General features: G+C 37.6%; 9 protein-coding genes and 1 long non-coding RNA gene across 15 annotated transcripts; 7 read left to right on the forward strand and 3 right to left on the reverse strand.

Annotated features, from left to right (window-relative positions):
* Nucleotides 1-2,287: 2,287 nt before the first annotated feature.
* On the reverse strand, nt 2,288-10,087 carry LOC147230645 (uncharacterized). The gene is made up of 4 exons (XM_086154087.1): nt 9,922-10,087; nt 7,066-7,198; nt 6,103-6,232; nt 2,288-3,760 (listed from the first exon to the last, which is right to left on the reverse strand). The coding sequence occupies exons 2-4, from the start codon at nt 7,181-7,183 to the stop codon at nt 3,544-3,546; spliced, it is 465 nt and encodes a 154-aa protein (XP_086010213.1). The 5' UTR covers nt 7,184-7,198; nt 9,922-10,087; the 3' UTR covers nt 2,288-3,543.
* Nucleotides 10,088-13,721: 3,634 nt separating this feature from the next.
* On the forward strand, nt 13,722-38,982 carry ift70 (intraflagellar transport 70). The gene is made up of 19 exons (XM_086154088.1): nt 13,722-13,871; nt 14,260-14,325; nt 14,979-15,188; nt 19,764-19,820; nt 20,478-20,613; nt 23,029-23,133; nt 23,226-23,354; nt 23,776-23,825; nt 28,121-28,273; nt 30,186-30,251; nt 31,187-31,240; nt 31,386-31,451; nt 31,754-31,830; nt 33,082-33,289; nt 34,644-34,715; nt 35,894-35,997; nt 36,395-36,473; nt 37,227-37,356; nt 38,258-38,982. Exons 1-19 carry the CDS (start codon nt 13,824-13,826, stop codon nt 38,392-38,394), a joined length of 1,947 nt encoding a protein of 648 aa, XP_086010214.1. The 5' UTR covers nt 13,722-13,823; the 3' UTR covers nt 38,395-38,982.
* Nucleotides 38,983-39,638: 656 nt separating this feature from the next.
* Nucleotides 39,639-50,778, reverse strand: c10h16orf89 (chromosome 10 C16orf89 homolog). The gene is made up of 8 exons (XM_086154094.1): nt 50,562-50,778; nt 48,668-48,820; nt 47,890-48,040; nt 46,172-46,289; nt 44,096-44,258; nt 42,625-42,729; nt 41,858-41,947; nt 39,639-41,429 (listed from the first exon to the last, which is right to left on the reverse strand). Exons 1-8 carry the CDS (start codon nt 50,728-50,730, stop codon nt 41,326-41,328), a joined length of 1,053 nt encoding a protein of 350 aa, XP_086010220.1. The 5' UTR covers nt 50,731-50,778; the 3' UTR covers nt 39,639-41,325.
* Nucleotides 50,779-51,715: 937 nt separating this feature from the next.
* Nucleotides 51,716-57,982, forward strand: alg1 (ALG1 chitobiosyldiphosphodolichol beta-mannosyltransferase). Its single transcript, XM_086154097.1, has 13 exons — nt 51,716-51,998; nt 52,219-52,296; nt 52,764-52,867; nt 53,054-53,202; nt 53,303-53,392; nt 54,114-54,227; nt 54,356-54,474; nt 54,942-54,980; nt 55,077-55,136; nt 55,210-55,320; nt 56,244-56,358; nt 57,538-57,613; nt 57,800-57,982. Exons 1-13 carry the CDS (start codon nt 51,716-51,718, stop codon nt 57,980-57,982), a joined length of 1,521 nt encoding a protein of 506 aa, XP_086010223.1.
* eef2kmt (eukaryotic elongation factor 2 lysine methyltransferase) lies at nt 57,895-67,357 on the reverse strand. 2 transcript variants are annotated; one of them, XM_086154095.1, is made up of 8 exons: nt 67,165-67,357; nt 66,596-66,655; nt 66,434-66,514; nt 66,027-66,128; nt 65,067-65,200; nt 63,339-63,583; nt 62,155-62,304; nt 57,895-61,495 (listed from the first exon to the last, which is right to left on the reverse strand). In XM_086154095.1, exons 1-8 carry the CDS (start codon nt 67,273-67,275, stop codon nt 61,365-61,367), a joined length of 1,014 nt encoding a protein of 337 aa, XP_086010221.1. In that variant the 5' UTR covers nt 67,276-67,357; the 3' UTR covers nt 57,895-61,364. The 2 variants fall into 2 exon arrangements, with proteins under 2 accessions (XP_086010221.1, XP_086010222.1); XM_086154096.1 differs by lacking the exon at nt 67,165-67,357 and having other exon boundaries at nt 66,376-66,514.
* LOC147230650 (uncharacterized) lies at nt 60,395-63,377 on the forward strand. The gene is made up of 3 exons (XR_015106722.1): nt 60,395-60,445; nt 63,051-63,141; nt 63,301-63,377. It is a non-coding gene; the product is annotated as an uncharacterized LOC147230650 (long non-coding RNA).
* Nucleotides 67,358-68,158: 801 nt separating the features above from the next.
* Nucleotides 68,159-82,409, forward strand: pigq (phosphatidylinositol glycan anchor biosynthesis, class Q). Of its 2 annotated transcripts, XM_086154089.1 has the most exons (14): nt 68,159-68,224; nt 70,732-70,910; nt 71,577-71,763; nt 71,921-72,096; nt 72,680-72,876; nt 73,935-74,066; nt 74,572-74,692; nt 75,062-75,188; nt 75,662-75,815; nt 77,306-77,417; nt 77,489-77,569; nt 78,801-78,915; nt 80,216-80,277; nt 80,905-82,409. In XM_086154089.1, the coding sequence occupies exons 2-14, from the start codon at nt 70,758-70,760 to the stop codon at nt 81,055-81,057; spliced, it is 1,770 nt and encodes a 589-aa protein (XP_086010215.1). In that variant the 5' UTR covers nt 68,159-68,224; nt 70,732-70,757; the 3' UTR covers nt 81,058-82,409. The 2 variants fall into 2 exon arrangements, with proteins under 2 accessions (XP_086010215.1, XP_086010217.1); XM_086154091.1 differs by lacking the exon at nt 68,159-68,224 and having other exon boundaries at nt 70,855-70,991.
* Nucleotides 82,410-83,243: 834 nt separating this feature from the next.
* rab40c (RAB40c, member RAS oncogene family) lies at nt 83,244-108,005 on the forward strand. 2 transcript variants are annotated; one of them, XM_086154099.1, is made up of 7 exons: nt 83,244-83,612; nt 84,512-84,815; nt 94,177-94,237; nt 97,257-97,317; nt 97,461-97,538; nt 100,348-100,570; nt 101,631-108,005. In XM_086154099.1, exons 2-7 carry the CDS (start codon nt 84,674-84,676, stop codon nt 101,903-101,905), a joined length of 840 nt encoding a protein of 279 aa, XP_086010225.1. In that variant the 5' UTR covers nt 83,244-83,612; nt 84,512-84,673; the 3' UTR covers nt 101,906-108,005. The 2 variants fall into 2 exon arrangements, with proteins under 2 accessions (XP_086010225.1, XP_086010226.1); XM_086154100.1 differs by lacking the exon at nt 83,244-83,612 and having other exon boundaries at nt 84,196-84,815.
* A 1,873-nt stretch (nt 108,006-109,878) lies between these two features.
* LOC147230653 (uncharacterized) lies at nt 109,879-113,696 on the forward strand. 2 transcript variants are annotated; one of them, XM_086154092.1, is made up of 2 exons: nt 109,879-110,191; nt 111,625-113,696. In XM_086154092.1, the coding sequence occupies exons 1-2, from the start codon at nt 110,017-110,019 to the stop codon at nt 113,196-113,198; spliced, it is 1,749 nt and encodes a 582-aa protein (XP_086010218.1). In that variant the 5' UTR covers nt 109,879-110,016; the 3' UTR covers nt 113,199-113,696. The 2 variants fall into 2 exon arrangements, with proteins under 2 accessions (XP_086010218.1, XP_086010219.1); XM_086154093.1 differs by having other exon boundaries at nt 111,655-113,696.
* Nucleotides 113,697-121,575: 7,879 nt separating this feature from the next.
* LOC147230654 (uncharacterized) lies at nt 121,576-124,098 on the forward strand. 2 transcript variants are annotated; one of them, XM_086154101.1, is made up of 2 exons: nt 121,576-121,653; nt 123,477-124,098. In XM_086154101.1, the coding sequence occupies exon 2, from the start codon at nt 123,493-123,495 to the stop codon at nt 123,991-123,993; it is 501 nt and encodes a 166-aa protein (XP_086010227.1). In that variant the 5' UTR covers nt 121,576-121,653; nt 123,477-123,492; the 3' UTR covers nt 123,994-124,098. The 2 variants fall into 2 exon arrangements, with proteins under 2 accessions (XP_086010227.1, XP_086010228.1); XM_086154102.1 differs by lacking the exon at nt 121,576-121,653 and adding an exon at nt 123,260-123,335.
* Nucleotides 124,099-131,251: the final 7,153 nt, after the last annotated feature.

Raw genomic sequence — 131,251 nt, forward strand, 5'->3', positions numbered from 1 at the left:
ATATCCTTTGCATAAGCGTTCTTATGGCCAATATATAACTGTTTTTTTTTTCTTGTTTGTTTTAGTATAGAAACACTTAAATCACTGAATTTAAATCTGGACTTCATACAAGATGTTGAAGCTCAAATATTCAACCGTTGGACCAAGAAGAAGGAAATGTCTTTAAATGGGCGCTTATTTCTCATGAAGACGAGTGCTAATTTGCCTGGCAAAGTTTCAAGCCTATTCAAGAGCTCTCCTTTGCCGAAGCAGCGCTGAAACGGCGGCGCCGAGCTCCTCCGGAAATTCTTCCGAGGAAAACACGCACGGGTAATCACTGCGGAGGGCAGCGGTTTTGACTTCTCGTATCAGGAAGCCTTGATTGATGAGCTGTTGGATCGATAGCGACGTCTCACCTGTGACGTATTGCCGCCTTGGAAAGGTCAGAGGTCAAGCATGTGTTTACAGCATTACACGGTACAAGCAAGTGCAAGATTTTAGAATTTTTGTGTTGACAATAAGAGGAAGAAACGGATCGCACGGCCCGCCGTTGAAACCAGAAAGCGTCAAATGTGTTATTGATGGAAGTTCCCTTTGGCAGCAAAAGCCGACGTGCACAGCGGACGAGCTCTGGTCAGTGAAACTGGTCCGGTGAGACGAACCACTAATGCTGTGTGACAATGAATTATGGCTTGAGAGAAAGAGGTTTTAGTGTCCGCTGCCCGCTTTCATGTTCAATTCTAAATACAATTGTCCCGCTGCAGTCACTGTTCAAATTGAATCTGAAGTTAGGTTCGGTTTGATGCTTCAGCAATAAATACTGCTCACTTTGAGAGAGGAACTATACTCATTATTTAATTAAAAAAAATAAAAAAAAAAAACTGCATGATGTAATTGAAAAGTGCATTTAATTGTGAACCCCAGAACAGTTTCGCTAGGCAAACATGGGCAAACGTTTTGGCTCAGGGGCCTCATTGACTTTTAAAATTTGACAGACGGGCCACATAAGATACAATACATAATAAAAAATTAAAAAAACACATTTGTCATGAACATTATCTGACATTTGCTTTGAAAATAAAACCAGCTTGGTTTTGAAGGCTCCGACGTTTGCTTGCATTTCATGCACAAATCCGTATTTCCCTTGTAGCTTCCCATCCAGCTCACATGCTTGACGTGTGTCAGTACGTCCACAGTAAAAGATAAATCCTGTTTGAGCTCCCGAGTTAATTGATCCAATCATTGATCATTCACATCAAGTATGGATTCTGTGCCGATCTTTGGCGGGCCGGATTAAAAAGACCAACGGGCCGGCTGTGGCCCGCAGGCCGTAGTTTGCCCACCTCTGCAACAGAAGAATCAACCACAGTGTTGATTTTTAATGCGAATATAACCAAAGGGTTTAAATAAACCAAGAACGCATGATTTTTGTTATCATATTATTATTATTATTATGGTTTCACATGTTTTGCTTTACTGGCATGAGGGACATTTTCATCCAATTTACAATGTTTTGTAACAGCGATGCCCCATTTTCTATTTGACTGACACCAAACTCCAGAGCCGGGCTTTTAAATAGATTTCATTGTGATTCGATGTCGATTTGGACATCTGTGACATTTTGAATCGCCGAAAACAATGACATCAGATGTCATGATCCAGCATGTCAATAGTTGCACAGTATAAACCTTCTCTTTTCTAATTCATAGGGAAATAATTTTATCATCCATCCCATTATCTGTTGAATGAATTGCCTATTTCTGGCTCTTAGGCTACAGCTAGTTTTGCTTGTTCCCAAAGCTTGACCTGTATTCACTTTCTCTCACATCATTTCCTGCTCAATTGAGAGCAAGCAGAGATTACACACAGTTTGTGACAGTATATGGGATTATACAATGTTCCTCAGTGACTGGTGTGAGACAAACTGGGTCACAGCTAAAAAGAAAACACAAAAATGACCCATGAAAGTTTTGGACCATGTAAAGATTCTTTGTATAAAATTGTTTTTTTAGATGAAGCCTGGGATGAATGAGATTTCATACCTATTGATGAAACATTGACAATCTTTTAATTAGATTGCTAAAGATCAGTTTATTTTTCTGCATGCTAAGCCACAAGTGTGTAAGTTTCTTTGTTACCACAACCGCCTTTTAACACTTGACATATTTGCCGTAAACTATAAAGAAAAAGCCGAGTTAACAAAACAATGTTTGACCGGATGCTTCAGAAATTCAAAACTGCACGAGTGTGTGTCTGTTTGTGTGTGTGAGTTGTGTATTTTATATATCAACAGAATAAAAAGGCCACATTTATTCATGCCATATTTAAGTTTATTGGGAGCCAACATTATTGGAAGCTAACATAATGTCGCAGCAGTAAACCAACAAGCATGTTTGTCAAAAAGACAGAAGAAAAACATCAGAAATCCGTTTTACTAAACACACACAAAATCTCCAACAGAATGTTTCACTTGAACCAATACAAACAAGAACGAGAGTGCGTCTCAAATGAAATCCCTAGTATTATTTGGTGATGTTAAGAATGTGTGTAAAGTTACTCGGATTTATTTTTCATGCAGTACTTCAAGGACTTCATCCCCAAAAATCTGATTTGAATATCTTTTCGGCAATATCTGTGAACTTAAATGACGTTTTCTTTGAACAACAGATGGGTTTATCGCTTCTGAATGCATACGTTTACCCTGTATTCCATACGTTTTATTTCTTAAAAGTGGTTTAATTATAAGTTCTCTTCAAATAAAGCAAATCTATGAACCCTGAAGTAAACAACTACTGATAAATTCGGCGTACACTTGACTTTTCCGACATTCAAAAGAAGTGAATAATATGATCAGACCAACAATAAGTCGTGAGACTCGTGCCAACAAGTTCAACCGGTAAAAATTCGAAAAAGAATAAAGATAATTTTACATATTCTTTTGCAGCATCCGTCTTAAAACCTTTGAGACGTCACATAAGAAGTGGGAATGAGAGCGAAAGTGAATTTGTGAATGGGAAGTGATATTTATTTTAGTAGAGTGAAGTTATTTCTACATTTTCTACCTCAGCCCTAATAAAGCTATATGTGTCGATTCAGCTGAACACTGTAAGGAGCGTCTCTTTTTCAATAACATGAAATTATGGTATTGCTTTTACATTTTGATTCTTTGATTAAAATACAACAATGTGATACGTTAATACATGTGTTTGGTACAAAGTGTTTGGTCCAAGTGTGTTGTGACCGTGATTCATTTTTTGATTAAATCCGAGATTCTTATACACTGCAGAAAAAAAAAAAAAAAAATGTTTTATGTCCAATTATGAGAAATCGCATCATGTGATTTCAGGACCTCTTTCTTAAATTTAATAAAATGACATCTCTTTCAGAGAACAGATGTGCAAATTAACCGTTATATAAATGTATCCCGTTGTTTTGCATGCACATCGAATAATACATGATTTTTTTAATGACGGACTTGAAGAACATTGAAGCTTTGTTTAAAGCAGGATAAGCATCAGAGAGAGCCGGCGACATTACGGCAGAAGATGTCTCATCTCCAGCCGGTTAGGTTGCAGCGGTGGCCTTCTTCTTCATCACCCTCCTCACCGGCTGCCGGGCAACGGAGGGAGGAGCTGGACCCGAAGTGGTTCCCCTGTTTGCTTTGAGCTCATCAATGAAGGTCTCTATGCCCGTAAACTTCTCCGTGAGATCGCCGAGGTGACTCTTCAGGGCGTTGAACTCCTTGTAGAGGTCATCCAAGGCCTCAGACAAGGGCTGGATTCTGAACAGGAAGGAAGAGGTGGAATTCATGTGATGAAGTTTATTTCAAAATCGATGAAAATGTGTAAAAATGTCAAAAGAAAAAAAAAAATGGCATGTTTTGTTTGGGTTTCGTTGTGCACTTACATCATTTGCATTTCTTATTTTTATGACCTTCATGGCTCTCACACAATAGTTCACATCATTTCTTATTTCTTGCAGATTTATTTTTATTTTTAATATTGCATCTAATATATACTGCTCCAAAAAATAAAGGGAACACTTGAACAACACAATGTAACTCCAAGTCAATCACACTTGTGTGAAATCATAGTGTCCACTCAGGAAGCAACACAGATTCATTTTGACTTGTTTTAAGGACATTACATCAAAGTTGGATCAGCCTGGAGTTTGTTTTTACACTTTAATTTTGAGTGTGATTCCTAATCAGACCTCCATGGGTTGATACAATTGATTTCCATTGATCATTTTTGTGTGATTTTGTTGTCAGCACATTCAACTGTGTAAAGAGCAAAGTATTTCATAAGAATATTTCATTCATTTAGATCTAGGATGTGTTTTTTAAGTGTTCCCTTTATTTTTTTGAGCAGTGTATTTTTGATAAATCCTTTCTAATTTTGAATCAAAATTGTTCAATGGGAAAAAAAAAATGTTTGATAACGCAAAGTTTTTTGTATTTGTTTTATAATTATACTATTCAACAATGGCGATTTAAGCAAGCCTTCTCTAATAATCTTGAAATTCTGGTAATTTTTTGATTTTTCAAAGCACTGATTTTTTTTCTCTTTATATTATCTTCTTTTTTTTTTCTTGCACATTTTTTTCACATTGTCATGTAGATGCTCCCGTGACATCCATGCTAATTTCCTAGCATTTATCAGGTAATTACCAGCAGTTTATTCAGTCCTTTCCTGTACAAACCAATAGACAGAAAAAAGCTGCATAAAGAAACTCTTGAGAGAGGATCCCTCAGGCACGCAGTTCAGAATATTTGACCTCTTGACCATAATTATGTCTATTTAAACTGCGGTAGGAAGCAGAAAACCCCACACTTCTTTGTGGAAAACTATAACCTGTTTCTTTCATACTGAATAACAACATGTTTCTATTTTATCTTCCAAATTTGCAGTTTGAGCCGATGATGCAAGGGTCACGGAGTTGCACTCCCACTCTTATTTACAGGCTAGAAGATAAACCGCATTCCTGTGGGTATTCTTAGCGATGGGTTCTTTCCCTCACGTGGCCCCGAAAACAAACAGCAGGGCAAAAAAGAGGAAAGGCAATATTTTGATATGACCATATGTTGTCCTGCAGAGGGGATTATTGATTTACTTATTTACATTCTACTTGAGCAGGCATAAAATGCAGATTTTACTGAGGATTTTTTTTACATGTTCATAAGAAGTAAAAATTCCATAAAAATCAGTGCTATGTAGGCAGGACTGGATGTTTTTTATTAGCGTTAAAAAGACTATTTGTCTCTCACATTTCTGGTGTATTAATGTATCTTTTTTGGAAATTGTATATTTTTTACTATATTTGTATCTTATTGCTGCACTGTCACAGTTTCTTCTATATTGTATGTACCGCTGTTTGTTTGTTACTATACCCAAACTACATTTTTATCTATTTGTTTGAATCAAGCATTTGAAATTCCCTGTACATTGCATTAAAAAAAAATCTGTACTTTACTTCGAAAACAAAAGGCCTTTATGATGAATTACATTCTGCATAATGCTATCCTTTTTCATGCAATTCACATGTTAATCGAAGCTTGCAGCAAAAGTTGGTTACGTCCGTAACTTCACTTCCATGATTGTGGCAATAATGGAGCTCTATGATTAAGCCCACTAGAGAGCAGCAGAAACAAACATAAAGACTCGACAGGTGAGTTGCATGAGGATGGTGTCACGCTCAGGATGTGCAATCTCATGTTTCTCATCTGGAATAATAATGCAACATAGCACACGCGTGCAAATTGAACTCTTCAAGTCAATGTCTTATCCCTGTTTGTCCCAGCCTGCACACATCCTGCCTGTTTTTGTTTATTTATTTCATTCATTGCTATTGCCATGATTTATGTTGTCCTTTTGTTCCAGTTGTGTATTTTTCACCCTCATGATTCCTATATGTTGTCCATTATTATCCTTGATGTTTTGGGTTTTTTTCGCTGCCTATATATATTGCTCTCTACTTACATTTATATTCACATTCATTTTACATATTTTTATTTTTTTTAGTTGTTATGCTGCAGCGCCAAAGTAATTAGGATCAATAAAGTTTACCTTTATCTTTATCTTCAAATCTAGCAGTGTGTAAGATTGACAATATCTCCTTCCGTACCTGGCATAGTCAGGCAGGAGGGACTGGTGATCGTTTTGCAGAAGTCCCTTTATCTGGTTCAGAATGTCAAACCTCCAGTTGTCCAGAATTTGTGTCAGGTTGGCCACTCCCCGCATACTCACCCTCTCAGCTACAAAACACACAGTAGATTCAAGGTAGCAATTTGAAAAACAACACCACCTTTTCTTACTTCAACACAAAAAAGAAAAAAAGGAAAAAAGAAAAAAAAGAAAAAAAAGAAAAAAAAACAAAAACATTTTAAAAATAAATTTAAAAATAAATAAATGAATAAAATTAGAAAAAAAATATATATATATACACACATATATATATATATAGTCTGAATTATTTGTTTATTTATTTTATGTATATGTGTATATATATATATATTTATTTGTTGTTTGTTTTTTTTATTATGTGTTTCTCTATTTTATATATTTATTTTATATTTTACTTGATAAAGTAAAAAAGATTATTTAAAAAAAATATAAAGAATGTATACATATATAGTGTGTATGTGTGCTTGCTTGTGTTTGTGTGTATAGAGAGAGAGGGATAATTTTGTCAATTGTAGTGATAAAAATAAAAATGAAAAATAAATTAAAAAGTAAACATATGTGATGAATGCAGCTCAAATACAAGCTTTGATCTGAATTGAATGCAGAAGAAAATTTGAAATTCGTTGTTATAAGACAAGAAAGTGATAAAAACTTAACAGTTGTTTAACTTTATCATCCTCAAAAAAAAAAAAAAAAATTATCAACGTATATCTTCTTCTCTGATATTTTTTCCTTAAAATTTCTGCTTTGTTTTTACCGAATAGCAGCAGGCACACATGTATATTGATTCTCAGTCAGTAGTTTTGCAGGATAATCTTCCACCTCTAGTTTAGACATTTTCATGAGGAGCTCTGAATTTCCCCTTTGCCCCACAATTAACTAAGAGGAAAATCTGAGTGCTCACAGCCATCCTTGTAGTTCCACTCGTCTGTGTTGGTCGATGTTGTGCGGCGCCTTTGGGCCGTCACAGTGAACCCTGCAACAGCGAGCACCAACAGCAACGCGCTCAGTTTTTGGACCATGATCCAAAGGACGACCTGGCAGAGAAGAACGGTATAATTGCTGTCTATTAAAAACATCATACCAATTAATTTCACGTAAGAATTGAAACTGCTGTTTGGAAATTTTGAATCAAAAGTGGCGAGTAAGACTATCGGTATTGGTATTAGGTCTTTTTTTCCGCAGTTGCAGGCGTAAACCAGATGGAGACTGAAAAGTATATTGCATTAAACACACCCAAATATTAGCTAGAAGCACATGAAATAACATAAATTTTATATCCCCCTTGAAAATATTGAAACTAGAGCCTTTGATTATTTTATTTTCCATGTGGAGATAGCACAAATGTAGACTACCCAATTTTGGCTGTAAAAAATGTCGCTAAAACTGTTATTGTTACTGGTAACTGGTAAAAACACTGCTCGATGAAACTCTGCAGTGAGGTTATTATCAAATGAGGGCAAATGTGTTTACTAAAAATGTATTTAAAAGAAAATATAACAACATTTCATCCACAATGACCGATACAGTTACATCACATGTGCCCTCACTTTCAAATCTTCCCCCAAATTGTCACTAATTTTAAGGTAGATAATAATAATAATAATAATAATAATAATAATAATAATAATAATAATAATAATAATAATAATAATAATAATACATCGGATTTGTATAGCGCTTTTCATGGTACTCAAAGACGCTTTACAATGTTAACTTTCATCTAAATAGACAGTAATGGAGGGACATATGCACAAAATTCTGATATATAATTTTATTACTTTTGCCTTGAAAGAATAGGAAAATTGTTGTTATCCTCGCATTATAACTGTTTTAAAAGGTTTTAACATTTTCTGTGGTTTTTCCACAGACTTGCTCATGTCTGTACACCTCTCCTTCTTTATTTTAACCTAAAAATATTGTTTTGACCCGCCCAAGAAAGTGTGCCCCAGACATTACACAGGGCGGAACATTGTTTCCTAAGAACCGCCTCTCCTCAGAGAATCCATTTCAATAGAGAGATCAACTTTTTTGCCACATGTATGATCTTCCATGTCTTGCAGGCGTGTCAGACAGAAGGGCAGGAGAGGAGCCCGCAGGCTAAACTCGCTCAGCTTTGCAAAGAGGAATGATTTCTGATTCAATCATGAAGCTCCTGCAAAAAAAACAGAACTGATGGATTGAATGGAAAACAGGGCGGTGAGCTGCAGAGACACGTTCATGTTTGTCCACAAACACGTGTCTAACGTGCAGTTATCTAGACTGCAGCACTGCAAAATACAAAACTGGGACTTAAGTTATAAGTGTTTTTTTAAGGATAATGTAAGAAAAACGCAGATTTTATAATTGAGAGTGTTTAGTTACCAGCAGGTCTAAGTATAATATTTCCATTCACAAAAATTGCATTCTAGAGGAAATTCGACATTTACAACTGAGGTTTTGTTCAACTGATATTCAGCAAGTTTGATTCCAGCAAGTATATATTTTCATATTGGAATTAAGACCCACGAAGGAACAATATCCGCTGACACTGAATTTACGGAACAGGTGGACTCTGCAGTCACGTGGGGAAAAAAGATGATAATTGAATTTCGGTCAATTCTAAAAAGACTAAAAGCAAATCAGAATCAGATCCTAACGTTAAAACTGCACAGCAAGGAGCATCGAAGGATGCCATGTCATTAAAATCAAAGTGTTTCTTACCACTATATTACTGAACTCTTTCAATTACAATGAACAGCAATTTTTTTTGTTGATGTGGCAAAAGATAGATAATATCTATTCAACAAAAAGATGCATAAAATAGGCTTGAAATAAAGCTTGAGTTGAGTTGTTCATAAGGATTCTAAAAGCCACTTCTCACCAGCACCAAAAATTTATGAGAAACCTGCACTAGCTGGCTTTGCTGCTCCTCATGTGTTCCAGTAACTTTTACACTGTCCACAGTTTATTTCAGGACTTAGTAACTTGTATCTGCAGAATTAAATCAAACTGACCTTGGCTTGTGTCACTGCATGCAATCTTATCCTGAAACATTTTAGTTGATCAGTAAATACTTAATTTTCTCACCAAAAATTTGTGTTAAAATTGATGGTTTTACTTTGAGCTACAAATTACTCAATTTTAAAGACATATTTATATCTTTTTTGGCATGACGGTCTATTTATTTGACATCACTGAAGTAAATAGAATTCCATATGTAAACACACACACACACATATATACTTAAAGGAATTATTGTAGCATGACTAACATAACTTTGTGCTGCAAGTCAAACTACTTTTTCAGTCACTGAAAAGTTAATAATCAATAACTTGTCAAGAGTCTTGCAGGCAAAAAAGACAAAATTTCTTTAAGTTATTCAGTATGTATGACATATTGATGCCTTATTCAAATTCACACTCAACATGAACAAGCAGACACTGTATTACATTTTCATGCCCTGTGCAGTGTGACTGAGAGGAAGGTATTTAGCTCTCTTTCTTTTAAATGCAAAATGCATCAATTTACAATTTATGTTTAAATATCAATGAAAACCTTTTTTTTTTTTAATTCTTACTGCAACTTTCACAATTACAGTGTGAATTGTAGCATTGTAACAAAATGAGTGCTAAATGCTAGCTTTTATCAACACATTTATTTTTTAATAATGATTCAGAAACAGTGTTTCCCACATACTATCAGCTTAAAAATATAAGATTATAAGTAAATATAAGACTTTAAGATATTTGGTGCAAAATTTTAACAGGCATGCACATACCTGCTTGATTGCAGCTGTTTTTTTTTTGTTGTTGTTTATTTGTTTCTCCTCAACTGTGAAGCTCACCGGCAGGCAAGACAGTGACAGACGTGCAAAACGTTCAAAATAAGAAGAGAACACAGCACACGCCTACTGTGAATAAAAAAAAAAAAAAAAAACAAATATGCAAATGCCATTGAGGAAGTCAAACAAACGCACACAACCAAGTTTGCTGCAGCCCCATCATTACAGAGGCAGCGTTCAAGGTGCTGAGGTTGAAGGCGAAGCTCCAGCCCCTCGGTTTCATCTCTTTTGACCACAGTTTGTGTGTGTGTGTGTGTGTGTGTGTGTGTGTGTGTGTGTCTACTTGGACAAAATCTTGGATCCCTCAATAATGACATCATTCAAGGGTTTTGCCAGTCTGAGCTTGTGCTCAGCTCTGTGATGGAAAAAAAGACAAGATGTTTCTTCACTTAACTCCCTGAATTGAGCACCCGTTCGTATGAACAAAAGCGAAAGATGATTAAAAACAAAAATATAATCACCAGGCCAACAAATTTTTGGATGAATTCTGCAGAAGATTCTTTATAAATGCTCCAAAATCATTGTTTTGTCATCCATTCAACCAGATGAAGTGGTTGAATGGATGAAAATCTTCCATGTTGCTCTTCAGTATAATCCATGTCTCCAAAAACCTTTGAGAATAATTCACCGATGGCCCTTTTAAAAGGTCTTTCAATCACATGTGTATTAAATTTAAATCATTACATTTAGTTGAGTACACTTATTTTGGATAAATATGACTAAAATGTAACTAACAATGTCATCTGATAAATATCAAATTTTAACTGGTCCTCCTAGTTTTAGCAGATTGAACTGGTTCATACAGAAGGATGACAACTGCTTCTGCACACATTGCACTGGATTATTGGAAAATATTGGCTAACTTTAAATGTTCATAAAATACAGCCGAGGGGAATAGTAATATTATGAAGTTAGAGGAGGAGAATAACAAGAAAAACACTCTTATTACTGCCAGTCAGTCTTAAACATGGAAACATTTGGTTCATATGAATATATTGTAAATACTTGCTGTTACCCCATACTTTTACCCCATTTCTAATATATTGGATAACTTGTGCAAAGTAAAAATTTTCAAAGTAATGCTTCATTTTTTGAATGACTGAAGAATGTATATTCAAAGACATTATTATAATTTTTGTTAGTAATAGTAGAAGGATTGGTAGGGGTAGTTATAATAGATAGTGGGAGAAGGAAGAGAAGGAAAGACAGTAATAGTTGTTGCAGTAGAGCTTGAAATTTGATAAACATTTTAGCAAGAAAATTATTGAAAATAATTGGGAAATTGCTTTAGTTCAACATTTAGTTTGGATACATACAAAGACAATTCAAGAGTGGTATTTTTCAGCTTGCCTTGTGGTTGTTATGAAATCACAGATTGCATATTCAGGGCATGTTGGAACATCTGGACGCTCAAAAACACCACAATTGTGGCTTCCATTGAACTTACACAAACACACACACACACACACACACGTATGTGGGCATGCACATGCTTGCACACAGACAGTAGTTATTCTACTTAACATACTGTTACATAAATGTGACAATTTTCATGCATGAAAAAAAAAATTCTGGGTTTCATGGCATAAAGTACGATCTGAATAGTGTGCTTTTCTATAATAATATCAATGTTGGTATATCAAGAAATATAATTTTCCAGATTTAAACTCAAGATGGAAGTTGGGTTAATTATAAAATCAAATGTCCAATTGACATTAGTGACTGTCCCTGCGGCATGACATCTCATTTTTAATTTATATTAATGCTGAGCTTATCAAGCACTAAATGAAGGAAGGAAAGTGGGTGAAATGCATCCAACGGCAGCACACGGTGGAATTTTTACTGCCCAGTTTATGGTTCAAATCCATTAAAATGAATCCCATTAAAACTACATTCTGTTTCCTGAATTGCAGGACGAGCCTTTCACTGACATTGCGGACTGGATTCAATCATAAGAATGTCATGATTTTGACTCTTTCATCGGTGGTTTATGGCCATATCAACCCTGTTTGAAAAGAGACACTGGTATATTAAATTACTTAAATTAAATGGCAAAAGATCATTTGAATCAGACCATTAGCAGACTCAATAAAACAATAAAAAAAGGGCCGAGATAAGAATGCAAATGTAAAATATGGTTAAGATTCCCTTGGTGTTTCATGACAAGATAATTCTTTGCACATGACAAAAATCAATTAAAGTTTGAAACTTTTAGAAGTGTTGTGGGTGTGTTATATGCGCAGTCATACAAACTCAAATGCCAAGCTATGACACAATCTCTTTGCTCTTCCTCCATACAAATGCACAGTTCTATAGTTATTTTCCTGATACGATTCTCAGAAAACACTGAGTTGATAGTTCTGTGGTTGGTTAATGTTGCAGTGCAATTAAGACAAACTTGCTTTAAAATTTGAAGAATCAGACACAAAAAAATACACCTTCAGTTCCCTGTAAAGTGCGAGCTATGCTGGTTGACCATGTCACCATTACTGCATGATGCACCAGCATACAGCATAAAAATAAGGTAACCCGAAATTACAATCAAATGTTATATTTTGCATGTAGGTACCTTACTATGGTGAAAAAAAATTGAATGCAATAAATACAAATTTTGTAGAATGGGCTTCACAATGGATTTGCTTTGGATTTTTCAAATTCTGATGTTGCTATTACACAAATTCAGTTTTTTCTAGAAAAACATCACCAATACTAATACTAATAGTAATACTAATAGTAATACTGATAAAATAACAACAATAACAACAACAATAACAACAACAATAACAACAACAACAACAACAACAACAACAATAATAATAATAATAATAATAGTTACCCACCAGGAAGACTTAATAGGCAGGAGACTCAGTAACTGACCCAGAACATGTTGGAGGAATTTTATTTCTTGTCCGGCTCGAGAAATTCTTGGTGTCCCCAGGATGTGCTGGAATTCATAGCAGGGGATAGAGTGTTTTACAGGCTTCATTTCCGGACACTGTGGAAAAAAAATAAATGATATATGGGGATCATTTCAGTATACTCATTTGAACTTTTAATGTATTCAATCATTTCATCAGACTACATCATTTTTTTTTAAACGGCTATATAAAGCATAGTTTCAGCTTATGTCTTGTAAAAAGGGACAGGCACTATAATTCCTCTGCATTTGTCACAGAAATGTACATACTCATGTGTTTCATCCTTGCATGTAAAAATATTAATGAACTTCATCCACTGACGCCATTGGGAGTCTTAGGAAAATTTTTGACACACAATTCAAAAGCATCCAATTTTTCACTTCATACAACTATTTAAAAAAAAACACTGCGTTGGTTGACACGTGGCTTGTGGACAATGAGTGATATAAATTTTTTGAATAAATAATACATTTTAAGAATTGCAAAGTTTGATACGGCTGTTAATTCTTCTTTTCTTTTCGGGTACTCCCTTTGGGGATCACCACAGCGAATCAACACCTCCATTCTCACCCTATTCTCTGATATTTAGTTTATTAAGTATTTAGTTTAGTTTAGTCTAGATTTATATTTTTAAATCAAAAACAGGGGTGATAGTTTGATTTAAATTGAACAATATAAAAAAATGTGATTGGGAAGGGGGGGGAGCAGGCTGGGGATTACTCAACGGTGATTGGCTGTCATACACGTCCGTCAAACTTTAAATTTCCGGTATCGCCCTTCGGCGGACCGCCTTGTTGCTAAGTAACAATATGCTTCTGCTGTTCATACCCACTACAGCTAGCTCGATGCTTTTCGTAATCGCCATGGAATACCGATGATTTCAGTTCTTTTTTTAACTTTTGGCCGTCCTCACGGAAAGCAATGACGACGATAAAAGATGGGGAATACACGGCTACAATCTACAAACTGGTTAGATGATCTATTTTTTGATATCGTGTATAAGTTTCGTTAGCCCCAACACGCTAGCAAGGAGATCGCAACGCTGTCCAAACTGGATTATGTTACAGAGGGATGTGTGCAGAGGATATATACAATAAATAAAGTTGACTGTTATTCATTATTCATCATTTATGGTTTATTCATTATTCCGATGTTCAATTGATTGGAAGTGGTTTAAAATGTAAAGTTGTTGGCTCGAAACGGTCCCTGACGTTGGTTCAGTAATGTTCCTTTTACTAAGTGAGACATTGTACCTTCAGTGAGTAAGAGTTTGTGATCTTTTTTCCATGTGGTAAAAAGTTAATTTTCGAATGATGCATATGTGTACAATCAGTAATTCTTCTAATCTGTTATCTAGATTAAAGATGGCCAGTATGTGGAGGCAATTCATATTCTTAACACCCAACTTCAAAAGCACAACAAGGTAAGAGGGTAAAAAAAACGTTGTTATGCAGAAGATATGAATCATTTTTTCTGTAACTACGACCCTTGCATAAGACTTAAGTTTACCTTTGTAATTGATTTTTTGTAGTTGTTGCTGCACCACTTGCTAATTATTAGATCAATACAAAAAGTTTTTTTTTTAATTTCTCAAATAGAGCTTCAGGTAAAAAATAATGGTAAGAATTTATGATTTAATAGCTCACATTGTTAATGCTGTTGTTGTTGTAACATCTACTTGATATCCTGCACCGAAGGTCAGCAGATATTGTGAAAAATATTTTAAAAAAATTGCATTAACAAGTAAAGTCATTTAAAATTCGAGAAACAGACTCAAAAAATCAAAACTTCGGCTTAGAAGTTGCACATTCTTAAGAAGTGAAAAGATGAGCGTTGCTATTTTAGATTTACTTTTGTTTGTTTGCTTGTTTTTAATTTCAAATTGAAAGGAGGTTCTGAATCCGAATAAACATAAAGATAAATGGAAGTAGGACTTCTCAAGTATTTCCTTTTTTACTCTTGTATGGAAATTAAATAGGATGTTACTTTTATTACATTCATTTATTGATTTTGTGTTTTCTTTAAAGTACACAAACACACACAAATAATATCTTATGTTATTTGATCACATTCTAGTCAAGGGCAGCTCTTTCTCTGCTGGGTTTCTGCTACTATCACATCCTGGATTTCAGCAATGCTGCAGAGTGCTATGAGCAGCTCACCCAGATGCATCCGGAGGTGGAGGAGTACAAGGTATATTACACCCAGTCGCTGTACAAAGCGGGCGCATTTCCTGAAGCCACAAAAGCCTCATTTGCTTTGGACAACCCCAACAGTCATATCAAGGTAAAAAAAAAATGGTGTGCACCTCTGGACTTTTAAGTCCTTTAAGTTACTTTAAGTTACTTTTATTTTAAGCATTCGAAACTGGTCTGAAACCCTATTTACGGGACGGATTGTCACCAAAATATATCAAGTGGGGATGGATTATCAGAGAAAAGAAAAGGTAATAGCATAATGCAGAGTAGAAAAATATGGCACCAATGTTACAACGGTGGGTGAAGAAAAAGATGTTTTAAATTCACTGTATGATAACATCCAACTATTTCTTTTCAGTATTATTTCTAAAATTGAAGCTATCAAATAAACATTATGCGGTTTTTAGCAAATGTGTCAGCTTATGACCATATGAGTAGTGAAATCCATGAGCTCTGTCAGTCAATAAGTCATGTGGTAGAGATAATGTCAGCAGTTTCCTAGAAGCACAAACGTGCAAATCCCATGAAACCTTTTTTTCTTTTGTCCAGGTAACTCTCATGGCAGATTTCTCATTATTTAGACAAAATAATCCCTTACATGTCAGTAACAGTGTCCCTTTTACGAGACTTCTCTATTCCTGCAATAATTGCAAGTTCTGCATTTCCCAGAATGTGTGATGACAATCATCATTAATTCCCTTTCAACCAACAGATTTTCTAAGGCTTTAAATTAAAGTGTGGTGGCCTGTTTTCACTTGGTTTACCTGCTTGGAAGTTACCTACATTTAGAGTCCCTCAAGTTAAATGTGTTATTTTACCACCAGCGACAACTACTGCACAGTCTTGTCAGCTTTCGAAGGGAGCGCCGTATCAGAGAAGTTGAGGTTGTTGTCTGTTGAGTGGTGATGCTCTAGCTTTGCCTAACCTGGTCCTCCAGATTCTCCAGCCACTCCTAGAGCATTGTAGAATAATCATGATCACTGAAATCTGCAAACTGATGCAACAGTGTATGTATAGGTGCGCTAAATCCTTTGACTTGACAGGTGCCAGAAGAGTGATTGGGAGAATGGAAAGAATACTTTGAAGGGCTAATGAATGAGAAAAATGAGAGAGAAGGGTAGAGGAGGTAGTGATTATGGACAACAACGCAGCAGAGACTAGTTAAGGTGAAGCTGGGAGGTCATTGAAGAGGATGAAGAGTGAAAAGGCAATTGGTCCTGACGATGTACATGTGGAGGTACGGACGTGTCCAGAGAAGTAGATTTTGTAACAGTATCTTGGACAGTAGCAAGATGCTTGAGGAATGGAAAAGAGGTGTGCTGGTGCCAATTTTGAAGAATAAGGGAAATTATTAGTATTGCAGTAATTATAGAGGAATAAAGTTGACGAGCCATACAGTGAAGTTATGTGGAAAAAGTAGTGGAAACCAGATTGAGACCAGAAGTCAGCAATTGTGGGCAGCAGTATGGTTTCATGCTGAGAAAGAGTACTACAGATGCAGTATTTCCTTTAAGAATGTTGATAAAGTACAAAGAAGTTCAAATTGTGCCTCTGTAGATCTACAAAATGCATACAATAGGATGCTAAAAGAGGAAGTGTGGCGCTGTATGAGGAAGTTTGGAGTAACAGAGAAGTATGTCAGACGGGTGCTGGACATGAGACGGTGATGATCTGTACCAGAGGTGTGACAGAGGAGTTCAAGATGATGATGGGACTCCATCAGGGATCAGCTCTGAGCCCATCCTTGTTTGCAGGGGTGATGGACAGGCTGACGGATGAGGTTAGACAGGAATCTCTGTGGACTATAAAGTTTGCAGATGACATTCTGATTTGTAGTGAGAGCACGGAGCAGCTGGAGGAAAATAGCGAGAGGTGGAGGAGGTTTACCCTGGAAAGGAAGGAATGAAGGTTAGCCGCAACAAGACAGATACGTACATGTGTGTGAATGGGGGGGAACCAATTTTGAAGTGTATTATTGAGGGCGTGGATAAAGAATATATAAAGATTGATAAAAAATATTGAAGTACTTTTCAAGTACAGTACAACTGTCCAGACCAATTGAGAGTGTTGAAAAGCGGTGAAGAAACTGGTTGAACACTTGTGTTGTCAAAAGTGCCCCTCTACCATGTTTAGCTGTTGAAAAAACACCTTAACCTATCTTTTTCCAACTTGAAATTTTATGACTTTTCCTAAAGAGACCCCATAATTTGAAAAAGTGATACTTCTTTTTTTGTTTATGTTTCCATGTGGGCTGTACACCACTAGGGTACAAAGATTATCTTAAGGAATCATTTTTGACCCGTTGGACAAGGGGAGTAAACACAATGTTAAGATCGCACGAGGGATAAGCAGGTTAGAAGGGTGGCATTGAGGAAAAGACAGGAAGACGAGCTGGAAGGAGCGGAAATAAAGATGTTTAAGCTCTATTTGGGAGTTAATCGGAATGATTACATCAGAGGGAAAGCACATGCTGGACGTTTTGGGGATAAAATTCAGAGACGCGTGCGGCACGGTGCTGCAGTGGTACGTGCTACGGCCTCACAACTTTAACAGGAGGCCTCTCCGTGTGGCATTTGCATGTTGGTTTCCTCCCACAACATGCAGCAGGTGAATTGGAAAAATTGCCTAGATGTGCGAATGAGAGAGTGAACGCTTGTCTGTCTGTTTATGTGGCCCCTGCAACTGACTGGTGACCAGTCCAGGGCGTACCCCTACCTTTCGCCCAGTGGCGGCCGGAATAGGCTCCAGCATCCCCTGCAAGCCTGAGCAGGATAAGCGGCATCCCATGGGAGGGTCAGAAGCATGGTTTGGACGTTCAGAGGAGGAATAGTGAATATATTGGTAGAAGGATTCTGAGTATGAAACCGCAAGGCAGGGTGCTTGGAGGAAGAGCAAATAGGAGACTTATGGATATAGTAAAAGAGGACATGAAGCTAGTTGGTGTGAGAGAAGAAAATAGAGAGGGTTGGATGGAGGAAGTTGATTCGCTGTAGTGACCCCCCCTGAGGGGAGCAGCCAAAAGAAAAGGAAAATAAGATCATCCAAGGCCATATTTCTCCCACACATCTCTTGAAGCAGCAGTTTTTATAAAAAAAATAAGTGGTAATAAGAAACATTTTGTGTTTTTGGTGAAACTGAACGTAGAAAGAATCTCATATCTGCTATAAAGCTACTTTTCCACAACTGTCTTGAATATGAAAGCATCCTTTCCAAAACACAATTTTCCACAGGCAGCTTGTAGGTCAAGGAGGACTCTGCTTCACGGATAAAAGCTAAAACAACTCACCCGTTGCTTTTCAGCTTTAAGGCTTATATCCACCTCTTTCACACATGTGGTTCTGGTTCAAATATTAGCCGTATTACCTCCTTCTCAGTTTGCAAGGATTTTTGCTCATATTAAAGTTGTTGAGGATTGTGTCACCCTAAATCCACCGATAATACAATTCAGCGCCCTCAAAGCAAAGTTGGCAGAGCTGTCAAAACTCTTCTCTACTAGACTGAAATTCTTCTCTATTTTCACAACCAAAAGTTCACAGTTCAAAAGGGTTTGTTTACACCCTACTCCACAAAAATCTGTGAGAAAAATATAGAATATGTGTGTGAGTTCTCTTCTTTGGGAGGTTTACCCTCTGAACAGGAAGATGCCACAACACGTTGCTTTCCTTATAGTCCATTCCATTATTATTTCCAGGTTTTCAGGGAATTTTAGACCACTGGAATCATAGAATACCTTTGTAAAATACTCTGTGATTCTGGAATTGTGATACCTTTAGGACACAGTACTCCCTTTTTTGATGACTTGCTGGAGGGTTTCTCTTTTCAACCTGTAATTTAACATTCTCTTGGAGATCCAAAAATTGGTCACCATCTGTTCTAGAGACCTCCAGTTGATTACGGGTCTTGGTTTTCTACCTTACTTCAAAGTATTCTCTCAAAAGTCTTAGAGGGATTTAATGTAAGTGACTGCTATATGTAGACACCCAAAAATGAGAGGAACACTTCAAAAGCCCATTGGATTTCAATGGGGGGCAGTTAATGGTATCAATTTCTTCATCAAGGAACTTCCTGCATACTCTCGCCACATGAGACCAGGCATTGTGTTGCACAAGGAGAAACCCAGAAACGACTGCAGCAGTTTGAGGTCCAAGAATGGCTCCAAGATTTTCATTCTGATATCTAATGGCAGTCAGGGGGGCTTTGTCTGCAAACAGTCAGAAAAGATGAGAAGGAAAAATTGCCAGTGGCCTCCACCTGTGAAAAACACTCCTATTTTGAGGTTGTCTCAATGGACACCTGAACACATAGTACACCTGTTGTTAATCTATCAACACAAGGACAGTTGGAAGAGATTAACAGCCCCAGTCTGCTACCTAACTGACATGATAAATGCTAGAAATTCAATGACATGATGCTATACTCTAATTGAAAATTGTTCCTTTATCAATTTTTGTGATCGGTGTCTATTTGGACCAAACAGAAAATCAGCAAAGAACAGCGCAAAAGTTTTTTTTTTTTTCACTTTTACTCTTATCTATTTTCTAAATGTAGAGTATAATTTCATCTTTTTATAAATGTAGTAGAAAATAATGCACAGTGGATAATCAGTCCAGGTCTGTCGCTCACCATTCATTTTTCTCTCTCTCTGTCTCTTCCTCTGACACAGATGGTCAAGCTACAAGCCTGTATAAACTATTGTGAAGAACGTTACTCTGCTGCCAAGGTGGTGAACTCTCTTACATTGTGCATTAACACATACAAATTACTCAGTTTCTGCCGAGTGCAATGACTATTCAAGTTTATTTTTACGTGCCAAACACTCATTCATTCATTTACTTTTTTTTATCTCTCTTTCTCAGTGACACGATTCCTTATTATATCTTTATTTTTGGCCAAAAAATATCTGAAAAAAATATCATGACAAGACCTGGCTTTTACAGATGTACATACAGGACTGTCTCAGAAAATTAGAATATTGTGATAAAGTTCTTTATCTTCTGTAATGCAATTAAAAAAACAAAAATTACTGTTTCATGATATTCTAATATTTTTAGATAGGACTTATGAGTTTTCTTAAGATCCAAGCCATAATCAGCAATATCAAAATAATAAAAGGCTTGCAATATTTCAGTTGATTTGTAATGAATCCAGAATGTATGACATTTTTGTTTTTGTAATTGCATTATAGAAGATAAAGAACTTTATCACAATATTCTGATTTTCCAAGACAGTCCTGTACACATACACATAGCAAACACCCAAATACACAGATAAACTCAGGGATATATACTGATTATATACTGTGTATACACACACACACACACACATATTTCTGTTTATTTTTTGTGCATTTGTTTTTTATATTTATGTGTCTGTTCAGTCGCTGCTTGAGCAGCTGCCACCTGATGACCCAGACTACATTTACAACATGGGCTGCCTGCTATACCAGGATGGAAAGTATGAGGAGGCCTGCAAGAAATTCACATCTGCCATGCAGGTGATGGGATACATGCCAGGTAAACACACACACAATTACTCAATGTTTTGACAAATGTGGGCAATCATTTTTGTTGCTTGTTGGCAAATTGAAAGTGATGAGGCAAAGGTGTGGGTCCAGAAAAAAAACAAGAAAAACACCCTTGAAATTGATGATCCATCAGTTCTTCTTACTATTAGTACTTCTTACTAGGTTGACATCATACTTCTCCCAGCATCAATGGAAGAATATTAATATTCATCTTTATGAATTTAACATTCTGTATTAAATCCAATGTAGTAGCTTAAATATTATGTTTGACGTTTAGTGTATATTCAAGTACAATGCAATGTGAAATTGTGCGTGAATGTGACGTTGGCACTGTTTCCCACAAAAGTAATGAATCCAGTTTGAAAATTCCATATGCTGTCAAAACAACAAAAAATTGTTATAGGTGATGTTCATTACAAATATGTAGAAATCATAGGTCACATGTATTTATGTATGTATGTATTTATTTATGTATGTATGTATGCATAGTATATGATTTTTCATAGTATGTTATTTCTATGCTGTTGATATTCCATGTTAATGCACCTATTTTCAAACACCTATAGCAACTTTCAGTATCTGACCTCTTCCTCCCACAAAGTGCTTGTTTTCTTAATTGCAGTTTCTATTATACCATATCATAATATTATACCTTCACCGTTCCCTCTAAGCCGCGCGTTTTTCGCAATTGCGCACTGCTCCAGCACAGCAAATCTATGCTGCGCACAAAATAAAATCCAAGCTGAACTGTTAGTAAAATAAATGTGTTTAATTTATTTACAAGTTAGCTTTGTTGTGCACGGAGAACGCTGGAGCAGTGCGCGATTGCGCAAACACACAGCTTAAAGAGTGTATACCATATATGGAAAGAATTTTCTGGCTGCCTGGCGATTCGGTCAGAAGCACTGAACTGAATATCTAACTGCTCCCCTGGCGCTGATGGATGGCAGCCGACTGCTCATGGTTCATCCATGATGGGTTAAATGCAGAGAACAAATTTCCCCATGAGGGATTAATAAAGTATAAATTACTGTTATTATTTCCCCATGTCAATACGGGTTCTCTTGGGGTTCTCTGGCTTCCTCCCACAGTCCAAAAACATGCAATAGATTAAAAAAAAAATCACCTTTATGTTTGAATTAGAGGGTAAATGATTCACGCTGTAAATATGAGATCCCCTGCAACCAGTCCATGGTGTACCCCACCTCTCACCCAGAGTCTGCCAGGACAGGCTCCAACTCCCCAACAAGTCTGTTCTGGGGAGCTCTTATTCTGCAATGCACAGCTTATCTAATTACTGGATAATATTTTCCTACTTTTTTTTATTACTGCAATTACAAGCTGCAATTACAAGCTGCAATTACAGGGTTTAAACCCTGTGCAGCATGGAAGATGCAACAAATAATTTTGCCTTCATTGCACTGTAGAAAATATGATCTTACCTTTGTCTGATTTTCCTGTCAACCTTCAGTACATTTCAACCTCTCTGACCACTTTGGAGACTTCTGTTCTCCATTCCATTATAATTCTATACATCACATTCTTTTGCCCTATCCATTGGTGACCATACATAAAGTCAACTAGCTTGCATTCAAAGGCTAAATGATTAAATTTGTTCAGAATATTTTTTACAACTGATTCATACTGAATGATGAATTAAAACTGAAATACAATTTCTTGTATTAAATAAATGGGACTGATTGTGGTTGTCAGTGGTCGTGTAAATCTGCAAAGCATCAAAGAATAAACCGCAATTTTCTCTTCTGCAAGACACACAATGCTGACTAGCTTCATATAAACGTGTGAACAGTTTCCCCATTGCTTGCTGAAATGCTGTACTGTATTTTCTATTTTACGATGTGCAACACTAGTAGTGTCATTAATTTGATGGCTACATACCGAATGTTATTATAATGTCAGGCTCCTGCAGAGTTTGACAGAGCACAACATTTGATTCTTAAATGCTAGGGAAAAGCCTATGTCAGATTTGGATTGCAGCTGAAAGTGTATTTTTGTGTTTTACTTCAACCAAATAAAGATCATCATATATATCCTTATGTGCAGCACAGTTTGGGGGAGAACCCTCAACTCCCTGAGATCTTCCCTTCAGGCTTCATCACAGAGAACCAGCTTCCTCTATCAAACCCCTCTTCTTACATACCAACTCACTTCATGTAATCGTCCGATACTTTCATAAATCCTGTCTTTGGTCGTCCTCCAGGCTTCCTGCCCGGCAATTCCAACCTTGCCATCCTTCTCTGACTTTTTAAATCTAACATATTCTCCTCAACACCTTACGATGAAACTACAAATCTGAATGACTGATAAAATGAGTCAGTCATAAAGTGAATGTCTTGTCATTGATAAACAAAACATGTCTGCTGTTTTTCGCTGTCTCTTTCAGCACTTTCGTACAACATTGCATTGTGCTACTACAGCCTGAAGAGCTACGACCAGGCCCTCAAGTACATAGCTGAGATCATTGAGCGTGGCATCAGGGAACACCCAGGTGAAACAATATCAAATATAGCATCATTGCTCATTCACAGTCACATACACTTCAGTCATCAATTAATCCAATAGCTCGCATTTGTTTCCCAGAGCTGAGCGTCGGCATGACAACTGAGGGGATCGATATCCACAGTGTGGGCAACACGCTCGTACTGCATGAGACGGCGTTGATCGAGGCCTTCAACCTCAAAGCTGCCATTGAATATCAACTGAAGAACTGTAAGAACTGCTTCAAAAGGGTTCTGGTAATTCGTCAATGTTTACTGAATAGTGTTTAAACTATGATCCTGTTTTTTGGTTTCCTTTGTGCTTAAAATTGGAGGTCATTGTTTCCAAATTATCAGCAAAGTCACAAGTGTATTGACAGTTAGTATCTCCTAAAAATATTTAGAAAAAAAGCAAACAGATTAAAATCATCAAAAAATTACTTATACAATGGACAAGTATATGTGCCACATTTTTCTGTATTCTTTATCACTGTAATGAGAAGTCGGATTGGTTTGTTTTGTTTTTCAGTCGCTCTGATCTGCAAAAATTTCAGGAACTTATATATTAATTTCTTTTTTATTTAGAATCTGTTTGTAACATTTATTGGAGCAACACTGTTCAAACTTCGTTCTGTTTGGTTCCATTTTTGCAGTAAAAGGAGCTCAGGAGGCTTTGACTGATATGCCCCCGCGATCACAGGAGGTAATTGCCACCAGCCATTCTCTTCTTATATTCATTGTGCATTTATCTATGAATTTACATGAATTGAACACTAAAATAATCAACCTTTTCAAAATTCTATAGACATTTATTCATTTTTTTTTTGTGTTATCCAAAGATCTACGCCTATACATCCATGGCAAATTGCCTATGACATTTTCCTTGTATTTTTTAAATAGCTGATGTTAGCAGGTTAGAAGAAATAAAACTAGTTATAGACACTTGAGTTTTATGTACAAGTAAAGAATAACAAAAAGACTAGATATTAAGCAAAGAGAAATCTTCATAAAAAACATCCTTAATTCATTCATCTAACAGAGTTGCATTATTTATTCTATCTGATTACAGTATTTTTATTGGTAAGGCTGAATTTTGTTTTCACTTTGGTTTTAAAGAATATCCATTTTATTTCCAATAACCTTTAACCCAGGATATATATTGAAAATGCAGGTTAATTATCTGAGAAAATATTCAGATTTTGTAATTTGGCTGCACTAAAGTATTTAATTTAAAACACATTATATTCCAAACTCCATCCATCCGTCCATCTTCCCCTGCTTGTCCGGAGTCGGGTTGCAGGGGCGGCAGCTGGAGCAGTGAGGCCCAGACCTCCCTCTCCCCCACCACATGGTCCAGCTCTTCTGGGGGGACCCCGAGGTGTTCCAGGCCCGCCCGGAGACATAGTCTCTCCAGCGTGTCCTGGGTCTTCCTAGTGGCCTCCTAGTGGACATTGACATGTCCAGAATAGCTCCCCCAGGAGACATCCAGGAGGCCTCCTGGTCAGATCCCCGAGCCACCTCATCTGACTCCCCTCCATACGGAGGAGCAGCCAACAGAACCGCATCATCTGCAAAAAAGCAGAGACTCAGTCCTGCGGCCACCAAACCGGATCCCCTCGACATCCTGGCTGCACCTAGAAATTCTGTCCGTAAAAGTTTTGAACAGAATCAGTGACAAAGGGCAGCCCCGGAGTCTAACTCTCAACGGAAACATGTCCGACGTACACCTGGCAATGCAGACAAAGCTCCAACACCAGCCATACAGGGACCGCACAGCCCATATAGCGGGGTTTGGTACCCCATACTCCTGGGGCATCCGCCACAGGATTGTCTGCGGGACACGGTCAAATGTCTTCTCCAGATCCACAAAACACATGTCGAGTGGTTTGGCAAACTCCCACACCCCCTCAAGGATCCTGCCGAGGGTGTAGAGCTGGTCCACTGTTCCACAGCCAGGACGGAAACCACACTGCTCCTCCTGGATCCGGGGTTCAATGACCCGGGGTACCCGCTTCTCCAGTATCGCTGACTAGACCTTACCAGGGAGGCTGGGGAGTTTGATCCCCTGTAGTTGGAACGAGCCCTCTGGGGGGATCACCGTCCTGGTCTGCCAGTCCAGCGGTACTGTCCCCGACATCCACACAATGCTGCAGAAGCGTGTCAGCCCGGACAGCCCTACAGCATCCAGAGCCTTGAGGAACCCACGGTGGTCCGACCCCGGGACCCGGCTACTGAAGAGCTTTTTGACCGCTTCGGCAAATTCAGCCCCGGAAATAGGTGCGTTCGCACCAGAGTCCCTCTGCTTCTATATGGAAGGCGTTTCGATGGGACCGAAGAGATCTGGGACGTATTCTGCCACTGATCTACAACATCTCGGGTTGAGGTCAGCAGCCCTCCGCTCCCAATGTGCACCGTGTTGACGGAGCCGCCGGATGGTGGACCAGAATCTCCTCGCCACCCAACAGAACTCGCCCCTCGCTTCCCTCGGGACGTGGTTGTAACTCTGCTACCGACAGGGGACTCTGCTAGACGTTACCAGCAGACCCTCACATTATGTTTGAGTCTGCCAGGTCTCACCTGCATCCACCTCCCCCACCATCGGAGCCAGCTCACCACCTCCAGGTGGTGATCATTTGACAGCTCCGCCCCTCTCTTGTCGACATGTTGACAATACGATCACAAGGTCGATCAAAGAACCTAAGGTGCGTTGGACACCTTTATGCCTGAACCTGGTGTTTGTTATGGACAATCCGTAATGAGCACTGAAGTCCAATAACTAAACATCGCTCTGGTTCAGATCGGTGGGGGTGTCGGTTTCTTCCAATCACGACCCTCCAAGTCGCACTTTCATCGCCCAGCGTCGAAGTCTCCTAGTAGAATGAGGGAGTCCCCGGTAGGAGTGCTCTCTAGCAGCCCCTCTAGGGACTCCAAGAAGGGTGGGTAAACTGATCTGCTGTTGGGTGCATTGCTACAAGCAACAGTCAGAACCTGCCCCTTCACCTGAGGGCGGAAGGAGGCTACCCTCTTGTCCACAGGGTTGAACTCCAACATACAGGCGCCGAGTCAGGGAGCGGTCAATATGCCCACATCTGCCCGGCACCTCTCACCGGGGGCAACACCAGAGTAAAAAAGAGTCCCACTGTATCTAGACTGAGGGGAGTCCGACTATATCTAGTCAGAATCTCTCAGCCTCACGCACCAGCTAGAGAAGTGACATTCCATGTCCCAAGAACCAGCTTCTGCAGCCAAGGGTCGGACCGCCATCGTCCCCCCGCTCCAGCCTCCGGCCAACTCGCACTGCGCCCGAACCTCGCCCTTGGCCCTTCCTGTGGGTAGTGAGCCCAGGGGAAGAGGGACCAGTCCTTCGGGCTTTGCCCGGCCGAACCCCATGGGTGCAAGCCCGGCCACCGGGGGCTCACCATCCAGCCTGGCCCCCGGGCCTGGCTCCGGACAGACTCACAGGGACCCGCACCGGGAAAGGGAAAACTGGGTCCTAAAGTCTTTGCTCTTCATGGGTGGTCTTCTGAGCCACGCTTTCCGAACTTCCAGAAATAATTCACTGGAATTTACAGGGAAAATGTGATAAGCAGATTGAAAAAAACACTGAACATATTTGATGTATATACATATGTATATACATATATGAGAAACACATCTGACCACCAACCAAAGGGCTTATCAATGCAAGTGTGTGCGTATCTGTGAGTGTGTTTGCACATGTATTCTCGTGGATGCGTGTGCATTCTTGTATTAGATGATTCACTCATGTGATTCGCATCTGCCTGGACCTGCTTGCCAACAGCCTGCAGATAACAGACATTAAAAGAGTATTAGGATAGAAATGTAGGTGTGAAGGCTTAAATGGAGGTAATGGTGATGGCTTTATCATCTTGAAACTACCTCATTAAAATGAATTAATGTACAGCTGGGGAGCCGTCCTTGTTCCAGTATGATTTTACTTCATGAATATAATTTTATAGTAAGCACTTTGAAAAGTGCAGTACTAGTGCCACCTGCTGGAGATTATGTGGGCCACCCTTCAATATTTGTTTCTTCAGAATCAGAATAGGTACGTCATCCCCAAGAGGGAAATTTCTTTTTGTTGAAAGCAGCTCCTGCGCAGAACAAAGTGAAGAAAAATCAAATTAGAACTCTATATAAAAGTAAAGAATAGAATAGCGAATATTATTGTTGAGTAATAAGAAAAAGAATAAAAAGAAAATAAACGTGTGTAAAAATCTATGTAACATATATACATGTGTATTTGCACATGTATATGATTATATGTAGTATCTATGTGTATAAATCAGGGTTATTGCATGGTTTGTTATCAGATTGTTACCAAAATAATCAGAAACCTGTTTGATAGTCATGAAACTAAACTTGTTTGACAATATATTGGAGTGCCTATTCAGTTTTTGGACAGATACAGTTAGTACTGTATTTTATTTTTTGGAATCTGGGTAATGTTTTCAGCAATTTTCAACTGCCATGGATCATGGTTCCATTTTCCACATTTTCAAATACCCAAAATATAATACTGTTTCACACAATTGTATGTGTAAGATTCTTTTTTTTTTTTCGGAGGGGGGCATATATATTAAAATTGTGTACAAAAGAAATCCATATATTCCTGATTTATCTGACTAATATTTTCAACTTAATCTTATCAAACAGATTTGTTTATCCAACCACATTCACAACTTCTCTTTTTTCTTTCCCCTCAACGCTGGAATTTTAGAATTGCAACTAAATAAGCTCGACACATTAAATAGAATTTGGCAAAGTCAAAAAAGACAAGTGCTGTGTTTGCTAAAAGCTGTCAAATAATGCTCTATTAGAGTTATTGAAAACATTGGACAGACAATCCAAAACTGGTTGCTTTAGAATAGGCTACTTATATATATATATATCCTATCCAAATTAAATTTCACATCAATAGAAGTAGGAGTTTGGGAATTACAAAGATCTTTCTTTGTTTTATTTTGTTTTTGGCAGGAGCTGGACTCAGTGACCCTCCACAACCAGGCCCTGGTAAGCATGGACACAAAGCCTTCGGAGGGTTTCGAGAAGCTGGCCTTTCTGCTGCAGCAGCCCTCTTTTCCCCCTGTTACCTTTGGAAACCTGCTGCTCCTCTACTGCAAACACGAGGTATGCCAAATTTATACAAGGTTAATCATTTGCACTTGAAACTGCAATTTCTTCCATTTTTTTTGTATAGCAATATATGCTGTTTTGCTGTGTAAACTGTGTTAGGTGGTGTTAAAATGTCAAAAATGTTGACATTTTATATAATAATAATTTACAACTTGTAGGCTCAGCACCTTCAGGGACCGATATCAGGCTCAGCTGCTTTGTTTTTTGGGCGGCAGATGTAGGAGGAGACCGACTCATGGCTTTTAGGACAAATAATAGTTTCTCTGGCAGGAAGGAGCCAGAGGTAGTTGGAGAGCTGGAACGCTACCGACTTAAAATAGTTGGACTCTCCTCTACAAATCGTATTGTGTCTGGACTCAAACTCCTGGAAGGGGGTTTAGATGCTTCTTTTCAGGAGTTACTCAAGGTGATAAGTATTGGAACAGATGTGAAGAAACATACAAACCATCAGCTGAACACTAGTAAGTTGGAGTTCCTCACTCTTTAAGAGGATCTCCTCCTCATGATCCTGTTGTGAGGGGAAAGAGATCTGATGGTTTTTTTTGCATTTTCCTGTTTACACCAAAAAGTCTATTGGCATATCCAACCCTCTTGTAGTTGCTGTAAAGTGTCATGCATGGAGCATCACCTTGTGACTCCATATTTCTGCTGGGAGGCTCCGCTCACAGATTGGATTTGCCTGATCTCTACCCGAATTTTGTTTTGTTATTGGACTTGTGTTCAAAGCACTGATTGGCCCTAATAAACACCATGTTTCAACATGAGGCTGTTCATAAATGTATGTGGTCTCAAAATGTCTTAAGCTTGAGATCAATATTTGACTTCATAGTCGTATCAGTTTACAAGTACATGTATGTATGTATACATTTTGGAAGAGATGTACAGGTACAGGGTGTTTGGACTTAACCTCCATGACAAGTTATAGGGGAAGCTTCGATTGGCTACTCGGGGTAGAGCCACTTATTTTGTAATTTTGAAAGGAGTTAGTTGAGGTAAGTCAGACATGTCTCTGTCGGTCTCTGTGGTTGATCCAGGACATGCTAATAGCTGTACATGCCGTCTGACCTGAAAATGGGGTCCAACAGGAGGAGCGAGCGTTGTTTACCGGGGTGTTCAACTCGGTTGGACAACAAGGGAAGTTTTTTGGACCTTGTATGTAACTGCATAAATTGGAGGAAGAACAAAGAGGAGTTTTTTTGGCTGAGGACATGAAGTTATTTGACTTGAGGGAAAAGGATGCAGGGGTTAAGGTTAGACGGACGGAGATGATTTACTGACCTCGGAAACGAAAAGAAAATATTGCTCATGTGCTAATAATTAACTACTATGGACCCAAGTGTTACCAGTTTTATTAGTGTTCATATGCTTAAAAATGTATTTTTCTTTTAAGTATTTCACTATTCGTAAATGTCAAATGGACTTGTCTAAATATATAGCTATTATCATAAATGTAATGAATGAGCCATCTATTTATGTCAATGGATAAATCATTTATACATGATGTGTTTCTATATGTATGTATTTATGCATGCATGTATGTATGTATGTGTATGGGTTCATTGGGTGTGTGTGTGTGTGTGCGTGTGTGTGAGCACACTCGTGCATGTGTGTATGTTCATAGGGAACTTATTTTGTATTTTTTTTTTCTTGCTGTCTGCAAAGCAAACAAGCACCATCTTCTCACATTTGTGTTATCGTGGTATCATGTTGCGCGCTACCAGAGTGGATTTGTGTGCATGACCGAGATCATTGTGATGAAAGAGGATACACTGAATGTCTTTTCAACCGTCTTTATTTCCAGTGAGGGTCCACACTGGCGGTCTCACAGAGATAAATAGCTATATTTTTTGAGTGCTGCTCACAAATTGTTACTCCATGCCTTGATTGCCCTATTTTTCCATTTCAGTATTTTGATCTGGCTGCAGACGTTCTGGCAGAGAACGCCCACCTCACTTATAAGTTTCTCTCCCCTGTAAGTGACTCTCTTGACATGATTCTTCCTATAATTAACTTCTTCTTTCACAATAGAACTATCTTCCTATTTGCGCAAGGACCCACTTGCGGTGCTACATAAGCCTTTACACAATCTAACATTTTAGAAAACACATTGAATGCATATCAATTATTTTTGCTGAGTGAGGATGGGGACACTTCATAACACTAGACTAGACTAAGTTACTGAAAAAAAACATACCAACCAACTGTTTATAATATTAACTAGTTACAGATACATCGATGCTGTATTTTCAAACTACACGTCAGGGTCATATTGGAAACTGAGTGTAATAACAGCAGTGGCAATAAAATAGGCAATTTTTATAGTAGTTCAGATGCTGAAAATATGAAAGTAATATATGTTTTGCAAGTTACAACAAGACTGCAGAACTGAAAAGCAAATCTCAGCCTTGAAAAATAAACTGATTACTGGGTGAGTTGGGAAGAAAAAGTAATATGCCAAACAGATAATATGATAAATCTTTTTAAAATAATGGTATGGACGTTTTACCTAAAAGTTGTACTTGAAATATCAAATGTACAAAAACAATTGTGTGCACTACGTTCTATCTTTATTGCATGCCAATGAGTTACAATGAGTTAATTTCGACACATTCGGCACATTAATAATACTAGCGCTGCGTCATGTTTTTATTAAGTGTATCATATTTTAGTTCTATACAAATTATGTAGCATCTTTTACATCAAGTGCGTATCTTTAATGCTAAATAACACCAAAAATATATCTGTGATAGAAAATTGAAAACATGGAAAGTTTTTGTCTGAAAAAGAAATAAAGCTATCAATCAAATTGACTGAAAGTACACTATTAACATATAATAAACTAAATGTGCTTCATTACAATGCATAAAATAAGGTTATGATTTCACATGATTTTATTTGTATTTGCAGTATCTGTATGACTTCCTTGACGCCCTGTTGACCTGCCAGACAGCTCCAGAGGAGGTACATAATAAAGAATGTTGAATGACTTTTGAGCGACTATTACTTCATAACTTTTGTCCTGGTATCTTACACTTTATTCCAAGAATATATATTTTGTTATTCCTCAATGTGACTGGAAAATTCCTCCATTACGTTTCTGCCTCAGGCTTTCAGGAAGTTTGATGAGATGAACGGCAAACTCACAGAGCAGCTACGCAAGCTGGCCAAGCAGGTAGTTGATGACCCTTGTCAGCTTTAAATGTTCTTTTTTTCTTTCAATCATTCATAGATGTTGAACATTTTGGTCCTACCTTTTTTATTCTATACTTACCTTTTTATGTTAAGGCACTATTTATCTAGCTTTTTGTCTTTCTTGCTAACTGTTCAACCATTTTTCCTTTCCCCCGGATCTTGGCTGTAGTTGGTGGATGAGATAAAGACCCCCTCTGTAATTTTAGGACTACAAATTGAGGAGATGTTTTAATCTGAAGTTAAGATTCTTGCTGAATGTTTTTTTTATCAATCTTATATTAGGTGCAGGAAGCCAGAGTCGGCCGGGACGATGATGCACAGAAGAAAGCCCTGCATGACTATGACCTAATGCAAGAGAAGTCAGTAGTATACATACATACATACACACGTTTAAACAGTTTTCATCTCGTGAAAACGTATCGTGGTCATCTGCCGCCGGAGCTTTGCTTCAGTTATTTTCATCCTTGAATGAAGAAGAGATTTGTAGTATTAGTCACTGTTTAGCGGTCCTGTAACTGATTCATCCATGAATGATCGACTGCTGCTTTGCATCCACCCAAAATACATATAAACAAACCAGCTACGTTTCCGAAACCCGGATGTTGGGGTGTAAGCGGTGTCTGCTTTTATATCTGCACCTCCAGGTGGCCATTTCTCTTATTGAATACAGATGAAAGACAACTACTTACACCATAATTCATGTTCCTGTGAACAGACACAGAATTAATGTGTGCTAGATTATTGTCAGCTCAAGTCTTCGCGCTGTTGAAACAGCATGGGCAGGGAGAGGCAGCAGACGACTCCATTGGCCTGTCTTGGCAGGTGTCACTTTGGTAGATGTTTTTACCCTAAAGGCCAGTTTTGATTAAAAATAAGATGAAAATTTGAATGATCTGCATCACGCCATTCTCTGTTGCAACTAGATGTGCAATGACTGTCAAGGCTTCATTTCTAGCTGATGGCTTTCTTTCCCTTATGCAGCTGATTGACTACAAATGACTGAAATTGTGTGAATTACCTTTAAAATGACACACCTTATTGTGGAAATCGGATTTGAAAGTAAAATTTAGAGAGGAAAGATGGGTCTTTTTATATTTAATTAAAACTGTGCATAGAGAGTTCATACATTTACAGAGTGAAAACAGTCTGCAAAGGAATGAACAAAAACTTGAACATAGTAGGTAAAGTAGGTCAGTTGGGCCGATTATTGTGAAGAAGTCAAAGAAGTCATGATAATCTTATCTTACTGCAGAAGTTCTGCTTCTGCTGCATGGTCAAGAAATTGAGTTCCGCAAATATATATGTAACTTCTATCTATATTTAATATAGCTAACATAGAAGAAGAGGTAGTGAGAAGCACAATACTCAGCATGCTGACCAGATATAAAAATTAAATTTCCCTTTTCTCAAGGGAAATAACAAGCTTCAATGCAGGTGACTCCCTCAGCAGTCACAGTGTAACAACCCGGCCTAATTTGATCTTAACCAGGCTTTAACGTCTACTAACTTTTTGTTTTTGCCCTTAAAGCGCAAGGGATTACCACAGTCAAAAGTATAGCTCTATATAAATTTGTTCTCCGCACTATCTGATGGTCCCGTTTTCCTTTCAGGTATATCGTGGTCCTGATGGCACAGGCCAAGATATACTGGAACCGAGAGAACTTCCAGATGGTGGAGAAGTTGTTCCGTAAGTCGGTGGAAGTGTGCAATGAGGACGATACCTGGAAGCTAAACGTAGCTCACGTGCTCTTCATGCAGAACAAGTACAAGGAAGCCATCGGCTTCTACGAGCCAATTGTCAAGAAACACTACAATAACGTGAGTTATCGCACATTTTTGTTCTTGCACTGATTTAGATCATTCCTATTTTAAGTATAGTATCCCTGACAGAAAGAAAAATAATGTATGTAGGGAGGAAAACAATATAAGATAAGATAAGATAAGAACAACTTTATTAATCCCGAAGGAAATTGTTGTGCCAGAGTTACAGAAAATATAACAGTAATAAATAATAAAAAGAAAAAGGCAGAATTAGAAATAAAAATAAACTATAAACTATAAAGTGTCTCAGTGAAACTATAAAGTGTCTTAGTCAACAAGTGAGGTAAGGAGTGCACAATAGTATGATAAAGGAAAAATTGTCGTGCACTGTTATGAAATGAAATATTGCACAGAATGATATGAGACACTTGTCGCTATGTATCGGACGCTAAAAGACAAAGCACTGACAGTCTGAGGTCTTTCCCTCCAGGTGGGTCAGTGTAACATTCAGGAGTGTCCCTGCAAGTGCAAGCCGTCGGTAAAAAATGCCAAAGTGCTTTGCGGTGACTTTGTATTAGTGCATGAAAATCTAAGTGAATGAAGGCTTTGATTATTTTGTGTTTTTTTTCCCCTTCTTATGCATTCGTTTGCAGTGATGATTTTGTTATTTGTGACTTGCGGGATTTATTTCTGACATTTTCAGAAAAGTGCACTTTGGTTCTTGGTGAGGAGGATAACTCCCTCTCAATGAAAAGGCTTGCTGGATTAGAAGAATGACAAGGGCAACAGAATTGTGCCTCATCTTGAAGAAGCTTTTAAAATGAAAAGTAGAGCAATATTACAAACAAAAATTACAGTTTATTTTAGATATTTAATGGAACTGAAAAAAATTGAATAATTTATTGCAACAATTTTCCGTGTCCATTTTTCTGCTTCCTGTTAAACTTTTTCTTGACCGGCAATTTGACCCCAATAATAGGTTTACTGATACTGTAGTTGCATAAGTTCCAAATTATTCCTTTTGGACATAGAAAAATTAGAAATCTAATAATTTAGTCTGTCAGAATGTCTTTAAATATGTCTTTTAAATCCACCACAGGACTTGGGGTTCAGTGCATTAAGTTTAAGCACAGGTCATCTCTATAACACTTTTGATGATATGATATAATGATATATTTTAATAATACATGACATTTAACATTACATTAATAATAAGATTGATGTTCCTTGTTTATAAGAACGTACATAAGAAACAGTTGAACATACAGTCTAGGAAATATATAAGTATTAGGGTTGTATTTTTTTTAAAAAGGTGCTCAAAATTGACGACTTTTAAGTCTGAAAGTGAACAGCAGTATTTTTGTGTTTAAATCCGAGCTGATGGTAAATAAATGTTTTGTTCTTAATGCAGATCCTGAATGTGAGTGCTGTTGTCTTGGCCAACTTGTGTGTGTCCTACATCATGACCAGCCAGAATGAAGAGGTACATTGTATATACTGTGTGTGTATATATATGTATATATATATATATATATATATATATATATATATATATATATATATATATATATATATATATATATATATATATATATATATATAAATACACACATATATATATTATTTTACTGTATATAAAATGTATCAATGACTAGTTAACACATATGATATAATGGATTGGCTTAATAATAGTGGAAATAAAGGCTTGAGCTCTACACAGTTCAACAAAATTTTGAAAAACATTTAAAAGCAATGTATTTTTCTATTGTTTTATGACAAATTTAATTTTTTGTTTTTTTTTTGCTATTTTTTTCTTTCTTCCTAATGTTCATGTAAAGTGTCACACAATTCCTTTTGGTATCATGTTAATAAGCTTGAGAAACATCTAAAAACAAAATTCAATGGCAATAATTTTGAAAAAGATGAATTAAATTTTTTAAAACAATTCCTTAATTGAGTGTATTTTTCTAACCATCTTTTAAGCTCAGATGAGAGATACTGAATCTGTGTTGTGTAAAAATGTCTGTGAAAGATGTTTGGCCAACAATGAAGATATCTTGTGTATATTATGGTCGCTATTGTGCCTTTTCAAAGAGTTAGAAAAGAAAAACACACGCACTTCTGCTGCCCAATTAGGGATCAAAAAATTTCCACTTAGTAGAGGTTGAAAAAAATCCACACACCAAAAATATGCTCCAAAAAAGAGGAGATGAATTATTTTACATATAACACAAAACACTTATTCTCCCATGCATGACGTTTCGAGCAAGAAAATAAGCTCCTCGTCAGATGCTTACCGGAAATAATTTATACACTTGACACTCGAAACGTCATGTTGGCGAGAATAAGTGGGTTTGTGTTATATGTAAAATAAATCCTCTTCTTTTTTGGAGCATATTTTTGGTGTGCGGATTTTTTTCCGAACCTCGCTATTGTGCCTTTAACACAGAGTCCACTCTTAAATTGCATACAGTAAATGAAGATCCCATCTGTCTAAAAGTAAATCCAATCTCTACAATATCCAATTTTATGATCAAATTTTAGTGAGGTTAAATACACTTTCAGCAGAACACCATTTTTAAAACTCTTAAAAATCCCTCTGAACTTTACTCGTTCATCCAGTGTGTTGGTTTCACCCCGCTTTCGGTTTTATCCCACCAGGCTGAGGAGCTGATGAGGAAGATAGAGAAAGAGGAGGAGCAGATCTCCTATGACGATCCCGATAAGAAGGTGTTTCACCTCTGTATCGTCAACTTGGTCATCGGGTGAGTTCCATTTTCACCCGTCAATCTCGGCTGTTTCATCACTTCAGTGCTTATAAATAAATCTTTACATCAATACATGAGCCTCCAAATCGCATTATTCTCCCTTGTAATCGTCTAAAAATCTTTACTTTGCAACCATGATACCATGACTTATCTTCTTCCGAATATGATCGAGTCACATTACAGAAAGCTAAGCAACATTTGTGCAACTAGTTATTATTTCTGTATTTTTATTTCTTTTTCGTGTCAGTTGAACAGCTTGTTCTATTGCAGATAACTCCAAATATTGTGTTTGATAACATAAATGTCGCAATTAATAGGGAAAGGGCAAGAAGATTATCCATTAATATCTAAATCTGCACAATTAAGTATTATCAACATTCTCCTTTTCTTTCAGGACTCTTTACTGCGCTAAAGGAAATTATGAGTTTGGAATTTCCCGCGTCATCAAAAGCCTTGAGCCTTACAATAAGAAGGTTTGCCATTGTATCTTCATCACGTAGAATAGATTAAGTTCTGAATCTGTGGGTAAGCTACCACTTAAAAAAGTATATTTCCCATGGATGTTACATTGAGGATTCAAAGACTGCATGAAATGCCATTAATGCAAGTATAATTATTACTTCATTGACGTTTTCAATTGGGTTTTTTTTTCCCCCCAATTGGAAGACAAATCTTAGGTGCAGACAAATTTGCACCAGAAACAACCACCTGAGGCTGTCAAGGCTTCTCCCTGCAGCTCTTCTGACCTGGTTAGACTCGATATTCACCGGACTTTTTGATCTCATCCCGACATCCGAATCTGGCTGCAGCCGAGTCCACCGCGCTCCAGCTGATACAAACAGTCATCGTGCATGTTTCTTTCCTTATCCTTTCAGTAACCACTATATAGTATTTTTTTTCCATGGAGCAGAGTTTAAAATCATGAATGTGAGCAGGTCCAAACCATCTTTTTCTGTTGTATAATCAGATTTCAATTATACTCCCAAGACTTATTTTCCATGTCTGTGCCTCCCTGCTCTAACTTCAGTTCAAACACGTCTATTTGTTAGTAAATGGTTCCCCTTCTAATACAAAAAGGGGGCAGAATGGTGGAATTATAACTGAGAAAGAAAGCGAATTCTGGTATTTAATGACGCTAAAGCCCTTAGAATCTGCACATATCAGATGATGCTTTGTGTTTCTTTGTATGTGTGTGTGTGTGTGTTTGTCTGCATTCATGTGTGTAGCTGGGGACGGACACATGGTTCTACGCCAAGCGGTGCTTCCTCTCCCTGCTTGAGAACATGTCCAAACACATGGTCATGCTGACTGGCGCCGTGGTGCAGGAGTGTATTCAGTTCCTGGAGCACTGTGAGGGTAATTATCACTCTAACACAAAATTTAACCAGCGCAGCAGCATGGAAAAAGAAAGTGAAAGAGTGATTAATACATTAGATAAGACAGTTTATTGCTAGTTTTTCCACAATGAAATAATAACATTATATTACATTACATTACATTGCATTTGGCAGACGCTTTTATCCAAAGCGACTTACAATAGAGGACATAGGGACTGCAAATACACTTGCAAATACAAGATGCACAGGAAATATACAGAACAGTAAGCTTGGGTTAGTGAGGGTTTTTTTTTTTTTTTGGACAGAGATACACAAACATACACACACACACACACACACTGCATAGCCTAACTTGCTGCCAACCTGATCTGGGGCAATAATAATAGTGAATGACACATTTTAAGGCTTAATAAAATATATCGATCTTAAAGAAGAAAATGGTTTACACGTCTAGGATAGTCGTAAAGTACAAGTTATTTATTCTAATAATTCTTCTTCTAATTTTGACCATCAAAAGAAGGGCCTCGTGCGACGTTTGCATGTAAACGTTTTGGCCAAATTTTGAGACTCTATAAGCCAAAAAGTAACTGTGAACCCCCAGAAAAATCAGTTACCCCATTTAATATACGAAATGCCCTTAAAAGCCTGTTCCGGTCTCAATTACCTGTGACAAGCTATACAACATCATTTTACCCTTATATTGCTGTTACTTATTCTTCATTGGACACTGGCAAACAAGAAAACACGTTAAACATATCCAAGCCAGTTTGAGCACGGACATTTTCATTTTGATGGTATTTAGTTTAATCGCAAGACCCCGCAAGTGCTATCAGCCAGATCTAAAGTATTACGACTACATGAATTAATTCAGTGCCATTTGCCGTCCAGCCAACGGTTATTTATGGTTTCCCTCCTGGCAGGGTATGGAAGGGAGGTGCCTGCCATCATCGAGCAGCCCCTGGAGGAAAGCCGGATCCATATTGGCAAGAACACGGTAACTTACGAAGCGCGGCTCCTCAAGAGTCTTTTCTACGAGGTAACCGGCTGGAACAAGTGATGTCATCATGCAGGCATCAGCAAGAAGTTTGCTTAACTTCCGCTGGAATATCACAAACTAGCAGGTGGAGGTTGAGTTTCTGATCACAGGCTGATGGAATCATAAAATAATGAGCACGCTGTTGAGGCTTCCTGTCTTCCTGATCATGACTTCTCACTTCATTATGAACTCATTCTTTTTTTTTTTTATCACCAATGTACAAATTGTTTCAGCCATTCTAAGTGATTGAAGTGAAATAATCCATTAGATCATGTCTCTTGCGAGCCTCAAAATCACAAAACAGAGCTGCTGTTACGGGTTTCGCGATCTAAGATGTATAACATTGATAAGTGGTCTTGAGACCGAGTGCAACGACACAACAAAGGTTTTAATTTTATTATAAGGCCAGTCACGTTTTATTTTGGATCTAGACAATACAAATGCATGTATAATGATTTATCAATGGCATTACTGCATATGAATCAAAAAAGCCTTCAAACCAAGTTTCAAACCTGCCATGTTTCTAACAACTGTACTCTTAAGTTGTCTAGAAAATTTGCAGTACCAGTGTTCTGTCATTGTAAAAAACATGAAAATAAATCGATTTTATCACCCTGGTGTCCAGCAGTATGTTTTTAACTCATTGAAAGCAAATTTCCAACACCTGAAATTTACATCAAAATCGCATTTTAAATGTTTTTTAAGACATTTCTAAAGTGCCTAAAGCACTTCCCCAAGACTGAGGAAAATCCATTGTGGTTAATCCATAACAGATAAAAAGTGGGGGAAGAATTTCCCCAATGTTGTGCTGTATTTATAACTGGTTGTGACTTTCAGTGTTATTCCCATCATCAGTGAATGATCATCAAATAATGGCTAATCCTTGTATTTGTTTGTTTTCTGTTTTGATGGAAATGTAAAATCCTCTAGATCAGTTTGAGTTTGCTCATTTAAAATCTCATTTTGGTCACCAACTTGTTTTGGTTTTATTACACACAGCAAAACCTCACTGCGCCCAGACCATCAACTAGCAGTAAAATTCTGCAAAGCTTGATTTTACTTGTTTGGATATGAGTCCTGGTTGAGAAAATGCTGTTTTTCAAAAAAGCGTAGGAAGATGAAGATACCAGGAATTGTCACTTACCTTGCTGGTTTCTTCCATGTTAACATTTAAAAATTACAAAGAATTAAATGTCACAACTGGCAGTTGTTCGTCACTTTTCACCTGTTCTACTTTTAAAATGACTAAAAGACAGAAAAAAATGCGGTTCTCAGATTTTACTTTATTGCCTGTAAGTATCAACAAATGTTCTTAAGAATAGAATTTATTTACTGTAACCAAGATGGTTTCATGAAAAGTGTTCAGACTTCCTGGGTTTTGTTTTGTTTTTTTTTAATTAATTTATAAGCATAAAATACATGAGAACACTTTGTAAAACAAGTCGAAATACATTGACGTTCATGCATGTATCTGCATTTGTTTGCGCACTTTGAAAAGACCTATCACAGATATTTTCCTGTCTTAAATCTAGTGGATAAAATAGTGATGCAGTACATAAGTAGTATATTGGGGAGCCCTGCTTTGCCATCACATTATTTTGTTGGGGAAAAAAAAAAATGCCTCTCAAATATCTGAGTAGTAACTTGAATGCTAAATAACGTTCAATATACATAGAAAGCACTTTGTTTAAAGGCCAACGTTTAGCAAGCTACTTGTAAAATGTACTAGTTTATATGTTACAGAGAAAGTAATCACAGTACTCACTTCTCAACATATAGAACTGTAATAATGTAATAAGTTACATCACTCAATTCAAGACACTGCTTGTTAAGTATTGCTCTAAAAGGGGAAAATATAATCACGTGAAAACATTCAAGGGGTTCAGATGTGACCCTAAAATACTCACAAGGCCCCCAAATCCTAAACTGAAGGACTTCTACCAGTCACATTTTGAAGGCCAAAAAAAGTTCTTGAAATTTGGCACTGGAATCTAAACTTTAATATAATCCCATTTAAAAAATATCGACTCTGTAACTTAGTTTTGTAAAGTAAATCTAGAAGCCCAATTCCTAATTAGACTGCAGCTGCGAGCAAAACCCAACCGAAATATGCTCATTTTAATTTGTGTGGGTTTTTATAAGAGTTTTTGTACTTTGACGCCTTTTCTCCTTTTTTTGAGTTGCGTCATATTTTGGAAATGTAATGTAAGGATATTGTGGGGAAATCAAAGTAAAACAACAAATTATGGTTATTATGGTGAGTCAGTGTGACCTTTCCAGGTTAAGATGCTCGTAAACATAAAAATGCACTCGTAATATGAGGGCTTTGCTTGAAAAACAATTGATATTTGTGCAAGCACATAAAAAAAAAATTTTTTTTAAAATTATACGACAGGAAAGGACAAAGTAAGAAAATGAAAAACTTTTCACAATGGAACAAAATTGTTTGTGAGTGTTAAAAAAAAAAATCAGCTGTGAAAATGAGTGCATAAGTAATATTTAACAAACTGGTGGAGTTTCTAGAACGGGTCAAAAAACCTTATAAACATCACTTTTTGAATCAGCTGGTAGTTTACCTCATAACTGTCCTAGCTCTGCTTTTAACAAGGCCACAGCGCAATAAAAGGCTGCTTTCAAAGAAAAAAAGAAAAGAAAAATAAAACTTTGACATTCAACTACCATCTCTTTCCAAACATCTTTGCGCTAAATCTCTGCTGCACCAGCTGCTTCCAGAATCTACCCTCATCGACATAAGAGAGCTGCTCAAATGATAGGAAGTGTAAATAAGATGCTTCTGAGCCACATTTCTATCACCAGGCTAGCAAGTTGTACAGTGGAAGACAGTGAGGAGGTCCAGTACAAAGTAACAGACTGGATTAGTAACTAGAATATTGACATCGGTGCGTCTTTATGCAGCACTCGCCCAGTTGTTTCAACCCCGTCGCTCCTGGATCACGACAGCGGTCTCTTGGTGATGTCCTGCTCAGCCAGATAATAGTTGAGGTATCCTCCCAGAGCGCCTACAGCCACGGCAGTAATGTGACTAGAGCATCCGTCTTTGGCAGAGGAGAGAAATTCAGCTAAACAAGATTGATTGACAGGTTGATTTATGTATCCTATGATGGTGTTGGAATTAGTGGAGGTGCTCCCTTCCCTCAGCATCCTAGGTAATGTAAACAGAAGGCATCCTTCCTCCCCTGAAGGATGCAAATGAGTTGTGCAGTGTGTGTCGCAAAAATATCAATGATATTATAATTACTGTCTTAATTGCATTTGTTTTGGTTTCTTTGCTGTGTCCTCTATGTGTAAAGAAAAATAACGAGAAAAAAATCGAATGCGTTCCTAAAGAACGCAGTGTCGAATTACAGCCTATATGTTGTGTCGCCATCCAGTTGTAGCCGATCTTGTCAAAACACGGCTACTCTAGATGGACGTCTGCTTAACCAGAAGTAGAAATGTCTTATTTTTCCTGCCAAAGTCTCACCTGGAAGAATTTTCTCCCTCCTCTTCACCCTCCTGTGAGGCTGCAGCTGCTCGAGCAGCTCATCTCCAATGATCTGAGAGATGATGCTCTCTACAGGGACAAACAGAGCACCAGTTCAGGAAACAGGAATTTTAACAGGAATTCATTTATGTGTTTAAAGTGTTTCTAGACTCCCTCCAATGTGACTTTTTTTTTTTTTGCATTTGTTTGGTAAACAGAGGCCTTAGATGGTCTAAACTGGGGCTGGGCAATTATTTTTGCTGGCGAGCCACATTTCTTATTTCATTTTTATGCGCGGGCCAACTGTAAATGAAACATGTAAATAATAACTGTAATTTAAATATTGACATTTTTTGCCATTTTATTTCAACTTTAAAATCCTGAATAATCATATAAATATACCAACATTATTTTGTATGTAATCATCCATACAAAATTAAAGAAAAGGAAGAAAATCAGGAGTTCCCCAATGCAATATTGATTGAAAATACTTATAATACATATAAATAAAATATAAATATAAAAATATAAATAAAATAAAAATAAAGAATAAAAAAATATACGTAAAATACTTTGGCGGGCAGGATAAAAAAAAAGTCTCAAAATCTCGGGACGTACGACGTTCACTGAATTCAGGTTAGCAAAATAGCAAAACCAGAAGAAAATGACATGAAAAAAAGTGCCAAAAACCTGAAAGACACATACTTCATCCTTATTGTAACTAACCCTAAATTAAAAAGCAGTTGCAGACAAAATGAATGACTCACTGTCCCTCCCGAAGCAGCCAACCTCTTCATCCTGCAGACTGATGATGTGTTGTAGCCAGTCAGTTTTGTAGAAGTCAGAGAAACCGGCCAAGCCGCAGATCAAGACTAGAACAATGCAGAGGAAGAGGAATCACTTGAATTACTCTTTGCAAAGAGATGTTTATTATACAGGACTGTCTCAGAAAATTAGAATATTGTGATAAAGTTCTTTATCTTCTGTAATGCAATTAAAAAAACAAAAATTACTTTTTCATGATATTCTAACATTTTGAGATAGGATTTATGAGTTTTCTTAAGCTGTAAGCCATAATCAGCAATATTAAAATGATTAAAGGCTTGCAATATTTCAGTTGATTTGTAATGAATCAAGAATGTATGACATTTTTGTTTTTGTAATTGCATTACAGAAGATAAAGAACTTTATCACAATATTCAAATTTTCTGAGACAGTCCTGTATGCTGTTTGTTAACTACAGTACATTTTGAGTGGCAATGTTAGTTTTTCCAATTATTTGGGTGATTTTGGAGGCAGGAGTGGAGTCTTAAGATGTATAAATATGACAAAAATTATTAAAAATAAAAAAACAACCATATACATATATATATATGCTGCTATATATATATATGTATATATATATGGTTGCAATTAAAAAACAAAAATTACTTTTTCATGATATTCTAATATTTTGGGATAGGATTTTTAAGTTTTTCTTAAGATGTAAGCCATAATCAGCAATATTAAAATGATAAAAGGCTTGCAATATTTCAGTTGATTTGTAATGAATCCAGAATGTATAACATTTTTGTTTTTGTAATTGCATTACAGAAGATAAAGAACTTTATCTATACTATATATATATATATATAGCAACATGTTTAAACAATTAGGCATTTCATGTATATATGTCATTCTATGTGTAAATGTATGTACATACAAATACATATGCTAAACTACATTTTGAGTGACAATGTTTTTCCAAATGTTTGGGTTATTTTGGAGTTGTTTTTTAAGATGACAAAAATTATTAAAAATTAAAAAAAAAATGCATAAGCCAAATGTGTAAACAATTAAACATTTCATGTATATATGTCATTCTATGTATAAATGTAGACACATACAAATACGTATGCTAAATATGCTACCACATGTATAAATAAACCTTAATATTTAAAATATTATACATTTAAGTTACTTAGAATAATATTTTACTTTTTAAAAAGTTTTAGCAAACAATGCTATAATTCAAAAACACTGGAATTCAAAATAAACATGAGACAGAAATTGAATGCATATGAACTCTCATTTCCAAACTGCAGTACCTTTTAGAAAGACACAGATTAAGGGAAACCATTTAAACTAAAAAAATGATACAGTTGATTGAAATGCTCTATGATGTGCAATTTACTTTTTTTTTTTTTAATAATCCTTGTCATTTTAAACTCACATTTGAGCATTGTTCCTGACACTTACTGTTCTCGATGAAGATGTCAACCGTCTGTTCAGTCAGACCATCTTGGATAATATCCTGGTTGGTCTTCATCATGTTGGAACAAAAAATCTTTTGATAGCTGCGTTCGGTCATGTTGGCTCGCGACACGCGTGTGTCGCCCTTCAGCAGGTTGTTGCAGCCTCTCTGGGAACAAAAATAAAACAGATTTAATAAAAAATTTTTTTTTTTTTTAATTAAAAAAAATTAACAGATGAGGATTTTTTTTTTTTGTCCATTTTTAACCATTAATTATGCATACATGCGTCTATTTTAAATATTACAAAAAATCTCGACTGTGTTAAAGAGCAGAGAAATTGCTGATAATCATTGCCTGAAAGAAAAAAAAAAAAGACGGATCATCTGCATAACATTGAAAATCAATATCAAATGAATGCAACCTGGCAGTCCCACAGCGAAAACAGAATATAGAAAAAAAGAATATAGGGACAATGATAGGAAAAGCTAGAAAGTTTGTTGACATGATGCTTGTTGATATCATACCATTGATATCCTGACATGATATCTTGTTCAGGCTATCAGACTTTTTAATTCCTCTTCCCTCAGACGCAGGGAATCTTCAAATCTTTGTACTTAAGACCTTAAAACACTTGATAGCCTTAACCTTGACCATTTATATTTTATTGTATTTCTTACTCTCCCTCCTTCCTACTATTATCTATTATTGTTATGTTTTTGCTTGAAACTCTGGCACAACAATTTCCTTTGGGATATATAAAGTTGTTCTTATCTTATCTTATCTTATCTTATCTTATCTTATCTTATTTTATATACTGTGTGTCCAGGTTATATTGATGGAGGAATGTTGTGGATGTAAAAAGAGTGTCAGATTGAGTGATGAGTCTGAAGTTGGAAATTTAAAGGTGTTGTAAATATAGTTGATGGCTTTGCCCCGTAGTTGAGATGCAAGTTAGAGGAGAAGCAAAAATTCTGAGTTAGATGAAATGATGCGGAATATTCCCAAAAGTGAGAGAGGTAATTGGTTTTTAACTGGCATTTAAAGAAGAGGGATAGTGAATATATTAATAGAAGGATGTTGAGGTTGGAGATTCTAAGCAGAGGAGGAAGACTATGTATGGATAGAGTGAAAGAGACCAGGAAGTTAGTTGGTGTGTGAGAAAGATGATGTAGAAAATAGGATTAGATGGATAAGATAAGATAAGATAAGATAAGATAAGATAAGATAAGATAAGATAAGATAAGATAAGATAAGATAAGATAAGATAAGATGAGAACAACTTTATTAATCCCGAAGGAAATTGTTGTGCCAGAGTTTCAAGTAAAAAAAAAACATAACAGTAATAGATAATAGTAGAAAGGAGGAAGAATAAGAAATATAATGAAATATGAATTGTCTTAACTGTTAGCAATAACTACAAAGATTGAAGATTCCCTACGGCTGAGGGAAAAGGAATTAAAAAGTCTGATAAGATAAGATAAGATAAGATAAGATAAGATAAGATAAGATAAGATAAGATAAGATAAGAACAACTTTATTAATCCCGAAGGAAATTGTTGTGCCAGAGTTTCAGGTAAAACATAACAATAATAGATAATAGTAGGAAGGAGGGAGAATAAGAAATAAAATAAAATAAAATAAAATAAAATAAAATAAAATAAAATAAAATAAAAAGTGTCAATGTTAAGGGGGTCAGTTCACCGCGGTGCCCCCAGGAAGGAAAAGAAAAAGACAAAGGATTTTTATTTTTCGAATGTCTGTTTCGAATGTTGCAGAGTTGTGATTTATACGAAGATTAACGATGAAATTAATAGTCTGCAGCGCTCTGGCCTCATAGCAAGAAGGTTCGATTGCCACAGTGGCCTTTCTGTGGCCTGGGTTTCCTCCAGGTTCTTCTGCAATCCCAAAACATGCAGGCTACGCGCTAAATAACGGACGGATAAAAGTCAGCAAATACGTGAGGAGAAAATCACAGATACCCTGAATATGATTTGTTACGTTTCCTTTAAAACACAAATATATTTTTGCGTCTGATAAAGATTCCTAGATTTCGTAGGTCAGCTTTCGTCAACAGTCTCACCATCTTTCCGATCATGAAGTAAAGCAGCTGGTGGGAGAGGGAGTAGTGGGGACAGCCAAAGCGAGTCATCGTGTCCCGACAAGGTTTGGTGACGATGCAGGGCGTCCCCTTCGCTTTCCTGCTCAGACAAACAAAGGTCAAGTTCTTCGTGCAAACACACACGTCATTCTTCTGTTTTCTAGTCAGAGAGTAGAGTCTTGTAAGAGCTTTATTTCATGTAAAAGACGTTTTCAAACTGCATCCTTAAAGCGCGTTTCAAGTGATCTTGCTCAATAAGACCCTGCCATTTAATCTTTCATTGCAACTTCCTCATACTCAGTTTCCCCTCAGATCAAGAAAGTATTTCAACATGATTCTGTAGAATGAAAATTATCTGATGCAGCATCACCGCATTACGATAGAACACGTATCATTGTAATTTTTATTTTGATCTTTAATTTCTTTTTGTTGCATTTTGTACCAAGATTTGCAAACGTGCTGTTGCAGATTCCAAATCCCTTTGAAAGAATAGGTTTTAAAAAGGATAAGATTGCCGATAAGAAATTTTATCAGAATTCTATACATATATATATATATATTAATTCCGAATATATACAAATGACTGAGAAAAACTGGAGGTAAATTTTCAACGATAAAGTGTGATGAACTGATAAGCAAAGAAAAATATCAGGAAATTAAAAATTAAATACTGAGATGGAAAAATGACAACAAAACTGTATATTTTTATTTTCTGAATGTAAAATGTAAAAGATTTTTTTTTTTGGAAATAAAAGTTTTGGAGTGATTTAAATATTTTCATGAATAAAAGATTATTTAAAGTAAATTTACCAACTAAAGGTGTAAATATTGTTCACAAAAAGTTTAAATTCATGAACAAACTGTTTGGATTTGCGAATGATTTTTACAGATGTTTAGGGTTCTCTAAGAATAGATTAAATAAAATCCAAAAAAAAACAAAACAAATCTGAAAAATCTGATCTAAAATTAAAAACTATATGTATCCCTACAAAATCAGTTACATACCCAGTCATTATTTCATTCAACTTCAACTTTTTTCTGCAAAGTTCAAGGAAATTGTTTCTTTGACTTTACGGTGATTTGATTTTGATCTTTTTTATTTCTTTTTGTTCCATTTCGTACGAAGAATTCTGCAAACATGCTGTTACAGAATGCAAATCCCTTTGAAAGAACAGGCTTTAAAAAGGATAAGATTGCCAATAAGAATTTGGATCAGAATTCTATACACATATATATATATATAAATTCCGAATATATACAAATGACTGAGAAAAATTTGAGGTAAATTTCAACTTTTTTCTGCAAAGTTCAAGGAAATTGTTTCTTTGACTTTACGGTGATTTGATTTTGATCTTTTTTATTTCTTTTTGTTGCTTTTTGTACGAAAAATTCTGCAAACATGCTGTTGCAGAATGCAAATCCCTTTTAAAGAACAGGTTTTAAGCAGGATAAAATTGCCAATGAGAATTTTGATCAGAATTCTATACTTATATATATATATATATATATATACATATATATATATATAAATTCCAAATATATACAAATGACTGAGAAAAATTGGGGGTACATTTTTTTTGGGAGGGAAATTAAAAACTAAATACTGAGATGCAAAAATGACAACAAAACTATGTATTTTTATTTTCTGAATGTAAAATAGAAATGGTGTTGATGCTGTGCCCTAAGGTGCATGTCGGTACCAAGTGCCCAGCAGCAGGGTCAGGCATTTGTCGCTCAGCTGCTCATCGTAGCACTCGGTGCTCATGGTGGATGGATATACCAGGCTGGCGTCCGTGGAGCTCCACTCCTGCGGAATCTGCCAGAACGTCCAGGACAGCAACGGCTCAAATTCTTTGAGAAGGGAGGAAAACGCAGTGCATTTTATTTCTGTTCGGCCTTATAAAATCCGAACGGTCGATTAAAATTGAAATAAGAAAAATGAAAGTAAACGCGGCCGAAAAAGCGCGTCACATTTTGGTTTGAGGGCCGAGGTTTGTCGGGTTGTCTGCAGGATGAAAACAGTTGCGATCTTGTTTACAATTTTAAAGTGATGGCTTTAGGGGGATAAAAGAGTGGATTTGGAAAAAATACTCTCAGATCTGATATTTACATTCATAAGCAAAATGTTTCAATTAAAAAACATGTACAACAATGACAAGAACAGAATAGAATCAATGGATTTTCTTTTTTTTTTTCAAATCAAAACCGATGTGTAAGATGTTTTCTGTCAAAATTCATCTTCATGGTAGTAAACAATTGATTTTTTTTTTTACTTTCACTATTGCATCACTTACTCTTACATATTTTTTTATAACAAATAATTTTCTCAATCCAACCATCTATCTAAATTTCCTATCCAACATCACATGCAGTAGTTTATAACTTATGAATTTTATAATGCCATCTTTTTTCATGTGAACAGCTCTTATTTATTTACCAGATCAGATAAGCTTTCAAAGATTTTTTTTTTTTCCTCACCTTGATAGTACTTGGGGTCATTCTTCTGCAGGGCACTGATGGCCTTGTCGAAACTCCTGTCCAGACGTTTGACCAGCGCCACGGCGGATGTTCTCTGAGCCCAGCTGACGGGGTCGGAGTGAGGCCACGTCCGGATGGCCTCCTTCAGCTCAGCTGACAACGCAAAGAGATAAAAATGGTTATCCGTAAAGGATATTTATCTAAAACCGTCATCTATCGTACGCCGTTCGCCCACTTCCATAACCTCTGCTGCTTTTGAGGTGGAACAATGTGCTCCATGAATTGCCTCTGTGCATTTTATTACCAGTTTGTTAACATTTGCATGCAAAGGATTGGACGGGCAAAAGTTTCGTAGTTGCAGTCGACACATCTTGACACTTGAGTTATAGATTTTTCTTTTTGGAAATAAAAGTTTTGGAGTGATTTAAATATTTTCATGAATAAAAGATTATTTAAAGAAAATTTACCAACTAAAGGTGTAAATATTGATCCCTACAAGAAAGTTTGAATTAATGAACAAACTGTTTGGATTTGCAAATGATTTTTACAGATGTTTAGGGTTCTCTAAGAATGGATTAAAGAAAATAAAGAATAAAAAAATCTGAAAAATCTGATCTGAAACTGAAAACTGTATGTATCCCTACAAAATCAATAGCATACGCAGTCAAGATTTGTGACATATCTTGTTCAATTTCAACTTTTTTCGGAAAAGTTCAAGGAAATTGTTTCTTTGATTTTATGGTGATTTGATTTTGATTTTGATCTTTTTTATTTCTTATTGTTGCTTTTTGTACGAGAAAATTCTGCAAACATGCTGTTGCGGAATGCAAATTCCTTTGAAAGAATAAGAATAAGAATAAGAATAAGAATAAGAATAAGAATAAGAATAAGAATAAGAATAAGATTAAGAATAAGAATAAGAATAAGAATAAGAATAAGAATAAGAATAAGAATAAGAATAAGAACAACTTATTCTAAATTTAGTCTAACTAAGAACAACTTAACTTAAAGAACATGTTTTAAAAAGGATAAGATTGCCAATAAAAATCTGGATCAAAATTCTATACACACACATATATACATATATGAGTCACATAGACACACACACACACACACACACACACACACACACATACATATATATATATAAATTCCAAATATATACAAATTACCGACAAAAATTTGAGGTAAATTTCAATTTTTTTTCTGCAAAGTTCAAGGAAGATGTTTCTATGATTTTATGGTGTTTATGAAGGAAATTAGCTATTTCAAGTTAACCCTTGTGCGATATTAACATTGTGTTTACTCCCCTTGTCCTACAGGTCAAAAATGACCCATAAGACAATCTTTGTACCCTAGTAGTGTACAGTCCACATTGAAACATAAACAAAAAAGAAGTATCACTTTTTCTAATTATGGGGCCTCTTTAGGAAAAGTCATAAAATTTCAAGTTGAGGACAAAAATAGGATAAGGTGTTTTTTCTATAGCTAAACATGGTCATGGGTCACTTTTGACCCGCAAGACAACACAAGGGTTAATTAGTTACAATTTTGGATTTAAACCCATAAACACAGAAATACAAGGACATCATAGAAACAGAATGCATAAATATTCTAAACACACAACTCATAAACTTAGCACTGGAATTCACAAAAGAAAACAATAAAACTTTTTTTTCGGGAGGGGGAAAAGGGGCGGCATGTTATGGTACCTTTAACGGACGTGCTTTGAGACGATGAACTCCTGCAACGCGTCTATTTTTTCCGTGCTAAGTTGCACAACAGTAACATTATATCAAAATAATTACATCTCCATGTGATGTGCGTTTTCTTTTCCCTCAATGATTGACCTCAGCACTGCAGATGTGCGTCAAGGACGAGGCGTCCGACCTACCCTGCAGCATGAGGAACCCCACCACCCCGTCCAGGTTGATCTGTTCATGCTGCTTCTCCAGAAACGCCGCTCCTCTCGAAAGGCTGCCCAGGATGTCATCGATCACCTCGGCCTGCAAGTCGAAGGACGCTGCGGCGAGAAGCACCAGGGTCGGAACCAGAGCCTGCATTTCTACGCTCGGAGATCTCCGGAGTCTGTCTATTTTTATTTATTTATTTATTTATTTATTTATTTATTTATTTTTTGTGCACAGGCGGAGTCACTCCCTTCACACGCACTAGGCGTGCGTGTGAAGGGAGTGACGTCTGAGAAGGGATGTCATAAAAATGGATCAGGAATACATGAGTCCATGGAAACAAAAAAGTCAGATAAAAACACCAAAAATACACCAGAGGGGAAATAATGATTCTATTAATGAATACAAACATTTTTTTTTTCATTTTGCAAGTGGTTGTAAATTGTAATTTCCGTTTGATACAAACATTTATTTTTCATTTTGCAAGTGGTTGTTAATTGTAATTTCCGTTGTTGTTACCATTAATAATATTTAAACATCGCTAATCACGTTTATTGTAGTCAAAGTAGCTAGGGAAGGTCCCATGAGTGAGAAAATAATAATAAAAAAAAAAAAGAAAAAAAAAAAGGAAAACTATTACCGGAAAATATTTAGGTATAAACTGTGACTCTTTTCTTCCGCTTGAATGTATAAAAACAACTACACACGGATATACACAGTTTCTTCCATTTGGAGCCTCTTTCTTAATTCCTAAAATCGACTTTTTTTGCGTTTTCTAATAGTTACTGTGTATTACTTAGGGTTTCAATTGCAGATCTTGAAAAAAATTTTAGTTTGTGTTCGTTTTCTATTCGCTATCCATCTTTTCATGGATTGTTTATGTCTTGCTATCTTCTGTCCTGTGCCTTTCTATTTATATTTATATTCATATTTATTTCACATTTTTTGACATTATAACTGTAACGCTGCTGTGACAAAATAAAAATTCTCCTATGGGGATCAATGAATCTTATCTTATCTTATCTTATCTTATCTTATCTTATCTTATCTTCGAAAAGTTTACTTGTCCGGTCTCCTGATGACGTCACATACGCCCCTCCCCTCACAATGCTACGTCATCAAAAAATACTAAACAAACATGGCGTCCCTCGGTTGCAAGGCTACTTTCCTTGCTGTGTTGCTGCTGTTTGCCGCTGTTTTAGCAGCGTTTCGAGACATAAATGTGTGTATAACTTTTCCGGCGACGGTTAGTCTTGCTATCGTCTCCGTGCTGGTGAGGAAGCTTCGGCGGCGGGACGGAAGAACCGCCCGCCGGGTATGTGTTGTGGTTCTGGGGGATATCGGACGCAGTCCTCGGATGCAGTATCACGCCTTGTCCCTCAGCAAACATGGTTATTACGTGACTTTTGTTGGATTTTTAGGTAAAACTGCACCGCAGTCACACACACAAATACACACTTCTCATATTTGTACATTTATATACATGGTTTAACCACCAGTACTCCAAGTGCACCTTTCATATCCAGTATAAATGGTCAAATTGGATTGAATTTCCTGATAGCAAGTCTTAAATCTCAGTAAACAGTCCTAAATTCCACACTGTAAAGGTAGTTTTAACCTTTCTTTTAAATCCTCTATCAGATTCCAAGCCACATCAGGACATTCTCAGCCAAGAAAATATTACAATTCTTCCCATTGCAGAAGTAAAAGGAATTCAAGGTACAGGCCTCGGATTTTCTCTGCAGGTTTCCTTTGAAATTAAGTTTCGTTTAAACTTAATTTTTCATTCTTGTTGCCCAGACTCTACTTAACTGACCACGTCATCGCTTGCATTAAGGTTTTTTTCCATAATAATAATAATAATAATGCATTCTCACTTTCTTGACACTCGAGGAATGTCAGCTTGTGTGGGGAAACATTTCTGATTGATTGATATGACATGACAGTCAGCTTTTTTCTGACAGTCATGACAATAATGGCTAATTCTCCAGAAAAACACACAAATAACAGTCCATAGTTAGTGTCATGGTGTAAGGTTCTGTTTCGTGAAAATCTGTTCTGATCAGCTTGGGGCCTGACTTTTCAATTTACATGATTTTCTATTTACTCTCCAAAATCAGTCTGATGCATACAGGTTTTGCAGAAATGTTTGCTGTTCATCGAGAGTTTTGCTTGTTTTTTTCCAGGTGTACCAAAAATTGTTACATATGTGACAAAAGTGGTGCTTCAGGTTCTGCAGTTGCTTCACGTGCTGCTGAAGATGAACCTACAGGCTCATATCCTGATGCAGGTTTGTGTAACCCATGGGAAAAAAATTATGAAGGCATTGATACATAACTGTCTGCAATTTATGTGTCAGATATGTCAAAAATAGTTATAATGTTTATGTATTTTGAGAAAAGTTTGTGCGTGTGAGAGAGAGAGAGAGAGAGAGAAAGTGACTTGAGTGGTAATAGTTATGGTGTCTATATCCCAGAATCCCCCTGGTCTTCCTGGTATTGCAGTGGTCTGGCTGGTGTGTGTCCTACGTGGCAGCTGCTTTATCATTGACTGGCATAATTATGGATACACCATCATGGCCCTGAGCCATGGGCCAACACACCTGCTGGTCCGCCTGGCTAAATGGTCTGTATGTAATTGCAACCATGATTCATTAGGTCATTATCTCATGTACCTCCTAAGCCGTTGTCAATGAAGGCAGTGGTGCTTTTTGTTCCTTCTACAGGTACGAACACTTCTTTGGCCCCCTGGCAACTTACAACCTGTGTGTTACAAATGCCATGAAGGATGACCTGCAGGAAAACTGGGGCATCACGTAAGATTTTGTTTGCTTTTACTGTGTTTACTGATCCTGAAGGGTTTCACGTCTGAGAAGGGATGTCATAAAAATGGACCAGGAATGCATGAGCTCATGGTTACCAGAAATGCATTAGTTCATAGTTACGTTTAATAAAGTTTTAAACATTGCTAATCACGTTTATTGTAGTCAAAGTAGCCAAGGAAGATGCCATGAGTGAGAAAATAATAAAAAAAAATTTAAGGCACAGTACATCTTCAAAAAAAATCTAAACTAAAGGAAAACTATTGCTGGAATAATATTTTTGGTATCAACCGTGACTCTTTTCTTCTGCTTAAATGTATAAATACAACTACACACAGGTATGCACAGTTCCTTCCATATGGAGCCTCTTTCTTAATTCCTAAAATCAACTTTTTTTCGTGTTTTCTATTAGTTGCTATGTATTATATTGAAACTGCCGCATCATGCCTTTGTTGACCCTGTCCTACAACTAGGCTTCCAAGATCTAGCATGGATCTCTAAGATTCCATGCTAATTTTGAGCAAATATTTAGAAAATATCTTAGAAGCATGTGTTTGATTTATCATTTCATCAATTAAAAAAGACATATCAAAGAAAAAAAACACACTTTCCTCACTCTTAATAAGTATCAATATTAAGCAAAATCCCCTGAGAAGAGAGAAAGTCATGATTTCTGCATCCCTCCATATGAATAGCTGACTTTTAATCGCTCCAGGGCAACCACACTCTATGACTGTCCAGCATCCATCTTCAAAGAAACTCCAGTGAAGACGCGGCACAGACTCTTCAAGAAACTTGCTGAAGTAATACCACCATTTCGACCAAGTGGGTGAGTCAGGAAAGAGAGAAACTGCTAAAAGAGCACAAAAGAGCATTGTGAGGTTTCAAAGGATGAAACTCAATGTGCCCCATTGTCCTTTCGGTATGCTTAAATCCTGCTGTTTGTATTGTTTCCAGGGCCGAGGATGATGACAAGGCAGAGAAGACCATCTTCACGGTCCATGACCTTACCGATGACACCGTGACCTTGAGGGCCGAGCGGCCTGTTCTGTTGCTCAGCAGCACCAGCTGGACAGGTTGATAGTTGACATTGTAACTTCTTGGTACTGAACACAAACACAATTAAAATGATAATCATACATGCATATTGATAGCTGTAATATTCATAACAGTATATTTGCTATTTTCTATGATCACCGGGTTATTCATTCACAACATGAGCTAACAAGTGCTTTGCAAAGCAAAGAATATCAATCAAACATTTGGCGAGTAAACTTAACCATGATTGCTATAAATTATAATTTCATGATTATGAATTATCTCTTACTTGGTCCATGTTAAGTATTTCTTAAATTGATCTTTATTATTATTAATTTATTATTCATTTAGTTCACATGAAATCTTTGCAGCATTTTATTTTCCTTATGTCTATTCTTGTAAGTCTCACTCATTCCATCTTTATTATGTACTATTTACATGTACTATTTACAAACACAAATGAGCTTGTATCCATGGTTTGTTTTGTTTTTTTTTTTGTCTCCAGAGGATGAAGACTTCTCTGTCCTTCTAAAGGCTCTCCAAGGTAGCAGAAGTTCTCTTTGCAATCGAAGAAAAGAAGTATATGTTTCAGATGATTTTTCCATGTGTAAATGCCCATGAATGTGTGTTTTCCTACTAGAGTATGAGGAATTCATAAAAGGAGGAGTTTCTTTACCATCAATAATCTGTGTGATCACGGGTAAGAACCCCCTGCGTCCAGTTCTGCCCCTTTCTGCTCGTTTGCGGCACTCAGCCTTCATGTCTTTGTGCAGGTAAAGGTCCCGAGAAGGAGCGGTACAAGAAGCTGATTGCCTCACTGCAAATGGAGCAAGTGAAGATCTGCACCCCGTGGTTGGAGGCAGAAGACTACCCTCTGCTTCTGGGTAAAACTAAGTGTTCTGTATGGGTCTGCAATATTGCATTAATGTTTACTTCATTCCCCTGTGTATTATTTGTCCTCAGTTTAGAAGTCACCCCCGTTAAGTATTTCTGATTCTGATACAAGAGCGGGAAATTTTTTGTTTCGCACATGACGGGGAAAAAAATTCTGACTATGGTGATTATTTCAGTTATAAATGAAATTTTGACGCATTACAGAGTAAAAATAGAGGGATCCAAAACATAAATGTAGAAAACTACAAAATGTCAGGCGACAATGAAGATCTTTTTATCATAGCTGTAATCGCAGAGAGCTCTGTGTTTATGACCTTACAGGGGTTTTAAATAGTTGAACCACCATCTAAAAATGATACTCTTGTGACATAAATGTTTGCAGTCCTAATAAGAGTTAGCACGAAATTGTAAACCTACCCCGAAAAAATTTTAATTATGAAAAAAAAAAGCAGGAAATAACATAAACCCACTCTCTTTTCATCATGCCTATGTTGTCTGGCAAGCGTCATTTGTGTAAATAAATAAAACTAGATAGAGGATTGTTTTCTTTTGTTTTTTTTTCCCTCTGCAAAAAAGTAATACATGTGTACCTTCAAATTCTATAATGACAGTAGGAAACTTTTTTCACTGGAGACATACAGTTCATTTAATGAATGATGAAAACAACTTTAAGTGTGTATCAATTTATTATTAGTTATTAGAAATCTAGAAAAACTTCATAGGCCTGATGAATGATTGTCTAAAAAAGTGAACCTGCGAGTCTAACAAGAGTCATCATCCCTGAGGCGTGTCACCTGAAAGCATTTATTTTTTTTGCCATTTCTGCCACAAACTTAACCAATTCCAAAAGTATCAACAGACATGGGCTCTGGTCATGAAACTAAGAAAATATCCTATGCACTCTGGTATTCAGGTTCTGCAGATTTAGGGGTTTGTCTCCACACTTCGTCCAGCGGTCTAGATCTGCCTATGAAGGTGGTCGACATGTTTGGTTGCTGCCTGCCTGTCTGCGCCGTCCACTTCCACTGGTGAGTCACTTACTTCACATTCACAGAAACACACAGCACTGGGCACCTCTGCATATGCATTGGCTTAATCCTTCATCGTGTCTTCTGCTATTTAATGATATATATATATATGGATCCAGTTGATAACAATTGTTAATTTTGGCTGGGCTCTCAAACACCGTTGAAAATCTTCTCAACTGTACAGTATTCAGTTGGAGCTGTCGTGCAGTAGTTTCACTATCACACGGTGAAATAGCTGAAAACACAAGGAAACTGTGTACTCGGAAGTACAAAGTGTGTGCAGAGAAGTTACATTTCCACAGGAACTTTCATGTCTGCATGGCTTTGGATAAAAACTTAAATTTAGAGAAAACATTAACTTTGTCAGGAGTTGATGCAAGTCGATAACACAGTTTTTGTTTTTATTAAAAATAAATAACAACAAACACAAACCTGAAATAAAAAAAAAAAAGGAATTACATAATAAACACGTAACAGCAAGAAATAAATATCCGCAGTATCTGCAGTAATAGCATTTATATTTTGATGAAAAAAGCCTTCTTCTTTTTTTATTAATTTATTGTGTACATTAGCTTCGGGATCATGGGCAGCCATTCATTAGATGCATTCTAGACATTTTTGATACTGAAATATATAAATATATATATGTGTGTGTGTTTGTGTGTGTGTATGTATATGTGCATGTGTGAGCGTGTGTGTATGTATGTGTGTGTGTATATATATAAATATATCTTTATATATATATATATATATATATATATAAATTTATATTTATAAATTTATATATTATATAAATATTTATAAATTTATATATTTATTTTAATAGTTTAAATTTAATCATTTAAATTTATATAAATTTATATATTTTTCATATATATATATATATCAATCTTTGTAGTTACTGCTAACACTTAAGACAATTCATATTTCATTATATTTCATATTCTTCCTCCTTACTACTATCTATTACTGTTATGTTTTTTTACGTGAAACTCTGGCACAACAATTTCCTTTCGGGATTAATAAAGTTGTTCTCATCTCATCTCATTATATATTGTCAAAATATTTTTTTAATACCTATATTTCTTTTTCTGACTGTTAACATAGATGTCCTTTTCTGAGCATTTTTGGAAAATGTAACAATGAAAATGTAGTGACGCCTGCCACCTTTCCATCTAGTTTACATGAGCTGGTGAAATCGGAGACCAACGGGCTGATATTTAGAAACTCCCAGGAACTTGCCCAGCAACTCAAGGTGAGACCGGAGCACAATCACCAGTTTTGAATTATAAAAACCTGGTTTATTTCTACTTTGTGTTGACATTTTTTGCGATATAGGCTATGTTATAATTTCACGTGATTCTCTGTGTTGAAAAGTGTATTTGATATCAACACCTCGCACTTGTTTTTTTTTTTTTTTCTTTTTTTTTTTTTGTTCCAGTCGCTCCTATCAAATTTTCCCAGTTCAGATGGCAGGCTGGATTTCTTCAGGAGGAACCTGCGCAACACCAGAGCTCAGGGTTGGGATGACAATTGGGACCAAAACGTTCTCCCACTAATCGCTGCTCCCAAGTCCAGACCGGAGCCAGGACTTGACCAGTTCCCCAGTGGCACATCAAGCTGAGACCAGGTCCTTTCCAAAGACAAACGAAGGCTGAAACCTTACCAGGATCCCGGTTTCTCCTCCAGCGTTACTATTCCGATCTCATTTCAGTGCCCGGGTTCTGATCGAGATTCTTTATCCTGGATTCACCACCAACGATCCGGGACCTTTATCATGAAGGGGACTTGGTTTCAGCAGGATATCTCACCGTAGCAATTTAAAATGGGCCAAATTGACAATCAGTTTGTTCCTGAATGGAGTTGTGCTTGTGGACACAATGAATGTACTCCTTCATTCAGAGCTTTGGGCTACGAGCCGGCTCTGATGAGACCAAAATATCTTCGAGTCGTGTGAAACAAAAGAGAAAAACCAGATATAGGTAAGGGGTATCACAGCTGTGGAAATATAATTCCACTTTTGCTATGCCAAAAAATTGAAGGCTCAAAGCAGTTTCACAACAAGCACAAAGTTTCACCTAAAACAAAAAAAAAAAAAAACAGTTTGAAAACTTTAACTAGATGTAATCAAGTGAACGGTTTATTCTTAACAAGACATTTAGGTGAAAATTTAGGTGACATTTTTTGGAATGATGTCAATTCCTGAAAACCCTTAATCCTGTAAGAATCACGGAATAAGATGAATCTGATCCATATCAGATCAAAACTAAAAGACTCATGTTTTCAACCTGTGTTTTTATTCTTCTGCTGCACCTAAAATTTGGTAGTGCAATAAATTTAGCATTTATACTTTATTAATCCCCCGTGGGGAGATTCCTTCTCTGCTTGTGATCCATCATGGATGAACCAACGAAACGTACACACTTGAAACATACTATTTATTGTTCTCACTCCCTCTCTCTCTCACACACACATACATATGCAGTTGTTATTGCCTTGTTCTTTATGATCATACTTTTTTTTTTTAGGTAAACAAGTATAACTTTATTTCTCTAATCAAATTTAAAGGGTCAAAATTCTGAAATTGGTTCGGAATTTGGGGTATTTCATCCTCAGGACTGATTCTAATGATAAAAAATTATATAAAATAGACAAATAATCCCATTTTGTGGTGCTATAAGAGTTTTGGGTGGAAAATATCGGGCAACTAACACACCAAAAGGAAGTATTTGGGTTTTTTTCTCATTGCTCAAAGAAGCAATAATGCAAAATCATAAATATTTGTCACTGTTACTGACATGCAGTGATGATTATGAAAATGTAAGGTTGCATCAACTGGTGAAAAAAAGATAACTTTCAATTTTTATTCCCCTGAAAAGATACCAGTAATATATAAGGTCATTGTTATTGGGTTAAAATTGTGAAATTAATTAACATTGATTTCCATGATCAGGACCACTCACAAATTAACACATTCAACCAATGAAAGTAGCTTATTTTTTTCAGGGTATGGTTTTTGTATGGCATTTTGCAATGGCAAATAATGTTCATTTTTGTCCACAAACATGCTAAGTGGGAGTTTTTCTGTCACTGCACAAAAATTAATCTTCTTAATACTACTAATTATCAATTGCATTTACGTGCAATGATCGGTAACAAATGTAACAAAGGTATCATTTGGTAAAAAGGATGTTAAGTTTTTCTCCATTTACATTGTGTAATCTAATTCAAAAGTTTAAAATTCTGAATTTGAATGAAAACTTGATTTTCATGATCAAGACTGATGCAAACTAAAAACATAAAAAGGAAAAAGTAGAAAAATCTTTCAGTAAATTAAATTAATTTTGTAGCATTTATGGCCACAAACATACTTAGTTGGACTTTTCCCTACTTTGCTTTCTCGGCACAAAAATAATAATTCACAATGAGCAAAGTTGTTGTTAATTACTTCCATATCTCAGAGTGTGCTAAAAGTGTTTCAAGAAATATCAGTACCAATAAAAATATGCAAATTTGCAGTTTTTGAGGTTTTTCAACAAGTGCAACAAACTGGCATCAAGAGGGTTAAAAATGAATAAAAGGAATGAGACTTTGTATGTATTATCAAGAACAGACATTAAATTAAAACAACTTTATGCATTAGAGGAAACCAAAACAAATGAAAAAAAAACAGTTAAATGGCTTTGAACGATGCAAGAGTTAATTCTTCTTGCGTCTGGTGATCGCCTGTCTAATCTTCTAGATGACTGCAGTTGCTTTTGATGCATTGCAACAGAAGAGACAAGTAAACTAAGAAAGACGCAACAAGAAAACAAAAAGAAGTAAAAGAATAGGTACAAACAAAACACCCACCCACAAGAACAAGCAGGTGAATCACAACGTAGTGAGTTCCAAAACATTTAGCCATGTTCTTACACTGCCACCAGGTTTTGCTTCTTGCCGTCCATTTTTTTTTTTATTCCATGTGGTTTTGTTTATTTGCAGCTCTTTATTTGCTGTCCCCAGGGAGCGTCTCCCGTCAGCCATTCTGGGATCTGGCCTCTCTGCAACCAGTCTGATGTGAAATGAAAGCTGAGCGCTGTATCTGGTTGGTCACAGTCAGCTTCTTCCAAGCAGATGCAGCAAGTTTTGCATTTTTCTATCTCGCCCTTAACAAAGGAGGCCAGCAGAACGCAAAGCTCACCGTTCTGACAGCACTGACAATATATTTTGACTTATATGATGCTGAGTTTGGGATGCTTTGCCATTTGTCCCAAATTTAGATAATAAATATCTCCATTGTCACTGTATTACTTTACATTACATTACATTGCATTTGGCAGACGCTTTTATCCAATTGTCCCACATTTAGATAATAAATATCTCCATTGTCACTGTATTACATTACATTACATTACATTGCATTTGGCAGACGCTTTTATCCAATTGTCCCAAATTTAGATAATAAATATCTCCATTGTCACTGTATTACATTACATTACATTACATTGCATTTGGCAGACGCTTTTATCCAATTGTCCCAAATTTAGATAATAAATATCTCCATTGTCACTGTATTACTTTACATTACATTACATTGCATTTGGCAGACGCTTTTATCCAATTGTCCCAAATTTAGATAATAAATATCTCCATTGTCACTGTATTACATTACATTACATTGCATTTGGCAGACGCTTTTATCCAAAGCGACTTCCAATAGAGGACATCGGGACTGCAAATACACTTGCAAATACACGATGCACAGGAAATATACAGAACTGTAATGCAATAAATCACGGTACATTGAACTATAAAAGCTGTCATTGCCAGATTTTAGCCAATACACACCCTTTACTATACAATATTTTAAAATCAGGTTCTATATGCACCTTTTTGATTTGGAGCATTTGCCCCTTTAGAGGTCTCTGCTGGGCCCTGATCCTTTTTCTTCATCTCATAGTAGAGAAGCCAGCGTCTTCGATGGCGTGCACGTGTGTTTATTTGCGTGTTGAGGCGTGTGGAGGTCAGTGCCCGTGGTGCCCCTTGTGCGACAGTTTCCGGTACACTTTGAGTATTTCTATATCAGAGAGTCTGTTGTAGGGAAAAACATGGCAGACAGGTCCTGTTATCACTTCATGCTCCATCCCTGCATTTTCTGTGAGAGAAACAAAAAGTGCTGCAGAGTTAATAAATACATTAGTGAGGTGAATACCCTCCCCTTCCATCCCTGTACAAAAAAATAACCAAAAAAAAAAATGATGGCGTTATTGTAAAATAAAGTACTACAAAAAAATAACCCCCCCCCAAAAAAATGATGACATTATTGTAAAATACAGAAAAATCCAAGAGGGACATTCTACCATTTTTATGTTTTGGATGACTTTTTCAAAAAAAAAGAAAACCCATTTATTTTGTCACATTCAGTTAGAAATACTGCACGATATCAGCGCGCCCGGGTAGCTGTGAGCTGTTTAGTATCTTGTTAAAAAGGACTTCAGCGGGCTAGGAGAGGTACAAAAATTGAAGCAGGAACTTTTTCGGCTCCAATACAATTTCTCTACCACCTCAGAAATACTGCCCTGCAAGGAGAACTGCATAAATATATATTATAGTGGAAAAACCTAAACCTTTTGTTATTTTCCACAGCAATCTAGTTTAAAGAGATAAAGAAAAGTTTGGAAGATTTACCCAGTCTGATCATGCGTCAACTGAATCAGAGTACTAATTCCCCCAAAACAAATGTGCTTAGTTCCTTAGAATTTGTTGGATCTGAATGAATTTTCAGCCGATCTGAGGCCTGAGGGAGGCATTTACCGAGCTGCCGCTTGAAGCCGCTGTATGTGTCTGGGTTTCGAACGGTGGAGCAGATCCAAATGTCCGGGGCGACTCTGGGGGGCGAATGTTCCAGGATCTTTGACAGCAGCTTCGCCAGGATTCCCGCGACCTCGGGGTCGTAGACCACATCTGCAAACAGGAAGCACGGGAAGGATTGTCCATTTTTTAGTTCTCGTGAACACCAAGGATACCCTGTGTAAGCCATCTATGCCCTTTTTAAAACATTAGTGCGCAAGAGTGGAAAGCATCTTTTCTAATTATAAACTATCTTTACTGGGTCATCATCAACAACAAGTATCTTCTCCAATTCATTGCTATTTTCTATTTATTAAATTCATTAAATAAGCAATTATCTGACATGACGTGAAAATACATCAACGGAGGAAAGCATATTTCTGATCCAAAACAATCTTTACTTGGTTATTATCAGTAACAAGTTGCTATTTTCTATTTATTAAATTCATGAAATAAGAAATATTTCTATTAAGCAATTTTGCTTAATTTTGTTGAGTGAAAACTAAAATAGGGAAAGTATCCGTGAAACTGTTCAAAGATGCAAGACGGTGACCAGATATTCTAATATTTTGAGATAGGATTTTTGAGTTTCCTTAAAATGTAAGCCATAATCAGCAATATTAAAATAATAAAAAGCTTGCAATACTTCAGTTGATTTGTAATGAATCCAGAATGTATGACATTTTTGTTTTTGTAATTGCATCACAGAAGATAAAGAACTTTTATCACAATATTCTAATTTTCTGAGACAGTCCTGTGTAGTCAAGCCTCATCCATGACTGGTTTCCCCCTATTGTTTGATTATTTCATCTTAAGTCTAGAAAAGATGTAAATCAGATCCTTCTCATATTTTCTTACAGAACTGGTGGAGGGAAAACTGAAGAGATCTGAGGAGCTCACAAACATCTGAATCATCTGTTTGCAGGGAAAAACATTAAAAACGATCCCAAGGTGAGCCGAATGAGGTCAATTCTGATTTTTACTGCAGACTATCTAAAGTGAAACACCGTCTGCAGTTTCTAAAAACCTGACAAGCTCATTAGGAAGTTAAGAGATTCCTACATTTTAAACTCAAGCTGTGTTTGTGCGGATGTTACTCCATTGACCCAGACCTCCCTCCCGACTCCTTTGGCGCTCGAAATCCGAACCTGCAGCGATGATCGTGTCGACGGCCGCATCCGTCAGCTGTTCCTGCGTGGCGGTCTCCCAGTCGAGCGCTTCGACTTGAACGGCGGGCGTCGTCTTCTGCAGCAGGCCGTTCAGCTTCACGTTCTCCCGCAGCCTCTGCAGGACACCCGCGTGGCAGTCGCTGAAGATAAAGCGTGATGGAGCGCAGTAGCGACATATAGTGATGCCGGTCAATCCCACGCCGCTGCCCAGCTCCAGAACGGACCTGTGGAAAGTGAGGAAGTGCTATAATCCACTGCGGTCATAACGGTAATTACCTTTGCGTCCGTGTGCAGTGCGAAAACTTTTTTTGTCATCGTGACAAACAACTCTCGTGTGTTTGGTTTCATCTTGTGTCCAGGTGTGATTCTGTGAGAGGATTTCCCTTCTGGTTTTAAGCTTTATTATGTCCCGAGTGGGGGAGTTGAAATACCTCGGGTCTTGAGAGTGGGAAATGGAAAGGCTGTTGCGATAAAAACAGAGCTGAACCAAAAATCTTTGGATGGACCTTAGTGATCAAAAAATAATGTTTGCCGGGCAACACAGATTTGTTCCATAAATGAAAAACCCTGGTCGCTAAAGTCATGACTGACAAAGTGGTAACATTGTGTTACTTTCTTAGATATTTTGTTTCTTTCTCACAGATTGTGTTACTTTCAACATTTTGAGGAGCTACTCGTGTTACATACAGGACTGTCTCAGAAAATTAGAATATTGTGATACAGTTCTTTATCTTCTGTAATGCAATTACAAAAACAAAAATGTCATACATTCTTGATTCATTACAAATCAACTGAAATATTGCAAGCCTTTTATCATTTTAATATTGCTGATTATGGCTCACATCTTAAGAAAACTCAAAAATCCTATCTCAAAATATTAGAATATGAAAAAGTATATTTTGTTTTTTTAATTGCATTTCAGAAGATAAAGAACTTTATCACAATATTCTAATTTTCTGAGACAGTCCTGTATATCTGACAAGAAAAAAAATGAATATATAATGTGAATGTAATTCTTTCATTTTAAATAATGCTGATATATCCAATCCAGTAATATTTACTTTTAATTTTTTTTTTTTTTTTTTGCATCAGCAGCTGAAAGTTGGATACTGATAGCCCATTATGACACCTGGTCTGATACACTGTCAAATGGCTTGTTTTTATTTTATTTTATTATAAAAACATGACCGTGTGAAGAGGAAAAATTAAGAATTAACTCTGTGAAACCTGCAAAAGTATGATCTATAGCCAAACAGCTGAGTTGCAACAGCGATATAAAAACAGCTAAAGGCAAGCTTGGACTGTTGATTTTTAATCAACAATTTTTATTTTTTTAATTGCATTACAGAAGATAAAGAACTTTATCACAATATTCTAATTTTCTGAGGCAGTTCTGTACACATAAACCCAAGCAAACACCCAAATACACAGATAAACTCAGGGATATATACTGATTATATACTATGTATACACAAAGACACACACATATTTCTGTGTATCTGACTGTCGGGGAAAAAATCCCATCTGTCACTGGGCTACGTGAAGAGACAAAACACATGAAAAGACACATGGGGATGTTAAACAAGTTAATGGTGTAAACGCTGACCTGGAAGATGCTGTTTTTCTTCTCAAAAGTGCAATATATAGCATAAAAATAAAAAAGTTAACAGCCACAAGCAGATGATGCACTGGACGTCTGGGTGTTACCTGCCAGCAAAAGCTTGCTGGTGATCCAGAGCCCACTCAGCCAGGTAGAGCGCTGCCTCCCAGGTCACGAGCCCCGTCGTTCCCTCTGAGATCACGGCTAAGTTTTCCAGAAGGCTTACGGCACTGCCATCGGGCTTCAGGATAACGGACGACAGATGTTAGAAATCAAATGTAGGCCTTAAAAGCATCAAAAATATCAGCATAAGTAGCAAAAGATTTCATGTTGCACTAACTGGATATCCCATCGCCACCCACAATCCACAAACCATCAACGTCATGCAACACTGGTGTCCACAAAGATGCACATTTGAAGAAAGACTCATGAAAATGTGCAAGTATTACTTGCAAAAGTAGTAAGAATTCCCCAAAAAATTAATAAATAAATCAAGACAATTCACAAGAATAAGTGAAAATTATATATTAAAGATATTTTTTTTCATACTCTTGTGCACTCCTTATCTTTCACTTGGTACTTAAGACCTTAAGACACTATGATTTTCACTTGTTACTTAAGACACTTCATAGTTTATTTGTATTTCTTATTCTCCCCCCTTTTTTTTAACTGGTTATACAATTTTCTACTATTATTTATCATTGTTTTATTTTTCTTGTAACATTCATATTCTTGAGCATTCATATTTTAAATTAATGGAGTCCCTTATTAGGCATCTTACAGTTCCACAACAATCCTTAGAAACTTACAGCTAAACCAATATCAGTCTTTTAATACAAAGGAGGATCATTGTATTTCTTATTCTCCCTCCTTCCTACTATTATCTATTACTGTTATTGTTTGAAACTCTGGCACAACAATTTCCTTCGGGATAAATAAAGTTATTCTTATTCTTATTTTTCTTTAATACATCAATATTTCTCAATATACATGGCTTTTATTGTGTTTTTGAAATATTTTTGTATCCACTCTGTGACTTGAAATGATTAAGTGTGTTTTGTTTTTACCAATAGGTAACTCTTGTATCCCTCTGCAGCCTCCTGTGTGCCCACCACCTCAGCCAGAGCATCATAAATCTGGTCTAGAGGATCGCAGCCCGCAGCCTCCATCTACATAGAATCGTCGGATTAGATTGCTTCTGGTTAAATGCTCCCAAAAGTCACATGAAAATCAACTAAAATATCTCTTCAGAAATGATGATCCTGATAAAATCCACTCAAAAAGGAGTCTGCAACTTTCCATCGGCCGACAAGCATTACGAGAACGTAGATAGAAAATCAAAAAGTAAGTATCATATCGACAGATCAAGTAATAACAATACTCGATTATAACATTTCCCAATATTATATGAGTTACTTGGAAGCATTTCGGAGGGTGGCGATCTGTCACATGTGAAGATGAACCGAGCACCGACCCGTTTGATGAGCTCAGAGAGAAACATCTTCCTGTATTGGACAGACGGCGGGAACATCTTGCACAAAGAGTGATGACATGTCTGACACACACATTGGAAAAGCATGTCAGTTTATCTGGACTGCAACAGTCTTAAATGTGTGTGGAAATTCAGCCTGCTTACCTGCTTCAGGATGTCTAAGATCATATCTGATGATTTGCTTTCGAGGTCATTTTCTAGATACTGTGTGAAGAAAAAACACTTTGAAATACATTTTAACATTCGGATATTATTTTTCCCTTTTTGCATCTGTTTTGAACTAATAGTAAAAATGTAGTAAAGAGATTAATGCTTCCTTTATTGTAATCAACTTTATAATAATATTTTCTAGACGTTATTTTTTACTCAAAATAATTTTTGCATAGCAGCCACGGAAATCAAAAATGATTTAGTTGAGATGAAAAATCCCTCTTATAATGGTACTGAATTGTATATACTATCAGCCCTCTGGGTAACAAGCTCTCAACACTTCAACCAGTTCCAAACATTACTCATAACACATTCAATTATGTTTTAATTTTAATCTGCACGTACACAAAATGTACACCGAATTATTAAGAAGCATCTTTTCATTCGTAAAATGCTTTCATTCGCAGCTTTTACGTGAATCTTAGTTTACAATCGGCGAGATATTCTGGAATCAGATACATTTCTGAATGGAGTTTGGCGTTACGTTTTTAAATACAACTTACAGACCAGGGGAAGGAAACCAGACGTGCTGTAGCGAAGAAACGCGCCTGGAAATCACTTAAAATATCTGAATTATTTACGTTTCTATGACCACAGTTCGGGTTCAGATCCATCTTTCACGTGGAATTTGGTTTACTTCCCTTTTACCCGTGAGGCATCGCGAGATTACGTTACTAACGTTTCTGGTTATTGTAGTTTTTAATATGTTGTAGTTTTTACTTGACGTCAACATGACAAAAATCGCCGGCACCTATTTGAAAGACAATGAAACGATTAATAATCATATTTTTTGAGTATAATAAATGAAAAACATGAAAAATTATAATTAATGTTTAGAATTAATTCATTAAAATGAGCGGTAGAGCTTTTTTCCCGCTCTTTTTATGCTCTGTCACTGCAAGAGAAGATAAGCCTTTTAACAGTTGAGCGACTCAGCATTACTCTGACCGCAGCATTCACATGCATCACTGTGAGTATTATTATTATTATTATTATCGTCATCATTATTATTATTATTATTGTTGTTCTTGTTGTTGTTGTTGTTGTTGTTGTTGTTGTTGTTGTTGTTTGGCATATATTTTATCGTAATACGATCTAGCTGTTAGGATCAATACATATTTTAAACATGAAATGAAAACAAACTGTTAAGATTTAAAAAAAAAAAACATAATAATGAATGTCAAAAGAGTATTCAATGAACTAAGAGTTGAACTAACTGCTAATAAATCACATTTAAAAAAATGAATTGCCGCAAACTCACTCATGTCCTGCCTTTGAGAATTATCCCAATAACATCCTCTTCTAATTGAGTAAGAATTAGAAAAGAAAATACGAATAATATCAATTTCGACTTTTTTTGAATATGTTTTATTTATATTATAAAATACATAATATTTACATTAATCCTCAAATCCATGAAATTTTAGAATACAGGGCAAACACAGACTTCTGGAAAATTCACGAGTTTACGTTTCTCACCGGATCATTTTATGAAACGGACTGTCAACAAACAAAATGGCGACATAAGAATGGAAGGTGAACGCTGGCGTTGCTGTTAAAAAGGTAAATCATTTTTATCGCCATCGGAAATTGACTTTCCATCTGAATTAAGCTCTGATGATAATTCCCACGTTGGTCTCTTCTCATACCGATCGCTTGTTTTTAATGTTCTAAGATTTTATTTTTTTTAATCGACGGTCAATTTCGAACTTGGAGTGATATATCTTGTTGAATGTCGACCAGTGTAAACAATCTGTCACGTTTCAGAAAGCTAGCTAGTAACTAAAAGTGAATGATTTTCTGTGGATAGTCTTTGTAACTCTGCAACTAGCCCACTTCCAATGAAGAATCGATGAAGTTGTGCTCCGGGCGCCACAATAACGCTGAAAATTCAATATTTGAAGGTCATGTAGTGTGAGGAGCCATTTATTTCCGATGTTTGTTTCCTAAATACAACTAGAAAAAAAGGGGGATGATAAGGATCAAGCCGCTGCCAAGTTTTCCTAAACACAAACTTAACATAGAAATCTGTTTATTTTCTTTATAAGGAACCATTTTGATAACAACTCTTATGAAAGCCTGCTATGTTATGGATACTGCTGACTGGTGTGCTATATTATGCAAGCTTGATTTGACTTCTGCTGCAATCTCCAATACGGCTTATTTAAAGCAACCTTCCCCGTGCAACACACAGCAAAGGACTATGATGAATGCACCAAGTAACATGGTTACAGCTATGATGGATGATTACGGATGAACCGATAGACCCTGGAGTCTTGCTTAGACATGAGCAAGAACAGGCCAAGTGGATGGATGTGACGTCAGCGATTGCGTAAGCACCGCACCGGTCGGCGGTGGGGAAGAAGGAGCCAAACTAGAAATCAAAGCTCTCAATATACTATTCCAACTATCCCAACTGTAATTTCTGGTGGGTGACTATTGTAAACCACAAAGTAGCAGGGATTAGTAAAAGTGAAGTGAGGAAGGTACTGAAGAGGATGAAGAGTTGAAAAGGCAGTTGGTCCGATGATATACCTGTTGAGGTGTGGAATTGTCGAGGAGAGGCAGAGGTAGAATTTCTAACTCGATTATTCGACAGGATCTTATAGAATGAGAAGATGCCTGAAGAATGGAGATCAAGTGTGATGATGCCTATTTTTAAGAAAAAGGGGGATGTGCATAATTGCGGCAACTATAGAGGGATAAAGTTGAAGAGCCGTACATTGAAGTTATGGGAAAGAGTAGTGGTAACTAGACTGAGAGCAGAAGTCAGCATTTGTGAACAGCATTCCTAGAAAGAGTACTACAGATGCAGTATTTCCGTTGAGGATGCTAATAGAGAAGTATAGAGAAGGCCAGAGGGAGCTGCATTTTGTTTTTGCTGACCTAGAAAAAGCATATGACAGGGTGCCAAGAGAGGAGCTCTGGTACTGTATGAGGAAGTCTGGAGTGGCAGAGAAGTATGTTAGACTGGTGCAGGACATGTATGCTTGCTGTGAGACAGTGGTACGGTGTGCTGTAGGGGTAACAGAGAAGTTCAAGGTGGATGTAGGACTCCACCAGGGATCAGCTCTGAGCCCCTTCTTGGTATATTGGTAGACGGATGCTGGAATTGGAGCTGCCAGGTAAGAGGTCTCGAGGAAGACCAAAGAGAAGATTTATGGGTGAAGTGAGAGAGGATATGAGGGTAGTTGGTGCGAGAGAGGAGGATACAGAGAATAGGGTTAGATGGAGAAAGTTGATTCACTATGGCGACCCCTAAAGGGAAAAGCTGAAAGAAGAAGAAAGAGAATTTCTTGTGTGTGTCAAGTATGCAGTGGAGATGTTGACCAGACTATAGTGCACTAATCTGGTCCTGCTTACAACCCGACTCCAAATGCATAGAGCAGGAGAGTCAAACTTGCGGCAAACTATTGGCAATAACAGTCCCCGGTAACACGGACCAATTATAGGGTTGCACCATTATTTGTGGGTCATTGTTTTTTTTCATTACATTGCACTATTTGCATTGCCTCACACAATGAACATTACATTGTCTATATGATGTAAAAGTAGTCAAAGCAAATGACATCAATAACAGCAAAAAGGAGTCAAAAAAAAAAGAGACTGCTACCGCCGACTGCCAAGCCGCAGTTACAAGAAAAAGAAGCGTTCTCCATGTGGTCAGACGTTCTCCATGCGTCTCAACATTGCGTACTGACATTTGAATCCGAATAAAGCAAATATAGAAGACTGAAAAAGCCATTATTATTATTATAATTATTATAATTATTATTATTTACTAATTTGCTCATTTATTTATGTATTTTCTTCTTCATATGATTATTTTTTTTTTATTTGTTTTTTTTTCATCTTATGTTGTGTTAAAAAGTTAAAATAAAAAGATTTGAGAAGATTTTAATTTTTTAACGAAACTTTTCTTGTGGAAAACTTGCACTTGTAGGACTACAGTGCACATAGTCAGAGATCATATTATCATATTCTCACTCATGTGTAATATAGAGTTGAGATGTGCGTCCTTCTTTTGTCCAGTAGGGGTCACAAGGTGTGTTTGTTGTGTATTTCCTCAGGTTGAGGGAAGGCTGCTTTGAGCATCATGGTTCTCAAGGTCTTCTTCCCGCAGTGCTGTAACCGAGCAGAAAGCGGGTTGCTGGTGGGTCGCTGGATCTCCGGCTGTGAGTCAGCCGTGGTGCTGGCGGTCATCCATTACCCCTTCATCCCCAGCCAGGTCAAAGAATATATTCAGCAGGTTGGCAGTGTCTTCATATCAAACATTTAATTTGGTGATATTGTACATCCATGGACCTCAAAGCCTTTTCTAGAAACCCCGGTAAGAAAAGGCCGCTTTTTCTGGTTCTCTGGTTTACTGTGCAATATATTGGATTTTTAAATATCCAGTTCAACATTGTGTAATAGATAGTAATTCGTTAACATATGAGTGAAGCTTCAACTTGATATGAAGTTATAAACAGAAATAGACTATCCCTGTACTTAAATTCCTATGTGGCTGAATAAAATGATACATCTGTATTGTATGATTTATGTCAATACACAAATGAAGCCCAACAAGTATGAATACAGAAAATTGTTTTTTCCTCACAGATCACTTTAAACACCATTATTAAGACATTAACCAAAAATTGTAGACAGCTTCCTGAGAAATGTAAATGACGCTTCTTTCTTGCAAAATGATAATCTACTATTGGATCCCTCATATATGTGTATAAAATTCATCAACAACTTTTATGGTTTTTTTTCTGTCATTTCTATATGATATCAGTTAATACACCTCAAAGTTGAAGTTTCTTACTTCCAAATAAACTTTGATTTTGATCGGAATTAGTCTTTAATGTACTTTTTTTTTCCCCAAAAAAGTTTAAACAACCCACTTTAATGAGACCTCCACCTCCCTCAGTTGCAGGCCCAGACCAGGGTGGAGCTTTCAATACTTGGCTCATGGAGTTTGCCCAAAGAGGGTCAGGAGGGCATGGACAGCTTCCTCCAGGACCTGAGAACCATCTTCCCCCAGGACCACTGGCTCCAGATCAGCCGTCAGATGGGCAAGATGGGCTTCATCTGCCAAGCCCTTCACCGGGACCAGAGTATGCACCACCCGTCCGTCTTCGCCAGCAATAAACAGAACCGCTGTGAACTTTATTGTCTGCTGTGATTCACAACATTTGAGTTTTTCAGTTAAAAAAAAAAAAAATGATGCAGACATGAATTTTTTTTTTTTTTTTTTTTTTTTTTTATGGACAGATGGGGGAGGATTTTATCTCAAAGAGAGAACTAAGTCTGAGGACGAAGAGGTCAGTGAAGAGGAAAAGGTGATCTTTATCCACTATGAACAGAGGAAGGTGATGTTGTCACAGCTGCACCCGGTCCAGAACGGCCTCCCCGATCCCCAGGCAGAATCTTTGTCTGAGCTGAGAAAGGTAGGTCCACCTCAGTAAAACATCTTTAAGATTATTATTTATATCTTACTTTTTGACGTCTGCACAAATGATAAAAAATAGGATAAAACGGAAATAAAAATCAATAAATTAAAGTAAGATATCTGAAATCGTAATTAAGCTGGAAGTTGGTTAGGTATTTGTATCCAATTTCCCCAATAATTCATTATGAATAGGTCTTGAATCAGCAAGAAATTATCTGCAATACCTGATAAGCTATTTGTGTCTTGTAGTAATATCTTGAATTTTAGAATTGCAAAAAAGCATGAAAAATTTGGCATAGCGGACTTGAAATAGCAAGACATGAATAGACATTCATTAATTATTAATTCAAAGTTTCGGAGGCTCTTGGAGGGTTTTGGCCTCTGGCTGAGTTTACACTCAAAACTGAGAGGATTGAAAATTTCACCCAATTTTACTTCAACTGTGAGACTGTACGTCTCCAGGTTTTACCCGGAAAATTTTTATACACAATAAGAACTTTGAGTTGTAGAGACGGCGAGGTCTGTTGCCGTGGCAAAATGTTTTCACCATCCCCTCGTCTCGGCGTCCCGCGTCGCTCCAGCTGTTCCAGACGGTGGCCGCTAGCCAGCCCGTCTTCTTCCTGGACAAATACGACAACGGGCCACTAAAGACGACACACTGGCAGTCAGAGGGCCGCGAGGCAAGCATAGTGGTGGAGCTGCTCAAAATGGCTTCCGTGCCCGTCTGCCTGCTAGTCAGCCGGCTGCTCGCTGTCTGGGCCTGGATCTGGAGCCTCCGGTGAGTGGGCTTCGACTTTAAGGGTCAAACTAAGATGTTTGAGCGTAAGAAAAGTAACGGATGCACGTCTGGGCGACGGCGGATTTATTTCAAACACGGCATTTCAATGAATAAGAATAAGAATAAGAACAACTTTATTAATCCCGAAGGAAATTGCTGTGCCAGAGTTACAGAAAATATAACGGTAATAAATAATAAAAGAAAAGGCAGAATTAGATATAAAAATAAACTATAAACTATAAAGTGTTTCAGTGAAACTATAAAGTGTCTTAGTAAACAGTGATAAAACTATAAGTGTCTTAGTAACAAGTGAGGTAAGGAGTGCACAATAGTATGATAGAAGGGAAAATTGTAGTGTAGCTGTTATGAGATGAAATATTGCACAGTTCTGAATATTGCACAGTGAAATGAAATATTGCACAGTTTTTGTTTTTTTAGGTTAAAGATAGGTTTTTATGGTTGCGAATATTGGTAAGATTTAGAAAAACTGTCGATCTAAAAGGAAATGTTTATCAGTCCCGGCACCATTTGCGTTGAAACTAGATGCAGAGAGATGATGGATACGCTCCAACATTTTTTTTTTTTCAATTAGGAACTTTGTAAAACACAAGACACACAAAAGTGTAACTAAAGTCCTTCAAAAATCCTGAAAATAAATCAAACAATGTAATTTGAATAATTAAAGATTTGATAATTTAAATCTAATGTTAGCTTTGAAATATGAATACCACTGTCAACATATAATGTTATATGATGTTTGCAACTGTTAGAATATCAGGCGATATTTAAGGAATTATGGAAAGAAATAGGAACACTGTGGATCTACTAAGTTTCATGGTTTTTTCCACAGGTCAAAGACACATCCACGTGAATGTGTTGATTTCCGCTTATAACTGAGTATGTTTGACCTTGTTAGAGTTTTTACTGAGTTGTCAAGTCTGTCCAGTCAGCAGGTGAAGTTTATTGTCCCTGTTCTATTAAAATACATAGAGATGGTATTTTTCCTGAAATGTTTGAGCAGTCGTGTAATTTCTGTTATTGTGATATTTGCTCCCTAGAATCTTCAACATTTTCCCTCTGCACTTCCTGTCTTCCAAACTGTCCTCGTGCGTCCAGCTCAACTACAGAACCGAACTCATGAGAACTCTCTGTTCTCCCAAAGCTGCAGAGGGACACCTACATTTCATGAGGTACATGTTTTATTCCCAGTCGGAGCTATAGCGTAAAGAAAAAAAAGACGGAAAATTATAGAAACAAGACCACAGAGCTTCATCTGGTGAGACTTTTCATTTGATTAGAATTCTTTTTCCAGTCTGTAATACATAGAAAGATGAACTATTTGTTGCTGGGTGAAACTCTGAATTGTAGTCATAATATGGTGATGCAATACATTTAAGTGAATAGTTTGTAAGATGGTGTTTATAAAATCCTAAGCCACTCCTAAATACAAACACAGCGTTGTACAATTCAGACATAAATTAACAGCAACGCTTGGTTTAGGACCCAGTGGACTCTTTTAAGGACTAGTGGGTGCTCACTTTTGGATCCTGAAATCTAAATTATACATGGTTTCTTAATTAAGGTCCCATTCAACAGGACATTATGAGTCTTGACAGTGTTTGAGCTTGTCATTGTTCTTGACTGAAATAAAAGAAAAAGCTGACACTGTTTTGTACCTCTGATATCTGTCTGTAGAAAAGCCAACATTCTAGTGTCCCTCCTGGTAGATGTAGCCCTTGGCATGATGCTCATCTCATGGCTGTACAGAGACAACCACATTGCCATGTTGGCTAATACACTGATCCCTGCAGCCGACGTAAGTAGTGATTGCAAAGTATTTACAAAGCTTTCATTCGATATGTGAAGCCTCGACAGCATCGGGATCTCTGGGCCAGAAAACTGCATTTGAACTCTTCGCGAAAGAGGGACCTCGTACATTCGATGCCTGCTTTTTAATCGGTTGTATTGGGTTTTATCAGCAAAGCAACTTTCTGTTAGTGAAGAGTAAATCATGCATTGGGTTTAGATGACAAAAGACGACACTGTAATACGTTTCCAATCAGAAAGACGGATCATTTTTGGGTTTAAAAGGAAACCTGCGGAGGAAGAAAACATTCAGTTAGTGAACCGTTCCAGCGAGATCCTTCTTCCATCATTCATTTCATCTTCCGGTGATCTTCCCCAGCACGTGGCCAAGGAGCTGGAGGAGTTGCTGCAGTGGCTGATGGGAGCACCTGCCGGCCTGAAGATGAACCGGGCCTTGGATGAAGTGCTGGGCCGTTTCTTTCTCTACCACATTCATCTCTGGATCAGTGAGTTGCAGTAAACCAGCACATATACTTTCTCTCTATTGCTCAAGCTCTAGCTCTCTCCAGGCTTTCATGGTGTGCTAATGTTTGCTCTGATTGTATTTGATTTTCATTCCAGACTCACACAGATTTCAGGTCATATTCTGTAAAATCAAACGCCCGATTCCAGATAAATAAGTGTTTTTTTTTTTTTCCTGGCTGCATTTTGGACTTGAAGGAATACCAGTCTAGGTTGAAGTGTCTTGAAAGCAGTTTTATCACATCGCACATCGATAGTTACACTTTCACAAAAAAAAAACCTGGAAACACCAATGTGTTACTCCACTGTTTTCCGGCGTCTTCTTCTTTTGCCAGAAGAGGAAATAATAGGAGGCAGTTGGCGTTCAGTAAATTGTGGAAAAAAAAACATTTGGATGTATTCTGGTATCGATGACGTTGCTACGATCCGCTTGAACCTCGTCGATCTTTCCCACCAGGTTACATCCACCTAATGTCCCCATTCATCGAGGGGATTCTCTGGTATGGAGGCCTTTCAGCGTGCCTGGGCTTGACCTTTGCCCTCTCACTTCTGTCTGACATGGTCGCCCTGCTCACCTTTCACATCTACTGCTTCTATGTCTACGGAGCCAGGTGAGTCCTTGGGATTATTACAAGAAACAGGAAGTGAAGATTCTGACATTCAGAAAGTTTATGTTGGGAAAATCAACCTCTTAAGTTGTTTTCCTTTTAAACAACACCTCAGCCGGTAGCTGTTTGCTGTCATAATTTTCTTGTTTACTCCAATGTATTGCAAAAATTGTATCTATATTCCTAACATTTTTTTGTTTTTTCGCATTTTCTTGAAGAAAATATATATGGGTCGAAAATGACCCATAACACCATAGATGTTACTATAGTAATTAATTTTGAAATGAAAAAAATAAATCAACAAATTCATTTCAGAGATGTGTTCTATGCCCCTTACCAATATTCTGGTAACACAACATCCTTTAATTTATTTATATTAATCTCTTGAGGTTAATTTTTCTGTTTTTTATTGAAATCGAGAAGTATACTAACAACAATAAAAAGACCCAGAGAACCACAACAAAAATTTTTAAACCCAATATTTTCATGGATAAGGAAGCCTAACAAGGTAACCAAGAGATGAGAAAAAGAATTGGAATTTAAGTTTTTATTTTTAGTGTATTTTAAAGCTGATTTAAGACACGGGTCGAAACCGACCCGTTAACACCGGGGATGCTACCAGAAAACTAACACAGGAGGAAGGTTAAGAAGTTTATTTATTCAACACTGAACACCAAACAACACTGTGCTGCATTAACACTTTACACTATTTATACCTATGGGAGCTTTTTGGTCATTTCATATAGATATAAATGTATACATGTATTTATGTGTATGTGTGTGTATATTCATACGTGTATATTACACATATATTAGTAATCCAGCTACTTTTCATCCCATTTTGTGCACAATTATGTTCACGACAATGACTTATGTGGGAAAAACATAGTAAACAGCTGAACATGTAATGTTCAAAACCTTCACATCAATTTAAAACGGAAAGGAGGCTGTGGGTCCCTTTATCCGCTTCTCAAGTCCGAAACACATTGTGTCGGGGGAGGGGCAGGAACCCTTAAATTATGCATTTGCTCTAAAGATAGCGTCCGATTGCCTGCAGAGCTTAATGAAATATTACCCATGTTCCTTGTTGCGTGTTTAAACCCCAGTTGTGCCTGGAATATGAATGCAAGTATTTAAGAGTTGGCATATAAAGAAAATGTGGAATTAATTATCGGTTTTTGAAATGTCCCAGGGAATCACAAACGAAAAATATGTGACTATGCTAAAGGGCACCATAGATTAAAATTGATTGAAAGTAAAGTCATATAGAATGACAGAAGCTAACATGGGAGCAAATTAACGCAGCAAAATAGAAGCAGACAAATAAATATAATTTATTGCAACAGAAAATTGGGTAATAATTGTTGACTTTGGCATGAATGTGTGTGCCCACGTGTGTGTGTTTGTTTTTGTAAGTGTAAAATACAAAAAAAAAAAAAAGGTGTCCACCCTTGACTGAAAGTATCTAACCACGATATAACTGTGTATGTCAGGCTCTACTGTCTGAAGATCTACGGGCTCTCATCTCTCTGGAGGCTCTTTCGGGGAAAGAAGTGGAACGTCCTGCGCCAGAGAGTGGACTCCTGCTCCTATGACTTGGACCAGGTAATGTGCCCAGACACACACACACACACACACTCACAAACAGCGTATAGTACTAACTGTGTTTTCTGTAGCTTTTCATTGGGACGTTGCTGTTTACAATCCTGCTGTTCCTGCTGCCGACCACGGCACTCTACTATCTGGTGTTCACCCTGGTGAGACACAAACAAACACACACAACAGAAAAAGTGTTCGTTTTTTTTTTCCCTTAATAATTGCTTGGTAGAAAACAGAAGTCACTTTGAAATTTTATCAGCAAATGTCCATGTGGGCTACCTCAAGGTCATTTAGAAATGTACCTTAACGTCAACAAGAAACTACTCAGGATTATCATGAAATTCAAAATAAGACAAAATAAGAATAAGAACAGCTTTATTTATTCCAAAGGAAATTGTTGTGCCAGAGTTACAAGAAAAACATAACAATAGTAAATAATAGTAGAAAATTGTATAAACAGTTAAAAAAAAAGGGGGGGAGGAATAAGAAATACAAATAAACTATTAAGTGTCCTAAGTAACAAGTGAAGACTATAAAGTGTCTTAAGGTCTAAAGTACCAAGTGGGAGATAAAGAGTGCACAAGAGTATGAAAAAAATGTTGTACATGCAGCTGTTATGAAATGAAATATTGCACAGTTATGAATATATAAATATATATCAGATAAATTTTTACAATTTACGGTAAGTGGGTGAGATTTTTTTTTTTAAGGTTTAAGATTTTGAGATTCCCTGCGGCTGAAGGGAGAGGAATTAAAAAGTGTATTAAATTAGATATTAAATTAAATGATTTGATTAAGAATGAAAGAAAGAAAATTAAAACAAACCAAAAAACAACACAAATTACACAAAATGTGTAAGAATTTCCTGAAGACTAAACTTACAGAGAATTTTTTCTAAAAATAAAGTCAGAGGATGATCAATGTCATCCTTCCAATTATTAATATGATAACTTAAATCATTTTTTTGAATGTTTGTGAAATTCATCTGAAACCTACTAACTAGCAGCGATTTGGCCATAGATGAAATAACACCTTGTTTTTATTGTGATAACTGTTTTAATCAACGTGAACGTTTAAAAGTAATAATTTTAAAAATGTATTTTAAATATGTAGGTAAGAATTTGAAATGGTACAAAGAATTGTTTGAAATTAGAATTATACATACATATTTGAATGAATCTTTTAGCACGATAAAAATGTAATAGAGATATTTTCTTACCGTGTGAAAGGTGTCCAAAGACTGAAAAGAGGAGAACCTACAATAAAATAACAGGTTTATGTCTGTGCCATTTTTTTTAACCCAATGGCCATACCTACTGCATATCAGTGAATGAACTGGTTCAAATGTCCTGTATCTAAGATCAGTTTTAATCCAATGTGTGTTTGCAGCTACGTCTGGTGGTGGTCCTGTTCCAGGGCGTCCTCCACCTCAGCGTTGATTTCATCAACTCCTTTCCCCTGTTTGCCGTCGCCCTTCGTATCTGTCGGCCATATAGACTCGCAGGTACGCCAGCGCTTACATACCTTCGCTTCATCTATATAAAGCTGTTCAAATCACTGTAATGACATTAATAGTTCATGCAAATATTTGATCTGATTTGAGTCAGATCAGAATAAACACTTAAACACTGCAGTTTTGCCCCTCTGATTGAATTTGGTAAGGTAGAATAAGAATACTGTTGTCAGGTTATGCAATTCTCAGCAAAAGGCAATATATTTCTGTATTTCTGTACAGAGCTTCCATTTCCAGTTTTTAATTCTAGTGACAAATGAATTGAATGAATTCCATCAATCATCTGTAAAATAGTTTTAAATAGTTTGTCATCGTTTTTGTTGTCGCTGATGGAGTTTTTTGTAGCTTGTCCTGTCTATTACAGACACATGTATTCATTTCGTCATAGCATTTTTATATAGATCTTTTGGTGGAAGAATAATCATGGCCTTTTCCAATGTCTGAAATGTATCCAGATATACATTAGAGGTTTTCATGGTGGTTTTGTTTTGGCTCAGTAACAGGAAAGAGCTGCACACTTTTGAATCATGGCAGAATCCTTGCAAGTAGCATAAATTTATTCCAAGACAGTTGTGGTCTGGATCTGGATTGGAGTCCAGACTACCTCAATGATGGAACAACCTCCCTTTCCAATGCTGACTAAGTAAACTCATTTCAATTTTGTATCAGCTGCCCTACTTAAATTTTGAATAAAGTGTCTCTTCACAGCACCATTGTTGGCTAAATTTGCAGAGAGCTCAAGTGTCTCCTGTGTCTTTTGTGCATTAGAATGCAGACAGCAAGCACTAATGTCACAAAAGAAAATGAAAAGGTTAAAAAAATATGTATTTTCAGACTTTATGCTGATCATACCAGCAATTTATTGTTTTTTCACCTGCAACTGTAGTCCAGTTGTTTTCACTATTTTTTTTTTCTCTGATGAATATTGGTCCAAGCTGATGCCACAGTCTCACCAAAGAGTGCACACTCTGGTGTGGTTTATTTGTTTGTGCTGATTGATCGATTGATTTTTTTTTTTTTTTTTAACATGACCTGGTTAGTATGCAAGTTTTGTTTTGGTAAAACTGAAAGCACAAGTTGAGATCAACTAAGACAGAGAAATTATTCATTTTGTTCTTTTGCTGTTGTTTTTTATTTGTTTTTTTTTTTCATCAAAAAAAAATTTCCAAGCATCTATCATTATACGCAATTTGTTCAAAAACTCCATGTGTATATGTGAAGCAACCCGTAGATAATATCGCGACTGAGGACAAATTTCAATTTCAACAACCACCTCTATGTTGTTCTGCAGAAGGTGTGAAGTTCCAAGTGCTGAGTGAGGAACCTGGGACTGCGCTTCACCTGCTGATGGAGGTGAGACGTGACATTTTTTATATAAAAGCAATTCTCTAGTTGAATACAGTGTTGTGGTGTGGCTCTAAAACATGGTCCTGCAGCTTCACAGTTAGCGTTTTTTTTTTCTCATCTTTAAATACAGGAAAAGCTACTACTTAACCACTTCAACACTATATAAAGAGCAAGTGTACTGGTTTTGTGGGGTTTTCAAATGGACGCAAACAAGACAATTTTTTTTATATTGTTGTTGTGTTATGTGCTATGTTATTGATAAGTAATTGATTGATCATTATATGGCTGTTGAAGATTCACAGAAAAAGAATAAGATGGATGAGTAGATTGGAAAAAATTGAATCCTCGCAGGAGCCTTTCAATAATTCAATGTAATATAAAAATAGCCTTGATGTTTCTTCTTTTCTGGTTGTTCTCTCTCACTGCAGTTTCCCCACTGTGGGACTGATAAAGAATTATGTTACCTTACGAAATTAATATTAGGTCCCTTAATTCGCTTGAGGTAAATGTCTTTCACCAATAACTGTATCATATTTTTACAGAATTGTTTAGTTTTAACTAAATGGTTTAATGATTCAAATGACTGAGTGATGAATGATGTAATTGCAATATTTTTATGCTTAATTTGTCCAGATCAACCCCCTGAAGACTAGCATGGTGGTTCAGACGTACCGTACCCCAACTTACAGCTGCTATCCCAAAGACTCATGGCTTGCCCTGCTCAAGAAACTTTTTGTAGGGGAGCTTATTTATCCCTGGAAACAGAAAAGCACCAAGACTGACTGAAGCATAGGGGAAAGGGAAAGGATCAAGCTTGAAGGCATTAAACATCTTACAGTATGGAATGATGATGAAAAACAATATTCAGACTCTTCAACATGGTGTCCTTCATGCCATCAACCTTGGCTGAATGTTTAAAATCATGTTCTACACATGGAAGACCTGCTGAAACAGCAAACACTGTTCTATCCGGATCCATAAAGATTCGGGTTAATTTAATGGAACTGTGGTAAAAACTAATTCACTTTAAGCTGCAGTAGCATCTCTTATTTTGTTTTTCCATTTCATAAGTTGCTGTGCATATGCTGCAATAAACTTGGTAAAATTATGTTTGGATGACAACATGTTGCCAATTTATCCAAAATGTTATTGAAGACTGCAGGACTGCAAGGAACTAACTTTTAATAGGTTGTTTTGTAAAAATATTTTGATTAACGTAGTGAGTTTGATATAGTGTCACACAGTTTTCATTTTAATTTTAACCCAGCGTAAGTCTACACATTTTAATGAGCTTTTTATGCCCTAATGAAATGTCACCAGCGATTTATTGAAAGTTCTACATCAGTATTGACTGTGAAAGTCTTAACTCCGACACAGGATTGAAACAGTGAGGAATTACTTTGATACCTCTTTGAAAGAGGTAAAGAAGTGTTAATGCTGAAAATCGTACAAAAGGCTTGTAAATTTAATTTGAATTAAGAAGCACCCAGTAGTTTGTTCTCAGCAGCACAATAATGTGTATTGTTGCAAAATTTAGACATCATAAGCTAATGATTATTCAGACCAAGGGCTTATTTTTGCAGGATTAATATTTTTACTTTTACTAAGAAGAAATCGTTGTTTCTCTGACTCAGTCTGACAGTTCTTTTCAACTAAATAATTTGAGCATTTAGAAAAGCAAATCAAGCAATAAAACAAATTACCTCTATCAAGGGTTTATGCATTAACATTGTGACCAAGTAGTTTTACTATTTTTTTATAGTCATTATTTAACCTGCTTCATGTTCTTGCAAAGTTTTACAATCATGAAGAATTTTAAAGAAATTAGTGTCATGTTTGTACTTTGTGTATTACTTTCATTGCTCCAGAAATAATGAGTCTGAAGATCAGTTTTGTAAAGTTTGTTTCTGTTATAGGTAAGGCATAAAAGAACTTCTAAAGCCTGAATCTGCTCAAAATTGGTACATCTATATTAGTTATTTAGTGTTCGCCTTTGCTTCATGTGCCTGATCATGTTTTCATTATGTGCCCATTCCTTGGTATTGACAAAATTTGTTAAAATCTTAATGAGCCTATTTGTGCTATTGTTTTCTATAATCCTTCAATTAATTGTTGTGAATTAAAAAGTACTACAAACTGATGTCTCTTTTATTCCGTTATATTTGTATAACAATTTTACTAAATGAGTAAAACGAGGCGGCGCGATGGTGCAGCGTTGAGTGCAGGATGGAGTAGAACAGGGTTGAATCAGATTTCATTTTATTTATTTCTTTATTTAAAAAAAATTAACCTGACTTAAGTTCTGTTGCTCTGACACAAAACGTCAAATAGTCTTGAACCACTACTGATGATTAAACAGACCATGGGTTAAACACTGTGTTAAAAGTAAGCACAATGTTTAAGGATTTACCCCCTTTATCTGAAAACATCAAATTTAGTTCTTTACATAAAGCTGAAGGAAAGGGGATTTTTGCAAAAATGATGTGTAAGCCTGGAAATCGGATGAGATTACACATGAAGACGCTAAAAGTAAATATAAATGTTCAAAGGAATATAATGCTAATACAATGTGCTAAACTACAAATACCCTGAATTTAACTGAAAAAAACGCATGTGGCTTTTAAAAAACAGAAAACTTCAGTAAGGTCACACAATAAGAATACTAAACGTTTTTTTTTTCTTTTGTCCAATGTTCATAGTAAATATATGGAATTGAGTAACAATTCGTTTTTATCCTCCTGATGAAGACAGTAGTGCCTTTGTTTGCTGTAAGAAATGAATCATCTTTGTTGTTTCCCTCGCCATCTGCGTGTTGTTGACAGCAAACTTTGATGGACGTTTTATTCAGCCAATAGCATTTGCTTTTCATACCGGGATGACCGCAGTGTCCAATCCCATGACTGGATAGGCTGGGCTTGATCCGCGAGGGCGGGAACACGGAGGAAACAGCAGCGATCTGTCAGGCGGCGGAAACATCTCCAGTGTGCTGTCTGATTCGGCAGCGAACATGTTTGGAAATAGTGGTGAAAAATGGAAATGACACAGGCTGAGATTTCGTACTGTAGCTACAGGGGGTCAGCCTGGACGTAAACATAATATATATACATATATATATGCAAACATATATATATGTGTGTGTATATATGGCCACACGCACACATCCACATATATAGATATATATTTATACACGCACACATTTTTCAGCCGAAGTGTTTGCAGGAAGCAACAAAGCAAGGCGGTGGAGTTGCAGGAATCTTTGTAATACCGGACCAAAGAAAGACAAGGGGGCCTGAAATTACAGAGACGTCGCTGGAAGTTGAGCTGGTAGCTAAGCCAACCAGGTTAGCAAATTAACTTGCTGTGAATTTCCAGTTGTATATGTTTTGTTTTTTTTTACTGTTCAAGTTTCTAACGTGGCACAGTGACACCGGTAACGGTGTCTTTAAATAGTTATTTTCCCCGTTGATCCCTTTTGGTAACGTAACCGTAAGTCGCAATGGCTACGTTAGCCGGTTAGCTCTGTATCGAGGCTAGCTCGTTGTTCCCTTTGCTAATTCCAAACCTTTTAAATAGGCGTATAAAGATTGACATCACCGTCTAGTTCCGATGGATGAATTCTGACTTGTCTCTATTATACATTAGTAGCAGCTTGGACTTTTCGCAAACGAGTTTATTTTTAGCATTACAAGCGACCATGTTTTCTTTTTAGGTGTCTACACCTTTAGTTTTACATGCATACCACCCAGAAGCTGCTGAAGTTGAACTTAGTATTTGTGCTTTTAATCTCATTACTATTGCTTTTATGGTTTAAAATAGTTTATATTACACTTTGCAATGCCATCCATCAGTTCGAAAGTGAGCACAACTTGTTTATGCAGTTCATTTTATTCAAAAAAATAACTCCAGTAGTTGCCAATACCTTTTTTTCCGCGATTGAAATTGGACATTGAGTAGCAAAAATCTCAGACGCAGATGGAGAAGCCATTGTTTTGAAGTAGATCTCATTGTAGCTGATCTCATTTGGCACAAATTAAAGGGAGTTTATTGCACTTTCAGACATGTTTCAGAATCTGTTGCAAGCTGGTAAACTTGTGCATTCCCCAGTGAGTCCTACCCCGGGCCCATCTGTTATTTTTTTACGTTTTCTTTTGCAGACATGTAGGAAACGTCACTGTTTTGACTTGTCACTTTTTCCGCTGTTGTTGTTTTTAATTATTCATTATCTTTCTCTCCTTTTTAGCACTAAAAGGGAATCAAAGCTCCATTCAGAACGTCCATGGCATTTTCTTGATCCAAGGGCGTTTGCGGAAACCGCAAGGGTGAACCATCCTTGCGTCGACGGGACGGAGAATTTTTCATCCCCCTCATCTTCAGCCTTCCTTGGAGTCAGATGTAAGATACCATGGGCAGCCAGGGCAGCCCAGTGAAAAGCTACGACTACCTCCTGAAGTTCCTTTTAGTCGGAGACAGTGATGTGGGCAAAGGGGAGATCCTGGACAGCCTGCAGGACGGCTCAGCCGAGTCCCCATATGCGTACAGTAGTGGTGAGTCACGACCGCCTCAGCTGACCTGGCTTCAGTTTTAGCTCTCTTGTGCCATGCTTGCTCATCATGGCAATCTGGAACATGCTGGTGACAACTTTTGCTGTGTGGACCGTACACAATGATCTCCCTTCGCTGTCTTTAAAAACACATTCACAACACCCACTACACATTCCATTCACATGGAAGAAGGTCATGCGCATTGTTGTCAAGTTAGAGGACAATGAAGCCTGTGAACCCTATTACCTCATCATTATCTCAACTACCAGCAAATGACATCAGTGTTATATTGCTTGTATTTAGAGCAATAAATCAGTCCGTTTATCTTTCAAAATCAGTTGTGTATATATACTGGTGTTAGCATTTATACCAACATCGTTAGGATGCTGCTATATTGTTGAATGTACATTAGGAGGTCAAGGTTAGGGCATCGCAAACAAGCTTAAATTTCATTTAGAATGTAAATGTGAAACCTGTGCTACTAATCAGTAAAAAAAATGCAACATCTTCCAAGATGACATCTTGATACTGTAACCCTAATTTTTAATTTTAAATTAGGGTTGCAATACTATTGGAGATTCATCTTCTGATGTTTTTTAGTGTTACGGAGGATGTCACTCTTTGGATGCTCTATCATGTTCTTGCACCTTGATGAGTTTGTTGGCTGAATCAGTAGTGTCCTCCGCAGAGTTTTGCTTGCAGCTTTTAACCCCTACTGGAAATCTGAAATGAGTGAGGGAGAACCAGATCAGATCATCTCAATGATTTGTTCTAGTGTTGGCAACTGCAGCCATTTATCACAGATAATTCAACACTAATGTTTGTTGAAACTAGTTCATATTGCATCGTGATCTCTCCATGACAATTTCATGAATTATTTAATTGATTTATTTTTTGCACCAGCAGATATGCAAATGTTTAAACTGTCGGGTCATGCTTTGCTCTGTCCATAGTAGAAGTATAAATACACCTCATTGTGCTTTGGTTACTTATTAACAAATACATTCGCATGAGATATATTGCGAGTGATTAAACCACAACTATAAAAGGGGACTCATGCATCAATATAGCTGAGATGTGCTTTCAAGAAGCACATTATGATTTCTCCACCCTTGACGCCTGCAGGAGATAAGCCCACTCTGAGTTCTCCCTGGGTGTGTCAGCAGAGATCACCTGCCTCTGATCACTACCTGCTGCAGCAGTTAACTGGCGTTGTCTAGCAGAGGTCCGCTCCCCCGGGCTCGACTCGAAAGGTAGCCCCGGAAGGGAAGTACATGTAAATATCAGAAGAGAAACAGAAGAACATTCAAAAAGAGGAGCTACACATTCATTTTGGTTTTGCTCTTGCAACACGTCTTTTTGTTTTTGTTCTGCATACGTATGCCTCTTTACCAGGTATACTGACAGAAAGGGAATATGGAAGCATGTTTAAGGGTGTTATATAATTTTTAATTATGTAAATAAACACATAAATAACATTTAAACAAACATACATTTGAACACATGGACAAGGGCAGCTTAAAATCTTGTATTGCATTTAATGAAATTCTGAAAAGGAATGGATTTCCTTTTTATGTTTGTGCTGCAGATCAACAGATTGTGAAGTATACACTTTTACTCAAATATCTATTTACAACTGATCTCTTGTTGAATATATAAAGTGCATCTCCACAAGTGATAACAATAGATACTAGCATTTTAAAAATACATTTGGATAAAGGAATTCTGCAGAATTTAAGTATGTAGTTATTTTTTGAAGTGTCCATCTCAATTTTTTCAAAAAAATCAATTCTTTGGCAACATTTGACTTAATTTAAACTATTTAAGATACCTTCTCTTTGGGAGTGACTAGGATAATTGAATCAGAAAAGAGTCCATCAGAGGGCATGTTAGATGTTTTAGATGTTTTTGAGTCTGATAGGCCAGACTGAGATGATTTAGACATAAAGAGAGGGGGGATAGTGAATATATTGCTAGAAGGATGCTGAAGTTGCGACTGCCAGGTAGGAGACCTAGAGGAAGACCAAAGAGAAGATTTATGGATGGAGGACATGAATTTGGTTGGTGTGATAAAAGAGGATTCAGAGAATAGGGTTAGATGGGGGAAGCTGACTCGCTATGATGACCCCTGTAGGGAGCAGTTGCTATATAGCACGCAGTTGTAATCTTAAAACAACGCCAACCACTGACATTGTGCTGTGAAGTTCCTCCAAAATTAATATTTTTCTTTTTTCTTACATTAGCAGTGGAATGTCTGCTTTTTGTTGTTATCCGTTATGTTGTTAACCAGTGTTTCTTTTGCCTGCACTGTGATTTGATATGGCTCCTATTTATTTCTCATTTTAAAAGGTTGTAGTTATATACTTACAATTGAGCTATTGAATATACCATGAATTTCCCTTAATAGTAGCGTGTCCTTTCTCTGTTGTTAAGTGGTGGTTTCAAGTGGTGGCTTTCAGATAGCTGTTAACCACATTATTGGCACCTTCTGGTTAGAGGGAAAGCTAAGTGAAAATACATTTCTCATGCAAGTTGGTCATTACTTTAAATTATGCAGATTATTCAGTGAATCAGTTTCTAATGCACTGAATCTGTTTTCAGCTTATGCTGCAAGTACAAAACATTTCTTTCAACACTTTCAAAAGTTCACGTTGGAAATGTACACAAAAACATTTAAAACAAAAATCCTACCTGCTGTTTTTGGTGTAATTATTAAGACTTACGCACATGCTTCTCAAATCTCTGAAATTACTGACTTGCTTAAAAGTTTAGTCAAATTCAGTCAACAAAGACATTTTAGTTATAGTCTACATCGTTGCTGCTAATTCCTTCTTTGTTACAGTCACACATTCCTTCAAATTACTGTATTTCCTCAATTTTCAAAATAGGACTAACTCACAACAGTTGGAAACATCACCATAAACTTCCTGTCTTTTGTTCTGCAAGTGCTTGGTAATGCCAGGAGAAACAGTTTGGACTGAAAGCTGCATGTCCGAGTGACTTCGTGGTTGATTGCAGGCAACTTGAAAAAAATCTTGATGTTTTTTAGAAATTAACTGGAATATGCATGGGACAAAGAAAAGTAAATCTCAAAAAAGCTTGGCATACTTTCAAGTTCTGTAAAAAAAAATAAAGTCAGAAATAATGCAAATGTTTTGTAAGGATTATGTAAATGTGCCAAGAAGTCCCAAACCATAGTAAAGAATAAATTCTGAGTCAAAGGATTTACTGACATTAGTCATGGGAACTTAGCAAGTTTCTATGACAAATCCCAAAAATTAGAATCAACCCCTTTTTATCAGTGTTTCTCTAATGAGTGTGCCTGAAGGATGATGCTGCTGTTGGCATTTAGCAGCAATGTGGAGAAGACCGTCCCTTGGGTCGTGTTGGGTCGTGTATTTTACACTGCCTCGGCTGAAGGAGATTCGGCATAACAGATAAGCAGAGATTGAGCAAAAGCGTCCTGTTTTTTTGGTTTTTTTTTGTGTGGCCTGATGAGCAGGAGAGACAATTTCTTTGATTGGTGGAATATTGGTGGAATATTCAGAACAGTGATTACGGGAAGCGGTTATAAGTAGCTTTGAATACATTTTTGTGATAGGTTTGAATAAAAAATATGAATCACAGGAAATGTGTATGAATATGATATATGTATAATATTGTTTATTTTGCAAAATGTTGACTTTCTACTGACCATGATTTTCCAGTTCTTTTATTATTTTGATTTTGTTAAGCATTCTTCATTACAAGAGAAATTCTTTACTGTATTTAAAAAGAAACCCACCCACAGACAAAAAAAAAAACAAGCAGCAAGTGTAAATTAGTAAGTACTTGTTTAGCATTAATAGTACTAAAATATGCTCAAAATTCCATTATATGTTGCTTGGGATTCTGTTGTCCAGATGGGCCAAAAAGGAAAACGGTCACCTTTAACACTGTTCAACAACACACACTTATATAGAAAGTCAATGGTCAGTCAGGAACAACTGCACTTGGAAGTGTTGATATAACCCAGAATGCACAGAGACTTAGTCCCTCCTCACTTATTCTCTCCAAGAAAAACAAATTGGAGAAAAGGCCTGGCCAGAAACCAAAGATTTCCGTGAGGCTTATGTAGACCTAGTTGATGCAAGCAACTTCAAACAGATTTAATTAACAATGGAGGGTAGAATGGAAGGGAGCGTGACACTAACTGGGATCTTCTTGCCGACAGAACCTCTTATAGATCTCTATCCCTTTGGCAAAGAAGTTAATATGCAGAGAAGAAGAAGGCTTGTGAAGACCCTAAATATTTTAATAGCAAAAAATCAGGACAGAGGAACAGATTGATTCTATGAAAATGTCCTCAAGGTCTGATTGGCTCCTTGTCTGTTGAGGGACAACAGAGAGCGATCAAAATGCTCATCTATAAGTTGGGCAATGACTCAAAAAATATATATTTACCATTTATCATCAAGCTTAACCGCAACTTTTCATACCTTCACCTTATCCTGTTTGAAAACACTGACAAAGCAAAAGGAGGTTTTTCCGTCATCACATTCAGCCGACGTTCAAGAAAAGATAAGTGCGTCAAGATGTTGGGCCGATTGCAATGCAAAGTCAGGTCGAAAACACACATCTCAGAGCAGCTGCCAGACAAGTGACTCCTATATCTAACAATGGAGAATTCCCCTGGGGTCGACTGAGCACAGCACCCTTTTGTTTCCATAGACAGCAGTTGTCGCTGGATGCAGCCCAGCACATAGATAACTGCTTACTGCCTTTCTGATGCACAGCGGGTTTACCAAAAGTTGTAAAAGAAAAGATAAATCTGACCTAATCCTCTTGAAATTTACACTGACGCAGGACTGTTGACTGTTTCTGTTTTTATGACGCTTATCTTGGAGTGGGGTCTCTCTTCCATGACTCCTTTGTTTTGCATTTGTTTTCAATTTTCTGTTTTTTACCTGCAAACGTAACGTTGTTTGGATTCTGTGGTAACGACACACATTTGCCCCCAGTTTGAGTGTCTGATGCTGTTGGGTCCAGGTCGATGTCATGTCTTTCTACATTATATAGCAGTTGTTTGGTTTATATGTATGTTTTATTCTTAGGGATGGAAATCTTTAGGCCCGTCATGATTGTTTTGTTTCAGAATACTAAAATTCTGTAATTCACATGAATTGAACAGTTTTCCGAAGGACAATATTGCTCCATGGTAGATATTTAGAGAAATGTTTACCTGTACTGACTATCAGTTGATAGTTTCAGCTTTTTATTGTCTATTTGTAGACTTTTGAAGGCTGTAATGAAAGCTGCTTGTCACGTATGATCCATTTTTGCTGAACAATATACACTGCTCAAAAAAATAAAGGGAACACTTAAAAAACACATCCTAGATCTAAATGAATGAAATATTCTTATGAAATACTTTGCTCTTTACACAGTTGAATGTGCTGACAACAAAATCACACAAAAATGATCAATGGAAATCAATTGTATCAACCCATGGAGGTCTGATTAGGAATCGCACTCAAAATTAAAGTGTAAAAACAAACTCCAGGCTGATCCAACTTTGATGTAATGTCCTTAAAACAAGTAAAAATGAATCTGTGTTGCTTCCTGAGTGGACACTATGATTTCACAGAAGTGTGATTGACTTGGAGTTTCATTGTGTTGTACAAGTGTTCCCTTTATTTTTTTGAGCAGTATATTTCATGCATATCAATGGCTGGAATGCAAAACCTCCTATCTGAAAAAAACACTTTTTCAGGAAATGAAAAAAACGTTTCATTTGATTTTGGTATGGTCTTTGTTAAAGATATTCCAGAATATTCTATTGTTCACAGGTTTTAAGGTTTAAAAATACACAGCATGTATTTCTACCACTGACAATGCAGATAAGTGTTTTTTTCCTAATTTTTTTCTGCTTCATTGTTCACATAGGAGTTTTGTCATGTGACATTTATGTCAAAAGAAAGGGCGGGATTATCTTGCAGACAGACTGAAAATGTGGAGCCATCCCATTTCTCACCATCCAATGCAAAAATCCAAAATCGAAAAATTTGCAGATAGGAGGTTTTGCATTCCAGCCATCGATATGTGATATGAATAAGTCAAATATAATCATCCTGCCTGGGAAAAAAAAAACAAAGCTGCCAAATGTCTTGTTTTTGCCATGCATTGTCCATTCATTTCGTAAAATCTTCACATTTTCTTACCATTTTCTTACCTTCCTATTGTTTTTTTGGCACCTTGCAAACCTTATATTAGTGAAAGCTTTTAATAATCCATTTTACTACTTTCTATGTGTCTAACAGTAGAATAGGCTCCTATAACGCCACCTTAATGTCCATTTAAAAGAATAATCATCTGTATACCCCTTCAAATATAGTAAATGAGCCACACAGATCTTTGCATCAAACTTGAATTAAAACTAGTTATAAAGTAGACTACCACAATGAAAGTTGCAGATGCTCTTCAGCACCGGGTTAAACTATAAATGAGACAACATTTAAATAGTTATTTTGGTTCCCTTGCTCCCCCTATGTAAAGTTCTGTTTACATTTCCTGGTGACTTTTCCATGCACAAACATTGGCATTTATGCACGTCTGTGGCGCCATGGAAATCTAGTATAGCAAGTAAGTAGCTTACTTCCATTTGATGAGCCCGTTCCAGATTTGTCAGCCTGGTTCCAAAAGCCCATCAACTCTGCAATATAAATCTTATCAGTGCTCCACTTCTTGTTTGCAGTGACAAAACAGATCCTCTCAAGCTTGCTACACAGTTGAATGAACACCTTGCATTTCCATTAAAAGCGGAGGCTTCTCCGATCAAAGAAGTCAGCCATTGCCCAAAATAGAAGCAGCGGCATTAAGCAAGGAGATCAAAGAAGCTATCGATTATCATGGATATCTAAGTAAGGTCTGGCAACCGGAGGAAAAAAAAGCACTTTATATAAAGCGCCGACTCACCCCAATCAAATTAGGTTAGCCTGAGCTCAGCACTTAAGCGCAGTAGCAGCAAGTTTATGTTGTCTGGGAAATTGGAAGATATTGCTAATGTTGTTATCCAGTGGCTGATATGTGGCAGTCTTGTGTCTGAGCCCAGGAGCATCTGAGCTGTTCATCAAATGTTTGTGTTCGAGAAGCGTTGACTCTCATCCTACAGAAGCTTATCCAGCAGTTATACAATATGCAATTAGACAAAAAAAATTCTGTACGCCTCTGTTTTATTATTCAGTGCAGTTCCATGATATTTCAAATTACAAGGTCAGTTTTAGACAATTTAGGTCAAGAAATACCTCGTATACAACCGATCGTTTTGCATTTTTTCAGTGGAACTGCGAGATGGGCGGCGTGGCTGAGGGGATTATAGCTGTCGTCCTTGGAATCAAACATTGCTGGTTTGTTTCCCCTGCTCTTCCTTGCCTGTCAAAGCGGTGTTTGCCAAAACACTTAACCCCAAACTGCTCACCTGGTGCCGTTATAGCTGCCAACTGCTCATGCCCCATCTGTGATGGGTTAAATCCAGGGAAATTAAAAGAAAAAAGATAACACACTCCTTATTTTCTCAGTGAATTCCCCATGGACACTTAGAGAAATACATGCATATTTGCATAATTTTTGTATCACATTTAATCACCATCACTTCACCCTGCACACCATTTATAGTGTGTATACAATTAAAATGTATGTTAAGTATTTTCAAAGCTTCTTACATATCCTAAAATCAGTCTATAAGTTTTTCTTAGTTGCAACAAGTCAGTCTTTTCCAAAGTTGAACCCAACTTGAACTTCCATTATAATATGTACTGAATATTTCAATCAGTGATTTAAATGAATATTGCCATTGAATGACATGAAAAAAATCACCTCAAAATCACGTGAAATCAACATAGCATATCCCTCAAAAGAAGGGGTTGCTGACAGATGTTCATAAATCATTTATTATCTATACTACCTATCTTAGCCGCCACTTGGTACAGTTTTTTTTCTGTCTTAAATCATAATTAGATTATTAGTTTTGGATAAACCAAGGCCCCGGCAGTAGAAAAAAGCATCAGTCCTCCAGTTAATGTGCCATGAAGGGTTGACGAGAAGCTAATCAAATCACGCTGGGGTATATTTGAATATCATGGTCCCTCAACCTTTATATGATTGGCTAAAGAGTGAAAGTGTTATAATCTCAGTTGGTTCACTTTTTTGGCTCAAAGTGCACCTGACTTTGTAAATCAGCATGTTGTCGTATAGAACTGTAGGTTTAATCGTCTGACCGGTTTGTCCGTTGTTGCCACTTCAGCAGTTGTCTTGACAGTTGAAACAGTAAATAGTGGTTAGATTTCACCCTGAGCGGAATTTATGACAGTGCTTGTGTGTGTTTTAACAATAAATATGCCATAGACAAATGCACAAATGTTGGTTAAATTGGATAGTTTTTGCATTTTTAATGAGTTGAAATTGCAGATGTTTCACAGCATTGCAGGCTGTTTTTGAACACAACATTTTTGAATCATTTCTATTTATATTTTATCTGTTGTTGAAATTATGGAAAAAGCAGGCTAATTAATTTTAATAATTTTTTTTTTTTTTGCTAAGTTTGTGTTGATAATGTAATTATAGGTTGTGGATTATCTACTAGTTTGATCGATTCTTCCTGATTCGGTCATTCTTTGCATAAATTAAGGTAATTTGTTATTTATGTCTATACAGCTCATTCCTGTTTTGTCTGGTACAAGCACAGATAGCAATGATAAAAGAAGGTGTATTAAAGGCTTTTCTAATGGTGTAAAATTTTCTAAACCGACTGTGTCCCTCTTACAATGTAATGTGTGAGGAGTATTTCATTGATGCTGCTGCAACTCTGTTCAACTTCTAAGCAAGAAGAAGAACAATTTTGTTGTTGTCAGATCTGATACAGAGCAGTGTTTGCTGAAAGAAAGATCAAGTGTTTTTCCTCTTAATTGTCAGGAAAAAAAAAAGGTTTTTCCAAAAGAATAGTCATAGCACATCATTTAATCCGGCCTTTACCACCTTTCTTTCCAAAACAGTGTGCATCGAATGACCCAGTTCAATCCAAACCATTCAATGGAAATTTGAATTTTCACTTTTTTGAAGTCTCGAAAGTGTGCTTCATATTCATAGGAGAGTTGTTAAACATCTTGTGAGTGAGGTAGAAGGTATATTTCACTCTAGTCTAGTCTCCTAAAACCTTTTGATAATTTTGAATATTGAAAGTCTAGCACTTTGGTCATTCCGAATTCAAACAATACTTATCTTTTACTCACAGCAAGCAGATAAACAAGTATGTTTTCCTGAATACCAAATTTACCGGTTGACATGATTTTCTAACACTTGCTTTCATCTTTCCTATTCTTCTGCCCAGGTATTGATTATAAGACTACCACCATTCTTCTCGACGGAAGGCGAGTGAAACTAGAGCTCTGGTAAGACCTACATGCAAACGTAACTTGGTGTCCATATTGCATTATTGGGCTGTTTACCCAGATCACACAATTCATATTAACCCTCAATGGAGGTTGTTATTCCTTTGCCCAGATTTCTTTAGAACACCTGAAAAAACTGTTTTACATTAAGGATGTTTTTTGCTGAAGTGTCAAGCAGTTGTGTAAAGCTGAATGTCGCAAACTTAGATACAAATACTTGACTTTGCCTAAAAGGAAGCTTTTCCAGGGTTTGTACAAATTACAGAAATCTTGGGACAATTATTGTTTAATCATTGTGATTTTGGGTTAATGTGAGTACCCAAACAGTGTAGATCATAAAAAAAAAAACCCAGATCTATGTTCACTTCCTCTCGAACTCTGATGCAGTTCACTTCTGGTTAGAAAGCAAACGCACAGGGACTAAAGAGTGGACACGGAGAAAAACATTCTGCATCAAAAGTAAAATAAACATAATAATACATTGAGCTACAACCACCACACAGTGAAAACATATCGCCTTGAAGATGGACATTTTGGTTGAAATATGGTCCGATGACTGTATTTACACATTCACAATATTCAGTGAGACAATAACAGCAGTGGGTTTAGATTGCACGCTTGAACAGCGTCACCTTAAGGTTCAAAAACCAGGTTCCCAACTCACTGAATGAGCCTGAACAGGGAGATTTTCATCCATGTTCTGTCTTACTGGTCGAATGGCTCTCTTCTTTGTTGTCATCTTCTCTGGTATTTATAGACTGTTGATAATCCAGCTGGTTAGATGCCTGATCGCTACAAGCGAGTGATTGTCACAACAACATGATATTGTTCCGATGATTTGGTGTGCAGTGTGTATGCAAACCAAACCACAGGTGAGTCTTGACAATGTTGCGTCCCGCCCTTCCCATTCAAACTAAGTCCTCCGGACTATTAGGTATGAAAACTACCTTTTCACATCCTGCAAACATAACTCTTTTTTTCCCTCACTACCCAAATAAATGATGAGCTCTCATCAGCCTGAGGCTACACAGATGCATAAAAAATGTTGTTCTTGATATTTAAAAGCACAACACCAGCAGTTAGTCTTTTTACGAGCACAACTACGACGTGTCTTTTATCGCCCGCTGTGGCCTCAGTGGAATACACACTGCTACTATCTCCTTCATGGCAAATCTGCAATCAGATGAGTCTCAACATCACCATTAACCACAATTGAATTCCAAAAACACGATTCGTCTGAAACTTGTCAATAATGAGGAAAGCCTGAAAGTACTCGATTCTTCATCCCGAAAGCTTTTCAAAGTCTGTCAAACCGTCACAGGCCAATGAGGTATCTAAGGGAATTCAGAAGCGCTGGGTTTACATTTACATAATCCATCACTTTCAATATGTGACATACTGGTTTACACAGGAAGAAACCTTCCCCCTGCTGTGAAGCATCTAATCCTGTACTTATCATGTGGAGGAAAACGTCCCTGCTTATTCTGCATGTCTCACTAATATCGCTTCTTTGGTGGAGATACACATCAGTGGGAACCGGCCGGGCAAGGAAGTGGGCCAAAGAATTTGACCCTTAAGGGGACAACCAAGCCCTCACTATCCCAGTGGTCATTTTAAGGGCCAGATTGTGATGCAGAGACCTCTTTATTTTTGCAGATTTTCCTCTTCTCCCTGTACCGCTGTCGAAACATGTCGTCGTCGTCGCAGTCTTCTTCTTCTTCTTCTCCTTTGTTACCAGTTTTGTTTGTGAAGCTATTTTTGTCTTTTTCATGACTCCCCTGGTTGGTGTGTCAGAGGTAGCAAGGAGAGAAACACAAGAAATTAATCAACTTGAAAAATAGCAAAATATTCTGGTTTTCTTTTTGTCAACAAATATTTGGAATTGATTCTTCTTCTTTTGCTCCAAGAACTTACCTCACTATACTGAATAAAAACACTGATGACACACATTTTAACCTTTTTTTTTTTTTTTTTTTAATGTGGAGGGAAAAGTTAGAAGCTCATCACTGACTCGTGAGATCATCCCGAGAGGAAACTGAGTTCTTTCTCTCCGATGATATTTTTTGGGTGGTTTATGTCCTCAAAGAATCCACTGCAAAGGTTTAGGGGACCCGTCGTGATCATGAGCCAGTCTTGTCTGGTGGTTAAACCACTTGCCTTCTCACCAGAACAGTCCATCAGTAACCACAACCACTTCATAGCTAAAATCACCAATATCTTTGATTACTTTCAAAATATAGCTTGTTATTAGTGATACCGGAGTATCCTTCTATACTCCCAGTGTTTTTTCAGAATGAATATGCTGGCTTTAAGCAAAGAGCCCTGGATACCTTATGACCCGATTTGTCCCTGACATTTTTGACAAAAAGGGGGTATAATTTCCATTGACTCTATTTCTGTCTTAGTGTGGTCAGTATAACTATAGTTATTCCTGATGCTTTCATCTGTCCTATTCCTGTTATTCCATAGTAGCTTTATCAAAGGTAACTTTCTGCAGAAATTATATGCTCAGGCATTTTTCAGTTAAATCAGGACAATTTTCATAGATCAGAAGGGGGACAGATGTTAGTTTAGTTGCAAAAATGACAAGAGAAGCAGTGTATTTTCAGAATTGTTACCAACAGTTACCTTTGAATTCTGCATTAATCTGTTATTTGTTTATTCTTATTTATTTGGTTTATTTTGGTCACTTCCGTCAAAAGTGGTGACACATTACATTACATTGCATTTGGCAGACACTTTTATCTAAAGCGACTTACAATAGAGGACGATGCACAGGAAATATACAGAACAGTAAGCTTGGGTTAGTGAGGTTTTTTTTTTTTTTTTGACAAAGACATACACAAACGTACACACTTACACACACTGCATAGCCTAACTTGCTGCCTACCCTGATCTGGGGCATCACCGCAGTAAAAAGTCCTATTTGTAATTTGTAATTTGTAAAAAGACACCACTTATATATGTTGATGTTAAAACCTTCTAGGTTTCTCACGCCATGCATGTTTGTGTTTTGCAGGGATACGTCAGGACAGGGACGGTTCTGCACCATCTTCCGGTCGTATTCCCGCGGTGCTCAGGTAGGAGATACAAAAATTGCATAAATTCAAAATTCTACATATAAACTGTGAAGCCTCTGCCGTAGATCTTCCCGATCGGTCATACAAATTTGCTAATAGTGAAATCTGAGCGACTAAGTGTGGATTTGATGGTGTCTCTGCAGGGCATCCTGCTAGTGTATGATATCACCAACCGCTGGTCATTTGACGGCATCGACCGGTGGATCAGAGAAATTGACGAGGTGAGTCTCGAGTGTGACGTATAGATGACTGATGGAGAGATTAAACCACAAATGGTTTGATAAGCCGATAAATCAATGGATATTAGCAGCAATAAAATTGTAAAAAGAGAGATGGATAGATAAAATGAAAGCTGTGTTTTCGTCTAGATCTATTAGCTTATTAGGTACCACAATGTCACAAAAGTGGCTGATGTCAGGCAGACTTCCATTTGTTTTTTGGGGACAGATCCTTATAATCTTCTGAAAAAAAGAAGAGAATTTTCCAAAGAGCTTGACGCCTATTGTCTACCCTTGCACATTGTTTTTTATAATCTTATATGTAAACCTAGGTGTCATGGAAAACTAATCCAACCAAAGATTCATTCAGTTATTAGTGATACTGCCTAAAAACTGGTAATATCATTTTTTTTTTTTTTTTATCCCTATACAAGCTCAGTTTTATTTTCATACTCAATTTGAGCTTTGTAGATATTCCCTTTATATGTTCAGAATATGCTGGCTCAAGTCTTGGAAATTATTTGAACTATTTTCAATCACAGCAACCACATGAAGTTAAGGCAAAATACAGAGGTTTCAACTGTCTTGTTTCTGTTCTGCAAATTGATTTGGATCTCATAATAAAGCAACATCCAATCAGTTTTGCTTCAGACTCATAAAAGTTGAAAATCTTAGTCGGGCCAAAGGGTCAGTATTCTCATCATCTCCTTCCTATGCAAAGAGGATGTCCGCTGTGTGCGTCTGTTTGTGTGTGTGTGTGTGTGTGTGTGTGTGTGAGGACCAGCTTTTGGAAAGAGGCTATTGTTAAAATTTGACATTCTGAGGAGGGTAAAAATTTGGCTTTAGGTCGTAGATTAGGACAGGCTTTAGCTACTGTTTAAGGTTTTGTCATTTAATCCCGATGGATCGATCAGGATAAGAGGCTCTGGTCCTCGCAAGGACAGCAGCAGCAGTACAATAGTACCCGCGTTTGCACAAGTTGTGATATTTTTGGTTTGTGGAATGTATGTTTCACTTAGGCCTTTCCTGCTCCACCTTCACAGAAACGCCGCAGACAATCACGTATTAGTTGCTAAATCTTGAGTTGATGAAAGTTATACAGTGTAAATATTTCTTCTTAACATTTGATCACATGTTGGGTTCTATGTTTTATCATGTAACAAGCTTTTCCTGAGGTTGGCAGTGCGTTTGATGATGACCGTATATCGGCAATAGATCAATATAAAAAATATTTTACCCTTATATCGTGAGAATTTTTGATTCCCTCTACATATAGAGATGGGTCATTATATTTTGTTGTTTTTGTTGTTAGCATTCTTTTATTAATGAAGTAACTACTTTTATATCATGTTGTCTCGAAATGAGCACGCTTAATATTTATTAAAACATTACCTCAAATAGATACCAGTGTGCAAGAAATGAGTAGATTATGAAGTAAACTGCCTGGATATTTTGATGCTTGCAGTTACCTTGGAAAATAACAACATTAGAGTGAAATCATCAGCATGACATTTTCTGGAAGGTAATGGTTTATATTAACTGAGAAATTTCCACGAGCAAGTGAACTCAATTCAGCAAGATGTCACTGTGTATCAAGATAATGCAACGAGCCACAATTTACAACATTTACAATTTACAATTTTTTTTTCGGATTTTTTTTTCCACCAGCAATCACATCGCACTTTAATTATCCTACGGAAACACAAAGTGAGTTCATCGGTTTTGGGTATTTGGCTTGAAAAGAGCCTCTGAATGCCTTCGTATTACTTCTTGCTCCATCTGATATTATTACATCCATGCACAGCCACACTGTCTCTGCAGTTGACCTTACTGGGGTTGGGGGGGGCAGGTTTAGTTTCTCCCCTGACTGTTGGTGCTCAGTGGCAAAGCTCTGAGCAAGACGTTGCATCAGGGAGAAAAGTCACGAAAGCGAGGCTGATGTGGTTTGACAGTCAGCGGGACGACTGAGCAGCGATGGTAACCTCTCATCGTCAACATGCCTCGTCCAGTTTGTCAGAACCGATGAGGGTGAATTAGTGGGAGTTGATACCCAGTGCCGGGTCAAGATTCATGCTGCCATCCCATGATAGAGAGAGAGAACAACTTTTACTTATCCCGAAGGAAATTGTTGTGCCAGAGTTTCAAACAATAACAGTAATAGATAATAGTAGGAAGGAGGGAGAATAAGAAATACAATGATCCTCCTTTGTATTAAAAGACTGATAGTGGTTTAGCTGTAAGTTTCTAAGGATTGTTGTGGAACTGTAAGATGCCTAATAAGGACTCCATTAATTTAAAATATGAATGCATTACATTACATTACATTACATTAAATTGCATTTGGCAGACGCTTTTATCCAAAGCGACTTATAATAGAGGACATAGGGACTGCAAATACACTTGCAAATACACGATGCACAGGAAATATACAGAACAGTAAGCTTGGGTTAGTGAGGGTTTTTTTTTTTTTTTTTTTTTTTTTGGACAGAGACACACAAACGTACACACACTGCATAGCCTAACTTGCTGCCAACCTGATCTGGGGCATCAGCGCAGTAAAAAGTCCTGAAAGAGAAACGTTTTTGCCTGTTTCTTGAAGGTTGAGAGAGATGATGCTTGTCTTGTTGCTTCTGGGAGTTTGTTTCACCACTGAGGTAGTAGAACTGAGCAACTGAACAACTTTTTATATGCTCACTTTTTCCTCACGTGAATAAATGATTGTATACTTTTTTTTTTTCAGGCTTTTTTAATTTAATTTAATAATTTTATCTCTTTTATTTGCAAGTAATTTGTGTCATATTCTGCCTCCCAGCATGCGCCTGGCGTGCCACGCATCCTAGTTGGTAACCGACTGCATCTGGCCTTCAAACGGCAGGTTCCCACTGAGCAGGCAAGGGCGTACGCCGAGAAGAATGGAATGACCTTCTTTGAAGTGAGCCCGCTTTGCAATTTCAATGTCATCGAGTCCTTCACAGAGCTGTCGCGCATCGTCCTGATGAGGCACGGCATGGAGAAGTTCTGGAGACCTAACAGAGGTGGGTGGACGGGCAGCCACAAGCGGAAAAGGCAGAACAAACAAATAACGTTCACGAACTAAGTGTCGGAGCGTCAGTGAACCGAAAAGCGTCAGCTGTTCTTCTGAACGAATAACTTTCACTCATACGAAGCTCCCAAGCGTTGTTCCGTTGTCCTTGTTCTCGCTTCTCATAGAAGTTCCTCAATATTTAGGTTCCTTTACGTAATAACAGCGTGGAAGTGTCACAAACCATGCAAAAATGTGTGCATGGGATGTGAACACAATGTAAAGGACAATCGCCATGTTGTTAAAAAGATGCTGAGAAGGTAAAAGTCATTTGAAATGGTCATGTAAATTTAGTTTTTTTGTAAGAAAAGTACATGTGGAGTTGGAGTAATCGGCGGAAAAATGAGAGTACAACCAAAGCGACAAAGGTCAGGTGTTTCCATATACAGGACTGTCTCAGAAATGAAATAAAAACAAGCCATTTGACAGTGTATCAGGCCAGGTGTCATTATGGGCTGTCAGGATCCAACTTTCAGCTGCTGATGCAAAAAAAAAAAAAATTAAAAGTAAATATCACTGGATTGGATATATCAGCATTATTTAAAATGGAAGAATTCCATTCACTTTATATATTCATTTTTTTTCTATTCAGATATACAGGACTGTCTCAGAAAATTAGAATATTGTGATAGAGTTCTTTATCTTCTGTAATGCAATTAAAAAGACAAAAATGACTCTTTCCTAATATTCTAATATTTTGAGATAGGATTTTTGAGTTTTCTTAAGATGTAAGCCATAATCAGCAATATTAAAATAATAAAGGGCTTGCAATATTTCAGTTGATTTGTAATGCATCCAGAAAGTATGACATTTTTGTTTTTCTAATTGCATCACAGAAGATAAAGAGCTTGATCACAATATTCTAATTTTCTGAGACAGTCCTGTATGTCGATGTAAATATCAACAATGCTGTCCTTTTCAGCTGTGAGCAGGTTGTCATCAGAACAGCTTCTGTAGAAGTTTCCCCCTGTTGTCATGATGTTAATCTCCATGCGTTCTGCTTCCACCCGCAGTATTCAGTCTCCAGGACCTCTGCTGCAGAGCCATCGTATCATGTACACCAGTCCACCTCATTGACAAGCTCCCTCTACCTGTCGCCATCAAGTCGCACCTCAAGTCTTTCTCCATGGCCAATGGCATGAACGCTGTCATGATGCACGGACGGTCCTATTCCCTGGCCAACCCGGCCAGCGGCTCAAAAGGCAACAGTCTGAAGCGATCCAAGTCCATCCGTCCACCACAGAGCCCCCCACAAAACTGCACCCGAAACAATTGTAAGATCTCATAACTTCCCCTTTAAAGCGATGAAGAGGCATAGCCGGGAGCGGGAGGAGGATGACCCTGAACCTGAAGAGCTCTAAAGCTGGAATGATGGATAAAGGGATTAGCGAATGGATCGGATCGACATGCCCTCCTTAATGACATCATGTTAATTACTCACCAGGTGGGCGAAGTTCAAACAGTCTCAGGATATCAGAGGTGGAACAGAACAGTTTCGCCTCTGCATGTCTGATTATTACTACAAACTGCTTAAAAGACATGTGTTAACTACAATGTACAGAAAATCCTCACTGACTACATGATGCACGCAACTCATTGTGTCTGTCCATGGCAGACATCACCTCATCACCTTCACTTTTGTGTACCTTCTTTCCACAGTTTGCTTTTCATGATGACCAATAAGCTAAAGTTGCATACACTAGTAAGCAGCCAGTGCTTCTGTTCTTCACCAATGATCGATTGTCCCGCACTGGCTGGTGATTTCGAGCTGCACTCTGAAGGTGGACGTTTTTGATTTGATCTCCAGGTTACGGCTGGTGTTGATATGTCGTTACCTGATCCAGGTTCTGACTTGTTTGTGTGCCTTGAGTCTTGGTTGCATGACAGTTTGAAAACCGGTTTTACCCGAAAAGCAAAACAAAGGAGTTGACATGCGTTTTAGACCGCGACAAGAGTCAAAACCTTTCCACGAGCCAAAATTAATTTAAGTGCATGTCTTTGTGGATTAAACAGCTGCCCACGTAAAGGTGGGATGCTTGTTGCCATGGATACTATTCAACGTTATGAAAGATAGTGTCTATTTAAAGTCCCTCTATCTTTCCTTTTTTTTTACTTCAATTCCAATGTGACCAATTTGGGTTAGTTTTAATGAGAGCCTGAACACAATGAGTACCCTTATTGTACTTTTTTGAACGTAAAGCTACCATGACGTATTTCAATTGTATAGAAAGGGCCCGTCTGACAAAATGTTTATTTATACACATATACATTTTTTTTTTATCAGGCAATCCCTTGACAGAATGTTTCAGGGTCAAGCCAAGGCAACCCAAAATGCTTGGATTGACCCTTCTGAAGAAAATTCGTCAATATCTACAGAGAACTATTCGGAAATAAATTCTTATTCAGGTTTGTGATGGAGAGCAGTTAGTTGGGCTTCCCACCGTTCTGGTAAATCCAACGACTCCACCATAATTTATTGAATATATTCAGAACCAAACATTGATAAGGACTTTTTACACGTGGAGAATTGAAGAAAAGGGAAAGGCAAGACAGATCATTGAACTGAGCCGTTTATGAGCCAGAAATGACATTGGTGATGGGATGGATCCCCCCCCCCCCCGTGTTTAGTTGTGATTAAAAATGCACAATTTAGGATTGATCAGAAAATCTCGACCAATCCCTGCACCATATCAGATTACTGTACACTCGCCCATTGCAGCCATGGTCATCCGCCTGCTTAATCTACTTCTGTTAAAACGGGTAGATGTCAAGCAAATCACCCGCAGCATTAACGCTGCAATTGTTCCAGCGTGCAGAATGCTACAAAAACTCACACCGTAGTTGTTCGATTCCAGCTCTGTCATTTTTACAGCAGTATTGCGGAAAGTTGTGAAATGACGGCATCAGGCACATTGTATAATGCCCTTGTTGTGTGTCATTGTTTCAACAAACCTCCCATCAGAAACACTTGAGACTTAGCAATATAATATTTTCTTACCGTGTAAACAGTTTAAAACCGTAACTTCCAATTTGCTATTGGCACGTTGCATCCTTTAAATGGACACTTCATCTTGATTTTGAGTTACTTCTTGGGTCTGGTTGCACTTTACTGCTGTTGATGCAGAGCTGTTTATGTCCCCTTTTTGACCCAAAGAGCTTTTACGATTTCTAAGACGAGACAAGGGACGGCAAACTCAGAAATCCTGTCTGATTATGCTTCTCCCTCCTCTTGTCTGTCCCTTTCCAAGGGTTAAGAATTCTAATCCAGCCTGTCGTGTAAAGCAGAGGCATGTCTGCTGATCTCACACCACCGTCATCCAAACTACACTGACACACCATTATTAATAAATGATTTAGTTGGTTTTTTTTTTTTAGTGAGAATTTGGATCCTTCGAAGAGCACAGATGGAGAACGGAGCCGTCTCCACGGACCGGTTTCTCCTGTGGGAACTCGGGTGTTTTGGATTTTTATTCGACTTCAAAAAATTGCATTTGAAGGAACATTTAAAGTGTCCCGTGCCAAATGGCCACCCCTCTTTTTTTTTTTTTTTTTTTTTTTAAAAACTTTTCTCTTTGGAGTCTTCTCCCAGTCATCGGCGCAGCGAGCAGGAACAGCAGGGTGTGGAAGGTGCAGATGTTTGACGCTGTGATAGCAGAGTAAACAGCACGTGGGCTGGGCAGGATCATGATTTTGAGCAATGCACAAAAGTTGTCTGGTAAATGTAGTAATCCAGAGTGCCGGTCGTAAAAAGATGACTAGCGTTAATCAGTTTTTCCTCTTAATTTCACTCGCTTCCACGAAATTCCTCAAAAAATTGAGAAAGGAGGATCTCAGTTCATTAACAAAATTAATTCAACTTTTAATTATTATTATTCATCTATGAAGTCATTCATTTGCATTCATTATTACTGAGTCCGTAACAAGTTACTGGCTGCACTAATCGCCGTGTCACATCAGTCTAATGGTTGCCTCAAAGGTCCATTATTCTGCATTTAAAAGGAAAACATGCTGTGACTTTAGATTAAAACAGTTATTGTTTCTTGATACTCAAATATATTTGGCATCACACAAGCAATAATGAAATGTTTTGATTGGGAAATCAGTTGCAGAATAAGTAAAAAGATAGTTTGTGGTAGAAAAAAGAGGTTGTAAATCACTATGGGCAAATCCTGCTGTCAGTCAAGCCAAATCTATGGCGAGGGCTTGTTTTCTCCCCTTCCCTTCTGTTAGACGTTGGAATAAGATTAAGGTTTTAGGGTTCTAATTAGGGTTACTAATAAATAACTAATTTTTAAATACTGATTGAAAACTGGAAATAGTTTAATGAACATTGTTAAAGGTAGATCCTGCGGTATTTTCTGACAACTTCTAGTTTGCTCTTAGAGAGGACATACATCTTAAAAAAGGTCGCCCAGATGAAGAGTAGGCTCAAAACTTTGGTTTTATCAAACAAAAAAAAAAAAAAAGCAGGAAATTGTGCATTTTCCCCCATATCCTCTCCAGCCACTGCTTAAACTACCTATTCTTCATAGAAATTATAGAAATGTAGTGATTTGGGCTGCACATGGTGTGTGTTTGTGTGGGGGTTGATGGAGGAAGAGGAGATGAACACAGATTGATAGTGGGAGGAGCTGGTTGCAATAACAGGTTGCAATAAATTATTCACTCTAAAATCGGGCCGCTTATGTCACAACCTGAGACAAGAAAATACACGTTTCAGTCCGTGCATTAACACTCCAGCTTGTCTGAAGTTTGACATGAACAATGATATAGTTTGTATCTGCGAAAAGACACAATCCAAACAATATAAGCAATGAACGGTCTTCTAGATAGCTTTCTTGAATCAACAGTGAAAAGGGTCTGCAGAAGGTTAACATTTTAGAAACCATCTCATTTGCTTGCTAAGCTAGGAGATTATAGGTTAGAATATTGATGTGCATGTACATTTGCAGACTTTTGAGATAAAAATAATAATAGAAACACTTCTAATTAAGATGTATCCATACGTCAGGCGCTGTGTTGATGGTGGTCAAATTTATCTCCAGCATCAGGTTTAAGATGCTCTTAACGTCTGGTGATGCACTAAGCAATCATTATATTACTAATAACAAAAAGAACAGGGCGTCCCAAGGTGACCCTAAACTTCTAATTCTACCAGAGACTCATAACCGGCGATTTCTCTCGAGGTATCAAACACAGCAGTAATAATACCAATAATCACGGCTAAAAAAAAAATAACAACCGCAAACATAAATGATAATCGCGTCCGCATAAAAATGTAGTGCTTCAAAACATCGCAAAGGTTTAAAAAGATTATAAACCAATGAGCAGCAACCAGTCCTCCCATCTACCCGACTGTGTTCGAGTCCGGTCGGAAAAACAGCGCGTAACAAAATGTAACAGAAAGAAAACATCTGCTGCCTGTTAGCGCTCTGCATGTAGAAAGGTGGCAAGGTTGACGTGTTTCCACGTGGATCTGCTCCCGCAGGACGGTGTAGAGGATGTCTTCTGATGTGCTCCATCGCCTCCTGCGTTCTCTCCCATGATGCTGAATAATACATGCTGCTCACATAGATCTCTCGAGGCTCTGCAGCCTCGCTGATCTTCCATCCTCGCTGAGCTCCAGTCCTCCCATTTCTGTAGCATCACTTTTATTTTTTTTTTATTTTTTTCATTTATCTGTCAGCCAGTAGGGAAGCATTTCATGCCTCAAAGCTAAACCTCCCCTAAATCCAGCACAGTGTGAAGTTCAAGAGTGTCCAATACTTGAAGATGTCAGGCAGTGAGTCATCCTCCTCCCCCACCAGATTACTGCAGCATTTAGAGAGACCATCGTTTTCCTGCTCTCATACACTTTTAAGCTAATATTTTACGACTGATGTTGCTCTTTGGCCAGCAACCTTTCAAAAGGATCTTTTTGACTTGTATATCTGAGTAATTTGTGAAATATCTTGGTTTTTTTTTTTTTTTTTGTTGGTCATGAGCTCCAAACTCATGAGAATAAGGAATAACTACACTACGCTAATAACTTGGCGCCTGGAATGCTCTGCAGAGCCATAACTTTAGTTGGCTCATAACACAATGTGTTGTTATAATGAATAATCTCATGTGAATCAGCCATGCAAATTATTTAAAAATCAATTTCTGACCACTTCCATCAAGCAAATGGGTCTGATGAAGAGTCACTGCAGGCATCCCTGCAACTGTCCTTGCGGTCACTTGGTTTGACCAATACTGATTATTATTTAGTTTTTTTTGGATATTCACGTCAATTACACATTGGAATGTCTTGAACCAAAATTTCCAGCAGTTTTGCAGAATTCTACTAACAAAATCTGGAGGCAGATTTAAAAGTGCTGAATGATAAAAAAAAGGGAAGTTTTTTGTGAACTTTGAAGGAAAAAAGAACAAGTTCTCCTCATGTCAAAATGTGATATTATGAAACACAGTATCTTGGCCGCAGACACTTTCTGTATATTCAACAACTCGACACTAACGTTGTTTTTTCTCATTCAATTGCATCATGGGAGGGATCTTTGGTTTAGGTATGAGAAAAAAAATCTAGTTTCTTTCTGGATACTCAATGGTGTGATGCTGTAGAATTTTTATATCCTGTATCTGCCTTAGGAGGTCAACACAAGTTTTTTTTCGGAGGGGGGGTAAAAGAAACAAAGTAAATCTCCCATTGTTTTCTGTGGGTTCCTATAATAATTGGCATCACCGCAGATGTACTTTTATTTTAACATTGAAAAACACTAATTTATTCAGCCCTACCTGTCGTCAGGGTCATACAAATGTACATTGTTGACAAACAAAAAGGGAAGAAAGATGTAGGAGCTCGTGTTTTGCAGCTCAGAAAGTGAGCCGGCAGGAAATACATGTGCTAATTTCTGCAGACGGACCGACTGCATTTACCGTCTGGTTAATTACCAGAACCGAAAAACTAAATTTGACCCCGATGGCACCGCCGAGGCTCTCAGAAGAGGTTTCCCTCTCTGCTGAACAACAAGAGAGTTTTCCGGCGTGTTAGGCGACCGCTTTCCTCCTCGTTTTGCTTTTATATCTTTGATTTCCTCGGTTTTTGTCGCCCGATGATCCTAAACTGCTTTCCTTCGGGGAAAAGAAACCCCTCGGATACAGGGTCTGATATCTTCAGACATGTTGTGATCAAAAACGTTCAAAACATTATTGTCCATTTATATTTTATTGGCTTCAAGCTGCTGATTTCTGAAGTGTGAATGTGTTTTCTGTGTGTACATGCGTGTGTGTGTGTGTGTGTGTGAGATGAAAGCAGGACATGTTTTGTTTTTAAATTATTGATTGTACAGTTTGAAGCTCAGTCTTTGGAGAGAGAATTTTTTCACAATAAACTATTGAATGTTCCAGTCGAGATGTGGGATCATTGGTTTTGTTACGGGTCGGTCTGTTTTTTTTTTTTTTAAAGAACCTAATATTTTCTGTAGTTTAGTTTGGGAAGGCAACCATCTAGTGGTGGATAAATGCACTTTTATGAGGCGCAATGTTATGTACAAATTCAGGACTCGAATGCTGCGTTCAGTAGCTTCACAAGTATTTAAAATAAAATAAATTGACACAGCATTACTGATCCGTCCTTCTATGTATAATTTCAACTATGTTTAGAAATTAGACCTATTTCTCTGGTTCCTCCTTTACTTTCATTCAGAGAGTCTTTCTTTTACTTTTCTCTGGTAAATATCTTGATATGTTTAGTTAAGTTCATTTTTGAAGTAATATATTCCTCAGTTTAAAAAGAAAAATAATCAGGTTTTGTTTTTTTTGGCTAACATTTCCTTATGATTAATTGGATGTTAAATCTGGGCATTAAGAAAAAAAAAAGATTTTCATTTGAACAAAGAGAAGTTCCCCACAAAAATGAATAACTAACTAAATAAATAAAATATATTTCACCAGACAAAGACTATTGTGAAATTTGATCATATCAATATTCGATAAAAGATTTCTTTTTTCGTTGCAACTGGACTCGAATTTCTTCTAGGGGAATCAAAAAAGCCATATTTGTCAAAACAAAAAACCTCTGCAAAGAGGAGAGAGAGCCGAACCTGTATTTTATTGATCAGTTAACGGGTCTTGAGGCATTCGTCTCCTGGTTTGTCCAAGTGTTGTCGAGCGAGACACCGAACCCCTAACTGGTGCACGGCAGCCTTCTGCTCGTCGTTCATCCTTTTTCTTCTTCTCCTTTCGGCTTTTCCCTTCAGGGGTCGCCAAAGCCAATCGACCTTCTCCGATTAAACCAAAGGGCGGGCAAACTTTTTGGCTTAAGGGTCACATTGACTTTTAAAATATGACAGACGGGCGGGTCAGCACAAGATACAATGCCTATTTAAAAAAAACAAAAAAAAACGCACTTGTTAAGAGTACATATCAGACTCGTCAAAAATAAAACCAGCTTGGTTTTTAAGGCTCTGACGTTTGCTTGCATTTCATGCACAAAGCGTTTTTTTTTTCCCCCTTGTAGCTTCACGTGCAGCTCATTCATGAGTGTCAGTGTGTCCACAGGAAAGACTAAATCACAAGAAAGTGTTCTCAAGTCGCCCCAAAAATGAAATAATCTCCTGTTTGAGCTCCCACATTCATCGATCCAATCGTTCACATCAAGAATGAATTCTGCACCGATCTTTGGCGGGCCGGATTAAAAAGACCAACGGGTCGTAGAATAAAATGAGATTCTAATCCTATTCTCTGCATTCTCTCACACCAACTACCTTGATATCCTCTCTCACTACGTCCATAAATCTTCTCTTTGCTCTTCCTCTAGACCTCCTGCTTTGCAGCTCCAATTCCAGATTCTGATTCGACTTAGTTTTTGCAAAATAAAATAAGATAAGAACAACTTTATTTATCCCGAAGGAAATTGTTGTGCCAGAGTTTCAGGTAAAAACATAACAATAATAGATAATAGTAGGAAGGAGGGGGAATAAGAAACACAATAAAATATAAAGTGTCAAAGTTAAGGCTATCAAGTGTTTTAAGGTCTTAAAAAGTAGAGATTTGAATATTCCCTTCGGCTGACGGGAGAGGAATTAAAAAGTCTGATGGCCTCAGCTAGGAAAGACAAATACAAAGTAAGACAAAATAACTCCTTATCACAACTTGGACCACCACTTTTATACGCTAAACTCCAAACATTCCAATCTTTCTAGAGGAGCCTCTTGAAGGAAAAGGCCCAAAAAAAAAAAAATCATCGAGGGAAGAAAATCCAAAAGAATAAAACTTTTATTTTGAAACCCGCAATTACAAACCGGAAGTCGCCTATGTTTGTGGGGAAAACAGTCACCGGTTGCTTTCCGTGCAGCCGCAGCCAAAACAAAAACAAACAAAAAAAAAAAAAAAAACAGGAAATAACGGGGTGGTTTTACAATGTCTGCCATGCAGATTCTCCGGATGGTCGTGAACGAACGACTGTCGGCGGCCGCCGAGGAGATTTTCGAGGCGGTGAAGAAGACCATCTCTGGGTACGAAGAGGAGATCCGCCGGCAGCGCAGGATGCTGCAGACCGCCTCCGAACCGGACGCGACGGCGCTCAAACACGCAGGTTTGTGCAAAACCGCGTCCTTCCCTCTCTACTGATAAAACACACACGCAGCTTGTTTTCGGCGTTGATAAATGCATCGATTTTTGGTGGATAAAGTTGATTTAAAAGGTTTCGATACCGGGTCAATGTGCCTCGGGGGAGAAGATGTTCCGGGTTACGAGTGACCACGCCCACCGGGGGGGGGGGGTTGAGCGTCACCGTGCCAAACTCCGTTTAAAAAAACACAAAATTAATATTATTTCAATTCCCGCGTGTGTCGGTTTATAATTAAAAACAATCGGTTTGTTTATCGATGTGGGATTTGATATTCGGCGTACAAGAGATCCACCAAACAGCGCGTAAATGACATCAAAATACAATTGCCAGGATTTATCTTGCACCTGTCATGTGCTCTAATATCAATGCACAGCGGAGCGGCTTGCAGTAAATATACGTTAATTCGAATTGAAATCAATAATCAAATTATCATTTAAACTATTGATGAAATCAATAATCAAATTATCATTTAAACTATTGATTGTTTGAGGTGCCACTTCGCTTTTCCTCTAGGGGACGCCACATACTTGATTTTGGGAAAAGGTTCAACCTCGAAATAATAATTGTATAGTTGTGTTTTCTACAGCTTTTGACCTCATTATTTCATTCAGGTTTTGTATATCGTTATTGCATAGTGTGCGTGTAGTGGCCAAACTGCGTGATTATTCAAATAATCCTTACTCACTTATTTGCAGGATTTGTTGTAATTAGGGTATTTATATTGTATTTCAGTATTTTACATTTATTTATTTACATTTATGTTATTGTATTTTACATTTATTTGTGATTTGTTAAGCCTGTACATTTAAAAAATTAAAGACTCGTCCCCTTTTTTACCAGATTAATATCAATATTATTATATCACCAAATTAAAAATAAATTTGGTGAAATCAGAAATTAAAGACTGTTAAAATTGTTTTTACCATGCTCATATCAATATTATATCAAAAATTAAGTATAAATTTGGTGAAATAAGAAATTAAAGACTGGTAAAAAAAAAATTACCAGATTAATATCAATATTATATCACCGAACTAAAAATAAATTTGGTGATATAAAAGTTAAAGACTGGTAAAAAAAAATACCAGATTAATATCAATACTATACATCAAATTAAAAATAAATTTGGTGATATAAAAATTAAAGACTGTTAAAATTGTTTTTACCATGCTCATATCAATATTATATCACCAAATTAAATATAAATTTGGTGAAATAAGAAATTAAAGACTGGTAAAAAAAAAATACCAGATTAATATCAATACTATACATCAAATTAAAAATAAATTTGGTGATATAAGAAATTATATACTGATCAAAAAAAAAACGCTACTTGAATTACAAGTGACACGTTTAAATTCACTTATTGTTAAGAAGCCAGTTTTTATCTGTATTAGCGTCACATTTGACGGCGCGCCTTCCTGTAGATCAGCCTGAACTGGCGCTCTTCGTTTGGGACGAGGACTTCATCGTGCAACAGCAGCAGGAGCAGGAGGAGGAGGAGAAGTTGGAGGAGAAGCTGGAGGAGAAGTTGGAGGAGAAGCTGGAGGAGAAGTTGGAGGAGAAGCTGGAGGAGAAGCTGGAGGAGAAGCTGGAGGAGGCGCACTGTGGCCGCGCCTGGAGCTCCTGTGCGCACCGGCAACCTTCCCAGGTGGAGAAGATAAAGGAGAAGCCCGATGGCAGCCAGGGAATAACGGTGGCAGTGGAGGAGGAAGAGGATGAAGAGGAGGTGGAGGAGGAGGTGGAGAACACCAGCCGGTTCATCATCACCCCGCCGTGCGCGGAGAACCGGCTGGAGGAGCTGCAGGCCGGCCACCTGCGCGCCGGAGAAGAGGAGCCTCTCCCGGGCGCATCGGCCATCGGTCCGGAGGACGACGCGTCCCGGTGCTCGGTCTCGGATGCGACCGACGAAGAGTGGCGGTTGTGCGGGGAAACCCCGAGCGACGACAGCGAGGACGACCGGAAGAAAAGACGCGGGTCTCGGCGGTCGATCGCGAAGAAAACCAAGTCCAGGATCTGCTGCAAAGTGTGCGGGAAAGCCTTCCACGCCGTCAGCTCTCTGGTGAATCACACGGAGGTTCACCCGAAGGATGTTTGCGGGGTGTGCGGGGAGCGCCTGGAGAGCGAGGAGCGTTTCTCGGCTCACCTGAAGACGCACACGAAAGCGGGCGTGTGCGCCATTTGCGGGAAATGTTTCGGCGCGTCCAGTGCGTTGGAGACTCATATGCGGGTCCACACGGGGGAGAAGCCGTTTCTGTGCAACGAGTGCGGGAAATCCTTCAACTGTCGCCACAACATGATGCGTCACATCCGGATCCACACCGGCGAGAGACCGTATCCGTGCGGGATCTGCGGGAAACACTTCAACGACTATTCCACGCGGAAGCGTCACTTACTGCTTCACCTCAGGAAGAAAAACTCCAATTGCGTGTCGGAAAGTGACGGTAAGAAACTCAAAACGCAAAAGAAACACGCGTCCAAAGCCATTTGCGAAGTGTGCGGGAAACTGTTCCACTCGGTCGTGTCGCTGGTGAATCACGCCAAGAGCCACTCCACGGATATGTGCGGGGTCTGCGGGAGTCATTTTGACTCGGAGGAAACTTTAAAAGTCCACCTGAAAACGCACAAGAACGGGAAAGTGTGCGAGGTGTGCGGGAAGTGCTTCGACAGCAGGAGGAATCTGGAGACGCACATGCGGGTTCACACGGGGGAGAAGCCGTTTCCGTGCGGCGAGTGCGGGAAATCCTTCAACTGTCGTCACAACATGCAGAGACACGCAAGAACTCACACGGGTGAGAAGCCGTACGCCTGCAACGTTTGCGGGAGACGCTTCGGCGATCAATCCAGCCTCAAACAGCACGGCGGAACGCACGGCGGGGAGAAACCGCACCGCTGCGACGTTTGCGGGAAGGGCTTCTACCGCAAGGCCTACGTCCGACTTCACATGAAAAGCCATGCGACCGGGAACTGATGGAGACGATTCAGGTTTTATAAAATTATTACATAAATTGACACAAATTGAACGTTATATCTGCTTATTGATGCGTTTGAAATATTCATCCTTTTGTTATTTTGTTTTATTTGTAAATTCGTTATGTGTTGAGGAGATACAAGCTTTTCTTACTTGTATATTTTTATATTTGCAATTTTCTGCATACATTTGTTACAATGTTTTTGTTTTATATCTTGACACTATATACTTTTTTAAATATGTTAAATTATTTCTTAATGTGCCCCTACAAGACTGATATTTGTCGTGAGGATTTAAACTTCAAATGGATAACTTTACATTTTTTGATAGTTTATCTTGTGTCAAAATATTTGGAAAAAGTTCTCTTTCTCGCAGCCAAAGATAGTATAAGAATATAATCTTCTTTTTCAATAAACCTTTACCTTATGGCTGATCCTTGAGTTGTTTTTCCTACCACATAAATACAGTTTTTTTAATTTCTATAGCATAAATACCCAATTGGCACCAACTGCCATATCTGAAAAAGAAACATTTGACCATTACCATGTCAAAATGTTTAAAGTTAATTCATTTCATCATTCAAAATGGCACAAATTTGGGCGTTAGATGTGAAATATCTTCAATGAATGAACAGCCACGAAGAGATTTATGAATGAATCCTTTGTCCCAGGTGATGATATTCACACAGACGTTCATAACAAGGAACTGTTCTACTAATAATATTTTATTTATGATGTTATTCAAAGTTGTCTTCTTCTGTCAATACGTCATTATGGTTGACACATACGGTGGATTTAAATTTCATTACTCTTAAGACCTATGGTGCAGGAATAAAAAAAAATAATTTGAAAAAATAATCACTTTTGCAGGCACTAACTTCTATGGTCAAATCTAAAGGGTGTTTTATGAAGTTGGAAGAGTTAAGAAACATTGATAGCTGCATTTTTTTTTTTTTTTTTAATGCAAAAGATCGGTCTCTAATTCTGTCATTCTTCAACCGACAGCAGCCGAAGTTTGCATCCCGACCTTTTAGCCTTAATGCTTGGCGTACACCTTAAGACTTTGAAATTATTTTGTAAAGACTCGTGTAAAACTATCATATCACAGCAGCTCACATCTAAAGACAATTTTTTTTTTTAGAGTTTTAAGTCTCAGCCTAGTCTGAGACTAAAGACTTTACATCAAGACACGTGGAAAACTACTACCAGATTCTTTTCCCATCATGCCGATACTGGAATTCCTGTTTCTGGTTTTGTCGGAGCTCATCTATTGGTTGTTGAGTCAGTCTTCTTGACAAAAACTCAGAGACTTGCGATAATATCAAACACGTAGACATTGTTATAAACCCTAAGACTGAGCAAAGACTGAGCTGTGACTGCGCTAAGACTGTAAGACTACCAGCTTACACCGAACGGCTAAGATGATGGGAGCGCACTGCGACTCCAGTAAGACTCTTAAGATTTCCTTAATGGTTCCAGTTTTAAGCGTGCAACCGAAAAATAAGGTATAGGCAATGAACACAATGACACTTGATAGCCTTAACCTTGACAATTTATATTTTATTGTATTTCTTATTCTCCCTCCTTCCTTCTATTATCTATTATTGGTATGTTTTTGCTTGAAACTCTGGCACAACAATTTCCTTCGGGATAAATAAAGTTGTACTTATCTTATCTTATCTTATCTTATCTTATCTTATCTTATCTTATCTTATGAAGACAAAACACTTGTGCGACTTGTAATTTTTCAATTGTCATCAACCTCAAAATCATGCCGGCCAAGTTAACAGTTAAAATGTATAAAAATTGAGTGAAGTTCTGGACAGACGTATGTGTCAAACCTCCGAATGTTATGATCACAACATCTTCAATAATTTTTTTTTTTTTTTTTTTTTTTTACTGTTTATACTATTTCCTACTATTATTGTTATGTTTTACTTGAAACTCTGGCACAACAATTTCCTTTGGGATAAATAAAGTTGTTCTTGTTTCTAATCTCAATTATGGACCAAACCGCAAGCCACCGTAGACTTGAAAACCGGCTTCTCCAGCAAATTCGAAGGAGTTGTGTGAGGAATGGAAGATCTGAGGAGAAGATTGGTGAATGCACGGAATGACTCGAATGCAAGGAGATGCATTTCTGACCCTTGTTCGTAGCCTAGAAACCAAAGTGCGACGCCTCGAAGATGAAAAAGGAAGAGTTGGAGGTCAAAATTGCGACCTAGAATCCAGATACAGAAGATCGAGGCTGGAAAATCACGATCTTTACTTCTAGATCCTAGAGGTTCTGGGCATATCAGCATTGAAGTCGTGGGAATCGGGCCGGAGTAAGACGATTCGCGACGAGATGGATCAATTTAGAGAATTTCAACCTGTACGTCTTTCCCCTTTGCCCCAGTTCCTTCTCCAACTTTCTCCACTATCTCTGGGTCCGCAATTCCCGTCCATCAGCCCCACCATACCGGAGCTTGGATGTCTGAAACGGAAAATTGATACTAATGGTAAACAAATCATCTTTCTAGTAGACTCAGGCACCACCCACTCTTTCATGAAACAGTCATACTTACCAGCTCACCGGCAGATTTATCTACTCGGTGGACACGGCTGGGATACCAGCGAGAGAGAGGGCCAGCTCTCTGTTATCTTCCTCCAGGCCAGTGAATCTCTTGGAAAGGAATTTAACTCTGGCTTTCGGCTTAGATTTGCTCCGGAGGGGCTGAAGGTTACACGTTCTGACTTCACACACTGACGTTTTATAGGTTTACCAGTGGCTTAGACTCAGTCGTTCTTCCCTCGTTTTGCTAAGTCGGCACATGGGTCGGACCCTGTATCAAAAGGGGGGGGGGTGTTTGATGCGATAAAATCAGACCCTACCTGACCCAACAGTCGGCACAGCTATTGGTTCAGGCCATGTTCATCTCCCGCCTGGACTACTGCAATTCCCTCCTAGCCGGACGACCTGCTCGTGCAATAAAACCACTGCAGATGGTACAGAATGCAGCAGCACGGTTGCACCGGCTACCAGTAGCTGCCAGGATCGAGCACAAGGCCCCGACCCTGGCATTCAAAACCACCTCAAGAACAGGTCCAGCATATCTGAACCAAATGATAAGACCTTATGTTCCCGGCAGAGAGCTGCGTTCCTCTAATACAAACCTACTAGCAGTACCTTTTGCTCGCTCTAAGCGATCTCAGGCAAAACTGTTCTCAGTTCTACTACCTCAGTGGTGGAACAAACTTCCGGAAGCAACAAGATTAGCATCATCTCTCTCAACCTTCAAGAAACAGGTAAAAACCGTTCTCTTTAAGGACTTTCTACTGCGCTGATCCCCCAGATCAGGTTAGGCAGCAACTTAGCCTATGCAGTGTGTGTGTGTGTGTGTATGTTTGTGTTTGTCTTTGTCAAAAAAAAAAACCTCTCACTAACCCAAGCTTACTGATCTGTATATTTCCTGTGCATCTTGTATTTGCAAGTGTTATTTGCAGTCCGTATGTCCTCTATTGTAAGTCGCTTTGGATAAAAGCGTCTGCCAAATGTAATGTAATGTAATGTAATGTAATGTAATGTATTGCATATCAGCCTCCATCTTGACTGGTTGTGTTCGCCTTCAGGACACATTGATTGGCTGGACTTGATTGTCTTCAGGTGTTCTGAAGTTATTAAACACTTTCAGGTGCTTTCGCAACGCCCCTGTATCCTTGTAATTGTGTGTTATCGGCGCACAGAGATGATTTTATGTAACTAAATGCACATGGAGTCGTACAAGCTTTCTATCTGCAAACCAGATGCTTGAATTAAACCCATAGGCCTCTGAGTTCTTCTTAATCCACTCTGCTTTTTGGTAAAAGCACACTTCCAGGTATGTACTTCTGAGATAAAAAACTACCATTAAGAATCTTGCCATGGAGATTTAAAATGACAAACTGCGATGACCTGTGTAAATTGTGAATCATAAAATATTCTTTTAAAAATACAAATTTCACATTGAAAACTGCTAAGATTTTTTTGGCCACATAAAATCTCCACTGTTACCTGGAGCAGCTAACCATATCAATGTGGCTTTTCAGCAGTCCCTATGTCCTCTATTGTAAGTCGCTTTGGATAAACACATAAAAAGTCTTCTCAATCATGGCACAAAAACTCTGTGAATCATCACACAAGGTATTGGGAAAGTAATCAAACCACAAACAACAGCAGCACATCGACCCCCGGATCCGCTTTCCAAATATTTACAGATGGATTTCGTGGAGTTTACGCCATCTGAGGGGGAAAAAGGACTTTCTCGATTGCGGATATGTGGTCAAAATGGATCGAAGCCTTCCTTCCACGCCTCCTTTCAGACGTCCGAAGCAGCGGCAAAGGCGCTCCTAAGGGAGATCAGTCCAGAATGGGGTTTCCCAACTAAAACTTCCACGGATACTGGTCCACATTTCGCCAACAAGTAGGTGAGTTTTTGGGAACTGATTTCAGAAAATCAACCCATTGCTATCGAGGGATACGGTGGAAAGAGAGGACAGAACACTCAAAAATGAACTGGCCCAAGTGTTGCGCAGGTGCAGGGTTTTGCTGATGTACGAGAATCCAGAGGAGAAACGGAACTAACTTCAGTCCGTACGAAATTCTATTCGCAGCACCTCCGAACGTGGGCTCCTGTTGGACGTCCAAAACCTTGTGTTAAAAGTTATCTTGCGCTGACCCGTACTCCATTTTAGCAGACATTCCATGCCAAGTAGCTGCAGCTCAACCGACTCCGGCCTCCGAAACCCTGCACGATCTCCGAACCAGGAGTCGAGGACTTTCGGAGGAAGCGCTGGAAAGCCAAGCGAGGCCCCTTCCAAATTCTCCCGGTGACCCAGACGACGGTGAACGTCGCTGAAAGCCACCTACAGGACAAAATTGGTGAATTGAAAGGCTCCACAAAACCCAACTCCTGAAATAACTTTTTTTAAGACCTTTTTTTTTTTTTAGCTTTTTTGAGAAAAGAATTCCAAGTGTTAAAGTCTTAAGACAATGAGCCCTTTATGATCTAAACCTTTATGACAAAAAGATGCATTTTCAAGCTTTTCAGGGTCCAATGTCCCAAGCGTTTTTATTGGTGTCACTATCTTCCTTTTTTTTTCTATGTCATAAGTAACTCTGATTTTAACGGAGGCCAAATTTTTGTTTCTCCTCCCTTTTCCCTTCACCTTTCAGAATCAGAAAAACGTTATCGATCCTGGAGGAAATCGACCGGTCTCAATGGAGAAGAGACTCGCGGGAATAAATAAAAATAAAATTGAAGCTAACAAAAAAAAAAAAAAAATTGTAAAATATATTTCAGATAAAAAGCATGCTCGGTAGCGCACCTTGGTGGAACGGGTCTTTCTGCACTCCGACACCACCGGAGCAGACAGCCCAGCTCCGACCTCATAACCTTGCGGGTCTTACAGATTCGTTTATTAAGTCTGTATTAAGTCTGCCAGCATGCAACGGCGTAAAAGACATTTCTGGCCTCGACAGGCTCAGTAAACATCCCGAGCATCGTCCGGCAGATGTCGAAGGACCTCAGCTGCCTCGGGAAGCAGAGACTCCGGCCCCGACCCTTCTTGTAGACGTGCACGCCCAGGAATTTTGTCGTCCTGCACAACGTCCACATCGACCCGTGCGGAGGGAAACCGGGTACGAATTTGATTGTGACTCTCAAAAATCCAAAATCAAGAGTTCTTCAATTAATTGCACATAAAATGATCACAGTAAACTGGCTCAAACCCCACCCACCTACCCTGGATCAGTGGCGTCAGAGACTTAAGGATGTAAACTGCATGGAACGCATAACAGCAAACTTACGATTTCAGACAGACCTATATCTTGACAAATGGGCACCCATTAAAAAATATTTGGAGAGTTGAAGATATTATCTCCATTTTACTGAGTTAGATGTTTTTTTGTGTTTTTTTTTTTTTCTTTTTTCAGTTTTATTTTTCGTTTGCTGTTGAGGAAATAAGTGACCTATAAAGATTATTGTATAACGTATATCTTGTTATGAGGTTTTGTAAGAATGTGTATGACTCTGTTAAGGAACCTGTTCTAATTAATGTTCAAAAAAAAAAAAAAAATCCAAAATCAGCTCCTTTGTCTTAGGTATGTTAAGCTGCAGATGGTTCTGCTCGCGCCAAGAGGCAAAGGAATCCACAACCGGACGATATTCGGAGATGCATCCGACCACAGCCGAGTCGTCGGAACATTTCCGAAGAGGAACGGGGGAGAAGATCGACACCTTGCGGCGGCCCGTTTTTGCAAACCACTCAGTCAGACACACAGTGTCGTAGATTTGCAGACTCTGAGAAAGTCCACAACCCAGGACACGACTCTCACGGCGCTCCCAGACTGATCCGGATGGGCCAAGACCCTGGTGCTCTCCCACCGGCCAGTGAATGGCCTCATGTCCCTACCCGTCCCCTCCGATCTGCCGCCTCTCGGCCACCGTCCACCCCGTCGCTCAGGGCCGCTGATCGAACCGGTCTCGGCTCTTCTCGACCCCTCGGTGGTGGAACGACCCCCCCCCCCCCCAAAAAAAAGGTCGGAACGGCGCGGTCGCTGCCCATCTTTCGCCGTGAGCTGAAAACATACCTCTTCACCAAGCACTACCCTACTAATCGCACTCAGCCCCCAACCCCCCCAAAAAAGGATGAAACGAATGTATGTATGTTTATGGTTCTGAGCTGTCTATCTGGTTGAGTGGTCACTTTGGATCTTCGGTGACTGAATTGCACTTTTTGTAAGTCGCCAAATGACGGTAATGTAATGTAATGTAATGTAAATGATCCCCCAGGTCAGGGGTCGGCAACCCGTAACACCCAAAGAGCCGTTTGGACCCGGTTTCCTCTGAAAAGAAAACACTGGGAGCCGCAATTACTTTTTGACGTCTAAAATAAAGGTACCACTGTATATATTGCTTTTTATTACCTTTACATTTTGTATAAACAAGTGTGTCGTGTGTTGCTTCTGAAATTCACAAAGTATTACGGAGAAAATTAAATTTTATTTATGTAATGAACTCATTTGGAGCTTTGGGCTTTCAGAGCGTGTAGCGGAGCCTTGACCTGAATTTTAAAAATAAATTGTGAGAAAAGAACTGTGTCAGTAAACAATAAAAAATAAATATTTGCAAAATATCTTCATAAATATTTATTTTACCTAGTTTATGGGACTTCTGCTCCTGAACTTCAGGGGACTTTACCGGCAGGCGGGTATACCGGCTTCCGCGAGTGTGACGTTATTTTGAGCGGCGAAAAATAATAAATATAATTTTATTTAATATTTCAAGATCACAATAATCTTCCAACTTAGAACTAAAAGTTATAAAAGGAATTAACACAAATGAAATACACTTCAATTATGACAACAAGAGTTCAGCAAGAATTGACAAAATCTTGGTTCTGTTCTCCGTTTGTTCATAAGGGCCATCTGGGCGACGCACAACCAAAGTCCAATAAAAGAAGGGTATTTACATTTTTTTCAATTTTGAATTTTTATTTTTAAAAACCCATTACACTGCTTTTACAGTAGTTTTAGCAGCTGCCTCTTGCTGCCTTTTGCAGTGACAGCTGAAGAATGTAACGTCCAATCAGATTGCATTGCCACTCCGTGGGGAACCGCCCCTTTTTTGGACGATTTTCAATCCCTCATAGACTCTGTTGTTAAATCTTTTTCTTTCTGATTATGTTCATGACTATTACGATTAGAAGCGGCAGCAATATTTTTTTAATTGAATTTATTGAGTATTTTCAGGCTTGAATGGGCGGTTGCTTTCCCATTTAATAGGGGAAACAAACAAACAAACCTGTATTTGCAAGTGTTATTTGCAGTCCTTACGTCCTCTATTGTAAGTCGCTTTGGATAAAAGTGTCTGCCAAATGCAATGTAATTAAATATTTATCATTTATTTTATTATAAGGCTTCGGATTTTGGTACGAGTGGAACCTTCGGTATCGAATCTGTGGGTCCTGGTGTTTTTATCTTATGTATTTTTCTGTTCAGGGTCCATTTCTTGCCATTTCCACGCGTGCATTCTCTCCACTTATTATGTTTAGGTAGGATGATCGTATAACGAGTTGATTACACTGAGGCCTTTGCACCACTTGATAACAGTGAGCCTTCATTTATTAGCCTTAAATGTTGCAAACGCATAAAGACCTTTATTTAAAGAGTATGAGTCAGCGTACAAGAATTTGCCACGACATGGTGCACATTCATAACTCAGAGTTCATTGCACATTGACATCTCGAACCACTGATACCTGGTCTGGTGTTTGTGACTGTTTGTAAAAGCATGGAAAAAAAAAAAAAAACTGCAAAAATCAAAAATGAAACCTAAAGTTACAGCGTCACGGAAATCTCCTCCCTAAACCAGGCGGTTCCAAAGACCTCGTCCCGGACTGGAAGTCCTTTTCTACACTTTGCGCCACTAAAGACAGGTATGTACAACTGATGTTATCTAATTCTGTTTTCTTTCTTTTTTTTAAAACAAGAAATACCGAGCGTATGATGCATTTATTGTTACCGCGTTTCTCGAGGAGGGAAAAATATTTGTCCTCCCCCCCAGAGAAGCGGGAGTGGATGAAGTTGTGCGGGAAAAGAAAGTCCTGGCCTCTCTGCTGTAACTCAGCTTTTAGGAACGCATGCAAAATAAAGTTAACTTTGTGAATCCTCTATTTGCCTTTACTGGGAGAAAAGGGCTTTTATAAACTAACAAACAAATGTTTATGCGTGTTTTATCACTTAAGTGCCAAAATATATCATTACCGTTTTAGCTTTGGCAAATCATCCTTCCTATGTGGATCCAAATGTTTCAAGTCAAATAGAATAAATGTATGTGTCATAAACAATTTATGCAATACAGACAAAACACATATTTTTGTAAGGATAAATAAATTATATATAAATATATATACACACACATCCTCCTCTCTCATTGGTCTTTCTCACAGCATGAAGCAGAGGATAATTTTGTGTTTATTTTGCATCATTGTATGTACAAAGTCTCTGAAATTGGCATTGCACTGCAATTTTTGTGGGTTTAGTCACGATATTTTTTTGTCTCAATGGGATAACATGGAGCAGGAAATCCTGGGCGGGGTTTGTGAATAAAGGGTATCTGGAGCAATACTAGTGTTACTTTCATGTTTTTAAAGTTGCCTCCCAGTTGTCTCTTTTGAAAGAATTTTTTTTGCACAAATACTTTGAGACTTTCCACCAAAGAAAGTATTTTTAAATAAGAATTTCGCTCTCTAGAAGAGGTTCCTTTTTTTTTTCCGACAAGTATGTCGTGATTAATACCAGCTGGGATTGGATCCAGCTGCCCACGGAAACATGCAGTACAAGCAGAATCACTAAATCGCATCTAATATATACACATCTATCTATTCTATATATATTCTTACATACTGTACAGGGTTGAGCATGATCGTAAATAATATCAAGGCTTGCCAGAGATGGAAAGAACACAAGCATTTTGACGCTACAATATCTTCCAATCTAGTTTACACCTCCCACTTTGTGTGTTTAGATACATGTTCCTAAATTTATGTTCATAAAAAAAAAGACTGACTTTTCTCAATCTGCCTTTTCCTATAAAGTCATCAAAGAATGGAATGGGCTTCCAGACAACATGACTGATTTTTACACCTTTGCACGGGCCGTTAAAAAATGGATTCTGGTGCACCAAACATGCTCACACTAACAATACCAGACGGGTATTGATGACCAAACTAATAATTTCACAAGAATATCACTTTCAACTTGGGTTTTACTTATTCTATTGCCTGTTTATATATAAGGGAATATTCAAATCTCTGTACTTTTTAAGACCTTAAAACACTTGATAGCCTTAACTTTGACACTTTATATTTTATTGTATTTCTTATTCTCCCTCCTTCCTACTATTATCTATTATTGTTATGTTTTAACTGAAACTCTGGCACAACAATTTCCTTCGGGATTAATAAAGTTGTTCTTATCTTATCTTATCTTATCTTATATTGCATAGTTATTTTATTGCCTATTTATATATTTTATATATATTGTCTATTTGTACAGTTTTATATTTGTATGGTCTTCCCACGACTACAGATGGAAATTAGCTACGAGCTACAATCTGGTACGAACATCTCTGCCTCTGTGCTTAATGTAATTGTACACTGTCCTAATAAACTTTTTAAACTAAATTTTAAGATAATAATCTATAATTCCTGCACAGGTTTTGTTCTGTTTTGTTATTATGTTTCTGATTTTTCCACAGAGACAGTGAGATCAAGATGCAGTGGGCTGAAGATGATTTCGATGTCCCTTACGGGGTCACCCGCTTGGGCTCCTCAGCGCCCGTGGACGGTAGAAAGTACGTCATGTACCACGGCACCGACAGAAAAAGCGCCCAGGCCATCATGTCCTACGGTTTCCAGCAGTCGGGGGAGAAGGCGATGCTCGGCCGCGGCGTGTACCTCAGCAGGGATCTGAACAAGGCCAGCCGATATCCCCTCGACTGGCCCGAACACGACAGGGTGGTCCTGAAGGTGGTGGTCGACGTGGGGAGAGTCATCGCCATCAATCACCAGGGTCACCCGAGACAGAAGAACTGGCACGATTCGAGATACGGCCCCGCGTTCGACACGGCGTGGGTTCCGCCCAACTGCGGGATGGTGAAGAGCGGCTTGGAGGAAGATTGTGTCTGGGATCCAAACCGGATCCAAATCCTCAGCCTCATCAAACCGACTCGGGTCGTCGTCCCGTTGGATTTCGGGGCAAGAGGCTGCAGATAAGCAGGAGAAAAAGAAATATTTTCAAGATAGATTTGGATTAAAAAAAAAAGTCAATTCTGTTGCATTTTATATTTTGCAACCCTGAGAATAAATCATGCCAAAGTTCTTTCTCTGACTAGTGTATGTTTATTGCGACTTTCACATCGGAAAATTGTGTCGCGGCTGCACCAGACCTGTTTATTTTGATGTTTAAACAAAGCGGGGATACTTTTAAAATGATTTCATAACGGTTTCAAAACCAATGTAGTATAGTAAAAACAAAAATAGCTTAGAATAGAAGGCATTTTCCAGATTTATTGATGGGAAGTTCTTCTAAAACCATCTTCTTTTCGGGGCGAATCGTCTACTCAAGTTCCCAGAATTTGGAGGAAGGCACAGAATCAAGTTGCAAGATGTCCAGTGTGAAGTTTCCACAGTCAGGGAATAAACAGGGCAGCGGTCGGCAACCCGCAGCTCTTTGGTCCCACTGATGCAGCATTTTAATAATGATGATAATAATAATAATAATAATAATAATAATAATTATTATTATTATTAATAAAAATAATTCACAATAATATTAATTATAATAATACATACGTAATAATAATTATTAATAATAATAATTATTACCTGGAAACATTACATGATTGCAGCTACACATAAATAATATGTAATCAACTAAAAATACCAAAATAAAGGTTGACTCAGTTCACAACTACACTGCTCAAAAAAAATAAAGGCAACACTTAAAAAACACATCCTAGATCTAAATGAATAAAATATTCTTATGAAATACTTTGCTCTTTACACAGTTGAATGTGCTGACAACAAAATCACACAAAAATGATCAATGGAAATCAATTGTATCAACCCATGGAGGTCTGGATTAGGAATCACACTCAAAATTAAAGTGTAAAAACAAACTCCAGGCTGATCCAACTTTGACGTAATGTCCTTAAAACAAGTCAAAATGAATCTGTGTTGCTTCCTGAGTGGACACTATGATTTCACACAAGTGTGATTGACTTGGAGTTACATTGTGTTGTTCAAGTGTTCCCTTTATTTTTTTGAGCAGTATATATTGGTCAAGTTTTTCGGTTAGTCATTGATGAGGAGATGCTGCCTGATGTTGAACACACCAAGTGGATTCTCTCTCTACTGTTGATTAATCATGTTCTGAAAATGATAAACACAAAACAAAATGCAAAAATGCACAAAAATCATCTAGATTCTGGATGATTGGACAATTGCAGCAAATGTATCCTTGTTTTGTCAGGAGGAGTGTCTAGATTCTAGAAGCTCCTCCTGATCACCACATAGCACTCTTCCCTTTTCAACTTCCACCACACTTCCTCCTCTGCGCCACCTTTCACCTTTTTTGTATTTCTCGCCATCCTACACAACACTATCCAGTGGTTTCTGGCTACACTCGCCTCATCTCCTTCTGGTCAGAAGTTGTCGTCGTCCAAAAACATGCGACAAGTCAATGACAGACGTGTGAGTGAAAGACTGAAAAGCTGTTTGACTCCTGATTTATTGCTAAATTTTGATGGAATGTGCAGGAATGCGTTAATTTCCTGTTGCCTGTTGCTGCTGGGATGGCCTCCAGCCCCCATCGAGACCCCAAATGCGGGACAAATATAGATAACGAATGAATGAATGAATGAAAACATACCATGTGGGGAATCTTAAATGCTGAACACAAAAATGTAATAGATGTCTGACCTCTAGTGGGGATACATAGAATAGTCTGCAGAACCCCTAAATCTAGGCAGCTTCCTCTCCCCCAAGCAAACAGAGCTGGAAGACGATGCGAGCATCACTCCAGCCATCTTGTAGTTCACAGAGAATCCAAATTTTCAAAATATGATATAATCTGAGTGGGAAATAAAGATGCAGGATGGACTTTGTGTCCAAACACCTCGTACTTCCTCAAACAGCTGCAGTGGCAGGTGCTCTCGCTGTCATTTATGGCATTTTGTGATGCGGTTACAAGGTGGGATAATTAAACAACCAACTCCCCAAAAGACAGTTTTTTAAATTTGTTGAATAATGAATTTGCATTGCAGGGGCAGGTTAAATGTTCTGATATAATTTGTTGTCCTGAAAGAAACATGCAATTGAAAAGCTACACAACTGTGGTATGGAAAATGTTTATGAAAATATGTAGCAACATATTGGATTATTCTTTTCATGCGAGGGAAAAGTTCATTCTATATCAAGGGAGGGTCATTATTTTGGGTGGCGGAACACATTTTTTATTAAATTTTTAATGCACGGGCCAACTAGGTGACCAAAATGAAAATTGCAGTTTGAATATTTCAATATTTTGGCATTTTATTTCAATTTTAAAATTATTAATGGTCATATAAATGTACCAACTGACCTTATTTTGTATGTAATCATCCATACAAAATTAAACAAAAGTAAAAAATAAGTTTCAGATCTGTTCTAGATAAAGATGTGCTGATGTTTTTTTGTTGACTAATTTGCCAAAAATCAAGGAGGTATTAATGTCCACAGCCGTGGAACTCTGGTGATCCACTGTTTATATTTTTTATTATTATCTTTATATTTTTATTGATCAATCTAATTAAATCTGCACTATACAAGCGCTTTAATCAAACTTTCCACTGAAATGATTGATCACATATTTGGTCATTTGAGCTTTTTGTCCTCAGCAATTTACAGCGATTCAGTAATTTTCAAAAATAAAACTTAAAACTCAGAAACTCAAAAATAAGAATTAAACAGAAAAAAAAATATTGAAAAATAGATGAAAGCAGAATCCCTAATTAATAAATACATGTGTACATAAATACTTACATAAATTAATTTATTCACACCCGAGATGGAGGCGGGCTAAGCTTTACTTTGATGAAGCTGATGACACACACACACACACACACACACACACACACAAAGCGGATATCCTCTTTGCATAGGAAGGAGATGATGAGAATACTGAAGATTTAATATAATGAAAATCTAAATAAAACACAGGTCTGTAACAAATAAACAAACCATTTACAATGTTATCATAATATTCCATTTTGAAGGAAGTTTTATTCAAAAAAATTTGCACAGTAAAGGTCAACATAGCACAACAATACCCGGGTCGGTTTATACAACATAAGTGCATTTACGTTATCTTTGAATCTGATCAGAGATTATAAGATTATATCCATTAAATGCTGTGAAATGGCAGCACGTTAATTTTCCTATTTAAAACTGAGACAGATTCAGCAGTTTGGAAGGAGATCATGATTGTTTTTTAATGGAATCAAAGATTCAAGATTCAAATTGTTTAATTTCATGTGTACGGTTGGGAAACATGTTTCTCTGCACAATGAAATTCCTACTTTGTTAGTTTTATAGACGAGATAATAAATAATAAGCATAATAGGGCGGTATTGAGTGTACAAATTGAGAAGGTGCAAATCTAAATGTAAACGGTTGTATGTGCTTTTGCGGAACAATAACTTTGGGGGAGCATTACGGGAAACACAAGGATTTGCAGAATCTTCCTGACATTTAAGATATTTATAAATCTGAATTACATTTGGTTATTTCCTTGGAAGGCTATTATCTAAAAAAGATAAAATTCTGGTTTTCCTGCTGTTTGTGCTTTTCATGATAGCTATTAAAAACTGCCTCATTTTGACAATGTGTGCAATACTATTATCAAACACCAGGCTTTCTAAAACTCTTGCAATAGAAGATTGGAAAAAAAAGCACTTACGATAACTCAACTGTTCATATATCCCGAGGCGATATTAATAGTTATTGGCTTTGCTCAACATTTTTCGCATGTATGTCCCCTTTCATGGATGAAAAACCAAATACACTTTGCTATAGTTGTTATTTTATTCAGATCACCATTTACTGATTACGAAATAAATAACGCCTTGAAGCATTATTTAAAGTGAAAGTGAAACAATAAATTAAAAGAATCAGGTGTGGCCTCATTCCAAGCTGAAGAATCAAAACAGAAACTCATTTATTTTGAGAGAAACACAACCTTAGGAGGTCATAAGCCACAATCTTTTTGAGTGAGTCCTAAGCTCAGATGAATGCAGAGGGCTGCATCACGAAGGGCAAAATCAAATATGGTAATCGAGTGTAAAACTTCCATACCGGATCGGTTGAGGTCCAGGTTAACAATGACCATCGGTGGTGCAGATAAACCAGAGGGTACCACTGGAAATTTGGCTACTGTGGGTCAAAGAAAGAGAGGAAGAAAGCATGTTCAGAAGCAGAGAGAAGAAAAAGGGCGATGGTCTGAGATTGAGAGCAGGGACTTTGAATATTGGGACACTGACAAGAAAAGCTAGAAATGTGGTTGAACCAAACAGCAGCTCGCCAGCAGTACAACTCCGCCAGCAGTAGGGAGAACAAGTGACAATAACCCACCACAATGCTGGAATACACGAGCCGATAAAAAAAAGGAACCCTGAGTCGGCCGAGCTCCCGTGTCCCGTGTCTCAGACGAGACTCCACGCAAACTGACACTTTTCCGTGAAGGGCAGATCCCTTACAGGCTCGGAGTCTGGAGGGATAACCGAATAGACCAACGAAGATCGTACCAACCGACCAAATCTGCCACGTCTTGGAAAAGTCGGTGGTGTGCTTTTAAAGAAACTCAGATACTGACGATTGGCACCGGTCACATGTGATGACGACAAATGCTGCATTTGCAAAGAAGATGGAAATGGCTGTAGTGAATACTTTTTTCCAGAAGAGGCAGGAAGATAGGGTAAATTATAAGAGTGGAGCTAGGAAAACACCGGTAGACTACATCTTGTAGAAGACAACTGAATCCGAAAGAGATCAGTGACTGCAAAGTAATGGTAGGTGAGAGTGTAGCCAGACAGCATAGAATGGTGGTTTGTGAGATGTATCTGGTGACAAGGAAGATAGAAAGGACTAATGGAGAAGAAGTGTGATGGTGCCCCTTTTTAAGAATAAGGGATATGTGCAGAAGTACAGTAACTATAGAGGAATAAAGTTTATGAACCATACAATGCAAAGAGTATTGGAAACTTAACTGAGAGCAGAAGGTAGTATTTGTGAGCAGCGGTATGCTTTTAGGCATGGAAAGAGCACTACAGATGCAGTATTTGCTTTGAGAATGTGAATAGAGCAGGGCAGACAAGGTCAGTGGTAGCTGTATTGTGCCTGTTTGGCCCTTGAAAAAGCATACGACATGGTGCCAAGAGAGGACCTGTGGTACTCTATGAGGAAGTTTGGACTGGCAGAAAAGCGTGTTAGACTGGTGCAAGACATGTATGCATGCTGTGGGACAGTGGTGAATTATGCTGTAGATGTGGCAGAGAAGTGTCTTAGCCTGGCGCAGGACATGTATGCATGCTGGGAGACAGTGGTGAAGTATGCTGTAGATGTGACAGAGAAGTTCAAGTTGGAGGTGGGACTACATCAGGGGTCAGCTCTGGCCCGAAGAGACCAAAGACAAGACAAAATGCACAAAATACCTCATGACATTTTGAAGTCAGGAAAATACCAACTACTTGACTGCCTTAGCGCTGCATACTTATACAGCACTTTTAGTGAGGTTGGATTAAATATCATGTTCAAAACTTTACAGAAGAAACACTGAAATGCTGCTGTACAGTGAAATGGTCAATCACAATTTGCCATGTAATCCTGGATTGACTACAGTATGCCGCAATCCTGTATTGAATACTATAATCATTACATTTTTTCACCAACTGCCTTGTTCTCTCCATCTTTGCTTGTTTGTTAGCCATAGTTTTATGATCTTTTCCGTGACCTCGGTCTTATCCTGTCCTATTTCCTCATGTTGCCGGTCTCCCAATCTTGGTCTCTGCCCTATTAGCTTCTCCCCCTCCAAACTACCTCACATCACCCCAAGGCCTTGGTCTTGCTTTCGCTCCTCCCAGTCTCCTTCCCCTTCAGTTTCATTTCGCTGTAACTCACATGACAAGTTTCATTTTTTTTTTCTCCTAAATCAAGGGTCTGCTGAAGGCCTATTGCTGTTCATTCTTGTGCACATAATTCTTACTCTGTGAACGCTTGACCCCTCTTTGCAGAGTTTTGCATTAAAACCAATGAAGACAAAGTTTGTGTCTCTTATTTCACGCAAAAGGCAGATTGCCACATCACAGAGCAGCGCTACTTGCTACAAAATTAAACCAAGATCAAGAAATAGAAAATAGATGTTTCACTGAGGTAGCCCCAAACACATAAACAATACAAATAATGGAGACAAAACATAAGAATCAGATATATTTCCAAATGTCAGATAAGTGGACACTATATATCTTCACTGATTGTTTTACTTACTATGTCTAGATTTTTGTCTTATATTGGAGAGATTTATTTTTGTTTTGTTTTTATTTTTTTTGTCTGTCCAAAATTGTTTAAAATCCACAACACATGAACAGTACATGACTCAGAGTTTTTGCATAGTGGATGCGGATCAACTGCTGCTCCAACCACAACTTTTAATTGTTTGTCTTGTGTTCTTGAAAGTGAGAGCTAAAAAGTCCCTGCTAAGCTAGAAACAAAACCGAAAGTAAAGAAACTGAACAGAAGATACTGGAATTTCCTCCTCAAGGTGTTCATAAAGCAACAAACTTGCATAGCATGTATCCATTACTTACAGTTTGTAAATTAGATTAGATTAGATTAGATTAGATTAGATTAGATTCAACTTTATTGTCATTACACATGTAAGGATGCAGAGTAACGAAATGCTGTAAATGAAACTCACTTTTTAATTTTAAAACACGTTTTCTCAACATTATACTGTTTTGTTTTGGCTTTTGTTTATTCTCTGTTTTTTTGGGAATGAAACATAAAACACAGTATGTATTGGACTGGTTGTTGTCTCCTCATTCGCAATTTAACTTCCTCACAGGTTCCACATATGAGATTCCATTCGTATTTCATGAATATATATATACCAGATATACAGTATATCCGGTGTATCATTATGCCAAAATACAGAACAGGTTAAGTGCATTACAACAGTACTATCATAGGACACGTACACAAACAGTCGGGCTTATTAGCATTTAGCTATTTTATTGTCTTCTTTTTTTTCCAGTTTCCATTCTTTCCTTTTTGATTCAGTTTTATTTTCATGTCTCGGCTTTTCTCTGCTTCAAGGTCTCGAAACTAAGAAATCTGAAATCTTTGTGCGATTCTTTCATTCTTTGACATTGAAAGTGTCTTTCGGGGCTATTTTTGGCCACTTTTTCACTCACCTTTTTCATACACGTAGTGCGTTTTT

The sequence above is a fragment of the Fistularia commersonii genome, chromosome 10 (assembly GCF_037954325.1).
Source record: "Fistularia commersonii isolate RoL2024-O1a breed Wild chromosome 10, RoL_Fcom_v1.0, whole genome shotgun sequence".
In the NCBI taxonomy this organism is placed as follows: Eukaryota; Metazoa; Chordata; class Actinopteri; order Syngnathiformes; family Fistulariidae; genus Fistularia; species Fistularia commersonii.

Bases quoted from the DNA above. Each gene is read 5' to 3' on its own strand.
- LOC147230645 (XM_086154087.1), bottom strand. From the start codon at position 7,183: ATGGTCCAAAAACTGAGCGCGTTGCTGTTGGTGCTCGCTGTTGCAGGG. The intron at 6,233-7,065 runs GTGAGCACTCAG...TGTGTTTTGTAG, and splicing joins GTGGAACTACAAGGATGGCT to CTGAGAGGGTGAGTATGCGG. The intron at 3,761-6,102 runs GTACGGAAGGAG...CTTCCTGTTCAG, and splicing joins CTCCTGCCTGACTATGCCAG to AATCCAGCCCTTGTCTGAGG.
- ift70 (XM_086154088.1), top strand. From the start codon at position 13,824: ATGACGACGATAAAAGATGGGGAATACACGGCTACAATCTACAAACTG. The intron at 30,252-31,186 runs GTAAGTGACTCT...TTGTATTTGCAG, and splicing joins CTTATAAGTTTCTCTCCCCT to TATCTGTATGACTTCCTTGA. The intron at 33,290-34,643 runs GTGAGTTATCGC...TTCTTAATGCAG, and splicing joins TCAAGAAACACTACAATAAC to ATCCTGAATGTGAGTGCTGT.
- c10h16orf89 (XM_086154094.1), bottom strand. From the start codon at position 50,730: ATGCAGGCTCTGGTTCCGACCCTGGTGCTTCTCGCCGCAGCGTCCTTC. The intron at 42,730-44,095 runs GTAAGTGTCAGG...GCATTGTTCTAG, and splicing joins TGACATCTTCATCGAGAACA to TCTTGATCTGCGGCTTGGCC. The intron at 41,430-41,857 runs GTGAGACTTTGG...CCTCTGCCAAAG, and splicing joins GAGGGAGAAAATTCTTCCAG to ACGGATGCTCTAGTCACATT.
- alg1 (XM_086154097.1), top strand. From the start codon at position 51,716: ATGGCGTCCCTCGGTTGCAAGGCTACTTTCCTTGCTGTGTTGCTGCTG. The intron at 52,868-53,053 runs GTTTGTGTAACC...TCTATATCCCAG, and splicing joins AGGCTCATATCCTGATGCAG to AATCCCCCTGGTCTTCCTGG. The intron at 54,981-55,076 runs GTAGCAGAAGTT...TTTTCCTACTAG, and splicing joins CCTTCTAAAGGCTCTCCAAG to AGTATGAGGAATTCATAAAA.
- eef2kmt (XM_086154095.1), bottom strand. From the start codon at position 67,275: ATGGATCTGAACCCGAACTGTGGTCATAGAAACGTAAATAATTCAGAT. The intron at 66,656-67,164 runs GTAAGTTGTATT...TTCTTCACACAG, and splicing joins TGGTTTCCTTCCCCTGGTCT to TATCTAGAAAATGACCTCGA. The intron at 65,201-66,026 runs GTAAAAACAAAA...GTTATCCTGAAG, and splicing joins GATACAAGAGTTACCTATTG to CCCGATGGCAGTGCCGTAAG.
- pigq (XM_086154089.1), top strand. From the start codon at position 70,758: ATGGTTCTCAAGGTCTTCTTCCCGCAGTGCTGTAACCGAGCAGAAAGC. The intron at 72,877-73,934 runs GTGAGTGGGCTT...TTTGCTCCCTAG, and splicing joins GCCTGGATCTGGAGCCTCCG to AATCTTCAACATTTTCCCTC. The intron at 77,570-78,800 runs GTGAGACACAAA...GTGTGTTTGCAG, and splicing joins ACTATCTGGTGTTCACCCTG to CTACGTCTGGTGGTGGTCCT.
- rab40c (XM_086154099.1), top strand. From the start codon at position 84,674: ATGGGCAGCCAGGGCAGCCCAGTGAAAAGCTACGACTACCTCCTGAAG. The intron at 84,816-94,176 runs GTGAGTCACGAC...TCTTCTGCCCAG, and splicing joins CCCATATGCGTACAGTAGTG to GTATTGATTATAAGACTACC. The intron at 100,571-101,630 runs GTGGGTGGACGG...TTCCACCCGCAG, and splicing joins GTTCTGGAGACCTAACAGAG to TATTCAGTCTCCAGGACCTC.
- LOC147230653 (XM_086154092.1), top strand. From the start codon at position 110,017: ATGTCTGCCATGCAGATTCTCCGGATGGTCGTGAACGAACGACTGTCG. The intron at 110,192-111,624 runs GTTTGTGCAAAA...TATCTGTATTAG, and splicing joins GACGGCGCTCAAACACGCAG to CGTCACATTTGACGGCGCGC.
- LOC147230654 (XM_086154101.1), top strand. From the start codon at position 123,493: ATGCAGTGGGCTGAAGATGATTTCGATGTCCCTTACGGGGTCACCCGC.